The sequence below is a fragment of the Rhinopithecus roxellana genome, chromosome 19 (assembly GCF_007565055.1).
Source record: "Rhinopithecus roxellana isolate Shanxi Qingling chromosome 19, ASM756505v1, whole genome shotgun sequence".
NCBI lineage: Eukaryota > Metazoa > Chordata > Mammalia > Primates > Cercopithecidae > Rhinopithecus > Rhinopithecus roxellana.
In genome coordinates, this window is record NC_044567.1 from 25,745,736 (window position 1) to 25,882,582 (window position 136,847).

The following is a 136,847-nucleotide window of genomic DNA, read 5'->3' on the forward strand; positions in this document are numbered from 1 at the left end:
TGTTTTACCCTCTGTTTTTTGTTTCTTTTCTTTCCTGCCTTCTTTTGTGTTAATGAAATATGTTTTAGAATTCCATTTTAACTTAGGATAGCGATTGGCTTTTAAGCTATACCTCTTTACAATTTTTTTTTTAGTGATTGCTCTAGTTATTTCAATACAGTTGACACTACTTATCTGTGGGTTCCACATTTGTGGATTCAACCAACCAAGCATCAAAAATATTAGGAAAAAGGAAACAATTAAAAAATAACAGTACAATAAAAAATACAAACAAAAATGAAGACTAACAACTATTAACATAGCATTTACATTGTACTAGATATTATAAGTAATCTAGAGATGATTTAAAATATACAGGAAGATTAGATAGGTAGGTAGGTAGATAGATAAGATAGATTATATGCAAATACTATGTTATTTTATATAAGGGACTTGAGCATCTGTGGATCTTACTGTTATGGGAGGGTCCTCAAACCAGTTCCCCATGGGTACTGAGGGATGACTGTCTATATCTTTAACTTTTAACAGTTTACTTACAGTTAATGTACCACTTCACATAAAAGATACAAACTTATAGGTTCATTTCTCCCTTTCTCTTATCCTTTATATTATAGAAGCCATAGGCCGGGCGCGGTGGCTCAAGCCTGTAATCCCAGCTACTTGGGAGGCCGAGGTGGAAGAAGTGCTTGAACCCAGAAGGCTGAGTTTGCAGTGAGCTGAGATCGTGCCATTGCACTCCAGCCTGGGTTACAGAGCGAGACTCCATCTCAAAAAAACAAAAACAGCCAAAAGTAAGCGATACCCAGGGTTTTGTGCAGGTATAAGGGGAAGGGCTTCCATTCCCTCTGGTGGCATTCCACCCTCCCAGTTCTTCAGTGTGTTCACCATCCCAGAAGCTTTCCAAACCCTATTTGTGGATTTTTATGGAGGTCTCATTATGTAGGCACGAATGATTAAATCATTGGTCATTGGTGATTAAATTCAATTTCCCACCCTGCTCCTCTCCCTAGAGGTTAATGGTAGGGTAGGGTATTAAAGGTCCTAAACCTCTATCATAGCTTGGTCTTTTTGGTGACCTACCTCCATCGTGTAACACAGGTATGAATAGATTTGCATGTCCAAATGGCTGCTCTGGCTATAGGAGGCTATGAGGTAGGAGAGATAAAACACTAAGATGGGCCGGGCGCGATGGCTCAAGCCTGTAATCCCAGCACTTTGGAAGGCCGAGACGGGTGGATCACGAGGTCAGGAGTTCGAGACCATCCTGGCTAACACGGTGAAACCCCGTCTCTACTAAAAAATACAAAAAGCTAGCCGGGCGAGGTGGCTGGCACCTGTAGTCCCAGCTACTCGGGAGGCTGAGGCAGGAGAATGGCGTAAACCCGGGAGGCGGAGCTTGCAGTGAGCTGAGATCCGGCCACTGCACTCCAGCCCGGGCGACAGTGAGACTCGGTCTCAAAAAAAAAAAAAAAAAAACACTAAGATGACTTAGGCTCCTTTTTTTTTTTTTCCTTTTTTTGAGACAGAGTCTTGCTCTGTCGCCCAGGCTGGTGGAGTGCAGTGGTATGATCTCGGCTCACTGCAACCTCCACCTCCTGGGTTCAAGCGATTCTCCTGCCTCAGCCTCCCTGTTAGCTGGGATTACAGCATGCATCACCACACCTGGCTAAAGTTTGTGTTTTTTCAGTAGAGATGGGATTTCATCATGTTGGCCAGGCTCGTCTCAAACTCCTGACCTCAGGTGATCCGCCTGCCTCAGCCTCCCAAAGTGCTGGGATTACAGTTGTAAGCCACTGTACCCGGCCCTAGGTTACTTTTTTTTCATTTTTGAGACAGGGTCTTACTATGTTGCCCCAGACTGGACTTGAACTCCTGGGCTTAAGTGATCCTCTCACACAGATGGGAGGACAGACTCATGTGCCACTGCAACTTTAGGCTAGGTTTTTGTTTTGAGCAACATGGTTAAGAGTAATATTATTCCCTAAAAGAGAAATATGTTTGGGAGGAAGCTGATCTAAGTCAACTTGGGTACACTGAATTTGAGATATCTGTGATTCACCTAAATGCAATGTCAAGTAGAAGCTGGATATCTGAGCCAGAAGCTCAGAGGAGTGATATGGACTGCACAGACATATTTTGAAACCAAGGATAGGCAAGAGGAGAAGGCCAGGAACCCTGCTGACATGTTCCTCACTGTATTTCAGACAGGCCAGCTTTATTGGGGGAGGAGTAGAATAAGAAGGAAGGGAAAACCAGGTGGTTCCCAACAGGTCAGTTGCAGGACTTCAGGGAAGGAACAATACATTCACAAATTCATCATTCATTCAGTTAGTCAGCATTTACTGGACATCTGCTGTGCCACGCAATGTGCCGGAGATACAGAGATAAATAAGACATGTTCCTGCTTTTAAAGAGCTCACAGTTTAGTAAGGGAAAGTAAATGTATTTGGAATTCCAGAGTGAGCTGTGTAGAAACCTATACAAGGATGATTAGGGACACAAAACACAGAGTGGGCAGTGTTATTTGCAGAGGTCAAGGAAGACTTCCAGAAGAGGTGACATGAGCTAAGTCAGAATGTACTGGAGTGATGGTAACACCCACGTGAAGTTGGAGAAACTGCTCAGAGGAGGCCAAGGGATGGCCTGGTTGGTGAGAGGTTTCCAGAAAGATTGGAGGAATAGAGAATGGAGAATGGAAGACAGATATAGAAGGGCCCAGACCAGAGATAGGACCCTTGGATGAAAGTGACTGGAAAGTACTTTATAAATTCAAAATATACTAGGTGGGAGGCTGAGGCAGGAGAATTGCTTGAACATGGGAGGCACAAATTGCAACGAGCCCAGATGGTGCCATTAACATTCCAGCCTGATGGCCGGGCGCGGTGGCTCAAGCCTGTAATCCCAGCACTTTGGGAGGCCGAGACGGGCGGATCACGAGGTCAGGAGATCAAGACCATCCTGGCTAACATGGCGAAACCCCATCTCTACTAAAAAATACAAAATACTAGCTGGGCGAGGTGGCAGGCGCCTCTAGTCCCAGTTTACTCGGGAGGCGGAGGCAGGAGAATGGCGTAAACCCGGGAGGCGGAGCTTGCAGTGAGCTGAGATCCGGCCACTACACTCCAGCCTGGGCGACAGAGCAAGACGCCGTCTCAAAAAAAAAACAAAAACAAAAACAAAAAAAACAAAAAAAAAAATTCCAGCCTGGGCAACAAGAGCAAAACTCCATTAAAAAAAAAGAATATACATATAAAAATATATATAAATAAATATATATAAATATATTAAATATATATTTAATATATTTATATATTTATTTATATTTATATATAAATATATTTATAACTATCTTAAATATTTATATATTTATTTATAGTTATATATATATATATGGAACTGCTCTGAAACCAAAAGATACGTCCCAGACCTGGCCAGATTGCCCCAGCATTGTCCCTTTTTCTGAAAAAAATAAAGTACGGAGCATTTGGCTGTCTCTAAAGAGAACTATCTGTGAGGAGATTCTATTAGGAGAGGCAGTTGAATAAGATGACTGACTGCTAAGCATCTTTACAACCTGATGGTCATATTTGTGATGCTGCAAAGTGTGGTTGATTAGAATACTGTGCCATGTGAATGTCCATGTGACCCTGTGCTTCCTGGCATGAAATTTACAGCGTGTTAACTGAGGTGAAATTGAGACTAACTTTTCCTAGAAGTAAATAGGTAGTCTTCCTCAGGGATTTAGAAGCCAGGAAGATGAGTCATTCAGACCTAACTTTGAAAGATTATATACTTAATGCTTCATCAGAGAACTGAATTGATGGGAGACTAGACTTCTGAAGAAGACCCCTTCAGCTTACCAGAAAGAACAGGGACTTGATTTAGTGCCAGACAGGCTTAGGTTCCAACAGTGGTTCCTTCAGGAGTGTGACAGATGCTATACTCAGCATCTGTGAAAGGAGAAATAATCACCTATTCTCCTTCAGTTGTTTAAAGGATTAAATGAGATAGAGGATTAAAACACCTATCACCGCTGGGTGCAGTGACTCACGCCTGTAATCCCAGCACTTTGGGAGGCCAAGGCGGGCGGATCACGAGCTCAGGAGATCAAGACCATTCTGACTAACACAGTGAAACCCCGTCTCTACTAAAAATACAAAAAAAATTAGCCTGGCGTTGTGGCGGGAGCACGTAGTCCCAGCTACTTGGGAGGCTGAGGCAGGAGAATGGTGTGAACCCAGGAGGCGGAACTTGCAGTGAGCCGAGATTGCACCACTGCACTCCAGCCTGGGCGACAGAGCGAGACTCCGTCTCAAAAACAAGAACAACAACAACAACAAAAAAACATCTATCACTTAGCTGGGCGCAGTGGCTCACGCCTGTAATCCCAGCACTTTGGGAGGCCGAGGCAGGTGGATCGATCACAAGGTCAGGAGTTACAGACCAGCCTGGCCAACATGGAGAAACCCTAAAAATACAAAAATTAGCTGGGTGTGGTGGTGCATACCTATAATCCCAGCTATTCGGGAGGCCAAGGCAGGAGAATCACTTGAACCTGGGAGTGGGAGGTTGTAGCGAGCAGAGATCAAGCTGCTGCACTCCAGCCTGGAGAAAACGAGACTCCATCTCAAAAAAATAATAATAATAATAAAAAGAGAAAGAAAGAAAAGAATGGCTACTCCATAGGCACAGCTGCCTGGTTGGGTACTTTTTTTTTTTTTTTGAGACGGAGTTTCGCTCTTGTTGCCCAGGCTGGAGTGCAATGGCCATTCTCGGCTCACCGCAACCTCCGACTCCCAGGTTCAAGCGATTCTCCTGCCTCAGCCACCCGAGTAACTGGGATTACAGGCATGTGCCACCACGCCCGGCTAGTTTTGTATTTTTAGTGGAGACGGTGTTTCTCCATATTATTCAGGCTGGTCTCGAACTCCCCACCTCAGGTGATCTTCCTGCCTCGGCCTCCCAAAGTGCTGGAATTATAGGTGTGAGCTACCACTCCCAGCCACCTGATTGGCTACTTTTTAATCATTCAAGTCTTGGCTTAAATAACCTTTGAGTGGTTAGGGAAACCCTCTCCTTCCCTAACCTTTCAAATCTAAAGTAACCACCGATAGGCAGGGTATGGTGGCTCACGCCTGTAACCCCAGCACTTTGGGAGGCTGAGGCTGGTGGATCAGTTGAGCTGAGAAGGTCGAGACAAGCCTGGGCAACTCAGTGAAACCTTGTCTCTACAAAAAATACAAAAATTGTCGGGACTTGGTGGCTCACACCTGTAGCCCCAGCTACTCAAGAGGCTGAGGTGGGAGGATGGCTTGAGCCCAGGAGGCAGAGTTTGCAGTGAGCTGAGATTGAACCACTGTACTGCAGCCTGGGTGTCAGAGCAAGACTGTCTCAATAAATAAATAAATAGCCACCAAGTCTCTCTGTTTCAACAATGTTATAATTATCTACATGCCTCATTATTTATCATTCATTTGTGCATTTGTTTCTCACACACAGAAACACAGACACACACTAGCAGGTAAGCTCTGTGTGTGAGTAGGAGCCTTTACTTATTTTATTCCATCGCTATATGCCCCATTCCTAGAAATAGTGCTTAGCACATAGAAAAACTGGATAATGGTTAAGATAATAAGCTCCGGCACCTGACCTACCAGCTCTGTTTCAAAGCTGTGTGACCTTAGGCAAGTTACCTAATCTTTCTGTGTGTCAGTTTATCCATCTATAAGGCTGGGATGATTACTAATAGTATTTATCTCATATGACACCAGGAACATGGCACGACCTCAATAAATAGTAGCTAATACCTTTTTTTTTTTTGGAGATAGTCTCGCTGTATCACCCAGGCCGGAGTGCAGTGGCTAAATCTGGGCTCACTGCAACCTCCATCTCCTGGGTTCAAGTGTTTCTTGTGCTTCAGCCTCCCTAGTAGCTGGGAGTACAGGCAAGTGCCATCACACCTGGCTACTTTTTGTATTTTTAGTAGAGACAGGGTTTCACCATGTTGGCCAGGCTGGTCTCAAACTCCTGACCTCAAGTGATCCATCCACCTCGGCCTGCCAAAGTGCTGGGATTACGGGAGTGAGCCACCATGACCGGTCAGTAGCTATTACCATTATATATACCAGCATTCAAGTGTTTGTTCGGGGGAGAAATAACATCAAATTCACCAAACATCTTTATCTTAAAAATGTAAGAAGTGTGAACTGGTAGTGCAAACGTGGCATAGGAACCAGAGCTCTTTTTCTTAAACGCTGGGTCTCAGTCACCCTGTTCCCTTTCCTGCCACAGTCATGGTGACCTCCCTAGCGTTTGAAAGTCAAACCCTTAGGATAGTTGTTCACAACTGCTCACAATTACCAGATCCAGCCTGATTCTAGCAGAGGCAAAGGCCACCCTTTCCTTAAATTGTCTGGGACCAGGCACCTTTACCAGAACCGTGGAGCCTAGCTGTAGGTTATGACTGGCCGTCGTTCAGTATTATGTTATTTATTTATTTAATTAATTTATTTTTTGAGACAGAGTCTCGCTCTGTCGCCCAGGCTGGAGTGCAGTAGCGCGATCTCGGCTCACTGCAAGCTCCGCCTCCCGGGTTCACGGCATTCTCCTGCCTCAGCCTCCCGAGTAGCTGGGACTACAGACGCCCACCACGCGCCTGCTAATTTTTTTTTGTATTTTTAGTAGAGACGGGGTTTCACCGTGTTAGCCAGGATGGTCTCGATCTTTTGACCTTGTGATCTGCCCGCCTCGGCCTCCCAAAGCGCTGGGATTACAGGCGTGAGCCACCGCGCCCTGCAGTATTATGTTATTTAAACGTGGCCGTTTAGATGTTTATGATTAAACCATTTTTTAAAATTACATTTCCACTTAAAACTTTAAATGCGTTAAGTGATAGTATTCGAAAAGACTGTATGGCAGAGCTGGGGTTTTTTCCCCCTAGTGGAACAGAAATGGGGAAATCTATAATAACTAGCCATCAGGTAAAAGCGTGCGGCCGCAATAGACCCAGCAGAGGCGGCCGATAGATGGTTAAGACTATACTTTTAGGAATCATTTCTATAGCTTGCCACTAGAGAAGCTTTTCTGGACGTGTGGAGCACCGGCAACTGCGAGGAGACGCAGTGTTCTCTCCTGAGCCTGAAACCTGCAGTTGGTGTTGCTTTGCTGCAGCTGCTGTTTGCCATTGATGGATGATTCTTCTCTGAGAGAGCAAGCGGGAGAGGATGCAGTCTGAGTAGTTTCTCTTGTTCTTCCGCTTAATGGAAGAGGAAGCTGCTTCACACAGTTGTCATTTCTAGTATTTCTGTGCTTATGTTAATGATTGCTTTACGCGTCTTCTTTTCTTTTCTTTCTTTTCTTGAGATGGAGTCTTTCTTTGTCGTCCAGACCGGAATCCTTCGGCCCCATCTTGCCTCACTGCACTCTCCACTTCCCAGGTTCAAGTGATTTTCCTGCCTCAGCTTCCCGAGTAGCTGGGATTACAGGCGCCGCCACAACGCTCGGTTAGTTTCTGTACTTTTAGTGTAGAGGGGGTTTCACCAAGTTGGTCAGGGTGGTCACGAATTCGTAACCTCAAATGTTCCACCGGCTTCGGCCTCCGAAAGTGCTGGGATGACAGGCGTGAGCCACCGCGCACGGCCAATTTTGTGTTTAATGAGGTGCTTTGGTTGTCAAATAGCAGCCTCCGTTTTGGTGTTGGGGATAGGATTTATGTAGTTTTGCTCTCCACCTAATGTCAATACCTATCTGACCTATTTTTCAAACATTTGCCATGTTCTGCTTTTTGAGCAATGGGAGTTGGAGCCTACATTCTGAGTTACTTAGGAAAGCAGTTGGAAGTGGTTTTAAATGTGCTTTTAATATTTTCTCGCCAGGTACGGTGACTCACGCCTGTAATCCCATAACTTTAGGAGGCAGAGGTGGGAGGATCGCTTGAGGCCAGGAGTTTGAGACCAGCCTGGGCAATATAGCCAGACCCTATCTCTACAAAAAAATTGTAAAAGTAGGCCAGAGTGGCAGCGACTGCCTGTAGTCCCAGCTACTCAAGAGGCTTCAATGGGAGGATGGCTTGAGCTTCTGGGAGTTCAAGGCTTCACTGAGCCCTGATGGCACCACTGTTCCGCAGCCTGGGCAACAGAATGAGACCCTGCCTGAAAATAAAAGTTTTCTTAGTCACTTAAATATTTTTTTCCCTTTCAGTACCATACTTATTTCTTTTGTTTCTTTAGTAAAATGGAGTTTAAAATTAACCTTTTGATGTTCTGGTTTTCATTTTCTCTTCCTTCCTTTCTTTCTCTCTCTCTCTCTCTTCTTCCTTCCTTCCTTCTTTTTTTTTTTTTTTTTTTTTTGAGATGGAGTCTCAGTCTGTCACCCAGGCTGGAGTGCAGTGGCATGATCTCAGCTCACCGCAACCTCCACCTCCTGGGTTAAAACGATTCTCGACCGGGCATGGTGGCTAATACCTGTAATCCCAGTACTTTGGGAGGCCGAGGCGGGCGGATCACCTGAGTTCAGGAGTTCCAGACCAGCCTGGACAACATGATGAAACCCTGTCTGTACCAAAAATACGAAAATTAGCTGGGCATGGTGGCACATGCCTGTAATTCCAGCTAATCGGGAGGCTGAGGCAGGAGAATTGCTTGAACCCGGGAGGCAGAGGTTGCAGTGAGCAAAGATAGTGCCAAAGCACTCTAGCTTGGGTGACAGCGCGACTCCGTCACCAAAAAAAAAAAAAGTGATTCTCCTGCCTCAGCCTTCCAAGTAGCTGGGACTACAGGCGCACGCCCCAAGCCCGGCTAATTTTTGGTATTTTTAGCAGAGATGGGGTTTTGCCATTTTGTCCAGGCTGGTCTCGAACTCCTGACATCAGGTGATCCACCAGCCTTGGCCTCCCAAAGTGCTGGGATTACAGGCATGAGCCACCGCACCTGCCCTCTTTTTCTTTTTTCTCACTTTCTCACTTTCTTTCTTTCTTTCATGTATGTATGTATGTATTTTGACACAGGGTCTCTCTCTATAGCCCAGGCTGGAGTGCAGTGGCACGATCTCAGCTCACTGCAACCTCTGCCTCCCGGGTTCAAGGGATTTTCCTGCCTCAGCCTCCCAAGTAGCTGGGATTATAAGCGCCCAGCACCATGCCTGGGTAATTTTTATATTTTTAGTAGAGTTGGGGTTTTGCCATGTTGGACAGGCTGGTCTCGAACTCCTGGGCCCAAGTGATTCGCCCACCTTGACCTCCCAAACTTTTGGGATTACAGGCGTTAGCCACCATTCCTGGCCTCAATACAACACTTTGACACAAGATATGTGGGGGTTGTTTCCCCACATATGAGGCAGTTCTCCAGCAGACACCGTGCCTGGCCCTTTTTTTCATTTTCCTTCTTTTTTTTGTTTTGTTTTGTTTTCTTTTTCAGACAGGGTCTCCTGTCTTCCAGGGTGGAGTGCAGTGGTTGCATTCTCGGCTCACTGCAGCTTTGCCCTTCTGGGCTCAAGAGATCCTCTTGGGCTGGGTGTGATGGCTCATGTCGGTAGTCCTAGCACTTTGGGAGGCCAAGGCAGGCAGATCACCTGAGGTCAGGAGTTCAAGACCAACCTGGCCAACATGGCAAAACACCATCTCTACTAAAATTACAAAAGTTAGCTGGGCATGGTGGCACATGCTTGGAATCCCAGCTACTGGAGAGGCTGGGAAGCCAAGATCAGGCCACTGTACTCCAGCCTGGGCGACAGAGCAAGATTCCCTCTCAAAAAAAAAAAAAGATCCTCTTGCCTTAGTCTCCTGGGTAGGTGGGACTACAGGCTTGTGCCACAATGCCTGGCTATTTTTAAAACTTTTTTGTTGCCCGACCGGGTGCGGTGGCTCATGCCTGTAATCACAGCACTTTGGAAGGCTGAGGCAGGCAGATCACGAGGTCAGGAGATCAAGACCATCCTGCCTAACACAGTGAAACCCCGTCTCTACTAAAAATATAAAAAATTAGCCAGGCGTGGTGGTGGGCGCCTGTAGTCCCAGCTACTCAGGAGGCTGGGGCAGGAGAATGGTGTGAACCCAGGAGGTGGAGCTTGCAGTGAGCCAAGATAGTGCCACTGCACTCCACTGCTCTGTTGCCTGGGCAACAGAGCAAGACTCTGTCTCAAAAAATAATAATAATAATATTTTTTGTTGCCCAACCTGGGCAACAGAGCGAAACCCAGTGTCTTAAAAAAAAAAAAAATTGCCGGGCGCAGTGGCTCAAGCCTGTAATCCCAGCACTTTGGGAGGCTGAGACGGGCGGATCACGAGGTCGGGAGATCGAGACCATCCTGGCTAACACGGTGAAACCCCGTCTCTACTAAAAATACAAAAAACTAGCCGGGTGAGGTGGCGGGCGCCTGTTGTCCCAGCTACTCGGGAAGCTGAGGCAGGAGAATGGCGTAAACCCGGGAGGCGGAGCTTGCAGTGAGCTGAGATCCGGCCACTGCACTCCAGCCTGGGCGACAGAGCAAGACTCCGTCTAAAAAAAAAAAAAAAAAAAAAATTATCAGGTTCCTCCCATTTTCGTTTATCCATCTGGGTTTATAATACTTAAGAAAACTCCAAAAGAAACATTTTCTCCTCAGGAAATGTCTACACCACTCTTCCATAGATGGCTCTTCCTTAAATTTTTTTCTACTAAAAATGTTTTTACTACAAAAGTAGTATTGTAGCAGGACAAGCTGCAGACAAAACCCCTCAGACACCGAGTTAAAGAAGGAAGGGCTTTATTTGGCTGGGAGCTTTGGCAAGACACATTTCAAAAAACCGAGCTTCCCGAGTGACCAATTCCTGTCCCTTTTAAGGGCTTACGACTCTAAGGGGGTCCGCAGGAGAGGGTCGTGATCAATTGAGCAAGCAGCGGGCACGTGACTGGGGGCTGCATGCGCTGGTAATCAGAACAGAACAGGACAGGGATTTTCACAATGCTTTTCCATACAATGTCTGGAATCTATAGATAACATAACGGGTTAGGTCAGGGGTCGATCTTTAACCAGACCCAGGGTGTGGCGCCAGGCTGTCTGCTTGTGGATTTCATTTCTGCCTTGTAGTTTTTACTTTTTCTTTCTTTGAAGGCAGAAATTGGGCATAAGACAATATGAGGGGTTGTCTCCTCCCTTAGTATGAGGTTACTTAATAATGGAATCCACCAAAGAGATGTGTGTGTGTGATGTGTTGAGACGGAGTTTTGAGCCCAGGCTGGAGTGCAATGGCACGATCTCGGCTCACCGCAACATCTGCCTCCCAGGTTCAAGTGATTCTCCTGCCTCAGCCTCCCAAGTAGCTGGGATTACAGGCATGTGCCACCATGCTTGGCTAATTTTGTATTTTTAGTAGAGATGGGGTTTCTCTATGTTGGTCAGGTTGGTCTTGAACTCCTGACCTCGGGTGATCCTCCCACCTTGACCTCCCAAAGTGCTGCAATTACAGGCAGGAGCCACCATGCCAAGTCAAGAGATACATGTTTTAAAGTTGCTAATCTGCCTTTATAAAAGTGGTGTTATGATATACACATTTTGTAACTGATTTTTTTCCCCCATTTAACAGTGCATCATGTCTATCTCTAAATTAACTGATATAGATTTAAGTTATTCATTTTCATAGCTGCTTTTTTTTTTTTTTGTATTTTTAGTAGAGATGGAGTTTCACCATGTTGGCCAGGCTGGTCTCGAAGTGACCTCAAGTGATCTGCCCGCCTTGGCCTCCCAAAGTGCTGGGATTACAGGTGTGGGCCACTGCACCCAGCTTAATTTTTTCATCTGTATATACCATAATGTACTCATCTGTACCCCTACAGATATTTAATTTTTTTATTTTTCCATAAGTTATTGGGGTATAGGTGGTATTTGTCTACATAAGTTCTTATTTATTTATTTGAGATGGAGTTTCGCTCTTTTTGCCCAGGCTGGAGTGCAATGGCGTGATCTTGGCTCACTGCAGCCTCCACCTACCAGGTTCAAGCGATTCTCCTGCCTCAGCCTCCCGAGTACCTGTGATTACGGGCGCCCACCACCATGCCTAGCTAATTTTTTATGTATTTTTAGTAGAGACGGGGTTTCTCCATGTTGGTCAGGCTGGTCTCGAACTCCTGACCTCAGGTGATCTACCTGCCTTGGCCTCCCAAAGAGCCACTGTGCCTGGCCAACATGAGTAAGTTTTTTAGTGGTGACTTGTGAGATTTTGGTGCACCCATCATCCGAGCAGTATACACTGGCACCTTATTTGTAGTCTTATCTCTTGCCCACCTCCCACCCTTCCCCTCAGCTCCCCAAGCAAGATCATTGTATCATTGTCATGCCTTTGCGTCCTCATAGCTTAGCTCCCACATATCAGTGAGAACATAAAATGTTTGGTTTTCTATTCCTGAGTTACTTCAATTAGAATAATAGTCTCCAGGCCAGTTGCGGTGGCTCATGCCTGTAATCCCAGAAGTTTGGGAGGCCAAGGCGGGAGGACCACTTGAGGTCAGGAGTTCGAGACCAGCCTGACCAACATGGAGAAACCCCGTCTCTACTAAAAATATAAAAAATTAGCCAGGCATCGTGGCGCATGCCTGTAATCCCAGCCACTCGGGAGGCTGAGGCAGGAGAATCACTTGCACCTGGGAGGTGGAGCTTGTGGTGAGCCAAGATTACGCCATTGCACTGCAGCCTGGGTAACAAGAGTGAAACTCCGTCTCAAAAAAAAAAAAAAAGGCTGGGCACGGTGGCTCAAGCCTGTAATCCCAGCACTTTGGGAGGCCGAGACGGGCGGATCACGAGGTCAGGAGATTGAGACCATCCTGGCTAACATGGTGAAAACCCGTCTCTACTAAAAAATACAAAAAACTAGCTGGGCGAGGTGGCGGGCGCCTGTAGTCCCAGCTACACGGGAGGCTGAGGCAGGAGAATAGCGTAAACCTGGGAGGCGGAGCTTGCAGTGAGCTGAGATCCGGCCACTGCACTCCAGCCCGGGCGACAGAGCAAGACTCTGTCTCAAAAAAAAAAAAAAAAAGAATTATAGTCTCCAGTCTCATCCAGTTTCCTGCAAATGCCATTAATTCATTCCTTTTTATGGCTGAGTAGTATTTCAATGTATAAATACACCACAGTTTCTTTATCCACTCGTTGATTGATGGGCATTTGGGTTCGTTCCTTGATTTTGCGATTGTGAATTGTGCTATTTTGCATTAAAAATTTTTTTTAATTTGTTATAGTAGAGACAAAGTCTCACTGTGTTGCCCAGACTGGTCTTGAACTACTGGGCTCAAGCAGTTGTCCCGGGTTTGCCTCCCAAAGTGCTGGGATTACAAGTATGAGATAGCATGTGCAGCCTATTTTTGCAGTTTTTAGTAATCAGAAACAATGCTTTGATAAAATACCTTGTAATATATCTTTACAGGCCAGGCACAGTGGCTCACGTCTGTAATCCCAGCACTTTGGGAGGCTGAGGCAGGTGGATCACGAGGTCAGGAGTTCGAGATCATCCTGACCAACATTGTGAAACCCTGACTCTACTAAAAATACAAAAATTAGCCGGGTGTGGTGGCAGGCGCCTGTAATCCCAGCCACTCAGGAGGCTGAGGCAGGAGAATTGCTTGAACCTGGGAGGCAGAAGTTATAGTGAGCCAAGATTGCACCACTGCACTCCAGCCTGGGCAACAGAGCAAGACTCCGTCTCAAAAAAAAAAAAAAAAAAAAAAAAAAGCAGTAGGTTGTAAACCTATACTTCTTATGATTGACTATACATTGGGTGTTCCTACAACTCACTCCCCAGGTTTGATTAATTTGCTAGAGTGGCTCATAGAACTCAGGGAAACACTTTACTTAGGTTTACCCATTTATTGTAAAGATATCACAAAAGATACAGATGAGCAACTGAATGGAAATGATGTCTAGGGCAAGGCATGTGGGAAAAGGCTTGGAGATTCCATGCCTTCCCTGGCCCACCCTCCCTGAACCTCTCCATGTTCAGCTGTTCAGAAGCTTCCCAACCCAGTCCTTTTGGGTTTTTATGGAAACTTCATTACGTAGGCATGGTAGATTAAATCACTAGCCATTGGTGATCAATTTAACCTTCAGCCCCTCTCCCCTCCCCAAAGGTTGGGGGGCAGGGCTAAGAGTCCCAACCCTCTCATCGTGCTTTGGTCTTTCCAGTGACCAGCTGTCATCCTGATGCCATCTGGATGGGCCCAGTCACTAGCTACAGTCAGCATCAGCATACAAAAGATACTCATCATTCCAGAGGTTCAAAGAGTTTTAGAAGCTCCATATCAGGAAACAGGCATGAAGACCAAATATATATTTCTTGTTTTTTTTTCCTTTTTTTTTTTTTTTTTTTTGAGACAGAGTCTCACTCTGTCACCTAGGCTGGAGTGCAATGGCACGCTCACTGCAGCCTCTGCCTCCTGGGCTTCAAGCAATTCTCATGACTCAGCCTCCCAAGTAGCTAGGATTACAGGCGCCCACCACCATGCCCAACTAATTTTTGTATTTTTAGTAGAGATGGGGTTTCACCATGTTCACCAGACTGGTCTCGAACTCCTGACCTCAAGTGATCCATGTACTTCTGCCTCCCGAAGTATTGGGATTACAGGCGTGAGCCACCATGCCCAGCCCCAAATAAATCTTTTTTTTTTTTTTTTTTGGAGACAGAGTCTCGCTCTGTCACCTAGGCTGGAGTGTACTGGCATGATCTCAGCTCACTGCAACCTCTGCTTCACCAGTTGAAGCAATTCTCCTGCCTCAGCCTCCCAGGTAGCTGGGACTACAGGCGCATGCTACCATGCCCCGCTAATGTATGTAATTTACTAGTAGAGACAGGGAGACGGGGTTTCACCACATTGGTCAGGCTGGTCTCCAACTCCTGACCGCAGGTGATCCACCCGCCTCGGCCTCCCAAAGTGTTGGGATGACAGGCATGAGCCACCGCGCCCGGCCCCAAATATATGTTTCACAATATCACAGAGACAGTGGTATAGTGCGTGGACTTTGGAACCAGACTGGTTTGTGACCTCTGGCAAATTGATCTCTCTCCATTTCTCCATCTACAAAATAGTGATAATAATAGTTTCTTCTTCCTGTTGTAGAGTTGTGAGGATTAAGTGAATTAAAAGAATGATGCCTGGCACACATTATTGTTAATATCAGATATTACCTCGTAGGAGGCCCAGAGGTTAGGTGACTGACCCATCTCGAGGCCCTGGGCTAATGAGGGTGGTATTAGGATGTCAACATTTGAATCCAGGTCTTTTAATTTTTTTGGTCAGTCTTTGTACCATGTCATAGCTGCCTCTGGTCACTTCTTGTGGGACTGTTTTTAGTTACCTTTATAGCAGCCACAACATGGGTACAATGCTGGCCTAAAATAATTATTTGTTGAATGAATAAGTGTTATTTTTTATTAGGAAATCTCCAAGGGGCATGTTTGCTTAAGTTGTAGGGACAGAGGTTTTCACCTGTTTTTCTTTCCAGCCACCTGTATCACCTCAAGATTTGTTGCTCAGTGCCTTCCCCTAAGTGTTTTCTGATCCTTAGAGAAGCCCTTGGAGGGCTGGGCGCGGTGGCTCATGCCTGTCATTCCAGCACTTTTGGAGGCCAAGGCAGGTGGATCTCTTGATGTCAGGAGTTTGCGACCAGCCTGGTCAACATGGTAAAACCCCGTATCTTCTAAAAATACAAAAATTAGCTGGGCATGGTGGTGCGTGCCTGTAATCGCAGCTATTCGGGAGGCTGAGGCAGGAGAATCACTTGAACTTGGGAGGCAGAGGACGCAGTGGGCCAAGATCATGCCACTGCACTCTAGCATGGGCTACAGAGGGAGACTCTGTCTCAAAAAAAAAAAAAAAAGAGAGAAGCCCTTAGAGGCCTTGGTTGATTTAATTTTTTGCCTCCTGAGCCCCAGAAGGGGCTTCCCTGGACTGTAATTTCTTCTTGTCAATAACTATAACTTTTTGTCAGCCTGCTTCCCTTGACTGTAATTTCTTCTTGTCAATAACTATAAATAGTTTCAGATTTGATAAATTAGACAGCTACAGGTGTGTGGATGAGATTCTTGGGGTCACAGATGAATGATGGTTTTTAACTCATAGCAATAGCAGTAGCCAGAATATCAGTATTTTTTCCTTTTAACCTTTTTTTATTTTTTGAGACAGAGTTTCGCTTTGTCAACCTAGGCTGGAGTGCAATGTTGAGATCTCAGCTCACTGCAACTTCCACCTTCTGGGTTCCAGCAATTCTCCTCCCTCAGCCTCCTGAGTAGCTGGTATTACAGGTGCCCGCCACCATGCCCAGCTACTTTTTGTAGTTTTAGTAAAGGTGGAGTTTGACCATGTTGGCCAGGCTGGTCTCGAACTTCTGATCTCAGGTGATCCGCCTGCCTCGGTCTCCCAAAGTGTTGGGATTACAGGCGTGAGCCACTGCGCCCTGGATAATGCTGGAGACATTATTTTTATTATACTGGATGGTGAGTGTGTATTCAATTTGCTATGAATATAGATACTATCTGTCTTCCAAAGTTCATTATGCAAATATCTTCAAAGAGGTGCCCTGAACAGGTTAGTGCCTTGCCCCCCATAACATGCATAACTGAGAGATCCATGCAGAATTGTCCTTTTTCTGTTCTCTGCTGCTCTTCTCTACTCTTAGGCTGCCTTGTGTTGGGCAGATAAGTGAACAAGGCACTGAAGATAGGGGAGATACACTGGGCAGTCCTACCCTCTAGTGTAGGAAAGACAGTCTGGTAGAGGACACAAACATACCACAAATATTTGTAACACAGGAAGTCCTGAGCAGTAAGACATGTGAACCCCTCTAGTAATGTTCTCACCATGACCACTGTTTCTTTTTCTTTTTTTCTTTTGAGACAGGTTCTCCCTCTGTTGCCCAGGTTGGAGTGCAGTAGCACGATCTCAGCTCACTGCAACCTCCACCTCCTGCCTCAGCTTCCCGAGTAGCTGGCATTACAGGCACGTGCCACCAAGCCTGGCTAATTTTTGTGTATTTTTGTATTTTTAGTAGAGACAGGGTTTCACCATGTTGGCCAGGCTGGTCTTGAACTCTTGGCCTCAAGTGATCTACCCACCTCAGCTTCCCAAAGTGCTGGGATTACAGGTGTGAGTCCCCACACCCAGCCCAATTTCTTCTTACTAGATGTCTCAGGCTTCTATACTGTTGACTGATCCTTCTTTTTGAAACTTTCAACCTTCCTTGTCATTTGTGACCCATTTCTTCCAGGTTTTCCTCTAATCTCTGCCTACTTTTTGGCTTTTTTCGTTATTTGCTTTTTTTTTTTTTTTTTCTGAGACGGAGTCTTGCTCTGTCACCAGGCTGGAGTGTAGTGGCGTGATCTTGGCTCACTGCAACCTCTGCCTCCTGGATTCAAGTGATTCTCCTGCCTCAGCCTCCTGAGTAGCTGGGACTACAAGCACGTGCCACCATGCCCAGCTGATTTTTGTACTTTTTAGTAGAGATGAGGTTTCACCATGTTGGCCAGGCAGGTCTCAATCTCCTGACCTTGTGATTCACCCGCCTCAGCCTCTCAAAGTGCTGGGATTACAGGTGTAAACCACCAGGCGTAAGCCACCGCGCCCAGCCCCTGGCTAATTTTTCTATTTTTATGGTAGAGTTGGGGTTTCTCCACGTTACCCAGGCTGGTCTCAAACTCCCGACCTCAAGTGATCTGCCTGGCCTCCCAAAGTGCTGGGATTACAGCCGGGAGCTACCATCCCTGGCCCTAGCTTGCCTCAAGATGGTAGTGGACCTCAGGGTTCCAGCTGTAACCCTCTGCTTTAATTTTCGATTTCCCAATAAAGAAACTTTCTTCCCTTTTATGGGCTGACCCCTCCTCTACATTCTGTTCGCTTATTGTGACCTTCTAGGTGCATGAGCTGTGTGGTTTGTTACATTTGCAGGCTGGCTGCCAGTACTTAGATTTATTATGCCTTGAAAATGGACCATTTAAAATATTTTCTCACGGAAGTATGTAGAGAAGTTTTGTTTCTACCTCAAGAAATGGGAAGCTACTGAAGCTTAAACCAGGGGAATATGTTGTCCTGCTTGTTTAAACACAGCAATGACCGGGTGTGATGGCTCACGCCTGTAATCCCAGCATTTTGGAAGGCTGAGGTGGGAGGATCGCTTGAATCCAGGAGTTCAGGGCCATCCTGGGCAAGAGTGCGAGAACCAGAAAAAAATAAACACAGCAATGCCATATAGAATAAAAACTCCCTGATTTGGGGGGGAGGAAATCCAAAATATGTGTCTGGAATTTTGATCACAGTATAAAATATAATTGGGCGCGCTATGCGAATCTCACAGTCTTTGGCTTTGAATTACCGCTTTCCCTTCACTCTTTGGTTGTTCTCAAGGGCCTCCTCGCTTCCGATTATCGGTCCAAACTGAGCAGTGTCCTTAAAGGTTTCTGGCGCTCCGGCGCGCTTTATAGTCGTCAGCGTTAGGTGTGGAGGAAAATGGGGCGGGGTTAGAAAGTAGCTAGCGAGTGATTGGCTGTTTTGCTACCATACGTTAATTACCGTGATTGCCTAAAGCATCTTCAAAATGTTGAGCTTGTTTTAAATGCTTTGTCGAACTTTGGTAATGGAAAGATCATTTTTGGAAGAAAGCACATACTGATATTTTCCAGGAGAAAATGGTGCTCACGAAAAACTCACCATAAGCTTAATATGTGTGAGTTTCTTTCGCACGGGGGAGGCGTGGCGTTATTTGTTAAGACTGTACTTTCAGGGATCATTTCTATAGTTTATTACTAGAGAAGTTTCTCTGAATGTGTAGAGCACCGGAAACTACGAGGAGGAAGCGCAGTGTTCTCTCCTGAGCGTGAAGTTGGCGTTTGGTGTCGCTTTATTTGTGACTGCCTTTTGTCATTGATGATCGTTCTTTTTCTCCCTTTGGGAGAATAGGAGGGAGAGAATGCAGTCTGAGTGGTTCCGGCGTAATTATTCATGTACTAAAAGTAGTTTGTTCGTTCATTAGCCAGCGTTTTTTTTTTATTAATTGTAGCTTAAGGCAATGCTCGTTATTTTTTTTTTTTTTTTTGGAGACTCTTGGAGTGTGTATGTGTGTTGTGTTGTTGTCTTTTTTGAAGTCGGGGCATTGTTCTGTCATCTTAGGCTGGAGTGCAATGGCCAATTTTCGGGTCATTGCAGCTTCCGTCTTTTAAGCATTTCTCGTGTTATGTCTTCTGAGTAGCTGTGACTGCAGGTTCGCCTCCAGGCCCCGCTAGTTTTTGTATATTTAGTAGAGTGGCGATTTCATATTGTTGGTCAGGGTGGATTCGAGCTCTTTAGCCTCAGGTGATCCAGTCGCCTCCGCTTCCCAAAGAGCTGGGGTTACAGGCGTGCGCGATTAATTTTTTCTTGGTAGGTAAGACGTGTTTTCTTTTTTTATTTTTTTCTTGGTCGTGTTACTACTTTGGCCTTTTTCTTTTTTTTCAGTCCCTTTTAATTATTCACAGCCTCATTGTTTGATAGTACTGGAAATTGGTCTGTTTTGTGTATTTTGTTTTCCCTTGTCTAATTAGTCTTTATACTTCAGTAAGATCTTTTAGGTGAGGACTTGTATTCCAGTGAGCTCTTTTTATGTTATAGCCTTCCTTCCAACACACACAGTATCTTTAGTCCCTCCCTCATCCCTTCCCATGATTGAGAACCATTTTAATCCATTTTGTAATACACCAGAGTGTGGCGAACTAAATGCTTCAATGCAACTTTCTGTAAATATTTTTGATGAATAAACAGTGAGTTTGCCTTCCAGTATATCTATGTGTGACTAATGAAGGCCTTCTTTAATCTCCTCCCCCCCCAACCCAGTTCCATCTCAGGAAGTTTTCTGATATTTGCATTAATTCTGATATTTCCTTTGCAGGAATTTATGTTGATGCAGTTAACAACTTGGGCCAAACAGCACTTTTTGTTGCGGCATTATTGGGCCTTAGGAAATTAGTTGATGTTCTGGTGGATTATGGATCAGATCCAAATCAGTAAGTACAATAATATTGATGTCTAGAAAACAGGGGTTGTGCTATTGAGATGAGTTGGGGTGTTTTGAAGAACCATTGGCCGGGCGCAGTTGTTCACGCCTGTAATGCCAGTACTTTGGGAGGTCAAGGCAGGCGGATCACGAGGTCAGGAGTTCGAGACTAGCATGACCAACATGGTGAAACCCTGCGTCTACTAAAAATATAAAAAATTAGCCGGGCGTGGTGGCACATTGCCTATAATCCCAGCTACATGGGAGGCTGAGACAGGAGAATCATTTTAACCTGGGAGGCGGAGGTTGCAGTGAGCCAAGATTGCACCATTGCACCCCAGCCTGGGCAACAAGAGTGAGACTCCATCTCAAAGAAAAAAAAAAAAAAGGGTGACTTTTGCCTGACTCTCATAGCTGTGGTTTAAAAGAATCGGAGTTTAGGCCAGGCATGGTGGCTCACGCCTGTAATCCATGAGCCACTTTGGGAGGCCGAGGTGGGAGGATCACCTGAGTTCAGGAGTTTGAGACCAGCCTGACCAACACAGAGAAACCCTGTCTCTACTAAAAATACAAAGCTGGGCGTGATTGCGCATGCCAGTAATCCCAGCTACGCGGGAGGCTGAGGCGGGAGAATCGCTTGAACACGGGAGGAGGAGGTTGTGGTGAGCTGAGATCTCACCATTGCATTCCAGCCTGGGCAACAAGAGTGAAACTCCATCTTAAAAAAAAAAAAAAACAACAACAACAACACTGAAAGACTTGAAGTTTAATAGTTGGTCTAAATTTTAATATGGAACAGCAACACAATGAATTAGTGACAGGTGAACAGCTACTTTTTTTTTTTTTTTTTCCTGACACATGGTCTGGCTCTGTTATCCAGGCTGGAGTGCAGTGGCACGATCTTGGCTCACTGCAGCCTCTGCCACCCGGCTTCAAGCAATTCTCCTGCCTTAGCCTCCTGAGTGGCTGGGATTACAAGTGCACACCACCATGCCTGGCCAATTTTTTGTATTTTTAGTAGAGACAGGGTTTTGCCATGTTAGCCAGGCTGGTCTCAAACTCCTGGCCTCCATCCACCTTGGCCCTCCCATAGTGCTGGCGTTACAGGTGTGAGCCACTGCACTTGGCCGAACATCTCTTTTTGTGAAGCACTTCGGCTTTTCCTAGGGCCTTCCCAAATATTAGCTTATTTGACACCTTGACAGAGAAGGGAGAGTGGTGGTGGATATTTTTTCAGTTCCCATTAAACAGAAGCAGAAACTGGGGTTTTGAGCACTTAAGTGATTCCAGCTGATTTTCACAGGAACACCAGAATATGAATAATCATAAGTTTTTCCCATCTTACTTAAGGAGGCTGTGTTTAATGTACCTACTTAAATTATTGATATTGGAAGTTTTGTACTTTTTTTTTTCTTGTGATGGAGTCTTGGTCTGTCACCCAGGCTGGAGTGCAGTGGCGCTACTATGGCTCACTGCAAACTCCACCTCCTGGGTTCAAGTGATTCTCCTGCCTCAGTCTCCCAAGTAGCTGGAATTACAGGCACCTGCCACCACGCCCGGCTAATTTTTGTATTTTTAGTAGAGACGGGATTTTGCTATGTTGGCCGGGCTGGCCTCGAACTCCTGACCTCAGGTGATCCGCCCACCTTGGCCTCCCAAAGTGCTGGGATTACAGGCGTTAGCCACCGCGCCCAGCCTGTTTTACCATCTAATCATTCCTCCCACAAACAGTAAGAAAGCTGGATTAGGAGAAAGATGATATTATTTCTCATTTCTCATGAATGTTAAGAAGGAAAGGAATAATGATTTATACCCAGCTAAGCTTACAAGAGAATCCAGGTCTACCTGGTATCAAAATGTGTACTATTCATATTTATTTATTGTAAAGCCTAAAAACTGGAGTCTCTGGCTAGCCAACTCAGAAGTTTATTTGGTACACACAGTGTTCAAAAAAAATTGAAATAGTGGGCAATATTTAACATTTGGGAGACTTTATTTATTTATTTATTTATTTATTTATTTATTTATTTTGAGTGTCTTGGTCTGTCGCCCAGGCTGGAGTGCAGTGGCGCGATCTTGGCTCACTGCAACCTCCGCCTCCTGGGTTGAAGAGATTCTCCTGCCTGAGCCTCCTGAGTAACTGGGACTACAGCACCCGCCACCACGGCCGGCTAAATTTTTTTGTATTTTTAGTAGAGACAGGGTTTCACCATGTTGACAAGGATGGTCTTGATCTCCTGACCTCGTGATCCACCCACCTTGGCCTTCCAAAGTGCTGGGATTACAGGCGTGGGCCACTGCGCCCGGCAACATTTGGGAGATTTCAAATTAAAAACTGGGATTTCTGGCTCTTGGAAATTCGGAATATCTGGCTTTCCTGGCTCCTTTTCCTGGCTCCCTTTCCTGGCTCCCTTTCCTGCCCAACAGCAATAGATCCCTGACCCTCCTCAGAGAAAGCCTAAACCCAGTTACTTGGTCCAGCAGGCATCTGATTTGTGACTTCAATAGGTCCAGTCCATCACAGCATTTCCACTGTGCATATAATAGGAATAAAACCTCCTAGCTGGGTGCGGTGGCTCACACCTGTAATCCTAGCACATTGGCAGGCTGACGCGGGTGGATCATCTGAGGTCGGGAGTTCGAGACCAGCCTGGCCAACATGGTGAAACCCCATCTCTACAAAAAATACAGAAAGTAGCCAGGCATAGTGGCGTGTGCCTGTAATCCCAGTTATCTGGAAGGCTGAGGCAGGAGAATTGCTGGAACCCTGGAAGCAGAGGCTGCAGTGAGCCAAGACTGCACCACTGCACTCCAGCCTGGGTGACAGAGTGAGACTCCATCTCAAAAAAAAAAAAAAGGGCCTCCTGGCTGGGTGCAGTGGCTCACACCTAAAATCCCATCACTTTGAGAAACTGAGGCAGATGGATCACCTGAGGTCAGGAATTCAACACCAGCCTGGACAACATGGCAAAACTAAAAATACAAAAATCAATCAGGTGTGGTGGCGTGCACCTGTAGTCCCAAGTACTCAGGAGGGTGAGGCAGGAGAATCACTTGAACCCAGGAAGCAGAAGTTGAAGTGAGCCAAGATCGCACCACTGTACTCCACCTAGGAAACAGAGCAAGACTTCATCAAAAACAAAAAAAGGAATAAAGCCTCCTCCCAGAAATTCCCCTTCACCTTGATGAGATAAAAAAATTTTAAAAACTTTTTTTCCTGGTACCTCTATGCAGCTAATCATCAGATATTTTTTAAGTCACATGAAAATGTTCGTAACAACAAAATAACAAAGCCATAGGGGTTTGCCATCCTCTCTTGTTCTTGTCCCTTTCCACTTCCTTCCTGGCACTGCCTGGCATTACAAGTGGCCTTCCTGGATACTTGAAAGAGAGAACTTCTTTAAACTCTGAGGTCTTCAGAAGCTGAGCTCCTTCCTGGTCTCAGCTGTGTCATTACTATTATGTACCATATCATGGGCTAGTCTCAATTCCCTGATCTTGAAAATTAAGGTTTGAATGGTTTGATCTTTAAACAAATCAGCTTTAAGCCTGGACAAAGCAGTTGTAAATGCAGATGACGATAACATATTTCAATTTGTATCTGTATTTTTTTATACAGGCTTTTAAAAAACAGTTTATGTTTACTGAACACAGTTATACTGTCATACAGAATATGAAAGTGATGATGGTCATGACTATTTCACTCAAGGCATTGTTTATACACCTTGTTCCAGTAATTAAAAGAAGTGGGAAATAGCGGGGCTTGGTGGCTCATGCCTGTAATCCCAGCACTTTGGGAGCCCGAGGCGGGTGGATCACCTGAGGTCGAGTTTGAGATCAGCCTGGCCAAAAGGTCAAACCCCATCTCTACTAAAAATACAAAAATTAGCCAGCCATGGTGGTGGGCACCTATAATGCTAGCTACTCGGGAGGATGAGGCAGGAGAATCGCTTGCACCCAAGAGGCGGAGGTCGCAGTGAGCCAAGATCGTGCCACTGCACTCCAGCCTGGGTGACAGAGCGAGACTCTATCTCAAAAAAAAAAAAGGGAGGAAAACTAAAGAAAAAAGGAGATGTTGCATTTTTGCTAAAGAACTGCAGGCTGTCCCAATATGGCCTCCATACAACACGGGAATATGCAAATATTAGCTGAGCCAGTCTCCATGCTGCCTTTTTTTTTTTTTTTTTTTTTTTTTTTGGTATAGACAGGGTCTCTGTTGCCCAGGCTGGTCTCAAAACTCCTGGGCTCAAACAATCCTCCCACCTCACCTCTCAAAGTGCTGGGATTACAGGTGTGAGCTACTGCATCTGGCTGACACCTTTCCTTCCGGGCTTTGAAATTAAACAATACAGTAGAGACAGTAGAGCGTGTGTGAGTCTAGAAAAATTCTGGAAGGAAGCACAACAAAATGTTCATTGTTTTAAGTTACCTTTGGTTACTTAATTCTCATACTAATTGGCTTTTTTCTTTGTACTTTTCTAAGCTTCCAACTTTTCCTCCCCTAAGCAATCTTAAAACTAACCCCTCCACAACACACACACATAAAATACAAAAGCTGCCAGGCGCAGTGGCTCACATCTGTAATCCCAGCACTTTGGGAGACTGAGGCGGGTGGACCACAAGGTCAATAGTTCGAGACCAGCCTGGCCAACATAGTAAAACCTTGCCTCTACTAAGAATACAAAAATTAGGGCGGTGCGGTGGCTCATGGCTGTAGTCCCAGCACTTTGGGAGGCTGAGGGGGGCGGATCATGAGGTCAGGAGATGGAGACCATCCTAGCTAACATGGTGAAACCTGTCTCTACTAAAAATACAAAAAATTAGTTTGGTGCGGTGGCACGCACTTGTAGTCCCAGCTACTAGGGAGGCTGAGGCAGGAGAATCACTTGAACCCAGGAGGTACAGATTGCAGTGAGCCGAGATTGTGCCACTGCACTCCAGCCTGGGTGACAGAGTGAGACTCCGTCTCAAAAAAAAAAAAAAGAATACAAAAATTAGCTGGGTGTGGTGGTGCGTGCCTGTAATCCCAGCTACTAGGGAGGCTGAGGCAGGAGAATCTCTTGAACCCAGGAGGCAGAGGTTGCAGTGAGCCGAGATCGCACCATTGCACTGCAGCCTGGGGAACAAGAGCGAGACTTCGTCTCAAAAAAAAAAACCCCAAAAAACAAAAAAGAAGATGGTAAGACATTATACAAAGTGGTTTTTGCAGCGAGGAGGATATTGTGGTTCCCACAATGCAGTGTGCTGAACTGCTTCTCTGCCCAGCAGTGGGAGAGAGCCTGCAGTGAGAACCAATGGGATCAGTGGTTCCTATATGTCTGGGTGCAGGCCAGCCTCATTAGTATCACCAGGGGAATTTGAAAAATAAAACAAAACAAAACCACATTCCTGGGTCCTGTGCTTGCAAATTTTTTTTTCAGTCAGTATAAGGTATAGTCTGAGAATCTGTGCTTTTGACAGATATCCCAGGAGCTTATTAACTAAATTATGATACACCCATTCATTGGCATACTATGCAGCTGTTAAAAAGAATGGAGGTGCCTTGTAGTTTCTCATATGGCAATTTCTCCAAGATAGATTCTTAAATGAAAATACATAGGCTGGGTGCAGTGGCTCACGCTTATAATCCCAGCACTTTGGGAAGCTGAGGCGGGTGGATCACCTGGAGTTCGAGACCAGCCTGGCCAACATAGTGAAACCATGTCTCTATTAAAAATACAAAAAGTAACTGGACGTGGGTGGCAGGCACCTGTAATCCCAGCTACTTGGGAGGCTGAGGCAGAAGAACCACTTGAGCCTGGGAGGCGGAGGTTGCAGTGAGCTGAGATCGTGCCATTGCACTCTAGCCTGGGTGACAAGAACAGAACTCTGTCTCCAAAAAAAAAAAAGAGAAAAGAAAATATGTAGATACAGAAGAGTTTGTATAGTGTATTCTTATCTATACTTTTATATACATAGAACATTTCCAGAAGGATACAAAAACTTGTAACAGTAATTGCATCTTGGTAAGAGAACTGGGTGTCTGGAGTTGGAGGACTTTTTTCTTATCTTCTCTTCATCATCCTTTTATTTTCTTTCTTCCTCCTCTTTTTCTTCTTCCTCTTCCTCTTCTTCTTCTTTTTTTTTTCCCTTCCCCCCTCCTCCTATTTGTATTTCTTTTTCAGTTAAAGAGAGAGTTCCCCGGTGATTCTCATGTGTAGCCGGGTTAGGAAACTAAGGCTATACATCATATCCTCACTGTATCCTGGACACATTAAAGGCTGTCACTTCATGCCTCAGAGAGTTTACTGGCTTTGGTGAAATTTTCCTGAGATGAAATTTTTCTGAAGTATAGATCCTTGACTGCGTTGCTAATGCCAAGGTTTTGTGGGCCTCTACCACAAGATTTTTTGGGGGGACTGTGGGGAGACATTCTCAAATGAGAGAGCTGGCACCTTGTTAGGCTGTGCTTGACTAGCCTGATCCCAGGACACTGCAGATGTGAAGACATTGTTTTCGTGCAGCCAATATCAGGGTGCTGGGGAAAGAAAATTGGATTTGGAACCAGGTCTATGCCTGGGAATGAACCTCAGCTTTGCCATTTTGTTTCCTCATCTGTAAATTGGGAAATGATACTTCCTTGAGGGTTGAGTGAAGGAGGGAAAAAAAGGTGTGTGTGTGTAGAAAGTTCCTGTGGTCACAGACGGGCTTCACAAATGATGATGTTATATTCCTCGTCATCAAGGTTGCCTTGTAGAATGGGAGCCATGTGTTGCACACTGAGCCCTGCTCCATGGAATGCAGGAGCATTGCCATGGACATCCATTGTACCCATCTCCCTCCCCAGCCGCTGCTTTGATGGGAGCACGCCTGTCCATGCAGCAGCATTTTCAGGCAATCAGTGGATCCTTAGTAAACTGCTGGATGCAGGAGGTGACCTGCGACTCCACGATGAGAGGGGTCAAAACCCGAAGACTTGGGCTTTGACAGCAGGAAAGGAGCATAGCACCCAGGTAAGGGTGGGTCCCACTCTGTAGCCATGCCCAGTAGAAGAGCACTGGACTGAGAGTCAGGCTCCCAGTGGTCAGCACAGAGCGTGCAGTGGCCTTAGCTTTGGCACTGGACTCTCAGACTTGGATCAAAGCAAGTTAGCCAGCTGTGAAACTTCTGGCAGTTCTAGTGAACCTTTCTACTCATCCATTCTGTGGGAAAAGCAAACAACTGTAACTTTGTCTGACCTATTTAACTAGCACTTACCATGACTTAGATGTTGTTTTAAATGTTTTTTATGTATTAAGTTACTTTAATCTTCACAACAACCTCTCAGGTAAGTACTATTATTGTCCTTATTGTACAGGTGGGGAAACTGAGGCCCACTGACATTAAGTAACTTTGCTTGGCAGGTGGAATTTTTTTTTTTTTTTTTTTTTTAGGGGGTGGGAAGGAGTCTGTTGCCCAGGCTAGAGTGCAGTGGCATGAGCTCAGCATGAGCACACCAACACACTCGGCTTTTTGGTTTTTGAGAAGGCGTGTTGCTCTGTCACCCAGGCTGGAGTGCAGTGGTGCAATCTCGGCTCACTACAACCTCCGCCTCCTGGGTTCAAGCAGTTCTTCTGCCTCAGCCTCCTGAATAGCTCGGATTACAGGCATGCACCACCACACTCAGCTAACTTTTGTATTTTCAGTAGAGACAGGGTTTCTCCATGTTGGCAAGGCTGGTCTTGAACTCCTGACTCAGGTGATTCGCCCGCCTCGGCCTCCCAAAGTGCTGTGATTACAGGCATGAGCCATCGCGCCCGGCTGGTGTGATGTGTTTTAATGAAGACTAAATAACATAAATGTAAAACTCAAAGGGCAGGTACAGTGCCAGGCCCCTCTGTGCAGTCTCCTTTCTGGGGCTCCTGCTTGTTAGCTGTTGGGCCTTGGACCAGCAGTTTTACTCCTCTTGGCCTTGGTTTCCTCATCTGTTGAAGGAGGGAGTTGGAGGAAATTGTTGCCCTAAATCCTGTCCCTGAAAACGTTCCATACCTTTAGAAAATCACCTGGGCCCTTTCCTTTTGAGAGATTTTTCTGTTGGGGGCTCTCAGTTCCTTGGACCATTTGTCTTCACACCCAGGCTTCCATTGCACTGAGAACTGGTGTGCCCGCATTGGGCATCTCTGATACTTTGCAGATAGTGGAGTTCATGCAGCGCTGTGCCTCACACATGCAGGCCATCATCCAGGGCTTCTCTTATGACCTCCTGAAGAAGATAGACTCCCCGCAGCGGCTTGTCTACAGCCCACCCTGGTTCGGGGGCCTTGTGCAGGGGTGAGTACTGCCTCAAGCAGAGTGGGATATTTTCCATCACCCAGCCTTCCTTGTGGGAGCCCTGCAGCATGGGTTGCCTCGGCTCCTCCACATCAGTGCCCTCTAGCATCTGGCCCATCCAAAGGGGCGTGCTTGGAAAGAAAAGGCTTGGCGCTGATGAAGGAAGGCCAGAGGATCACCTTTGGCCCTCCCCAGAAGGTCTGAGAGGAATGAGTGTGGGCTCCAGTGGAAACCACTCTGTGTTTAGCAGAAGGGGAACATCTCAGGTCTGAGGAGCCCAGCAGAAAACCCTTACCCAGCAGGGCACCTTTCTGGCTTTTTCGTCGTCTTCTGAACAATAGAGTGTTCCTTTATTACTAAGGTTGCAAAAGACCACAAATGCTCAACTTACAGTTTCTTCGGCTATTTTCAGCTGATATGAGAGACTTGCTGCCAGCTGGATGGGCAGCCCCCTCCTTCTTCCATCACAGCTGCAGGAGGTGGGCTCCATGCTTCTCTCCGTGCTCAGGGTTAAGCTTAGAAGGGAGGAGTGTCATTTCAACTTCTCTGGGATTGGTTGACTTAGGGTTTGTATGTAGAAAATTCTTCCCGTTTGGATTTTCTCTGATGGCATCTCTTTCTGTAAGCAGGGTAGGTGGGCTCACCACATGTTTGCAGGCTGCCTTGTCCTGTCATTCATGCACTTCAAGTCCTGACTTTCCTCTGATGATTGGATGCTCCTGGCTTCTCAGGCGAGATGAGTTCATGATCCCGTTAACTCCTAGCTGCTGTGCTGCCTGCCACTCTGGCCAGTTTTGCCTCTTTAATCAGTATCCAGAATGACCTTTTAAAAATGGAAATCAGGGGGCTGAGTGCAGTGGCTCACACCTGTAATCACTTTGGGATGCTGAGGTGGGCGGATCACCTGAGGTCAGGAGTTCGAGACCAGCCTGGCTAACATGATGAAACCCCGTCTTTACTAAAAATACAAAAATTAGCTGGGTGTGGTGGCATGCACCTGTAATCCCAGCTACTCAGGAGGCTGAGGCTGAGGCAGGAGAATCACTTGAACCCAGGAGGCGGAAGTTGCAGTGAGCCAAGATCGCACCACTGCACTCCAACCTGGGTGACAGAGCAACACACCTTCTCAAAAAAAAAAAAAAAAAAAAAAAAAAAAAAGCCGAGTGTGTTGGTGTGCTCCTCATAGTTCCAGCTACTCTGGAGGCTGAGGTGAGAGAATCGCTTGAATCTGGGAGGTGGAGGTTGCAGCAAGCCAATATCATGCAACTGCACTCCAGACTGGGTGACAGAGCGAGATCCTGTCTCAAAAAATAAAAATAAAATAATCAAATAAAAATAAAATAATAGAAATCAGGTTGTACTACTCTGCTAAAACTCCTTAAGGACCTTCCCTGTGGCTATTAGGTTAAGTTCAGAAATCCCTTATCTGGCCTTGGAGGCCCTGCCTCATCCAAGCCCTCCCACTTCATCTCCTCCCTCTGCCCCTGGTGCTTGTATGGAGACCCCTTCTTCAGAGTTTAGAGAATTGTCATAGTTTGCAATTATTTTATTTGTATATGTTCTCCAGTTTTCCAATTAAATTGTGAATTCCAAGAGGGCAGGGGCTGTGTCTGTGTCTGTCCTCTTCATTGCTACTAACCCTTAGCTGCTTGGTGCATGGTAGGGCTCTGTAGAAGGAGAGGAGGCTCATGAGTGAGCCTGAAAGGAAAACCCAAGTGTAAGAGTGGGTAAGCTTTTACAATCTTACTCATCTAGATACAGCATCGAGTTTAGAATTAGATGAAGCATTCTTATGGGGTTAATGGAATGTTTACATGGAAATACACTCTTCTTCCCCCACCTTTTTTTTATTTTTTTTTTTTTTTGAGACTGAGTCTTACTCTGTCGCCCAGGCAGGAGTCCGTGCAATCTTGGCTCACTGCAACCTCTGTCTCCTGGATTCGAGCAATTCTCCTGCCTCGGCCTCCTGAGTAGCTGGGATTAATATAAAATTAGCACACCTGGCTAATTTTATATTTTCAGTAGAGATGGGGTTTCACCATGGCCAGGCTGGTCTGGAATTCCTGACCTCAGGTGATCCACCGCCTCTGCCTCCTAAAATGCTGGGATTACAGGCGTGAGCCACCGTGCCCACCCCCCTTCTCTTAATGTAAAAAACCACACAAATTCTTGAAATTAGAGTTAGCCTCTGAGATTTGTGAGTGGTACTGTGTCAGATAAGATTCCTCACACGTGTGTGTTTGCACAGAGCTTGTACTGGGGAAAGAAGAAAAGCACTGAGTTGAGGACCGATGGCTGTAGATGACTGGAGTTAGTTTTTTCTCCCCTTAACACAGCCGAGTTTAGTTATATAGATGTGTGCTGAGAAATTTAGGTAGGAGAGCAGGAAATGTTGATCTGAACTGCAGTTGTTGTCCAGGTCACTGTTTGAGAACACTTGGCTCTTTTGCTTAAAAAGAACTCTTCACTCCAAAGAGCCACGTACTGCCCAGAGACCCCAGAGTAGAAGGCAGGAGGCCTTGTCACTGGTTACCCCCAGTTCTACTGCTGCTGGAGGCTGACACCCTCACTGTCAGCACAAGTTCTGTTCCCCTGGGCAAGAAACAGTTCACTGCCTCCTAGATCTTCTGAGGCCTAAGCACATAAGCCTTATTTTAAGAAGAGACTGATGGTTTGGTGTAGAAAAGTGGCCTTTTTCTTAGGGCCTGTCTACTCAAGTGAGAGTGACGGTATAGCTTATTATCTGTTGGCTGTTTCCAGAGTGAAAGGGAGACTATCAATAATGGTGCTGAGATACCAGGTGTAAACTGGGATGCTCAGTTCATCTCAGTCTAAACTTCAGAGTCTTCTCCTCAATAGCATAGCAGCTTAAAGCAGATACGGGACAGCTTGGCACTGATGAGTTGCCGAGGAAATAGAAAAGAAGTAAAGCGTTTACATGTGTTCTCTAATAGTGGCATGTGGGGCCTCAGAGACCTGAGGTAGGCTGGCCCTGAATATGCACCGTCCCCCAGCTCCTTTGTCGTTTGCCAAGAAAAGGAAAGTGCCTCTGGTGGCGGTAGGTTGTTTTTTCCTTCAGTCTGAGCTGAGAGTACTCAACTGGTAAGCATTAACTGAGCACCTACTGCATGGCACCATGCCAGATTCTGGGAACCGAAGAAATATGAGGCATCACCCCTCCTTCCAAGACAACTTCAGTGAGGGGGTACCCTGATGCACAGGTGATGGTTTGGGTGTGGAATGTGAGAAGAACAGTAGCTGGAATGAGCAACATCAGGGTCTGGTCACTGCTGCGTTTTATGACCTCAGGCCAGCAAGTTTCCTGTTCCTGGGCTTCATTTTTTTGCGTATATAATGAAAAAACTGAACAAGATGTGCTTATGGTTATTTCCAACTCTGACCATCTGTATTTGTTATCTACTGCTGTATAATGAATCACCCCCAAACTTAGCAGCCTCAAACAATAACATTTTTATCTCACACAATTTCTGTGGGTCAGGAATCAGGGAATGGTTTAACTAGGTTGTTCTGGCTCAAGAGTTTCTAATGAAGTTGCAGTTAAGATGTTAGTTAGGGCTGTATTCATCTGAAGGCTTGACTGAGGATGGACAGTTCAGTTCCAAGATGGCTCTTTTACATGGCTGGCAAATTGGTGCTGGGCATTGAGCCTCCCCCTAGGGCTGCTCATATCATGTCCTCATATCATGGCAGCTGGCAGAGCAAATGATCCAAGAGAGAGTAGGGCCAAAACCTTGGTAGATTTAGCCTCAAAGTGACAGACCATCACTGTTTTGCACTGTTAACAGTCAAAAATGAGTTAACAGGTCAGCCCCGTCTGACCTGTGAGCGCCTACACAAAGTTATGCATACTGGTAAGTGAAAATCATAGAGGCCCCCTCAGAGGCTGGCTATTACATCATCTCTAGTTTTGTAACAAAAAGTCTAGCAGTAAAGACAAAATCAACTATACCTTCTGAAAACTTGGTTCAGCATTATTCTTCTGGATATGAGTGGTTAACTGAGTTTTTTTTTTTCCTCTTTTAAATATTTCTAGAAACCCCAATGGCTCTCCTAACCGACTGTTTAAAGCTGGAGTCATTTCTGCTCAAAATATCTACAGCTTTGGTTTTGGGAAGGTAAGAGGTTGCCACTGACAGCCAGTGTTTGCAGGACTAACTAGAGAATCATCGGGCCCCATCTCCTACCTTTGTCCAACTCCTGCCTCCTTATCCTTACCAAAGTGGTGTTCTTTTCTTTTTTGTCCCTGTTGAGGGAAAGGTATCTCTTAGTGTTCCTGTCATACTAACAAATTGTGAAACCCCCAGAGAATTCCCTTGGATGACCCTGGGCTAGACTTAAGTTTAGAAAATGATCTTTTAATTAATTAATTAATTTTTAGTTTTAAATTTTAAATTTTTTTTTTTTTTTGAGACAGAGTCTGGCTCTGTTGCCCAGGCTAGAGTGCAGTGACGCGATCTCGGCTCACTGCTGCAACCTCTGCCTACTGGGTTCAAGCAATTCTTGTGCCTCAATCCTCCCAAGTAGGTGGGATCACAGGCATGTGCCAACATGCCTGGTTACTTGTATTTTTAGTAGAGATGGGATTTCGCCATGTTGCCTAGGCTGGTGTCGATCTTCTGGACTCAAGCAATCCACCCACCTTGGCCTCTCAAAGTGCTGGGATTACAGGCGTGAGCCAACTCGCCCAGCCCTACTGCGCGTTCTGTTTGTTGTGCTGAGGTAGCCTTGGGGGGCCGGGAGGAGGAATATCTGATTTGGCCGCATACAATCCTGGGTGCTGTAGGGGCCACAATGTGCTTCTCAGTCCCAGCCATGGCACTTGAGGCATCTGACTTCTTTCTATGAGCCTCAGTTTCTTCACGGAAAAGAATAAAAGGGAAATACTAATACAACCTTGAAAGTTTTTAGAAAGATTAAAGATAATATAAAGAATTGTGGCGAGGCCTGGTGGCTCACGTCTATAATCTTAGCACTTTGGGAGACCAAGGTGGGTGGATCACTTGGGCCCAGGAGTTTGACACCAGCCAACATGGCAAAAGCCCATCTCTATTAAAAAAAAAAAAAAAAAAAATTAGCCAGGTGTGGTGGTGCATGCTTGTAATCCCAGCTGCTTGGGAGGTTGGGGTGAGAGGATCGCTTGAGCCCAGGAGGTCAAGGCTGCAGTGAGCCAAGATCATGTCATATGCCGCAGCCTGGGTGACAGAGTGATACCCTGTCTCAAAAAAAAAAAAAAGGCCTAGTGCACAGGGGTATTCAGAAAGTTGATAAATAGCAGCTATCATTCTTTCAGCTGGCTGATAGGATTCTGGATGTGTTCTGCTTTTCCTCCCTTCTCCCCCTAATTTGAGGCTATGCCTTGGTTTCAGTTTTATCTCACAGGGGCAACACAGATCGCCTATCTAGGATCTCTTCTGGTCATTGGAGAAAAGGAAGTGATTCAAGCTGATGATGAGCCCACCTTCTCTTTCTTCAGTGGTCCCTACATGGTCATGACCAAGTAAGTGGGGGCTGGCAAGTGGGAGGTCTGATTGAGTTTCAGGGGAAGAGTGTGGGCTGCATGTGACTTCCTTATATGTGGGAAGTTTCTACTCAAACACAGGGAACACATTAGAACATCTCTCTAAATCAGGGTTTCTCAGCCAGGGCACTATTACCATTTTTGGCCAGATGATCCTTTGTTGTTGGGAGTAGTCCTGTGCATTGTAGGATGTTTAGAAGCCCCTGGTCTCTACCCACTAGTGCCAGTTACAATCCCTTACAGCCCCCACAGTTGTGACAACCAAACTGTCTTGCAGACATTGCCAAATGTCCTCTGGGGGAGAATCACTGCTCTGAAAGATTACTCATTACAATATTTTAATGTCTTTGCTTGCTAAAGAATTAGAGGCAGCTTGGTAGTGACTATCTTGCCTCTGATACAGGCTAAGAGTAACGAAGCCCCTATAGAAGCTGTTTTATTGCTTCTGCTTTTGCCCAAGTCTTTACCATCCCTCACCTGGACTGGTCTCCTAACTGGCTTCCCATTCTCTGGACCACCCCTCCCCTACCCATTCCCCACACTGCCGGTACCATTGTGCTTTTGAATACAAACCTGATCAAGTCACTCCCTCCCTTGCATTCAGTGACGACTTCCCACCACCTATACCTAAGTTCTCCAAGGTGCTTTAGTACCTGGGGGTAGTGGGAGGGAGGACCCAGTAGTGCCCAGTGGGCATTGCAAGTTCTGTGTGGAGACCACTTCTCTGGTCCTTGCTTAGGAAAGCTCATTCATTGAAGGAGTAAGTGGCTGATCACTCCCTTCTGCTGAAACTCTTTCCTGTCCTTGTAGCCTGGTGTGGAATGGGAGCAGGGTCACAGTGAAGGAGCTGAATCTCCCCACCCACCCACACTGCAGCAAGCTGCGGCTGGCCGACTTGTTAATTGCTGAGCAGGAACACAGCAGGTGAGAAGGAAGCCCAAGGCCCAGGCACCTTATAGGTCTAGGTCTCTCTACAGACCCGGGTTCTGGGCTATTCAGCTCTGTGCCTGGGATAGGGAGCTTCAGCCCCTCTCAGTCTCAGCATTTCCTGACTGTTGAAATTGATTGACTTGACTTCCAAGGGCTGCCAAGAAAGAGGAAGAGAAATTAATGAGTAGCCTGAGCAGTGGGGACAGTGGTGGTGAGGGCCTCTGTCTGTCAGCTGCCCTGTAACCCATGTCTCTGAATGCAGCAGCCTCCATGCAGGCCCTTCTGGTTATTATGCTACAATCCCTGAGTCCCACCCTCTTTGGGCCCTGTGCCCATCAGGACAACATGTGGCTATCTTGTTTTCATAGAGCATGGCTTGCTTAAGATCCAGATGTCTGAGGACATGTCTCATGTCCATTGATGACAGGCTCATGGATCTCTGGACCTTAGGGTTCCTGTGGCTCCAGAATTAGATCCTTCTGCTCTTGCTAGGACAGGGTCTTGATTCATTCATTCAGTGGACCCAGAGTTAGGTCATTCTGCTCTTGCTAGGACAGGTTCTTGATTCATTCGTTCAGTGGACCCAGGCTCATCGAGCTCTCTCCTGAGAAGGCTCCTGAACTCCTGCAGGAGGCATGTAGAGGGGCCACATTCTTTTTTTTGTGGAATTCGACTTGAAGGGACCAAAGGAAGCTTTAAGAAGGAGCCTAGGCAGCATAGACTTTGACATGAGACTGAGTCGGGTGTGCAAACTTGGATGAATTCCTGACATATTTCTTCCTCTTTTTTGGGGGGTGGCAGTGGGGATTGAGTTTCACTCTGTCACCCAGGCTGGAATGCAGTGGTATGATCTAGGCTCGCTGCAACCTTCACCTCCTGGGCTCAAGCGATTCCCGGGCCTCAGCCTCCTGAGTAGCTGGGACTACTGGCATGTGCCACTACACCTGGCTAACTTTTGTATTTTCAGTAGAGATAGGGTTTCATCATCTTGGCCAGGCTGGCCTCAAACTCCTGATTTAAAGTGATCTGCCCACCTTGGCCTCCCAAAGTGCTGGGATTACAGATGTGAGCCACTGCACCAGGCCCTGACATTTCCTTGATGTTGGTCTCCTCATCTATAAAATGAGTATAATGATACATTTCTTGCAGGTGGTTGTTAGAATCTGAGACGATATATGCAAAGAATACAGGAGCTCTTAGCCACATTGTCATTGTTGTCATTGATGGCTCTAAGCTCTCAGGGTCTCATCAGTTAGGACCACAGGTTGCAACAGAAACCCTCACCAACACCTCATCCTGTTTTCTTAGAAAACATTGTATACAAAAGGCTGGGTGCAATGGCTCATGCCTGTAATCCGAGCACTTTGGGAGGCCAAGGTGGGTGGATCACCTGAGGTCAGGAGTTCAAGACCAGCCTGGCCAACATGGCGAAACCCCGTTTTTACTAGAAATACAAAAAGTAGCCGCACATGGTGGTGGTCACCCGTAATCCCAGCTACTTGGAAGGCTGAGGCAGTAGAATTGCTTGAACCCAAGAGGCGGAGGTTGCAGTGAGCCGAGATCATGCCACTGTACTCCAGACTGGGCAATAGAGTGAGACTCGGTCTCAAAAAAAAAAAAAAAAAAAAAAAAAAGCCGGGTGCGGTGGCTCAAGCCTGTAATTCCAGCACTTTGGGAGGCCGAGACGGGCGGATCACGAGGTCAGGAGATCGAGACCATCCTGGCTGACACAGCGAAACCCCGTCTCTACTAAAAAATACAAAAAAAAAAAAAAAAACTAGCCGGACGAGGTGGCGGGCGCCTGTAGTCCCAGCTACTCGGGAAGCTGAGGCAGGAGAATGGCGTAAACCTGGGAGGTGGAGCTTGCAGTGAGCTGAGATCCGGCCACTGCACTCCAGCCTGGGCGACAGAGAGAGACTCCGTCTCAAAAAAAAAAAAAAGAAAAGGAAACATTGTATACAAATGGTATTTGTTTAGAATGTGTTCAAAAGGCCTACGCCCATTTTTTCATTATGTCCTCCTCTCCCCTGCCTTTTCTGAAGCTTCTTTTCTTTTGCAGCAAGCTGAGGCACCCCTACCTGCTACAGTTGATGGCTGTGTGTCTGTCCCAGGACCTGGAGAAAACTCGCCTTGTATATGAGCGCATCACTATCGGCACATTGTTCAGTGTCCTTCATGAACGAGTAAACCGCTGTTTCCATGGATTTTCCATTGCTGCCCTCCCAGTTTCTTCCTTCCTTACCCTCTTGCCCCAGCTATGGCGATCCCATTGCTGTATGCATGGAAGATAAATATCTTTATTCTTTGCTTCATAGGGGCTGTGTGACATGCTATTTAAGGCTGATAAGCACATGGTCAGAACTAGTATGGTTTTATTATTGTCAGTTCTGCTTTTTTTTTTTTTTTTTTTTTGGAGGGACAGAGAGTCCCTCTGTTGTCTAGGCTGGAGTGCAGTGGCGCAATCTTGGCTCATTGCAACCTCCACCTCCTGGGTTCAAGTGATTCTCCTGCCTCAGCCTCCTGAGTAGCTAGGATTACAGGTGCCCAACACCGTGCCCAACTAATTTTTTTTTTTTTTTTTTTTGAGACGGAGTCTCGCTCTGTCGCCCAGGCTGGAGTGCAGTGGCCAGATCTCAGCTCACTGCAAGCTCCGCCTCCCGGGTTTATGCCATTCTCCTGCCTCAGCCTCCCGAGTAGCTGGGACTACAGGTGCCCGCCACCTCGCCCGGCTAGTTTTTTTTTTTTTTTTTTTTTTTTGTATTTTTTAGTAGAGACGGTGTTTCGCCGTGTTAGCCAGGATGGTCTCGATCTCCTGACCTTGTGATCCGCCCGTCTCGGCCTCCCAAAGTGCTGGAATTACAGGCTTGAGCCACCACGCCCGGCCAACTAATTTTTGTATTTTTTGTAAAGACGGGGTTTCACCATGTTGGCCAGGCTGTTCTCAAACTCCTGACCTCAGATAATCCACCCACCTCGGCCTCCCAAAGTGCTGGGATTACAGGCTTGAGCCACTGTGCCCGGCCTGTCCTGCCTTTTTTTTGAGACAGGGTCTTGCTCTATTGCCCAGGCTGGAGTACAGTAGTGAGATCATAGCTCACTGTAACCTCCGGCTCCTGGACTCAAATGATCCTCCTGCATCAGCCTCCAATGTAGCTGGGACTACAGGTGCATGCCACCATGCCCAGCTAATTTTTTTTTTCGAGACAGAGTCTCCTTCTGTCCGCCAGGCTGGAGTACAGTGGCACGATCTCTGCTCACTGCAACTTCTGCCTCCCTGGTTCAAGCAATTCTCATGCATCAGCCTCCCAAGTAGCTGGGATTACAGGCACCCCGCACCACACCCAGCTAATTTTTGTATTTTTAGTAGAGACGAGGTTTCACCATGTTAGCCAGGATCATCTTGAACTCCTGACCTCAGGTGATCCACCCACCTCAGCCTCCTGAAGTGCTGGGATTGCAGGCTTGAGTCACTGCACCCAACCCCCACCCAGCTAATTTTTAAAATTTTAGTAGAATCATGGTCCCACTATGTTGCTTGCCCAGGCTGGTCTTGAACTCCTGCCTTAGCTTCCCAAAGTGTTGGGATTACAGGTACGAGCCACTGAGGCCAGCCTAGTCCTGCTTCTTTATCAGACATCTAAGAGTGCAACGGACCCAGAGAACACAGACATCTTTTGACTAACTATAATCCAGCAACCACTGGCTTTATTTTCCTACATTTTCATTTGTGCTCTCCCAGTTTTTTCTATAGAGGCCTGTATCACTCCCCTCTCACCTCTCAAGTTTCCTTGGGGTTGGGAGACATCTTTCCTGGCTTATAATAGGGTCCCTGGGAAGGGTGCTTTGGTCTGAGATGTGGGTTTAGAGAGCTCTTGGAGTATTTAGGTTTTTTCCCTCCATAACTTTGTTCTAAAGATTCTGGATAGAAATAAGGAGACCCCAAGAAGGGCCCTTCCCCCAAATAGCTTGCCATTCCTTCTAAGGCCTGAGGACATCCTATTTTGTTTTTTTGTTTTTTCCCCCTTGAGTGAGGGTATTACCTTAAAGACCATTTCTCTGGGGGAGAGACCCATTAAGACTTTAGTCAACCAGGTGCATTGATGTGAGTGACTTTCTGTCCCCTTAGAAAGCACTTTCTGGCTCATCTGACTGGGGTAGGACTGAATTGGTTATCTGCATCCTGCAGGGTCCTTTGAGCTTCTAGGTTCTCCCCAGCAGCTTGGGCTTGGACAGGGAGGGGACAGGGCAGGTTTACTGGTGGTATGGGGGGACCTCCCCTGTCAGTTTTCCCCTGGCCCATCCTGGATGCACATACCAGACTTTGAGAAATTTCTTTTCATTTTTTGTGGTATGAAGCAGCTCAGCTGAGGGAAAGGAATCCAGGTTTGGATCCAGGGGGCCTGAGTCATTGGGACGTCAGGCCTTTCACTTAGCCTCACTGAACTTTAGATTCTCCATCTGTAAAATGGGGATCCTTGGTAACCGTGAGGATCGTATGGAAAGACTGGAAATCACAAAATGCTACAGTGTCAGGGCCCCAGTCCTTTTTTTTTTTTTTCTTGGCATTTTATCTCTTGCTTGCAGCGATCCCAGTTCCCAGTGCTGCACATGGAGGTGATTGTGCACCTGCTGCTCCAGATATCTGACGCCCTGAGATACCTGCATTTCCAGGGGTTTATCCACCGCTCCCTCAGCTCCTATGCTGTCCATATTGTCTCCCCAGGTGAAGCGAGGCTGACCAACCTGGAGTACATGTTGGAAAGGTGGGCACAACATGGAGTGGGACTTTGTCCTGAAGGTGATCTCCCTTGGGGACCTCTCCTGTAGAGACAGAATCTGATCTGGGTGGGACTCCTCATTGGTGAGATGAACCTGTCCATCAGTTGATGAACCTGTCCCAAATGCTACTTACCCTGTCTGCCAAGGCTAGAGGAATTTGGAGACATTTTAATAAACATTTAACAAGTATGATCTCGTATGAGCTAATGTGTATAAATGCTATAATTATCCACTCCAACATTTTTAGTGGCTTTTCTTTTATTATTATTATTATTATTATTATTATTATTTTATGAGTTTTGCCCTGTTGCCTAGGCTGGAGTGCAGTGGCACAACCTCGGCTCACTGCAACCTCCACCTCCCGGGTTCGAGCGATTCTCTTACCTCAGCCTCCCGAGTAGCTGGGATTACAGGTCCTCACCACCACACCTGGCTAATTTTTGTGTTTTTAGTAGAGATGCAGTTTCACCATGTTGGCCAGGCTGGTCTTGAACTCCTGACCTCAGGTGATCTGCCCACTTCGGCCTCCCAAAGTGCTAGGATTATAGGTGTGAGCCACTGCGCCCAGCCCTTTCAGCAGCTTTTGACACAACAAGGTATATTTCTCACTCACATTGCAATCCAGTGTGTGTTGGAGGCAGGGACAGTGTTCCCTGTCACTCTAATCTGTAGCTTCACCACCTTTCAGACTTTGATCCCCCACTGCATTCTTTGCACTGCCAGTCAACAAGCAAGAAAGAACATGGAGGAGACACAGTGGGGTTTGGGGCCAGTCTGAAATGGTTATGTTACTGCCTCCCACTTTGCAGTGGCCAGAGACCAGTTAGCTTCTACTGGAGGGAAGCTGAGCTGTCCCTTAGCTGTACATCCTGGAAGGAGAGAAGGTGATGGGTGCTGATGAGCCTAATGGTCTGTCACACCTACATCTGGGTCAGGCACTGGCCTAGATAGACATGGAGGTCATTCTCTGCCCTCAAGGGGCTCAGCACAGTGAGAGAGGCAGTCAAAATTCAGGAATTGGTAAGGGGGCTTAGTTTTCTGTTGGCAAGAGTCAAAGTCCTCCTGAGAGCCCCCAAGCTTTGAGAGGCAGAGGCGCTCCCCTGTACTTCCTTACTGCCATCCACAGCTCTGAGCCTTTGGGCCAGTATTGGTTCTGCTCTTCTGTGAGGCCTTGGCCACTGTGCAGACCCCTTGCCTAGAGCCACCTACTTCCTTTTACCCTTGTCTGCCACCTACCCATCACTGATGCTTTGTTTCTGGTCTCTCACCAGATCTTTGCTTGTCACATACTCTGTAACTTCTCTCAAAGATGAAAAGCTCCATAAGGCAGGGATTTCTGTTTTATTTACTGCTATATCTCAGATGTCCAGAACAGGCCTTTGCATTTGTGCCCTGAACATATGTTTTTTGAACAAATGAAACAAAAAGGCTCTCACTTCCCCAGACCTGGAGTGCCTCTTGTCCCTCTGCATGGAGAGGAGGCAGAGGTCAGGTTGTGCTTGGCCTTGTGGGCCCTGGTGAGGAGTTTGAATTTTATCTTAAGAACACTGGGATGTGTTCTTAGGATAGGCATTTTTGAGCATTATAGTGTCACGGATGATTTGTAGGTTAAGATCCTTCCTCTTGGCTGGGTGTGGTGGCTCATGCCTGTAATCCCAGCCCTTTGGGAGCTGAGGTGTGTGGATCACCTGAGGTTGGAAGTTTGAGACCAGCCTGACCAACATGGAGAAACTCCATCTCTATTAAAAATGCAAAATTAGCCAGGCGTGGTGGTGCGTGCCTGTAATCCCAGCTACTCGGGAGGCTGAGGCAAGAGAATCTCTTGAACCCGGGAGGCAGAGGTTGCGATGAGCCGAGATTGCATCATTGCACTCCAGCCTAAGCAACAAGAGTGAAACTCCGTCTCAAAAAGAAAAAAAAAAATCCTCCCTCTTGCTCCTGTGCATGGAGAAGGGGCTGTGATGGGGCAAGAGAAAGCAGGGGAGCCATTAGGGTATGACTGGAGCCATGGCACTTTTCTGGATGGGAACAGGCAGAGGCCAGATAACTGTCACTAGTTGAGCTGCTCAGGTTCATATCTGGTCCATTTTTAATCTGAGTTAAAAGCTTTCAGGGTCTCATTATTGCCTGCAAGATTAAGTCCAGACCCCTTTTCAGGGAGCAGAAGCCTCCCCAAGTGGGACTCCACCCATAGTGCCAATCTCCTAACTGCCCCACTCCCTCCTGACCATCTGAAGGCACTTTCACTACACTGCTCTCTGCATCTGGAATACCTGGCACACGCCAGTTTAGCCTTTTAAACTCACTTCAGAAACAGTCTCCCAACACTCTCTGTGAAGTCTATACTGATGCCCTTATCCCCTGAGGCACTTTGCATATTCCTCTCCTCACATGCGTCATGCAAATGTACCACAGTCATTTCTATACAAGTGTGTCTGCCCCACCAGATGGGGAGTTCATCACCAGCTCTGGGCCTGCCACATGTGGTAAGTGCTCAGTAAATATTTTTTACTTTTTATTTTTTTGAGACAAGATCTTGCTCTATCGCCCAGGCTGGAGTGCAGTGGCACGATCTCAGCTCAGTGCAACTTCCCAGCGTCAAGCGATCTTCCCACCTCAGCCTCGTGGGACTACAGGCACATGCCACCATATCCAGCCAATTTTTGTATTATTATTATTATTATTATTTGAGACAGAGTCTCGCTCTGTTGCCCAGGCTGTAGTGCAGTGGCAAGATCTTGGCTCACTGCAAGCTACGCCTCCCAGGTTCACGCCATTCTCCTGCCTCAGCCTCCTGAGTAGCTGGGACTACAGGTGCCCACCACCACGGCCGGCTAATTTTTTGTATTTTTAGTAGAGACGGTTTCACCATGTTAGCCAGGATGGTCTCAAACTCCTGACCCTGTGATCCGCCTGCCTCCGCCTCCCAAAGTGCTGGGATTACAAGCGTGAGCCACCGCTCCCGGCCAATTTCTGTATTTTTTATAGAGATGGGGTCATGCCGTGTTGCCCAGCCTGGACTTGAACTCCTGGACTCATGCGATCTGCCTCCCAAAGTGCTGGGATTACAAGTGCGAGCCACCACACCCAGCCTTCTTTTTTGGGGGTGGGGGACACAGAATCTGTCTCTTTTGCCCAGACAGTAGTACAGTGACTCACTACAATCTCAATCTGCTGGGCTCAGGCAATCCTCCTGCCTCGGCCTCCCAAAGTACTGGGATTACAGGCATGAGCCACTATACCTGACCAGTAAATGTTTCTTAAATGATTGGATGACCTAGTTGAAGGAAAAATTTGAAATGGTTCAGAGCAGGGTTGACCTCTCTGGCTATGTGTGTTAAGGAGCAGTGGAAGCTAAGGGGTGTGCACTTTTGTCAGTGATGGAGCGCCATCTGATGTAGAGAGAAAGGTCCCACAGTTTCTTCTCCTTTTGCTCTTCAATAGAAATGTGAATCCTAGAATGAAATGCAACTTTGGAAATGGCCCAGCCCAATGCTGTCCTTATATAGTTGAGGAAACTGAGCCGCCCAGGGGTGAAGCAATAGTGTGAAGTTACCCAATTGATTGGTTAGAGACATAGATGGGCCTTAACCAGATGGCAGAGGATGTCTCCAGGACATAGGGGCAGAATGGATTGGAGGTTGAGGACAGGAACACCAGCCAGGAGACCATGAGACAGGGCCTAGTGGTGACCATGGAGCCAAAATGGGAGGGAATAAAGTGAAATGCATGGAGTTGCTGGGGTCAACAACTGGCCAAGTGAGGGAGTAGGAGGTAACCAAGGGTCTGTGAATGTCTAGGAGTGACCTCAGGATGGAACTTCAGGTAGAAGTGTCAGAAATGTCAGTCAGCAAGCCATTGCAGGTGAAACAACATACCCTTCTTTGAAAGCTGATAATATGAGTTGATTATTCACCAACCCAAAATAGCCTTCAATCCCACATTTATTTTTGGTAACACTCTACTAGGGCATATCAGTTTGTTGAATGTCATTGTCAAGGGTGGTGTTGCATCTCTTGGTATAAAAGTGATACAGCAGTTTCTCCTACCCTTCAGCTCCTTTTTTTTTTTTTTTTTTTTTTTTTTTTTTTTTGAGACGGAGTCTTGCTCTGTCTCCCAGTCTGGAATGCAGTGGTGCAATCTCGTCTCACAGCAACCTCCACCTCCCAGATTCAAGTAATTCTGCCTGAGCCTCCCAAGTAGCTGAGATCACAGGCGCGTGCCACCATGCCCGGCTAATTTTTGTGTTTTTAGTAGAGATGGGGTTTCGCCATATTGGCCAGGCTGGTCTTGAATTCGTGACCTCAAGTGATCCACCCGCCTTGGCCTTCCAAAGTGCTGGGATTACAGGCATAAGCCACCACACCTGGTCTTTTTTTTTTTGAGACCGAGTATCGCTCTGTTACCCAGCCTGGAGTGCAGTGGCTCAGTCTTGGCTCACTGCAACCTCTGCCTCCCGGGTTCAATATATAAATATTTGTGTATTAAATTTGTATGCATATCCACACTGTTCACACTATGCCATGCCATAGGTGACTTTTCAGCAATACAACTAAAGTCAATACTAGCTTTTACACCTTCATGACTTCATGAACTGACTGCCCTCTATCCAAAGATTTACTGGAAGAAACTTTATTTAGGGAAGTTTGCTCAAATCTGAGAAGCCCATCTCATCCTCTAAAATCTGTCCTTTTTCCAGACTAACAAAAAACTTGCTGTCACTTGCTTTTTAAAAGCTTAATTCTTAATTATCAACTGCCAGTCATTAAGTCTTGACTGAATGCCTCCCATAATATTCATACTAATTCTTTACATGAAAGAGCGCTTTATGGCTCACCAAGTGTTTCTACATCCATGATCTCATTTGATTGTCATGACAGCTGTAGGCTGAAGTCAGTGCTGAGTTTACCCTGAGGCCTCTTGCTGGGCCAGAAGACATTTAGGACGCTCTGACTTAGCTCTTAAGGAGTCTGGTTGGGAAGATGAGTTATATAAGCCTATGAGTGAACCCTTGAGTGCTAAACTGAGAGGGCGCTTTCTCAAAAGGGCAGGAGTTCAGAAAAGAAATAATCATGAGGAGTTGAAGAAGTCCCAGATGGCTTTGATAAAGCAGATGGGGGTTGAGGGGGCTCTTGAAAGAGTTTGCATTCATTTATTCAACAGCAAGCATCAAGGCCCTGGTGTAAGCCCAGGAGTACAGTGATAAAGGCAGGTGAGGTGCTTACTCTCATGGAGCTGACTCTCTAGAATGGAAGGGAGACAGATAATAAACTAAATAAATGAACACAAATTCAGATAATAAGTGCTCTGAAACCAATAAAACAGGACTACTTTAGGCAGTCAGGGAGGGCCTCCTTGAGGAAGTGATTTTCAGACAAATATCTCAGTCACAAAAAGTAGCTAGTCACTCTAGGATCTGTGGGCAGGACATACCTGGCAGAAGCTGCCAGTGCAAAGACATGAGGGGCTAATGTGCTAGGTATGTTGGAGGAACTGAAAGAAGGCCCCTGTGACTTGAGTGGAGTGGGCGAGCAGTAGAGTTGCCAGATGAAGTTGGGGGAGAGGGCCTAGGTGGAACAGTAAGGAATTGCAGGTGTTGGAACAGCTCTGAAGCAGTGTGGATTAGCTCATTGTCTAGCTAGGTTTCCAGAAGCTCAAAGAGGTTGTCGGCCTTCAGAGGCAAAGTTTTCACAAATGCAGTATGTTGATTAAAAGACCCACGAGCCTGGCCAACATGGCGAAACCTCATCTCTACTAAAATATAAAAATTAGCCGGACCTGGTGACACACACCTGTAATCCTAGCTACTTGGGAAACTGAGCAGGAGATTCGCTTTAACCTGGGAGGCAGCAGAGGTTGCAGTGAGCCAAGATCATGCTGCTGCTCTCCAGCCTGGGTGACATGGCAAGACTATGAATGAATGAATGAATGAATGAATGACCGACCCTTTAAGGCATGAGCCCTGACTTGTGTGTTTCCTTCCCTAGCAAGGACAGAGGTGAACAGAGGGACCTGACTCGAGTGCCCCTTCCTACCCAGCTGTACAACTGGGCCGCACCAGAAGTGATCTTACAGAAGGCAGCCACAGTGAAGTCGGACATCTACAGCTTTTCTATGATCATGCAGGAGATTTTAACAGGTAGATCAAGATCATTAATGGTTGACCAAAGTCCCTATTCTTAGGTTGTATTTTTCTCCCCCAACAGGAGTTACTTATATGAAAATACAAGACTTACTGAAAAGAGACTTCTTGGCTGGGAGCAGTAGCTCACGCCTGTAATCCCGGCACTTTGGGAGGCTGAGGCGGGTGGATCATCTGAGATTAGGAGTTCAAGACCAGCCTGGCCAACATGGTGAAACCCCGTCTCTACTAAAAATACAAAAATAAGCTGGGCATGGTGGTGCATGCCTGTAGTCCCAGCTACTTGGGAGGCTGAGGCAGGAGAATCTCTTGAACCTGGAAGGCAGAGGTTGCAGTGAACTGAGATAGCGCCACTACACTCCAGCCTGGGTAACAAAGTAAGACTCTGTCTCAAAAGAATAAAAAAAAAGATTCAGCAAAGCCCATCCATCTGCTTATGAGTGACAATGCATTTAATCCAAACAAAAAATTTGTTTTTATTATTTTTATTTTTTTATTTTTTACTTTTTTTTTTTGAGACAGAGTCTTGCTCTGTTGCTCAGGCTGACATGCAGTGGCTCGATCTTGGCTCACTGCAGCCTCTGCCTCCCGGGTCCGAGCGATTCTTCTGCCTCAGCCTCCCGAGTAGCTGGGATTACAGGTGCACACCACCACACCCAACTAATTTTTGTATATTTAGTAGAGATGGGGTTTTAACATATTGGCCAGACTGATCTCGATCGCTTGACCTTGTGATCCACCCGCCTCGGCCTCCCGAAGTGCTGGGATTACAGGTGTGAGCCACCACACCCAGCTGAACCAAACTTTTTAACCTGAATATTGGTATCAGTACTTATGATCTTTGTGAGGTATCCCTTGATAACTTGTAAATTAGGGGGAAAGACTCGCCTCTGGCCGGGCGCGGTGGCTCAAGCCTGTAATCCCAGCACTTTGGGAGGCCGAGACGGGCGGATCACGAGGTCAGGAGATCGAGACCATCCTGGCTAACACGGTGAAACCCCGTCTCTACTAAAAATACAAAAAACTAGCCGGGCGAGGTGGCGGCGCCTGTAGTCCCAGCTACTCGGGAGGCTGAGGCAGGAGAATGGCATGAACCCGGGAGGCAGAGCTTGCAGTGAGCTGAGATCTGGCCACTGCACTCCAGCCTGGGCGACAGAGCGAGACTCCGTCTCAATAAAAAAAAAAAAAAAAAAAAAGACTTGCCTCTGAGAAGTAAACTATGAAATTAAACACACCCTGGGTCTATTAGATGTATGAACAGTGTCACTTGAAAGAAATGGATGTACTTCCAAACCCACTGCTCTGATGTGGAGAAAGTAGTCACATATCCGAAGATGGAAGGAATCCCTCAAGAGGAAGATGTGCACACACAGTAAAATCACATTCATTAAGGGCTGCTTTTTTTTTTTTTTTGACAGAGTCTTGCTCTGTCGCCCAGGCTGGAGTGCAGTGGCGGGATCTCGGCTCACTGCAACTTCTGCCTCCCGGGTTCAAGCGATTCTCCTGCCTCAGCCTCCCAAGTAACTGGGACTACAGGCGTATACCACCATGCCCGGCTAATTTTTTGTATTTTTAGTACAGACGAGGTTTCACCATGTTAGCCAGGATGGTCTGGATCTCCAGACCTCGTGATCCGCCCACCTCAGCCTCCCAAAGTGCTGGGATTACAGGCGTGAGCCACCACGCAAGGCTTTTTTTTTTTTTTTTTTTTTTTTTTTTTTAAGATGGAGTCTTACTCTGTTGCCCAGGCTGGAGTGCAGTGGTGCGATCTTGGCTCACTGCAACCTCTGCCTCCTGGGTTGAAGCGATTCTCCTGTGTCAGCCTCCCAAAATAGCTGAGATTACATGTGCTCGCCACCACACCCAGCTAATTTTTGTATTTTTAGTAGAGATGGGATTTCACTGTGTTGGCCAGGCTGGTTTCAAACTCCTGACCTCAGGTAATCCACCCACCTCAGCCTCCCAAAGTGCTAGGATTACAGGCGTGAGCCACCGTGCCCGGCCAAGGTCTGCTTTTATATGGTGTTTGCAGTCCCAGAGGCAAAACGACAATATATGTGAAATGAGTATTGGGCTCCCGTGCCAGCGGGGAGCCCATATGTATATGTTGCTGACACTATTGTTTGCTATCTCTGTGGCAGTGATCTCCCTGGTAAATGGGTAAAGTGGCTTCTCACTTATGAATTGACCTTCCAGGTAGTTTTTTTGTTTGTTTTCTGTTTTTGTTGCCAGGCTGGAGTGCAGTGGCGCAATCTCAGCTCACTACAACCTCCGCCTCCCAGGTTCACGCCATTCTCCTGCCTCAGCCTCCCAAGTAGCTGGTAGTACAGGTGCCGGCCACCATGCCCGGCTAATTTTTGTATTTTTAGTAGAGAGGGAGTTTCACCATGTTGGCCAGGATGGTCTCAATCTCTTGACCTCGTGATCCACCCACCTCGGCCTCCAAAAGTGCGGGGACTACAGGCGTGAGCCATCGTGCCCAGCCCCTCTGGGTAGTTTTTCTACAGAAAGAAATTAATATATAAAGCAATGAATTGTTTCTAAAGTACAGTGGGTTAGAAAAAAAAAATAAAGGAGTTAAGTAACTTGCCTAAGGTTACCCAGCTTCATCTAATTTCTTTTCCCCCCACTCTACTCTCTGGTTTCCTAATGTTACTCCTTTGTATGACTTTTTCCTTACAGATGACATACCCTGGAATGGCTTAGATGGCTCAGTTATTAAAGAAGCCATAGTTTTGGGGAATTATTTAGAAGCTGATGTGAGGCTTCCGAAACCTTATTATGATATTGTTAAGTCGGGCATCCACGTCAATCAGAAAGACCGAACTATGAACCTTCAAGATATCCGGTATATTCTGAAGAATGATTTAAAGGCAAGCCCTGAAGTTGTTGGGAGTTTATTTCTGCTTATCTAACTCAGGAAAGTAGGGAGTTAGAGACTAAGACGAAGCTGGAGACCAAGTTATAAGAAATTTTCGAAATCCTCATTTTATTACACTATTTCTGTGTTCTTGAGAATAGCCTCACTGCTTAACTTGGTGAAAGCAGCATGGAACTGAGGAAGGGAGCTAGGGAGGTTCAACACATAGGCATAGTAGGGGCACACTGCAGGCACTTAGTGGAGATTCTATGAATGGTAGCTATTATTATTGCTTTTAAGGTACTGTCAATTACAATAAACTAGTTCATTAGGACTAAAGTCAGTCTACCCAACAGGAATAAGAGGGAGTTTATCAGATGGTTTCTAAAGTACCAGTGACATTCAGGATGACTGAGACTATGTCCTTGACAATATTTCCTGTGTTACAGGATTTTACTGGAACCCAGAGAACTCAACCAACCGAGAGCCCCAGAGTGCAGAGATACGGACTCCATCCTGATGTCAATGTCTATCTAGGACTGACTTCAGAACATACCAGAGAGACCCCTGACATGGAAATCATAGAGCTAAAGGAAATGGGTATGGCCTTAATTCACAGGCTGTGTTACTTTGACACAAATGTGTTCTGAGAGTCACATGAGCTACAACTAATTGACTCCTCTAAACTGTAGATATAACTTGTTTGTTCGTTTTGTGAGATAAAGTCTAGCTCTGTTGCCCAGGCTGGAGCGCAGTGACACAATCTCAGCTCACTGCAACCTCCACTTCCTGTGTTCAAGCGATTCTCATGCCTCAGCCTCCTGAGTAGCTGGGATTACAGGTGTGTACCAGCTTGCCTGGCTAATTTTTGTTTTGTTTTTGTTTTTGTTTTTGTTTTTTGAGAGGGAATCTTGCTCTGTCACCCAGGCTAGAGTGCAGTGGCGGGGTCTCGGCTCACTGCAACCTCTGTGTCCCAGGTTCAAGCAATTCTCCTGCCTCAGCCTCCTGGGTAGCTGGGATGACGGGCATGCCACCACGCCTGGCTAATTTTTGTATTTTTAGTAGAGGCAGGGTTTCTCCATGTTGGCCAGGCTGGTCTCAAACTGACCTCAGGTGATCCGCCTGCCTTGGCCTCCCAAAATGCTAGGATTACAGATGTGAGCCACTGCACCCGGCCTAATTTTTGTATTTTTAGTAGGGACAGGGCTTCGCCATATTGGCCAGGCTGGTCTTGAACTCCTGGCCTCAAGTGATCTGCTTGTCTTGGCCTCCCAAAGTGCTAAGATTACAAGCATGAGCCACTGTGCCTGGCCACTGTAGATGCAACTTATACTGGGAAAAGATGGATGCCTTAGGAAGAAAATCAAGATCCTTGAAATTATTAAGGTAAACTTTTTGGGCTCCATATGTATATACCTAGTGTGGATCTAGAACTAAGTCATAATAATTGAGTTTATTTCTAGCATGATTACTCTTAAGATTTCATCTAATTGTTTCACAAATAAAAATGCTCATTATAGAGAATTTGGAATAGTTTAAAGAAGAAAATTACCTTTTTTTTTTTTTTTTTTTTAAGAGACAGGATCTTACTCTGTCACCCAGACTGGAGTATGAGGCACAGTTATACCTTACTGCAGCCTCCAATTCCTGGGCTCAAGCCTCTCGAGTAGGCAGGACTATAGGTACATGCCACCATATCCTGCTAATTTTTTTTAAGTTTTTTTTTTTTTTTTTTTTTTTTTGAGACACAGTTTTACTCTTTCTCAGGCTGGAGTGCAGTGGTGCAATCATAGCTCACTGCAGCCTCAATCTCCCAGGCTCAAGTAATCCTCCCGCCTTGGCCTCCCAAGTAGCTGGGACTACAGGTGTGTACTACTACACCTAGCTAATTTTTTTAATTTTTTTTTTTTTTTTTGAGATGAGTCTTGCTCTGTCGCCAGGCTGGAGTGCAGTGGGGTGATCTCAGCTCATTGCAACCTCCGCCTCCCTCGTTTAAGCGATTCTTCTGCCTCAGCCTCCCAAGTAGCTGGGATTACAGGCATGCACCACCATGCCCAGCTAATTTTTGTATTTTTAGTACAGATGGGGTTTCACCATGTTGGCCAGGATAGTCTCAATCTCCTGACCTCGTGATCCACCCACCTCGGCCTCCCAAAGTGCTGGGATTACAGTCATGAACCACTGCACCCAGCCTAATTTTTTAAAGTTTTAGTAGAGACAAGGTCTCACAATGTTGCCCAGACTGGTCTTGAACTCCTGAACTCAAGCAATCCTCCTACCTGGTCCTCCCAAAGTGCTGGAATTACAGGCATGAGCCACCACACCTGGCCTAAAAAAGTTTTTTTTTTTTAGAAATGAGGTCTCATTATGTTGCTCAGGTTGGTCTTGAACTCCTGGCCTCAAGCAGTCCTCCCACTTCAGCCTCCCAAAGCACTTGGATTACAGGTATGAGCCACTTTGCCCAAGTAGTTTTACTACATTTTAGTACATTTGAAAACCTTAGAATTTAGAACTGGAAAGGACCTTGCAGTCATCAGGCTTAATGCCTTCATATTACAGATGAGAAAACTAAGGTTCAGAGAGGTTGTAACCTGTTCAGGATCACAGAGAACTTGTTATAGAACTGGAACCCAGGCCTTCCAATTCCAGCCAAATGACCATTCACTCTGACTCTCCATCAGCAGTGCTGGAGGCCTCCAGGGTGGTCCCGTAACCTCATTACTTGGGCTGCTTCATCCCTTTCTCTGTAAGCTGTACACCTGTAAACCAGGGGTGGTGGGTGGTCAATCCTAGCATTATTTTTTGAGTTTTTTTATTACTTCCATAATGTAATGGCTCCTTGGGTGGTATCTAGGCTACTTTTTTTTTTTTTTTTTTGAGACAGAGTTTCACTCTTGTTGCTCAGGCTGGAGTGCAATGGTGCAATCTCGGCTTACTGCAGCCTCCGCCTCCCAGATTCAAGCGATTCTCCTGCCTCAGCCTCCCAGGTAGCTGGGACTACAGGCATGCACCACCATGCCTGGCTAATTTTTTGTATTTAGTAGAGATGCGGTTTCACCATGTTGGTCAGGCTGATCTCGAACTCCTGACCTCAGGTGATCCACCCGCCTTGGCCTCCCAAAGTGTTGGGATTGCAGGCGTGAACCACTGCACCTGGCCCTAGGCTACTTTTATCATATGCTCACCAAGAGCATAACTTTAACTGAGAAATAGTCAAACTCTTTTGTGTGAAAAGAAGGCTGTGAATGTGGTCCTTAAGAGTCAGGGGAGCTGGGCACGCTGGCTCACACCTGTAATCCCAGTACTTTGGGAGAGTGAAATGGGAGGATCACTTAAAGCCAGGCGTTTGAGAGCAACCCAGGCAACACAGCAAGACCCCATCTCTATAAAACATAACAAAACAAGATTCAGGGGCCTATAATTCACATGTCCTGACAGTTAACGCATGTTTGGGCACACAATAAAGCTTAGAATATTTCTTCCATGGCTAGACCCCTGCCCTGACAACAATTTCTGCCTCATTCCATGTCAAAATAGGAGCTTTCACCTAGGTGACACATACTCCCTCACCCTTTGTGAGTGTATCCAGTAGTCTTCCACAACTGGGAAGGAGATGGGAAAATAAAAAGCTTTTTTTTTTTTTTGACAATCTTTGCCTCTTGAACAAACCAAGGCTGCTTAGCGGCCAAATATGTTCATTTTAATGAGTTGAATTTTGCTGTTCTTTTCAATAGGCAGTCAACCTCATTCTCCAAGGGTTCACTCTTTATTCACCGAGGGGACACTAGATCCTCAGGCCCCAGATCCATGTCTGATGGCCAGGGAGACTCAGAATCAAGATGCTCCTTGCCTTGCTCCATTTATGGCAGAAGAGGCCAGCAGCCCCAGCACAGGTCAGGCAAGCCTCTGCAGTTTCGAAATCAATGAGATCTACTCAGGCTGCTTGACTTTGGAAGATTACGTAGAAGAGCCTCCAGGAGCTGCTTCATCTTTGGAGGCAGACGGACCTAACCAGGTAGATGAACTGCAATCCATGGAAGATGAGCTGGATAAGACGGAGAGAGAGGCGTGTTGTTTTTGCAGTGAGGATGAGAGCTCTTCAAAAGCTGAGACAGAGTACTCTTTTGAGGACTGGGACTGGCAAAATGGTTCACTCAGTTCACTTAGCGTTCCCAAGTCAACCAGAGAAGCCAAAAGCAATTTGAACAACAGGTCCATGACTGAGGAGTATCTCATCAGTAAGTGTGTGCTGGATCTAAAGATTATACAGACAATAATGCATGAGAACGATGATAGGCTGAGGAATATCAAGCAGCTATTAGATGAAGTTGAGATGAAACAGAAGGAGCAGGAAGAGCGCATGTCTTTATGGGCCACTTCAAGAGAGTTTACAGATGTCTACAACTTACCTCCGGCTGTGGGCCCTCCATCTATAAACTATATTCCTCCTGTCCTACAGCTTTCAGGGGGTCAGCAGCCAGATACCAGTGGCAAGTGCCCAACCCTACCAAGATTTCCAAGAATGGTAAGAGACTTTCAAGGGGGACATTTTGGCAAAAGATCCAGGAAAAGAAATGGTTATGGCTGGAAACCTTTCACCCAAGTCTCCGAAGTAAGCACTGGGAATCAGTCAGAGATGAGCCATCAGGTAACCTAAGTGGGAGGAAGGGGCAACCTAAGCAGGAACCCAGTGCTGGGTTTGACATTGCCCCTAACCTGTGTGGAGGAGGGACTGACTTATATATGCAACCGACTCATAGCAAGGTGCTCTTAGCTTTAGGAAATCAGTCCTCCATGATGGAATTTCAAGGTAGATACTCTCTGCCTCCCAGTCCAGACCCAACACACAGCCCATGTCCTTCTCTGTAAATTCGTATGTATCAAATTGATCCATATTAAATTGCTGTTTTATTAGTTAAAATGGTCAAGTATTGGGAATTTTGCATGGCTCAATTTACTGAATAAAGTATCTTGGATAGGTATTAATCTCCATTCTAAGTTGCTTATTCATTCATTCATTCACTCATTCAACAAGCACCTGCAGAACCAGAGGCTATCTAGACTCTGGGTTTGTTTTTTTTTTTTTTTTTTTTTTTTTTGAGACAGAGTTTGTTGCCCAAGCTGGAGTGCAATGGCATGATCTCAGCTCACCACAACCTCCACCTCCGGGGTTCAAGTGATTCTCTGCCTCAGTCTCCCGAGTAGCTGGGATTACAGGCTTGCACCACCATGCCTGGCTAATTTTTTGTATTTTTAGTAGATATGGGGTTTCTTCATGTAGGTCAGGCTGGTCTCAAACTCCTGACCTCAGGTGATCCGCCCGCCTCGGCCTCCCAAAGTGTTGGGATTATAGGCTTGAGCCATTGCACCTCGCCTAGACTCTGGGTTCTGATGATGAATAAGCCACAAACTCTGCCCATAAGTAGCTCAAATACCAGTTGGGGACTGAGGGACCTGGTGGATCAAAGAAAACCCCTCAGAGGAGGTGAGCAGACACCATAGGAGCTGGCTGGGAGGTATAGCTTGCAGAGAGGCTCCTCCTTAAGGACAGGGCTGTCGTCTGACTCCTCCTGTGTCCCAGCACCTAGCATGATGACCAGTACATAGAAGGAACTCAATAAATAGTGAAGGAATGAGGGGATGAATGAACTAATGAATTTGAACAAGTTCACACTCAGAGAGCTGGCTGCCTCTTGAATTATAGAATCTTAGAGTTGGAAGATCCCTTAGACATGGATTAGCCTGTCAATTTACAGAGTGTGACGCTCAAGCCCAGTGATGTAAACTTCCTGAGGCCCAGCGATGTCAAGATGCGGATGGGGTAGGAGAGGTCTGCCCCATTGGAAGGCGGATGTTATTACTGATATTATTTAGAATATCTGGCCCATGATGATAAAATGCAGGCCAACTTTTACTGAGTTTTGTTACTGTTTTAAAATTCTCTGCTTAACAGTTATCCTCTTTTTTCATTTTTTATTTTATTTTATTTATTTTGAGACGGGGTTTCACTCTGTTGCCCAGGCTGGAGTACAGTGGCACAATCTCTGCTCACTGCAACCTCTGCCTCCCAGGTTCAAGCAGTTCTCCTGCCTCAGCCTCCCAAGTAGCTGGGACTACAGTCATGTGCCACCATGCCCAGCTAATTTTTTGTATTTTTAGTAGAGACAGGGTTTCACCATGTTGGCCCAGCTGGTCTTGAACTCCTGACCATAGGTGATCCACCTGCCTCGGCCTCCTAGCCTCCACCTGCTAGGATTATAGGTGTGAGCCACCATGCCTGACCATATCACCCTTTTATTGCCTATACAGGGCAGATAGCTCTCCCTGCCACCCCTCAACTTGTTGTGCTACAACCAAGGGCCAAGTTGGTTAGGGGCAGGTCTCCTGATTCCTGGTCTGTGTTCTTTCATTGTACAATGCTGAATCTTAGTGAGGCTTCAGTCCTCACTTAGAACATTTGGAAAAGCATTGGCATTTATTTTGCTGGAGTGAAGTGGCACTATCATGGCTCACTGCAGCCTCAATCTTCTGGACTCAAGCGATCTTCCCGCCACAGACCCCTGAGTAGCTGGGACTACAGGCTGTACCAGCACACCCAGCCAATTTTGTGAATTGTAGAGATGGGGTCTCAGCACGCCCAGCCAGTATTTATTTCTTTATCTTTTTTTTTTTTTTTTTTTTTGCCCATAGAGATGGGGTTTCATTATGTTGCCCAGACTGCTCTCAAACTCTTGAGCTCAAGCAATCCACCTGCCTTGGCCTCCCAAAGTGTTGGGATTACAGGCAAGAGCCACCATGTCCAGCTGTCATTTGTTTTTACATAAAGAGAAGACACAGCCAGGTGCAGTGGTTTACGCCTGTAATCCCAGCACTTCGGGAGGCCAAGACGGGTTAATCGCTTGAGCCCAGGAGTTCGAGACCAGCCTGGGCAACATGACGAAACCCTGTCTCTACAAAAGATATCAAAATTAGCTGGGCATGGTGGTGTGTGCCTGTAGTCCCCACTACTCGGGAGGCTGAGGTGGGAGGATCACCTGAGCTCAGGAAGTTGAGATTACAGTGAGCTGAAATCATGTGACGGTACTCTAGCATGGGCAACAGAGTGAGACCCTGTCTCAAAAACAAAAAAGGCACAAACAATTTACTTATATCCTAATATTTCTGTTTCCATAGAAAATTAGAGTTTGCTAGAAAACGGTTAGAAATCACTTTTTTTTTTTTTTTAAAGACAGAATCTTATTCTGTCACCCAGGCTGGAGTGCAGTGACACTATCTCAGCTTACTGCAAACTCCGCCTCCCGGGTTCAAGTGATTCTTCTGCCTTAGCCCCCCGAGTAGCTGGGACTACAGGTGCGCGCCACCATGCGCGGCTAATTTTTGTATTTACTCCTGATCTCGTGATCCGCCCACCTTGGCCTCCCAAAGTGTTGGTATTACAGGTGTGAACTACCACGCCCGGCCTGAAATAACTTTTTTATATATTATGTTTTATTATCTATTGCTGCATAACAACAACAACAAAGCCCAAAACCTAATGGCTTAAAATAACAATAGTTTATTATTTCTCACAATTCTGTGGGTCAGGAATTTGACAGGGTTCCCCTGAGTGGATCTTCTGTTCCACATGGCCACTGGCTAGCATCACTCACTTGTTTGCAGTCAGCTGGAGGTTGGACTGGGCAAGAAGGTCCAAGAAACCTCTACTAACATATCTTGTACCTTGAGCTCCCCCAGGTGGCCTCTCTTTGCACTTGACTTGTCATCATTCAATAAATAGTCTCACCCAAGCTTCTCTACAGCATAGCAGCTGACTTTGCAAGTGAAAGGTAAAACTACCAGACCTCCTAAAAGTTAGTCCTGACCCTAGGATTATATCACTTTTCGCTGCTTTCTGTTGATCAAAGAAACTCACGAGGCCAGCCCAGATTCACTGGGCGGGAAAATAGACTCCAGCTCCTTATAGGAGGTGTGTCAAGGTGGACAGAAGGGAGGGAATTGATGGTGGCCACTGCTGGAAACCATCTATTAGTACATAGGATATAAAATAATGATATCATATTTATTTTTTCCTTAAAAATGTCACCGTCCTTTTTTAGCATTAGAGAAAAAGCCATCTCTATCTAAATGAATTTTTCAGACAATTGAAGTTTATTTCTTTAATTTCTTAGTTCTTAAAATTTTAATTATATTGAATGAAAACGTTACAGACTTCATGATATTCTAAATATCTATTTTGATTATATTCTAAACATATTCTAACCTTGGTGACAGTGGTGTTTTTCTGAACACCTGTTATGGTGAAGCATCATGATACAGTGCTATCTTAAGCTTCTGCTAAGGAGTGTTTGCCCATACAAAGGCCTCTGAATCTTATACTTCAGGGAGCATGTAGTAATTTTTTGTGCCTCCTTCTCACTTTTACACATCTTGCTCCCATCTCCAAACTCCACATTTGTTGCTTTAATTTGCTGTAGGCTAGGAAATATAATTAACTAAGTTTGTTAGAATTATGTTAAACTTGGGATAAGTAGAGCCAATAGTCTCTTGAATAAAGAGCATAGACTTTCACTTGTTTTACTTTTGCTATTTCCTAAGTATTGTAACCTTTATTGTATTCTATTTTATTTTCATAGCATCCCCAGTGGTAGGTATTATCGTTCTTATTTTATGGATGAGGCAACTGAAGTGCAAGGTTCTCTTAGTGTCAGGGCGCAGTGTCTCACACCTGTAATCCCAGCATTTTGGGAGGTCGAGGACGGTGGATCATTTGAGGTCAGGGGTTCGTGACCAGCCTGGCCAACATGGTGAAACCCTGTCTCTACTAGAAATACAAAAATTAGCCGAGTGGTAGTGATGCACGTCTGTAATCCCAGCTACTCAGGAGGCTGAGTCACGAGCATCTCTTGAGCCTGGGAAGCAGAGGTTGTGGTGAGTTGAGACCATGCTACCACACTCCAGTCTGGGCAACACAGTGAGGCCCTGTCTCAAAAAAAAGAAAGAAAGAAAAAAGAAAAAGATTCTCTTAGGTTAGTCTGAATAACACTTAGACTGGAACCCAAGGGCCATGACTCCTGCCACAAAGATCTGCTGTCTTCATATTCATAGAGGACGGGGAGAGTGGATTTTTAAAAAATTTCTATCTTGTCGGCTTATTCTCCACTTGTACCCTGTCTGGGGTAGGTTCCTGGAGACCAACATTTCTGGGTAAAGACCTCAGATAAGCTGGGCACAGTGGCTCACACCTGTAATCCCAGCACTTTGGGAGGCTGAGGCGGGTGGATCACGAAGTCAAGAGATCGAGACCATCCTGGCCAACATGGTGAAACCCTGTCTCTACTAAAAATACAAAAATTAGCTGGGTGTGGTGGTGCGCGCCTGTAGTGCCAGCTACTTGGGCGGCTGAGGCAGGAGAATCTCTTGAACCCAAGAGGCAGAGGTTGCTGTGAGCCAGGATCTCGCCACTGCATTCCAGCCTGGCGACAGAGCCAGACTCTTTCTCAAAATAAAAACAAAACAAGAAACAAAATTAAAAAAAAGATCTCCAGATAAGAGATGGGTTAGCAGATAGGAAACATGCAAAGGGAAATCCTGGTAGGTCTGGTTATTTCTATACATTTAGCAGGAATAGCTTTGAAAATAGTGTGAGAGTGAAGAGAATGGGAATTCTCTCATCAAAGCACTGAAACATGTTTATTGCTTTTTAAGCTGCCGACACTTTGTGACCCTGGAAAACAGAACGCAGATGAACAATTTCAGGGCACTCAAGGAGTCAAGGACAGTTTGGAAAGAAGCAGGATCCAAAATACCAGTAGGTGGGTCAACATTTTGTTGTTCTTAATGTCACTATGCCTTTAGACTTCTGCGTGTCTCTGAGGCCACTTGGTGATCTTCATATGTCTAGTGACAAAAGGACTGTGAGTGATGAAGAAGAGCAGCATCATAGGAAGTTGAGGAGACATCAAAGCCCAAGTGGCTGACAGGTTAATCAGACAGAACTCATCAGTTGTTAGAAGCAAAGCATCTTGCCTTTCCACAACTGCCCAGATAGTTTTTCTTATAAAAACAAACACCAGTTATTCCATTTACCAGTGCTCCAGAAACCAAACTTATTGGAAACCAAGGTTGTTTAAAGTGTCACTGGCTCCAGAGGGAGAGTTGAACAATGTCACTATCACCCTGGGGTGTGTGATTTCCAGCCAAATGAATGAAATGAATTGACTTTAGCACAATTTACTGGAAGAAGAGTGTGTGTATGTTTGTATATATATTCATACACATATATGTTTATATAATACATTCATATAGGTATATATATTCATGCACACATATGTATCTATGTATTCATGCAAATATATGTATATACACATTTATGCATATGTATACATACATCTATCCATACATACACACACACACATGCTGAGTTTTAAAGAACTTAAGTAAAATAGGCCGAGCGTGGTGGATCACGCCTGTAATCCTAGCACTTTGGGAGGCCAAGGTGGGCAGATCACTTGAGGTCAGGAGTTCGAGAGCAGCCTGGCCAACATGGTGAAACCCTGTCTCTACTAAAAATACGAACATTAGCTGGGTGTGGTGGCGGGCACCTGTAATCCTACTCGGGAGATGGAGGCTCAATAATCGCTTGAACGGCCAGGCGCAGTGGCTCATGCCTGTAATTCCAGCGCTTTGGGAGGCCAAGGTAGGTGGATCACGAGGTCGGGAGATCAAGACTGTCCTGACTAACATGGTGAAACCCCGTCTCTACTAAAAATACAAAAAATTAGCCGGGCGTGGTGGCAGGTGCCTGTAGTCCCAGCTACTCGGGAGGCTGAGGCAGGTGAATGGCGTGAACCCAGGAGGCAGAGAGCTTGCAGTGAGTGGAGATCGCGCTACTACACTCCAGCCTGGGTGACAGAACAAGACTCCATCTCAAAAAAAAAAAAAAAAGAATCGCTTGAACCTGGGAGGCAGAAGTTGCAGTGAGCTGAGATAGCACCACTGCACTCCAGCCTCAGCAACAGAGCGAGACTCTGACTCAAAAATAAATAAATAAATAAATAAAGAATGAACTTAAATAAAACAAATTTATTTGGTGTGTGGGATTTTTTTTTTAATTTTAAAAAAATTTATTAAAAATTTTTTTTGGTTTAAATTTAGTTAGGTATTATAAGTAAGGGAATTACTAAAGGGGCAATAAATGTTTTTTTTCTTTCTTTCTTTTTTTTTTTTTTGAGTCGGAGTTTCACTCTTGTTGCCCAGGCTAGAGTGCAGTGACGTGATCTTGGCTCACTGCAACCTCCGCCTCCTGGGTTCATGCCATTCACCTGCCTCAGCCTCCCGAGTAGCTGGGACTACAGGCACCTGCCACCATGCCCGGCTAATTTTTTGTATTTTTAGTAGATATGGGGTTTCTTCATGTAGGTCAGGCTGGTCTCAAACTCCTGACCTCAGGTGATCCGCCCGCCTCGGCCTCCCAAAGTGTTGGGATTATAGGCTTGAGCCATTGCACCTCGCCTAGACTCTGGGTTCTGATGATGAATAAGCCACAAACTCTGCCCATAAGTAGCTCAAATACCAGTTGGGGACTGAGGGACCTGGTGGATCAAAGAAAACCCCTCAGAGGAGGTGAGCAGACACCATAGGAGCTGGCTGGAAGGTATAGCTTGCAGAGAGGCTCCTCCTTAAGGACAGGGCTGTCGTCTGACTCCTCCTGTGTCCCAGCACTTAGCATGATGACCAGTACATAGAAGGAACTCAATAAATAGTGAAGGAATGAGGGGATGAATGAATTAATGAATTTGAACAAGTTCATACTCAGAGAGCTGGCTGCCTCTTGAATTATAGAATCTTAGAGTTGAAAGATCCCTTAGACATGGATTAGCCTGTCAATTTACAGAGTGTGACGCTCAAGCCCAGTGATGTAAACTTCCTGAGGCCCAGCGATGTCAAGATGCGGATGGGGTAGGAGAGGTCTGCCCCATTGGAAGGCGGATGTTATTACTGATATTATTTAGACTATCTGGCCCATGATGATAAAATGCAGGCCAACTTTTACTGAGTTTTGTTACTGTTTTAAAATTCTCTGCTTAACAGTTATCCTCTTTTTTCATTTTTTATTTTATTTTATTTATTTTGAGACGGGGTCTCACTCTGTTGCCCAGGCTGGAGTACAGTGGCACAATCTCTGCTCACTGCAACCTCTGCCTCCCAGGTTCAAGCAGTTCTCCTGCCTCAGCCTCCCAAGTAGCTGGGACTACAGTCATGTGCCACCATGCCCAGCTAATTTTTTGTATTTTTAGTAGAGACAGGGTTTCACCATGTTGGCCCAGCTGGTCTTGAACTCCTGACCATAGGTGATCCACCTGCCTCGGCCTCCCGAAGTGCTAGGATTATAGGTGTGAGCCACCATGCCTGACCATATCACCCTTTTATTGCCTATACAGGGCAATAAATGTTTTTTTTTTTTCTTTCTTTCTTTTTTTTTTTGAGACGGAGTTTCATTCTTGTTGCCCAGGCTAGAGTGCAGTGACGTGATCTTGGCTCACTGCAACCTCCGCCTCCTAGGTTCACGCCATTCACCTGCCTCAGCCTCCCGAGTAGCTGGGACTACAGGCACCTGCCACCACGCCCGACTAATTTTTTGTATTTTTAGTAGATATGGGCCTATTGGCCTGGCTCGTCTTGAACTCCTGACCTCAGGTGATCCACCCACCTCGGCCTCCCAAAGTACTGGTGGGATCGTAGGCGTGAGCCACCACGCCCAGCCAATACATGTTTTTCAAGGCAGACTAGTATATCAGTTTTAGGGGTTTTTTTTTTTGTATGGATAAATGGTAGCACTCATCCACAACTTTGAAGTCAGTTCTCCTGGAAAAAAAAAAACAAACTTTTTATTCCTCCCCCTAGTGGTGATTGAGACTAATGACGGGTTTGCTGTTTCATGTTGGCAAATACGTACATAAGGGAGAATGAAGGAAAATGTCCAGAGATTTTATTTATTTATTTTTTATATTTTTGTAGTGGAGTTTCACTCTTGTTCCCCAGGCTGGAGTGCAATGGCATGATTTTGGCTCACTGCAGCCTCCGCCTCCCAGGTTCAAGTGATTCTCCTGCCTCTGCCTCCCGAGTGGCTGGGATTACAGACATGCACCACCATGTCTGGCTAATTTTGTATTTGTTAGTAGAGACAGAGTTTCTCCATGTTGGTCAGGCTGGTCTCAAACTCGTGACCTCAGGTGATCCACCTACCTCAGCCTCCCAAAGTATTACAGGCGTGAGCCACCGCATTCAGCCAGATATTTTAGATCAGTGTATTTTATTCCTATGAAGGGAATAATGAAGAACTACCTAGCTAGCATCAGAGTGTTTGGCACTTACACCACTTATAGAAGCAGATGGAATGACATAGCCATTAGATGACAAAGAAAAACCTGTAGTTGTTGTGACTTCCCCTGCTTGGCACCCTCTTCCCTCAGAAGTACAAAAAACAGACCAAAGAAAAGTTTAACATTTTTCTACCTGTTCATCTAGTCTTTTTGTATGCTTAAAAAAAGTGACATTTATGATATGTGTAGGCAATTTTATATCCTGATTTTTCACTTTACATTAGAATGTAAGCATTACTCTATGTTATTAAAAAACAACAACGACAACAACCTGTAAACTTACTTTGAAATTGATGGGCTGAGCAAGGTGGCTCCCACCTGGAATCCCAGCACTTTGGGAGGCCAAGGCAGGCAGATCACTTGAGCCCAGGAATTGGAGACTACCCTGGGAAACATGGCAAAACACCATCTCTACAAAAAATTAGCCAGGCATGGTGGTACGCAGCTGTAGACCCATACCCTCCCCTATTTGGGAGGCTGAGGTGGGAGGATCACCTGATCCTGGGGATGTCAAGGCTGCAGTGCCATGATTATGCCACTGCATTCCAGTTTGAGCGACAGAATGAGACTCTGTCTCAAACAACAACAAAAATAGTTGGATTTCACCTATGGTTGAATTTTAGGTTGCTTCATTCTTTATTCTATTATGAATAGGGACACAGTTACTTGTAAATAATGCTTCGTTTTTGCATTTTGGATTATTTCCTCAGGATAGATTCTCAGAAGCAGAATTACTTGGTCAAAGGTTTTGAAGATTTTAAGGATTCTTTTTATTACTTAAGACAGGGTCTCACTGTGTCGCCCAGGCTTCCTTGCAGTGGTGCAATCTCAGTTCATGTTTTGTTTTGTTTTGTTTTGACACAGAGTCTTGCTGTTGCCAGGCTGGAGTGCAGTGGTGCAAACTCGGCTCACTGCAACCTCCGCCTCCCGGGTTCAAGTGATTCTCCTGCCTCAGCCTCCTGAGTAGCTGGGATTACAGGCATGCACCACCACGCCCAGCTAATTTTTGTATTTTTAGTAGAGACGAGATTTCACCATGTTGGACAGAATGGTCTCAATCTCTTGACCTTGTGATTTGCCTGCCATGGCCTCCCAAAGTGCTGGGATTACAGGCATGAGCCACCACACCCGGCCAATCTCGTTTCACTTTACGGGGCCAATGTGGGAGGGTCGCTTGAAGTCTGGGAGTTTGAGACCACCCTGGGCAACAAACATAGTGTGACTTCATCCCTACCAAAAATACAAAAATTAGCTGGCTGTGGTGGCAGGTGCCTGTGGTCCCAGCTACTTTGGGAGGCTGAGGTGGGAGGATCTCTGGAGCTCGGGAAGTTGAGCCTGTAGTGATCTGTGATTGTGCCACTGCACTCCGGCCTAGGTGACAGAGTCAGACCCTGTCTCTGAAAAAAATTTATTTTTTAAAAAGGAAGCTGATCAGATCTGCCCTCTCTAATTCAGCAGTCTCTCTGCTTTCTGGTCCAGCTGGGGAATAGGACATTCTGGATAACAGGGAATTCATATGTGTGCCACAGAGCACACACTCTTTTTTCTTTTTTTTTTTGTTTTTTGAGACGAGTCTCGCACTGTCACCCAAGCTGGAGTGCAGTAGCCTGATCTTGGCTCAGTGCAACCTCTGCCTCCTGGGTTCAAGAGATTCTCCTGCCTCAGCCTCCTGAGTAGCTGGGATTATAGGCGCTCACCACTACACCCAGCGTGTTTTTGTTTTTTGTTTGTTTTGTTTTTTGTTTTTTGTATTTTTGTATTTTTAGTAGAGATGGGGATTTCACCATGTTGGCCAGGCTAGTCTTGAACTCCTGACCTCGTGATTCACCTGCCTTGGTCTCCCAAAGTGCTGGGATTACAGGTATAAACCACTGCACCCAGCCTACACTTTTTTTTCTTTGGAGATAGAGTCTTGCTCTGTTACCTAGGCTGGAGTGTGGTGGTGTGATCTGAGCTCACTGCAACCTCCGCCTCCCGATTTCAAGCAATTCTCATGCCTCAGCCACCTGAGTAGTTGGTGTTACAGGCATGCACCACCATGCCCAGCTAATTTTTGTTTTTGTAGTATAGAGTTTTCCCCATGTTGGCCAGGCTCACCTCAACTCCTGGCCTCCGCCTACCCTGGCCTCCCAAAGTGCTGGGATTACAGGCCTGAGCTACCACGCCCAGTCAGATCATGCGTTTTTGAAAAGTTAATTGAATAGATGATAAAATGTACATGTTCATGAGATATTTATAAACTTTATTTTTTTTTCTGGAGACAGGGTTTCATTATGTTTCACAAGCTGGCCTTGACCTCCTGGGCTCAAGTAATCCTCCTGCCTCAGCCTCCCAAATGGCTGAGACTACAGACCTGAGCCACCATGCCTGGCTAGTTATGGGATATTTAGAGGAAAAAAAGACTCCCTTATGTTGCAAATGAGGAAGCCTTGGCCTGGACAGATTGATGTTTGCTAAAGTCAGATAGTAACCTAGTGCTAGGTCAGGTTCTAGAATTCAGTAGGACTAGATTGAAGGTTTCTGAATGTTCTTCAGGATCTCTGATGCCTTAAGACTGTTTTTAACAAATGTTAGGCCGGGCATGGTGGCTCACACCTGTAATCCTAGCACTTTGGGAGGCCGGGGTGGGTGGATCACTCGAGATAAGGAGTTCAAGACCAGCCTGGGCAACATGATTTTCTACTAAAAATACAAAAATTAGTCAGGCATGGTGGTGTGCATGTGTAATTCCAGCTACTTGGGAAGCTGAGGCATGAGAATCGCTTGAACCCAGGAGGCGGAAGTTGCAGTGAGCCGAGGTTGCACCACTGTACTCCTGGGCAACAGACTGAGACTCTGTCTCAACAACTACAGATGTTAATTGTGTTGTCACAGATATGAAGGTGGGCCTGTTACCAGAGAATTCTGATGGAAGGGCAGGAGCAGAACCCTCACCTGAACCATCATCTGTGATTTGTGGCATTTGCAGGGGAGGCTCTGCAACAGCCCAGGGATTGTCTTGTGAAACTGTGCTTCAACTGTGGGTTTCTTCTTCCTCTGAAAATCTCCCAAGAGCACTTTTGTAATCCTGAAATCTAAACTTAGAAACTAAAAATACTCTTAGAGATCTTATAGCTCAGTCCTTTCATTTCTTAGCCGAGGAAAACCTAGAGAGTCCACTGCCCAAGCCAAAGCCACACAGTTTAATAGTGCACTCTTCACTCTGTCAAGCCACCTGCAGGGACCTTCTGCATCACCCAACTCTCACTGGGATTTTACCAGGTAAGGATCCTTGCAGGCTGGAAACTGGTGGTGGGGCAGGGATGGGGGCGGGTTCTGGCACCCTCTGCTGGTGCAAATGGGTCAGTGCAGCTCTAGGAATGGCTCAGAGAGTAGGGAACAGGTCCCCTGGATGGGCTAGTGGGCTTTCAGTTCTGTCGGGAACTTGAGCAAACTGATGTGTTTGTGTCCACCCTGCTCCCCCTACCTCCAAAAAACCCATGCAATTCAGGATGAGTGTGGATCCTGTTTCTTCTGAAATCTATAATGCAGAGTCCAGAAATAAAGATGATGGAGAGGTACACTTAAAATGGAAAAGTGAGTATAAAGTCATGGGTTTTGTTAGACAAAATGAAATTTAAAGTATATTTCTAATGTGGTTGATATTTCTAAGTATACAACCTGTGTTGCACATTTAGAACCGTAGCAATGTCCTTTTGAATTTTTTTTCTTTTATTATATTTCATTTTAAAAGCAGGGCCCTTCTGACTATAGACTTCAGAAGGGAAATGCTTTTTTTTTTTAATTTCTAGACTTTATAGGAAATATTCCTATTATATAAATGTATATTGTATAAGAAATGTAATAAAACAGTACACAATACAATAAGTCCTCACTTAATACTGTTAATAGGAAACAACAATGACTTTAAGCAAACTACGACTTTAAGCAAAATGATGTATAACAAAACCAAATTTACCATGGGCTAATTGATATAAACAAGAGTTAAGTTCCTACAGCATATTTCTGGTCACAAATACATCACCATACTTCTAAATAAAGACCAGAACACTTCTAATATTAAACATTGAAATAAATGTGAGCTATGTACACATTTAAGAGAGATTAATAAAAACAGGTAAGATAAGTAATTACCCATTTATTCTAGTTCAGGGTCACAGGTGGCTGGAACCTATCCTGGCAACTCAGGGTACAAGGAGGGAACCAGCCCTAGACAGACACCATTCCATTGCAGACTGTACTCACACACTCCCACTCACACAGACTGGGGCCAGTTCGACACACTAATTCACCTAATGTGCACATCTTTGGGATGTGGGAGGAAACTGGACTACCTGGAAAAAACTCACGCAGATATAGGGAGAATACTCAGGTGCCACACAGACACTGGCCTCAGCTGGGAATTTTTTTTTTTTTTTTTCTCATCAGAGTTACAATGAAACAATATTGAACAAAATGACATTATTTGAGGAACTGCTACATAGATATTTACTGTATAGCATTATTAAAGTGGAGAGTACGCAGTGTCACTCTCATATCCTGTGGGCATTATCCTTTGTATCAGTGTTCTCTTAGAGGCTTAAAGGATATGTCTATTTTTAATACTAGTCGTAAGTGACATTAGCAGAAGTGTTCCACAACTTTTGAAATGAAAACATGCATATATGTATGCACTCCAAAAATATGAGCTCGGTGTAGTCTGGAAAGACTAGACAAACTCAAATAGAATCCTTTCTATTATTACACACTGGGAACTTTAAATGTCATTTTTCCTGTTAAAACTTCACAGGAAGAGGGTCTATCTGTAAGTTTTTTGCTGCCTTTCACCCTGGAAGTCAACAACAAGGGTTGTTGTTTGGGATGACTAACTGAAATTCCCTTCTCTCTGTCATCAGTTCTCCCCTCGCCTCCCATTCAAGCCAAACAGGGCAAGCTAAGGATGATACAACTGTAAAAAGGCAATTATTGTTACAGTATGAGTTATAATAGTATTGTGTATTTCTTTTAGATGAAAGCCTGTGTTTCCAGTGTTTACAGTGATGTTTTAAATGCTGTTTTCTCTTGTGCTCAGTGGAGGTGAAAGAAATGGCAGAGAAAGCAGCTACTGGACAGCTCACAGTACCTCCTTGGCATCCTCAGAGTAGTTTGACTTTAGAGAGCGAGGCTGAAAATGAGCCCGACGCCCTGCTGCAGCCTCCCATTGGGAGCCCTGAAAACACGGATTGGCAGCGAGTTATTGAGTATCATAGGGAAAATGATGCGCCCAGAGGAAATGCCAAGTTTGACAACACGGACAACAATGACTGTGACAGTGACCAGCATGACAAACAGTCCAGGCCTGGAAGCTTCACCAGTAAGTTCACTTGCGGGAATCAGGATAGATGAACTCAATCAAGTATCAGTTGGGCGAGGTGGCTCAGCCTGTAATTCCAGCACTTTGGGAGGTGAGGCGAGCAGATCACTTGAGCCCAAGAATTTGGGACCAGCCTGGTCAACATGATGAAACCTAGTCTCTACAAAAAAAAAAAAAAAAAAAATTAGCTGGGCGTGGTGGCACACGCCTGTAGTTCCAGGTACCCGGGAGGCTGAGGTGGGAAGATCACTTGGACCTGAGAGGCGGAGGTTGCAGTGAGCTGTGATCACGCCACTGCACTCCAGCTTGGGTGACAGTGAGACCCTGTCTCAAAATAAAAATAAGAAAAAGTTATCAGCTCTCAAAAAAGTAAACCTTCCAGCGTATTTTTTTGGTTTGGTCCTCTCTACTTTCCTACTCTTCTGGCAACCTTGAATTCCAGGGGAAGGCAGTATAGCCCTGTATCTCATTGCATTTCCCACAGGCAAACAGATACAGACACTGATCAGTTTTTATATTACTGAAACAGGCCCCTTTGTCCAAAGGAAGTAAAATAATCACATACTGACCCTGGTTTTGGCAAGGAATTGAGCCTTCTTTACCTGGGGATAGAGGTGGGCCACCACTGCCTACTGCCTATGTCTCTGCATTGTATTCTAAGCTGGAAATAAATTCTCTCAGAATTTATTTAGAATGTATTCTAAGCTGGCATTAAATTTTCCCTCCAGAGAGTCTATGCTGGAGGAACCTAGAGACACATGACATTTATTGTCATCGGTTTATAGATTTACAGGTTAAAAAAATGAAGGCCATATATTTTCAGTTGATAATTTGCTTACAATCAGGGCATGGGATATTGTTTCACAGTTGTTTATAAGTTAAAGAAAGATACATCTGGCCAGGCGCGGTGGCTCACGCCTGTAATCCCAGCACTTTGGGAGGCTGAGACGGGCGGATCACGAGGTCAGGAGATCGAGACCATCCTGGCTAACACGGTGAAACCCCGTCTCTACTAAAAATACAAAAATTAGCCAGGCACGGTGGCGGGTGCCTGTAGTCCCAGCTATATGGGAGGCTGAGACAGGAGAATGTCGTGAACCCGAGAGGCTGAGCTTGCAGTGAGTGGAGATTATGCCACTGCACTCCAGCCTGGGTGACAAAGCAAGACTCTGTCTCAAAAAAAAAAAAAAGAAAAGAAAAGAAAGATACATCTAAAATTGTCATTTGTCTTAGGCAGAAAATCTATTGACTTGGGTATTAGTTGTATTTAGAATCTGTTTCTTGTCAAGCATCACTCGCGAATGGGTGGGCAGATGATCCAGGGCTGCATTTTGGGGTCAGGCTAAACTGACAGTCTCTACTCTCTGGACTGAACCTAAGGTATGGGACATGGCCACTCTTGGCAGAATATGTATTCATCTCTTCTCTCATGCCACCTTTATGCTCTTCCTTGTTGTCTGAATATCACTGAATAACTTTGGCCCTGACTGTGTTACAATCATTAGGTATCAGGCACCCATCTCCCAGACAAAAGGAGCAACCAGAGTATAGTGAAGCCTTTCAAGCAAGTTCTGACGCATTAGTGGCTGTTGAGAAATCTTACAGTGTAAGTAATACTGCCTGGAAAGCCAAGTTGAACCCAAGGATCTAATAAGATAGATCTGAGTTGTAGTGTGTTATGACACCAAAATAATACCTATAGTAGTTATTTTTGGCTGGAGCATGTGCCTTCATGTCACTGACATGAATAAAATAATCTTTCCTCCTGTCTGATACTTTTTAAAACGTCAGTTCAACTCAGTGAATTGTGTATCCTGGAGATTGGGAGAGTACAGAAAAGTGTCAGATTCAGCTTTTGCATGTGAGTTTCTGGTATAGTTGGGTAAACAAAACTGGAGCAAAGCTCCTTCCCCGGCAGATGACTGAGGTCAGTTAGGAGTAGGAAAAGCAAGGGCAGGGTTGCTATGAGAGTACCTTCACCTGGAATATCCTCTAAGGGCCAAACTCAGCTCCCAGCTCAGTGGAAGTGATGTGTTTGTGCCTGACAACTGCGCCTCAGCAGGATCCATTTGCATTTTCACTGCAGTTACAGCCTTGCTTCAGGGCTTTAACACACTCTAGGCCATAGCGCAGCCAGACTAAGAAACCAAATTTTTTTTATTGTCATTGACATGGGATTGCAATCATTTAAAGAATATAGACAGCAATTGAGAATGATACAATATATGAATACCATAGTGATAAAATGTAAGGTCTTTTGACCTATTATATTTAATCATGGCATACGAACCATTCATAAGATCAGCTTATTCTTTCTCTGACTTGAGGGCTGGAAGAACAGTCATATTAAGCATACTGGCTGAGCTGGAGAAGCAGGCCTAGGCAGAAAAGTGGGGAATGTCTGCAGGAGGCCAGGACTCAAATTCAGTTTGATGAGAGATAAAGAGGAGCAACTGTTAAGTGCACAGGAAGGGAAGCATGTGGCAAAAAGCCATGTCCGAGGAAATTAGTCACAACATCTCTGCCAAGAGATCACTGAAGGTTGGGTGTAGTGGCTCACACCTGTAATTCCAGCACATTGGGAGGCTGAAGCAGGAGGATCGCTTAAAGCCAGGAGGTCAAGACCAGGCTAGGCACCATAATATGACCCTGCCTACAAAAAATGTAAAAATCAGCTGAGCACAGTGGCTCACTCCTGTAATCCCAGCACTTTGGGAGGCCAAGGTGGGCAGATTGCTTGAGTCCAGGAGTTCGAGACCAGCCTTGGCAACATGGCGAGACCCCATCTCTACCAAAGATAGAAAGGTTAGTTGGATATGGTGCATGCCTGTAGTCCCAGCTACTTGGGAGGCTGAAGTGGGAGGATCCCCTGAGCTTGGGGAGGTTGAGGCTGCAGTGAGCCATGATCACGCCACTGCACTCCAGCCTAGGGGACAGAGTGAGACCCTGTCTAAATAAAATAAAATAAAAATTAGCCAGGCATGATAGTGTGCACCTGTAGTCTCAGCTACTCGGGAGGCTGAGGCAGGAGGATCACTTGAGCCTAGGAGTTCGAGGCTGCAGCGAGCTGTCATTGCGCCACTGTATTCCAGCCTGGGTGACCAAATGAGTCCCTGTCTCAAAAAAAAAAAAAAAAAAAAAAAGACTGAAGTGAGCCGTTTGTTTGGCCATATGGTAATCAGGTCCTGAATATTGCAAAATAAGCAGGAAAAAAGGGGTGGAACAGAGATGCTAAAGAAATAAATTTGCAGGCAGGTCGCAGTGGCTCACTCCTATAATCCCAGCACTTTGGGAGTCCGAGGTGGGAGGATCATTTGAGATCAGGAGTTTGAGACCAGCCATGCCAACATGGTGAAACCCCATCTCTACTAAAAATACAAAAAGTAGCCAGGCGTGCTGGCGTACACCTGTAATCCCAGCTACTTGGCAGGCTGAGGCAGGAGAATCACTGGAACTCCAGAGGCGGAGGCTGCAGTGAGCCGAGATCATGCCACTGCACTCCAGCCTGGGTGACAGAGGAAGACTCTGTCTCAAAAAGGCACAGAAATTTGCAGGCTGGGCATGGTGGCTCACGCCTGTAATCCCAGCACTTTGGGAGGCTGAGGCAGGCAGATCACAAAGACAGGAGTTCAAGACCAGCTTGGCTAACATAGTGAGACCTGTCTCTACTAAAAATACAAAAATTAGCCGGGCATGGTGGCACACACCTGTAGTCTTAGCTACCCAGGAGGCTGAAGCAGGAGAATCACTTGAACCTGGGAGGTGGAGGTTGCAGTGAGCCGAGATCATGCCTCTGCACTCCAGCCTGAGTGACAGAGCGAGACTCTGTCTCAGAAAAATAAATAAACAAATATAAATTTGCTGCTTTTTACTATTTTTTTTTTTATTATTGAGAGTACATTGCTGTTTTTAAAATGCTTCTTCATTTGCCTTTAACCTATAATACGCGAGAGTCTCACAGGTTCTGAGTAGCCGTAGCCTCTTCATCTGTAAGATGATGCCAACACATGGGCTATGTCTCTGCCTATGAGGGATCAGGGTGTTTAAATTCAGTACTCAACTTGAGTTGACTAGGGCCTTTCTCCTTATTTAGAATATTAGAACAGGAAGGTCACCTCATCTCCACCCATTCTGCAGATGATGCTGCTGAGGCTCAGGATTAGCATTCTTTCATGCTACTCCAGGCAGTTCACAGCTGCTTTTCCCCACCAGGAAGGGAAGGCAGAGGCACATGCACAAAGAGGTAGGGAGAGTCAGCTCAGAGTGTCACACTGACTGCTGGGTAGTGTTAGGTAACCCCATTGTTAACACTGCATCCAACTATAAAGGGATTTGGTTACAATGAACAGCAACTTAAAAGTGATTTCCTACATTATTAACAGCATCAGTCCATGCAATCAACTTGTTCACCAGAGTCTTCTGAGGACATAACAAATGAATTTTTAACTCCAGACGATGAATATTTTTACTCCTCGACTGCTCAAGAAAACTTAGCTCTAGAGGTAAAAAACGCAGTTCAGGGTAAAGTACATTTTCACCTTTCTCCATTGCCTTATTTTATTGAGAAAAATAGCTTACATATCAAAGTATATAATGTATACCAGGGTTTTTTATACCTTTTTTGGTGTCAGGAGTGTGATATGAACCTATGCGCTCATGTGTTTTGAAAAAACGTCTGAAAGATTTTTTATTTTTGAGAATGGGAGGTCATGTGCAGTTTCTCCCCAAATTTGGTTACTGCATTTATACAGCACTTTGTACTTTTTTTTCAAAACATTTATTTTTTAAAAAAAATTTTTTGAGACAGAGTCTCGCTCCGTCATCCAGGCTGGAGTGCAGTGGTGTAATCTCGGCTCACTGCAACCTCTGCCTCCTGGGTTCAAGCGATTCTCCTGCCTCAGCCTCCTGAGTAGCTGGGATTACAGGTGTGCGCCATCACACCCAGCTAATTTTTGTATTTTTAGCAGAGATGGGGTTTCACCATGTTGGTCGGACTGGTCTTGAACTCTTGACCTTGTGATCCGCCCGCCTCGGCCTCCCAAAATGCTGGGATTACAGGTGTGAGCCACCGTGCCTAGATCAAAACATTTTTATTCATGCTACCTAATTCATATATTCTTCCTGTTGGGAAGGGACGAGGCTATCATTCCTGTCTCTGAGGAAGACTGGTGTTCTGCAGATGTACGGAATTAATTAACTCCAGCCTGACAAGCTTTAGTGATGGGAGAGCCAAGATTGAGGCAAGGGTTCAGCAACAAATATGAGACTGTCCAATATACCAAGTTTTCTTGGGAATCTGCCTAGCTTTTACAAGAACCTGCTGTATAGAGTATTTTCATTTCTAAAATGAATTTTGTTGGATTCTCTTATTTACTTATTTTCTACCCTACCTCCCTGCTAACCTGGCACCTTTTTGGGATCTTTTACCAATATGAAAGGTCGGGTGGAGAAAAAGGGAGGATTGTATGTGTCAATCACAGTATTTGACTGATAAGAATTCTAGGATGCATCAAAGATATAATTTCAGACCAGGCACAGTAGCTCACGCCTGTAATCCCAGCACTTTGGGAGGCCAAGGTGGATGGATCGTGAGGTCAGAAGTTCAAGACCAGCCTGGCCAAGATGGTGAAACCCCACCTCTACTAAAAATACAAAAATTAGCTGGGTGCAGAGGCAGGTGCCTGTATTCCCAGCTATTCGGGGGGAGGCTGAGGCAGGAGAATTGCTTGAACCCGGGGGTCAGAGGTTACAGTGAGCTGAGATCGTGCCACTGCACTCCAGCCTGGGTGACAGAGTGAGATTCCATCTCAAAAAATATATATATAATTTCAGCTTGATGTGGTGGCTCATGTCTATAATCACAACACTTTAGGAGGCTGAGGTGGGAGTATTGCTTGAGCTCAGGAGTTTGAGAACAGCTTGAGCAACATAGCAGGACCTTGTTTGAAAAAAAGGAAATGAAACATTACTAGTCCCCAAAAGACCCCTTGTGCTCCCATCCAGTCACTGCCTCTTCCAAAAGGAACCAGCATTCTGACTTCTTACCTCACAGAGTACTTCCGCATACCAGGCCAGCTTTTAAACTTTATTTAGCTCTTTTGATAAAGCTCCCAAGAACCAAAACATCTTTGTTGGAAGATTGGGATGAACAGGGATAGTGATATAAGGTGGGGGAGTCACATAATTCCTCTTCACAATGGGAGGTGAGGGAGGACTTACTGAGGAGGGGACATATGGTACAAATAAGTACTTAATGTCTAGGAAGCAAGTTTGTACTTTTTCTATAAAGACGCAGGGATCTTATGAAGATTTTCAAGATTTAAGAACATCAAGAAATTATTGACCTTTTAATATGTCTGCCTCCAGTGAACCTCCTTTCTTTTGTTCATTTTTAGACCTCGAGTCCCATAGAAGAGGACTTTGAAGGAATACAAGGTGCATTTGCCCAACCTCAAGTCTCTGGAAATAAGCCCTTACAGAAGATTCCTTGAGAATCACTTCCTTTCACTTTCTTCTGTTGGATCACAGATATTTAGAGCTGGGGGGATCCTGAGGGACAGCCTCGTCCAAACCTTTCATTATATGGTTGAGAAAACCAAGGTTCAATGATTTCTCCTCAAGAGAACAAATCCCTTGCTCCTCACCAACCTCATGACATCCATGTGTTGTATTATTTATACCTCCCCTTGCATTTTTATAGCATATGTTGTTGCAGTCACTGCTTTTTCCCCCTTTGGTCTCTCAAGCTTTCAGGCTCCTTGGTGTGCCACATAGCAAGTGCACAGTTATCTTTGCTAAGCTGACCTGGGGGATTTGCCCAAGCTACATAGCTAGTTTTTGACATAACAAAATTAGAACTAGGTTTCTTCTTCTCCCCAGAAGGCAGTGTCACCAGCATTTTCCTTTGCTTGCTTAGCATCTTAGCAAAGAGTTAGTAACAGCTAACAATGCAGATTCAACTTAACATCTACCACTTGGGAGGCCTTGGGTTCTGTATAACTTAGCAGGGGCTTTCTATTAGGTGAGAAGGTAGCCTTGGATCCGTAGCCAGGGATGTGTCACCAGACAGATATAAGTTAACTGTTGGCTTTGTTACATTTTTAGAATTGTGTACTCTTGTTCTTTTAAGGTATGCACTCATCTATTTTAAAACTAGAGTTATCCACCTACCAACCTGTGTAACTATCCATGGTCATGTCTCAACCCTGTAAACCCAAAGAAGGTGGGGTTATGAACTTACTCGCTTCCTCCACTGCATACTCCAGCTTCCAACTGTAACCTTGTGTAGGCCCCTGCCAGAGTTGGAAGTGTTTTAAGAAGCTGTAAGCTTTTAGATGAACAGTTAAAGTCTCAGCATAATATGTATTGAAAGTCTCCAGAGCCTTGGGCCACCCACCTCTTCCTGCAGAGCCTCTTTTTTGGACCTGCCTTGTATGTGGCCACTTAACTTGTATTTGGAGGTGAGTTGAGTGGGATGGAAAAGTTTAGGGCAGACAGGTCAGATAACCAGAGTTAGTTTGATACAGACATCTAAAGTATGTGAAAAAGTCTCTGATTTCTACTCCATTTACTTCTTTCTGCCCCTCTCTACCCCCTTTTCCATCTAGTGCTCTGATGTATATCCCCTTCCACATCAGAGGATACAACAGGGGTACAGGATGCAGCGTGCTAGGTTCCAAGCCCCATTCTGCCACTGACTTTTTCTGCATAAACTTCAGCAAGTCACTTCACCCCAGGGCCCCACTTTCGCCTGGTGTAAAGTAAAGGAGAGGGTCTGACTCTAAAGTCTCTAAGCTCTAAATGTTGCTTATTAGGAATTAGTTTATGCTTTCTGGATATTTATCATTTTAAAAGAGTGTCAGAGGAAGAGGAACCCCTAATGTCTCTCCACTGGTGGAGTTTCAGAGCTACTTGGTAACTGTGAAAGGTGGCATTGTTCTGGTGGGCCTTTTTAGTGTCTACCAGACCACCTGGACCTAAGGAATGGGATGGGGGTGGGGGAGTCATGGGCATTTGGAAACAGGGCTGGATGCTCCATCTGTCCCCTTCTTTATTAACTAGGACAGTACAGTGGTGGGAAGGAAAATGGATACTGGCCCTGCCTGCCTGGAGGTCTGCAAAGCAAAGGATGCTCCGTCTGCCCCCTTCTCTATAAGCTAGGACAGTACAGTGGTGGGAAGGAAAATGGATACCGGCCCCGCCTGCCTGGAGCAAAGCATCTTACTGAGATTTGGGGAGGAGTAACTTCAAATAACTTGATGCCAAGGAGAACAGAAGACTGTTGAATTAGCTCCTCAGTACTCAAGACTCCACCCCCGCCCCTACTCTTTAGGTGGTGTTTGGTGGCCAAGTGGCATAGTTCGGGATTGTTTAGTTAACAAACAGTTCTTGTTTTCAACGCCCCCTGGTGTCTGTTCACAGGAACCCGGTCAGTTTGCCTTCTTAAAAAGACAAAACATTTGTCTCCAGAAATAACTGTGGTTATAACTGAAAGGCCAGTAAATAACTTGATTGTATTCTGAGTGTCAGAATATATAGTTCTGTGCTCTGAGCAAGGAAAATAAACTTTCAGAGTAAAAACCTCTTCTACAGCACTCAATCCAAACCCAATTAGGGCAGCACTTTGTTTATCCAGATTATTTCTAATTCTGGAGCAGACGAAGGGACATTCTAGGGAATGATGATAATAATTTGGGTTGACAAAGATCAGTTAAAAAAAAATTACTTTATGCTTTCAGGTGAGGAAAAGTTCCAGATGAGAAAAATTCTTGGAAAGAATGCTGAGATTTTGCCCAGGTCTCAATTTCAACCTATACGAAGGTATGGGCTGTTTTATCTTATGCAGTTTCAGACTCACAGATGTGGTGTTAAATGGTGATAATGCCCCGTGTTTATATATTGCTTGTCTTCAAATGTGTTAGCTACTATCTTATCAAAGTTAGCTTTGGGCAGCTTAGCTTTGTTATACTTGTGCAGTAGAATTTGAGGGGTAGAGTCATCACCTTTACTTAGATCCTGACTCTGACTTTCTGTTCATGTGACCTTGTCAAGGTTCTCAACCACTCTATTCTATTTTCCCATCTGTGAAGTAGGGATAAGAATCCTTACTGAGAATGTTGACAATAGGAACTTAAAGTAATAATATAACTCCTGGGCATTTATCCCAGAGAGATGAAAATTTACATTTACACAGAAATACATATGGGAATGTTTATAACAAATTTATCTATAATATCTCCACACTGGAAACCCAGATGTCCTTCACCAAGTAAATGATTAAACAGACTTTGGTACATCCATACCATTGAGTGCTACTCAGCAGTGAAAAGGAATAAACTATTGATACATGCAACACCTTGGCTAAATTTCCAGAGAATTATGCTGAGTAGGAAAAGCAGTCCCAAAAAGTTATTTACTGTATGATTTTTTTGCTTCCTTGATTGCTAAGGCAGGAAAAATGGAAAATGGTGAGTTGTGTACTGGCTGTTAAAGTTTCTGCCCAGAAGTGACTCATCGCTTTCACTCATATCTTACTGGTTAAAACAAATCCTGTGGTCATTTATGTAAATCAAGAGGGCCAAAAAGTGCTGTTCTGTTATGTGCTTAGAAGGAGAAACAAACATTTTTGGGAACGGAATAAAGTCACAACTCAACCCCAAATCCGTGATCTTTCATTTATATCATTGGTCTCACAGGATTTTTGCAAGGATTAAAAATGTGAAGGTCAGGCACGGGGGCTCACGCCTGTAATCCCAGCACTTTGGGAGGCCAAGGCGGGCGGATCATCTGAGGTCAGGAGTTTGAGATCAGCCTGATCAACATGGAGAAACCCCGTCTCTACTAAAAATACAAAAAATTAGCTGGGCTTAGTGGTGCATGCCTGTAATCCCAGCTACTTGGGAAGCTGAGGCAGGAGAATCGCTTGAACCCAGGAGGCGAAGGTTGCAGTGAGCCGAGATCGTGCCACTGCACTCCAGCCTGGGAAACAAGAGCTAGACTCTGTCTCAAAAAAAAAAAAAAGCAAAAACATATGGAAGGATTTAGCATGGGATCTGCCTTATAGTTAATGTTCAGTGAGTACTGAAATTGAATCTTAAGTATTGGTTAAAGTAGAAACGGGTCAAGTTTATCTTCACTATTCTGGCCATTTTTTGGTACAAGCCTCTCTGGCCTCTCCTAGTACACTATACCAGGAAGCTTCTTACAGGTGCTAAGGCCTCGTGACTGTGCCCCTTTGCTCCAATATCTCACCTCCCAGCAAAGTTCCTATGCTCTGTTGATTTTCTCATGAACTTGCTCACGGTCGTATAGAGTCTTTAACTGATTTCAGAGCTGACCCTTAGAGAGTATTTATTCAATCTCTGGAGAGAAAATTGAGGCCCAGGCCCAGACACGTCAGAGAACTTACAGCTAGTAGTACAGGCAGAACCAGAACTCACACTGTTTTTTTTTTTTTTTTTACTTTGGAGACAGAGTCTCACTCTTGTTGCCCAGGCTGGAGTGCAATGGTGCGATCTCAGCTCACTGCAACCTCCGCCTCCCAGGGTCAAGCGATTCTCCTGCCTCAGCCTCCTGAGTAGCTGGAACTACAGGTGCATGCCACCACGCCCAGCTAATTTTTGTATTTTTAGTAGAGACGGGGTTTCACTATGTTGGCTGGATGGTCTCAATCTCTTGACCTCGTGATCCACCTGCCTTGGTCTCCCAAAGTGCTGGGATTACAGGCATGAGCCACTGTGCCCAGCACAGAACTCATACTTTCTACTCCTGAGCTTAGTGCCCTTTCCTCTGTGTCTCACACTGGGCTGATCAACTGGTTCCTTGTACCAAGTTAAGGAACACAGAGGGGATTTATGTAATTTTCTTACTTTCTTTCTCACAGTACTGAAGATGAACAAGAAGAGACATCAAAAGAGTCACTAAAGGAACTGAAAGAGAAAGACATGTATGATCACCAAAGAGAGTGCCTAGGGATGCTTGTGTAAAGTCTTGGTTTTAAGGGAATAGTATATTCTTGTTTGTAAGAATCTTTCCATTTTTATGTGTAGACTTAATATGAGTATGCTGCTGCTTTCACCAAAAAGTTGTTATCAAATTGGTGATGTGATTTATAGCTAATAGCAGCTTACATTCAAGGAAATGTAGTGACGATAATAATAATAAGTTTACGCTTAAGGTAGATTAAATCTATTTTCCACATAAATATCCTGGAAATATGGAATATTTCATCTATGTAAATAGTTTATTTTAAGCTGCTGATATGTTTAAAGTTACAATATCTGGCAAAGAAAGTCTCTATGGTGCCAGGTGTGGTGGCTCACACCTATAATCCCAGCACCTTGGGAGGCCAAGGCGGGCTGATCACCTGAGATCAGGAGTTCGTGACCAGCCTGGCCAACATGGTGAAATCCCATCTCTACTAAAAATACTAAAATTAGCCAGGCGTGGTGGCACACGCTTGTAGTCCCAGCTACCTGGGAGGCTGAGGCAGGAGAATCACTTGAACCCAGGAGGTGGAGGTTGCAGTGAGCCAAGATCGTGCCATTGCACTCCATCCTGGGTGACAAGAGCAAAACTCCGTCTCAAAAAAAGAAAAAAAAAAAACTCTGTGGTAATAAAGAATATTAAAAAAAAAAGTTACAATCTCTTTTAAATATGTTCTCTAATATTCTCTTTAAGATATATAAGATGTTCTAAGATATTCTCTAATTCTGGCCTATTGCCACATAAAAATTTTGCTAAGAATATACTTAAAAAATACCTGTCAGGAATATATTGTTTGATTTTTCTAGTCATCTTCTCATCGTTATTGTGTGCTCTTAATTCTTTAGATCATTGACAGACATTCAAGACCTGTCTAGTATCTCCTATGAACCAGACAGCTCTTTTAAGGAAGCTTCATGCAAAACACCCAAAATAAACCATGCACCTACCAGTGTCAGCACTCCACTCAGCCCAGGTAATCACAGGGAAAAGAAGTGTTTGGGGAGAAGAACTTACGGCCCCAGCCCATTGGCTCTGGGAAGCCAAGCTGTGGGATCACAGCTGATGGCTGTGTTGTCACAGTGCAAAGGTTTTTCCTTAGGGCCAAAGCTGGGTAATCCCATTGTAAGCCAAGGGGGCAGGGTGATGGTGGTGGTGATTATTGGGCAGCCGTTAGGAGGTTTTGGTTAGAACTGCAGTGGTAAAGCCATGCAAATACTAGGTCTCCTCTAAGCGCTACTGAATTTAGAACAAAAACATTGAGCTTTGTAGAGTTTGCAACTTAAAACAGTACCTTGTGCTTAAACTTTATGTAGTTCTTAAGTCCTGCAACCATATGCAACCAGCATCAAATATCCTGTCTTTAGTGGCCTTACTTCCAATATATTTGTGGTTTAAAAAATCTCCCTTTATTTTATTTTGATAAAGTTTAGAGGACAAGTTTAGAGACTATTATATTTTACACCATGAGGAGCTGTGTCTCAGGTCAATGATTATTTCAGTAATTTTTTTTCTTTTTTTTTTTTTTTTAAAGACAGAGTCTCATTCTGTCCCCCAGGCTGGAGTGCAGTGGTGCAACCTCGGCTCACTGCAAGCTCCGCCTCCCGGGTTCACGTCATTCTTCTGCCTCAGCCCCCTGAATAACTGGGACTACAGGCACCCGCCACCACACCCGGCTAATGTTTTGTATTTTTAGTAGAGATGGGGTTTCACCATATTAGCCAGGATGGTCTCAATCTCCTGACCTCATGATCCGCCCCCCTTGGCCTCCCAAAGTGCTGGGATTACAGGCGTGAGCCACCGCACCTGGCCTTATTTTAGTTATTAGCAATTTGGAAAATCCTTAGTATAGGTATAGGTTTGTGGGTTTGGATGTTTTCTTTTGTTTGTTTGTTTTTTTAATATAAAGGATTCATTTCTGCACATCATATTGGGGCAGAAAAAAACAAAAACGAAGGGAAAAAGGGAAAAAAGAGAAATAATATAAAGGATTCAGACAGTAACCTCCCGCTTTTCTCCAACAGGATCAGTTTCTTCAGCTGCCAGTCAATATAAAGACTGCATTGAAAATATCACATTTCAGGTTAAGACAGAGTCTGCCTCTTGCTGGAACAGTCAAGAATTTATTCAGACTTTGTCTGATGAATTTATAAGTGTCCGAGAGAGAGTAAAGAAACTGGATTCTCTCCTTACTGCCTCTGAAACTTGCCCTTCAAGACTGCCTGGTCTTGTAAGTATATCAATTCCACGTTACAAACTCATGGAGTCAGCCCAAAGGGCCAGTGACCCAAACTGCCAAGATTTCTCCAAATTCATTAAGAAGGCAAGAAATAAGCTGGGTCCTCTCCTGGCTTCCCTGGGACTCCTCTCTTGAGTCTATGTTATGGGAGGCTTAAGTTTTGCTTCCTCCTTAAAGCCTCTCCTGGTTACTTCCCTGAGAGTTTTGATCGATCTCTACTGTTTCCTGAACTCCTGAACTAATAACCTACAGGAAAAACACTTAATGGTGTACTGCCTTCTTCTCCTCTTCTACTTCTTCCTCCTTTTTTTTTTTTCTTTTCCTCTCCCTTTCTCATATGTGTAGCCTCTTCAGGAAAACTACAAGTTCTGGCCAGGCACGGTGGCTCAAGCCTATAATCCCAGCACTTTGGGAGACTGAGGCAGGCAGATCACTTGATTTCAGGAGTTTGAGACCAGCCTGGGCAACATGACGAAACCCTATCTCTATGAAAGATACAGAGAATTAGCCGGGACATGGTGCCATGTGCCTGTAGTTTCAGCTACACAGGAGACTGAGGTGGGAGGAGCCTGAGGAGGCTGAGCCCAGGAGGTCGAGGTTGCAGTGAACTGTGATTGCACCACTACACTCCAGCCTGGGCGACAGAGTGAGACCCTGTCTCAAAAAAAAAAAAAAGAAAGAAAGAAAGAAAGAAAAGTACAAGTTCCTTTATGAAAAATTGTCAACTTTTGTGGCATTTGGCTCAAAAAAGGTCTCACTTTGAAGTAGGGAAATGACAAGGAATTTTATGTTTTCATTTAACAAACCATTAACTGGGGAGATTCTAAGTGCCGGGCACCATGTCAGGCCCTCTTCAAGGCATCCCAGTGTCAATAAGACATAATCCCTACCTCTAAGGAACTCACTGTCTAGTGAGAAAGACAGGGCTGATGTAACACAGCGGTAAGGACTGAGTGCTGAGGAGGCAGTCAGGGATAAGAAGGCTTCCCAGGCCGGATGTGGTGGCTCACACCTGTAATCCCACCACTTTGGGAGCCTGAAGTGGGTGGATCATTTGAGGTCAGGAGTTTGAGACCAGCCTGGCCAACATGGGAAAACCCCGTCTCTACTAAAAATACAAAAAAAACGGCCGGGCGCGGTGGCTCAAGCCTGTAATCCCAGCACTTTGGGAGGCCGAGACGGGCGGATCATGAGGTCAGGAGATCGAGACCATTCTGGCTAACACGGTGAAACCCCGTCTCTACTAAAAAAAATACAAAAAACTAGCCGGGCGAGGTGGCGGGCGCCTGTAGCCCCAGCTATTCGGGAGGCTGAGGCAGGAGAATGGCGTAAACCCGGGAGGTGGAGCTTGCAGTGAGCTGAGATCTGGCCAGTGCACTCCAGCCTGGGCGACAGAGCGAGACTCCGTCTCAAAAAAAAAAAAAAAAAAAAAAAATACAAAAAAAAATTGGCTGGGCATGGTGGTACACACCTGTAATCCCAGCTACTTGTGAGGCTGAGGCAGGAGAATTGCAAGAACCTAGGAGGCAAAGGTTGCAGCGAGCTGAGATTGTGCCACTGTACTCCAGCCTGGGCAACAGAGTGAGACTCCATCTCAAAAAAAAAAAAGAAGGCTTCCCAGAGAAGGTGACATGTGAGTGAGTTTGACTTAATCAACAAAACAATTGGAAATGACTGAGCTGCATATGCCTTTTTAGCTCAACACACATGACAGTTACTATGTTTATCTCTTACTTATAGAAAAGATTGTCTTCATTTATTGGGACTGGATCCTCCAGCCTTGTTAAGGCATGTGACTCATCACCACCCGATGCCACCCAGAGAAGGAGCCTGCCTAAAGGTACCCTGTGTTTAATATCAAAATAGAAGTTTATAATCAAGGAGGCTTAAATTGATGCTTATCAATCTTTGATGCCACATTAGGTTCAGACAGAAATGCTGTTTTCCCCATGATTATAAAAGTAAAACACACTCGGCCGGGCGCGGTGGCTCAAGCCTGTAATCCCAGCACTTTGGGAGGCCGAGACGGGCGGATCACGAGGTCAGGAGATCGAGACCATCCTGGCTAACAATGTGAAACCCCGTCTCTACTAAAAAATACAAAAAACTAGCTGGGCGAGGTGGCGGGCACCTGTAGTCCCAGCTACTCGGGAGGCTGAGGCAGGAGAATGGCGTGAACCCGGGAGGCGGAGCTTGCAGTGAGCTGAGATCCGGCCACTGCACTCCAGCCCGGGCGACAGAGTGAGACTCCGTCTCAAAAAAAAAAAAAAAAAAAAGTAAAACACACTCATTGTAGAAAAGTTGGAGAATAAATAAAAGCTTAAAAAAGAAGGTGACTACACTTTTTTAACCTCATGTACTTTTTTTGCATATCTTTTAAATATTTTTATAAATATATAATAATGTGTTTTAGCATAGTGAGATCATATTGTGTATCAGTTCTGGACTGCTTTATTCCCTTGATGTATTTTTGAGGCTTTTCCCTTGTTATTAAAAATTGTTCATAAATATATGTAGTAGTTATAGTCCATTCTACTTGTTGCTTAACCATTTTCTTATGTGTAAGATTTATATCATTTTCCACTTTTTGCTCTTTGTACATAATTTTTTATCTGTACCTCTGATCCTTTCCTTAGGATAGATTCTTAGAAGACAGTTTCCAAATCACGAGGTCTGAGAATATTAGCAGTCTGGAGGCATATTACCTTTATTACTTTAATTTTAACGTCTTCTGTCTTTGGTATAACTCTTGGAATTTCCCTCGGGGGATAGAGATTTTGTAAATTATGTTGAGGTATTTTGGTTAATGTTATAATTGAGCACTTGGGGCAAGACCCAAAGTATGATTGCCTCTAAATCCCCTGGCCTGATAATATTTAGTTAAAGGCCTCCTACTTTGTGCTTTTGTTCATTTTGGCTGGTCCAGAACCTCTGTATTCCTCCAGCAGCCCTGGTCCAGATTGAGCCACTTAGTAAGAATTTGTACCTTACCTCCTCCAAATATCCTTAGGAAGGGAGGGGCATAGATCAAGCAGTACCAGGGTAAGGGCTGATGTAGGAAAGGAAAGGGATTGGGGTAAAAGTGGGGAGTAAAGACCATTCACATGTTAGGAGGTGTCTACTGGAACTATTATGTAAGAGGTTTCCTTCCTCCTTAGTTTGTTTCGTCAGTGAGAAAAATCCTCAGTCAAGTCTATGTGAGAGCCTAGAAGAATTCAGTTCAGGTCCAGAGAGGTGTTAAGACATTTTCCCTTTTGCCTTTTTTAAGAACTAGTAGAAGCCTTCTCACAGCATCACATTGATGAGCTGCCGCCACCATCTCAGGAGCTACTTGATGAAATTGGTAAGAGATGTTCAACACAGAATATACTTCTCGGCCCTGTTAGTTATGTCACTGACCACAATATGGTGTCTTTGTCTCAAGTATGAACACTAGTATCAAAGGCTCTGTGACGGCCTGGGTGAATATAGGAAGGGGCAGTTTTCCAAAATTTAGGAAGGGGCAATTTTCCAATAAAATGAGCCACAGCCTGGCCAGGATGATTGGCTTGTATCAGTTTTCATTTTGTTACTTAAAGGACTTTTGTTGATGAATCTAAGGGGAAATAACATTCAAGGGGTTTATTATGATGAATTTCTTTTATTAAAGGAGTTCTTATCTCCTTTTCAGACCAAACCAGCCATTCCTTTGAGGCCTGAGGTCTGGCTGCCCAGGCCAAGACACCTGTGCTTTCAGTTTTGCCATTAGCTGTAGGTATTAAAGGTATTGAAATTGTGAATAAATCCCCTTCCTAAGAACAGGGAAGTCAGTGGCACAAAACTTAAAGATACCAGAATTTTCAGGCAGAGACTGAGCAGTACCAACCAAATATTTTTTGCAGCTGATTGGCTGGCCCTGTCCAGCCGGTCTGATGCTGAAAGTAAATGTTGCATGGTTATGGAAACTGGGGGCAGGTGGTCTGTTTTCCTAGGAAAGACCTGACTGCTCCTTTTTGACAGCCTGGCCAACCAGCCCTTCACCCTCAGAAAATGCATCTCATCAGACTCTGGATAGTCCAGTTCTTGTTATGGGACCTATAGAGAATTTCCTGAGGGGCACCCCTTGGTTTTCAGGGTCTCTGAGGTTTTGTGTTTCATAAAGGAGGAGGTAAATCAGAATTTTCAGGTCTGACTCAGTGGACAGCTCTCTCCAGGCTTATTGTCATAACCCTTAGCTCCTGTCCCTTGGCCTGATGAACGTGGGTGGAGCCAGTCAGTGCTGTCAGACCTTCCTTGGTTTCTTTCTTTTTCCATGGTCATAGGACCTTTCTTGCTTCACTCTACCCCTCCTGCAGTGCCACAGTGTTGTAGAGTCACAGGGTTGTTGGGTCAGGCTTTTAGAGCCCACACTCCCACCCTTGCTTTCCATATCTGGGATTCCCCAGGCAGCCCTTGCAAATTCCTCCTTTCCGGTTGCTCTCCTTAAAATAACAGAACTGCTGAGAGTGGAGGTCACTCCACACATGTTCTGCTCAGGTAGATTCTTAGTATCATTTGTTCTTGGTCGTGGTTTAAGGCAGTATTGTAGGCTCCTTTGCAGTTTGACCATAGCTGATACTTTTTCTCTGGATCCTGCTGTCTTCCCTCTATAGTTGCTGTGTAAACCTTCCATTCACCTCCTCCATTTCAGCAGCTGTGTTACCATACTTTGTCATGGACTCTGGCCTCATGGTGCTGCTGCACCCCAGCACAGTCTGCAGAAGCCTTCCCTCATTTCACTTATGGGAATTATCTAGGCCTCATTTAGCTTATGGGTTTCTAGGTGATGTCTGCACTTTGAGATGGGTCGGTAATTTTGCAGAAAGACAAAGGGCAGAGGGCACTTGAGTAGTTTCTTCTGATAATGGGCTTGCCTGCCCAATTACTATATATCATCACTCTGTTGTTTCCCCTAAAGAGACATTTGGGAAGTTACTGGAACTCTCAACTGCTATTTTGGAGGGCTCACATCCAAAGCTCTAGGCTCCTGACAGGTGCATAAAGTGGAAGGTTCTTTGGAACTAGGATACAGATGATCGTTTAAGATCTGCACTACTTTTAACAAGGACAAAAATTGATTTTTAAAATTTCAAATTGTATTAAATGATCTTATGGAGACCCTTGACACCCATGGCTGCCAGGTAGAGCTGCTTCCTGCACTGCAGGAAGGGAGAAGACCTGCACCAGCACAGAAGAGGACCATGCCAACGAGCTCAGGGTGGCTTGTCTATGCTGCCTCCCAGCTTGCTCTGCTTTGCAGAGCACTTTGAGGATAAAGCAGCATACTGAGTTAGCAGATGCTTGTCTTAGTCTAGTGAGTATTCCTTGCTTTGCCTTGCCTTGCCTTTTTCCTTTCCTTTCCTTTCCTTTTTCCTTTCCTTTGACAGGGTTTCACTCTTGTTGCCCAGACTAGAGTGCAATGGAGCGATCTCAGCTCACTGCAACCTTCACCTCCAGGGTTCAAGCAATTCTCTTGCCTCAGCCTCCCGAGTAGCTGGGATTACAGGCATGAGCCACCACGCCCGGCTAATGTTTTGTATTTTTAGTAGAGATGGGGTTCACCATGTTGGTCAGACTGATCTCAAACTCCTGACCTCAGGTGATCCACCTACCTCAGCCTCCCAAAGTGCTGGGATTACAGGTGTGAGCCACTGCTCCTGGCCAGGGTGTGTATTTCTTTAGGAACTGGAAATGATGGATATTCTTTGCTTTCCATCTTTTCTGTTTCTTTTCTTTTCTTTTTTTTGAGACAGAGTTTTACCCTGTCGCCCAGGCTGGAATGCAGTGGCATCATCTCAGCTCACTGCAACCTCTACCTCCAGGGTTCAAGCAATTCTTGTGCCTCAGCCTCCTGAGTAGCTGGGATTACAGATGTGTGCCACCATGCCTGACTAATTTTTGTGTTTTTAGTGGAGACGGGGGTTTCACTATGTTGGCCAGGCTGGTCTCGAACTCCTGACCTCAAGTGATCCACCTGCCTCGGCCTCCCAAAATGCTGGGATTACAGGCATGAGCCATCATGCTCAGCCTGCCTTCTGTCTTTTCATAAACCAGGTAAAAAATATGAAATATAGGCGAATAGAGATGGGAAAACATTTAGATTGTTTTGATGTTACTTTTTGAGAGACTATAAAATAGAGATTAAGAGCATAAACCTTAGAGCTAGACTGCCTGGATTCAGTTCCCAATTTTGCCACTTACTGTCTGTGTGATTTTTAGGTAAGTTCCTTAACCTGAATTTCCTCATCTGGTAAATAGCAGTAACAATAACACAGTCTATTTCAGAGGGTTGTTGTGAAGATTAATTGTGAACATTCATCCTGAATTAATGTACGTGAGTGCTTAGAAACAGAACCTGACACCTAGGGTTCTGCAAGTGTTATGTATGGTCATCATCATTTCTATTTTGAGTGTTGTGTGGGATTTTGTCATGCTTGAAGAATTCCTTTCAAACCTGGAATGCCCTAAAGCAGTGGTTCTCAAATTTTATCAGGCATCAGAATCACCTGAAGGGCTAGTTAAAACACACATTGCAGGGCCGGGCGCGGTGGCTCAAGCCTGTAATCCCAGCACTTTGGGAGGCCGAGACGGGCGGATCACGAGGTCAGGAGATCGAGACCATCCTGGCTAACACGGTGAAACCCCGTCTCTACTAAAAATACAAAAACTAGCCGGGCGAGGTGGCGGGCGCCTGTAGTCCCAGCTACTCGGGAGGCTGAGGCAGGAGAATGGCGTAAACCCGGGAGGCAGAGCTTGCAGTGAGCTGAGATCTGGCCACTGCACTCCAGTCCGGGCGACAGAGCGAGACTCCGCCTCAAAAAAAAAAAAAAAAAAAAAAAAAAAAAAAAAAAAAAAACACACATTGCTAGACCCCCAGAGTTTCTGATTCAGCAGGTCTGAGATGAGGCCTGAGAATGAGAATTCCTAACAAGTTTCCAGGTTATGTTAATACTGCTAGTCTAAGGATCACCCTTCGAGAACCACTGCTCTAGAGAATGGCAGGACATGCAAGGGAGGAAATGTTTCCTTTGCCTTTTGTGTTGTGACAGAGCTCTTGAAACAGCAGCAGGGCTCATCCACAGTGTTGCATGAGAACACAGCAAGTGATGCAGGAGGCACTGCAAATGGTAAGTGAACTACCTAGATCCTTTTCATCAGGTTCTTGTAACGCTGTCCTTGGCAACACAGTGGTACATATAGGGAAGGGTGACCTTGAGGTCAGGCACAACTCCACCTCAAGTCTGACTTTACAGTTACTTGTATGGCAAGCTGTTTTACTGTTTCTGAGCCTCAGTTGTCTTAATCTGTAAAATGGGGACAATAATTTCTGTCTCATGAAGTACATATTAGCTCCATGTACAGAGCCATGTACAAGTACTAACATTTTCAAATACTTAGCAAATGTTAGTCCTCTTCCCTTTATAGGACTGCTGGCAGGATGGAATGAGATAGCATATGTAAAATGCTTGGCATACATTAAAGGGTACATCCCTTCCCCACCCAAATTCCTTTCCTGGAACTCCAACTTAGAAACATCTAACAAGTGGAGAACAAGATGGTCCCCAAAGTAAATTTGTGCATTTTGTTTTCATGGTTGCTTGCCTCCTATTTTATGTGCCCTTTCTTTCTTCTGCTTCCTCTGTCTCCCTTGAGCCTTGGCACAAGCAAGGTTTCCTGTAGCTTCACCTGGCACTGAAAAGCTTCCAAGACCCCAGAAGCAGCTGTTGCAAATACAGGTGGCCTGCAGACTGCCACCTGGCCCCCTGCTCTCATGGGAAGAGGGGAGCTAATGCATTGCACACTTCAGGGACCACTGATTGGCCTTAATTTTTGAACTCTATTTTAAGGCAACCTTTCTCAATTTTTTTTTTCGTTCTAATAAATTCTTTCAACTGCTTTTAGATCAAAGGCACTTAGAAGAACAAGAAACTGACAGTAAAAAAGAAGATAGTAGTATGCTTTTGTCCAATGAAACTGGAGATCTCGGAGAGGACACAGAGAGGTAACAGGAAAAGCTGGACTTTTGAAAGGATTTTAAAAATTGTATTAGTTTATATTAGTTTTTTTTTCTAATATTGACAAATAAGAAAGGAAAAAAGTGGTCCTCTTTCATACTATCCTAATGGCCCCTATTCCTAAAGGGTTACTTTTTTTTTGCTTTAAAAATGTTTAATTGTGATACAATGTAGATAACAAAATTTACCATCTTAACCATTTTTAAGTGCAAGGTCCAATCACATTAATAAGTATATTCACATTGTTGTGCAAGTAATGTCCCAAACCTTTTCATCTTGCAAACTGAAACTCTATACCCATTTAAAAACTCCCCATTTTCGCCGGGCACGGTGGCTCACGCCTGTAATCCCAGCACTTTGGGAGGCCGAGGTGGGCGGATCACGAGGTCAGGAGATCCAGACCATCCTGGCTAACACGGTGAAACCCCATCTCTACTAAAAATACAAAAACTTAGCCGGGCGTGGTGGTGCGTGCCTGTGGTCCCAGCTACTCGGAGGCTGAGGCAGGAGAATGGCGTGAACCCAGGAGGCGGAGCTTGCAGTGAGCCGAGATGGTGTCACTGCACTCCAGCCTGGGCGACAAAGTGAGACTCTGTCTCAAAAAAACAAAAAACAAGAAAAAAAACTCCCCATTTTCTCTTCTTCCCACACCCTGGCCACCACCATTTTGCTTTTTGTTTCTGAGTTTCACTACTGTTGATACTTTACATAAGTGAAATCATAAAATATTTGTCTTTTTGTGACTGGCTTATTTTAACTTAGCATAATGTCCTCAAAGTTCATCCATGTTGTAGCATGTGTCAGCGTTTCCTTCCTTTTTAAGGCTGAGAAATATGTTTCATTTATCCAGTCGTCTGTTGATGGATATTTAGGTTGATTCCACCTTTTGTTATGGTGAAGAATTCTACTGTGAACACGAGTGTACGGATATCTCTTTGAGATCCTGCTTTCAATTCTTTTGGATATATACCCAGAAATGATATTACTGGATCATATGGTAATTCTATTTTTAATTTTTTGAGAACTGCCACACTATTTTCCATAGCAGCTGCCTCATTTTACAGTCCCACCAACAGTGCACAAGGGTTTCAGTTTCTCCACATCCTTGCCAACACTTGTTATTTTCTCTCTCTTTTTGTGGGGGTGGAGGCTTTTTTTTTTTTTTAATATAGTAGCCATCCTAATGGGTGTGAGGTGGTGCCTCACTGTAGTTTTGATTTTCCCTTCCCTAATGATTAGTGATTTTGAACATCTTTTCATATGCTTCTTGGCCGTCTGTATATCTTCTTTGGAGAAATGTCTGAGTTCTTTGCTGTGTGTGTGTGTGTATGTATGTATGCATATATGTATGTGTGTATGTATACATATATATAGTATGATCTATATATATACAGGTATATATGTATACATATATGTATGATGTCTATATATACATATATATGTATGATCTGTCTCTCTCTCTCTATATATATATATATGTATAAATTAGAGATGGGCTCTATGTTGCCCAGGCTGAACTTGAAGTCCTAGGCTCAAGTGATCTTCCTGCCCCATCCTCCCAAGTTGCTGGGATTACAGGTGCAAGCCACCATGCCTGGCTCTTTGCCTATTTTTTAATAGGGTTATTTGTTGTTATTTTCTCTTGAGTTGTTTTTAGGGTTTTGTTTGTTTATTTTTACTTCATTTTATTAGGCAAACACAGTTTCAGTCTTTTTCAAAACATTTTAGTTAGAGGCCTTAGAAGAGAAAATGGGGGCAGTCATCCAGACAATTCAGTCTAAAAGTACAAGGTTGCCTCAAGAAACCTGACTTTGTTCCTGATTTGGAGCTCTCTTTTTCCCTGTGTTGTAGGGTAAACTACTTCAGCTCACCACCTCTGTCTTATTATTCGGGGCCAGGAATAGGTTAAGGTGAGCTCAGGAGATACACTCCTTGGATACAAAATTGAAGGGAGCAACAAAAAAACTCAGTAGTCAAGATAAGTAATATTTTAGTGCAATTTTTTTTTTTTTTTTTTTTTTTTGAGACAGAATCCCACATTGTTGCCCAGGCTGGAGTGCAATAGGGCATGAACACCGCTCACTGCAGCCTTGACCTCCTGGCCTGAAGTGATCCTCCTGCCTCAGCCGCCAAGTAGTTGGGTCTACAGGCTCATGCCAACATGCCTAGCTAATTTTTGTATTTTTTGTAGAGATGGGGTTTTTGCCATGTTGCCCAGACTGGCCTTAAATTCCTGAACTCAAGTGATCCACCCACCTTGAACTCCCAAAGTGCTGGCATTACAGGGGCCGGGCACAGTGGCTCACACCTATAATCCCAGCGCTTTGGGAGGCCGAGGTAGGTGGATCACTTGAAGCCAGGAGTTTGAGGCCAGCCTGGCCAACATGGCAAAACTGCATCTCTACTAAAATTATATTTTAAAAAAATTAGCCAGGCATGATGGCACACACCTGTAGTCCCAGCTACTCAGGAGGTTGAGGCAGGAGAATCGCTTGAACCTGGAAGGCGGAGGTTGCAATGAGCTGAGATGGTGCCAGGGCACTCCAGCCTGGGCAACAGAGCGAGATTCTGTCTCAAAAAAAAAAAAAAAAAAAAAATTAAGCTCTTTTTCCGTGATCAAAAGTTAGCTACTGTTATTGTTGTCTCTTCCTTTTCCAAAAGGGCCAGCAGTGCTGACGACAGATAGATGCTCCACAGATGCTCAGTCATCTCAGTGCTGTGAATGATCAATCTAGGCACCAAGCCAGAGTGGAAGATATTTTTTCAGATGGGCAGGATTTTCAGGCCTTCTTAAAATACTCTACCCTGCATCTTCTAGCCTTTTCTTGGGAAAAAATGTAGGAAAGCATGTATAGTTCTAGCCTCAGGTAGAAAACTGACTCAGTGACCTAGAATTGAGAACAGAGTCTGCCATCAGACTTGGGGAAGCAGTGATCTTAATAGGTGCTAAGGCTTTTTGTCAAGGGGTTAAAGGACTGTTTTAGTGCATATTTCTTCTTTCTTTCTTTTTTCTTTGAGACAGTCTTGCTCTGTTGCCCAGGCTAGAGTGCAGATCTCGGCTCACTGCAGCTGCCACCTCCTAGGCTCAAGCTATTCCCCTGCCTCAGCCTCCCAGGTAGTTGGGATTACAGGTGCATGCGACCATGCCCAGCTGATTTTTGTATTTATAGTAGAGATGGGGTTTGACCATGCTGGCCAGGGTGATCTCAAACTCCTAACCTCAGGTGATCCACCCACCTCGGCCTCCCAAAGTGCTGGGATTACAGGTGTGAGCCACCACGCCCAACCAGTGCATATTTCAGTCAGATCTAAGTGACCTCTATGACTCCAGACACAATCTCACTGAACTCTCATTTTTCATACGTATAGTGAAAGCACAGGTTTTAAGGTCCTTTCTACTCTAAAGTGTTATGCATCTTTGTCAAGGGAGATGGGAAATGACTGTTGTCTCCATCCTCTTCACTTGTCCTTGAACAGAGCTCACTCTACTCTGGATGAGGACCTGGAAAGATGGCTGCAGCCACCTGAGGAGACCATGGAGCTACAAGACCTTCCCAAGGGCTCTGAAAGGTTATTGTTCCCCAAGAGGGAATCCTTTTTTTCTTTTTTGGGAAGTGGGGCTAAGTTTTAGACTTCTTGGAGAATGAATGCCTGGTAATGGCATTACATTGATTTAGATAAGCCAGTCCTGACTCCACCTGTCTACACTCATATTTGCCCCTCTTCCTCTGACCACCCGCAGTACTCAAGATATTTATTAGCAGATTCATATCAGTATAGACAGAGGCTTCTAAGTTTGCTGTATCTTGACCCTGCTACCTTTGACATTTTCATCAGTCATTTGAATGAAATCAGAAAAGGCATGCTTATCAAATTTTTAGATAACACAAATCTAGGAATGAATGCTGATGTGATGAGTAATAGTCTGAGGATTCAAAATCATCTTGACAGGTGGAAATGTTAGATTCTGTAAAAGATAAAGGTCAAAGATCCAAAATTACAGAATGTGTGAGACCTGGTCTAATTTAAGTTTTCATCAGAAGCTTCTGCTCACTATAATTTTACTGAGGGCAAGAAGTATGTCTTATTTTTGTATGCCCAGTACTGAGCCATGCATCTTGAGACATGATGAGAAGTCAAGAAATTCTTCCTGAGGAAGGCATGGGCAGTGACTCTGTGAGGCCTGTTTGATGAAGTGCTGAAAAGGTCAATGCAGCATTGATGCTGGATATACAGAAATGTACTGTCCAGATGACAGTAATATGCTGCTTAGAGGAGTCCTAGGACCCATGTGGGGCTCCATTCTGGGCATCACATTTTAAAAGGGATATTAACAAACACGAGTGTGGCCACAGAACAGTCAGAGATCTGGAAACCATGTCATATGAGAACAGCTGAAGGAGCTGAGAAGCTCAGCCTGAGAAGAGCAGATGGAATGGAGAATTTGATAGCTGCCCTCAAATACCTGAAATATTGTGAAGTGAAGAGAGTCAGCTTACTTTTCTGCCCCAGAAGACTGATTAGTGACTAGAAATTGCAGAGTAACAGATTTTTATTCAGTAAAGCACAAACCTAATAGCCACAGCTATCTGATAAAGGGAACAGCTGCCTGCCTTTACACTTACTTTAGTAATGGTTACTGCTGCTCAGGCAGTGGCTGGATGATTCCCTGTCTCGGGCATTTGAACGGGGGCAGAAGATAACCCAAAGGCCTCCTCCAACTCTTGAGTCTGTGATTCTATTAGTGGGAAAATATTAAGAGGGGAAAAATCCTTTTCACTGTAGCTGGCTTTATTTTCTCTCTCATTTTACATATTTTGTTTTGACTATCCACCACATGAAAACAGAATAATGCCTAAACAATGTTATTTTGGTTCAACCAGCATCCACTGAGCACTGACAATGTCCAAAGCACTGTGCTAGGGGCTGGAGGTACCACGAAGAGGGATAAAATGGCTCCGCCTATAAGGAGTTTCCAGTTGGGTCGAGGGGATGGTTTCTGCTTAATAGATTGACAAACGTGGTCTTAAATTTTGAGGTACTTAAATTATTTACATATTTCACTTAGGAGAGAGTTTCGGGAAATGAAGATAAGATGATAAAATAAATGATGGTTTTGAAAAGGACACCAATCAAAATTTAAGTAAAATGCCTTTTTTTTTCCTTTGAGGCAATGTAGCATAGTGGTTGAAAGCAGAGTCTAGGGCAGACTGAGTCTGAGGTCAGATTCTAGCTCCAGGAATTATTAGATGTGTAATTTAACTTCTGTGTGCCTCAGTTTTCTCATTGCTTAATCGGGATGGGAGTGGTAACTACCTTATATAGTTATAATTAAATGAGTTAAATTATAGCACTTAAACCAATGCCTGGTCCATAGAGAACACTCTTGTTAGTGCTAGCTATTATATTTTTTGTTTGTTTTTTTTGTTTTGTTTTGAGTACAGTCCTGTTTTCTTGGCTGTTGTGCATATGTTTTGATTCCCCAAATCATTGTTGTTACAGGGAGACAAATATCAAAGATCAAGAAGTTGGTGAAGACAAGAGAAAAAGGGAAGATAGCATCACGCGAGAGAGAAGGAAATCAGAGAGTGTTTTAGGGACTTCTGAAGAAGGTATGAATTAATGAGTGTTTATAATGTAGTCTGTAGTCCTTGGGCTTTGATGTGCATCAAAGTTATTTAGAAATGTTTCCCAGATGCTATACATAATCCTCCTGCCTTTGATAATTTATTTTTCCCTGCAGTTCAGCCCAGGTTTTCTGTTAATTGCCAATCATAGCTTTATCACAAAAACAGTAATAACATCCAATTCTATTTCCAAAGCAAGCTTTTGCCCAGTGTCATCATCATTATCTTGCACATTGTCTGGAGAGACGTTTGCTTCTTTTTTTTTTTTTTTTTAGACAGTTTCACTCTTGTTGCCCAGGCTGGAGTGTAGTGGCACGATCTCAGCTCATCGCAACCTCTGCCTCCTGGGTTCAAGTAATTCTCCTGCCTCAGCCTCCCCAGTAGCTGAGATTGTAGGTGCGCGCCAGCTAATTTTTGTGTTTTTAGTAGAGACGGGGTTTCACCATGTTGGCCAAGATGGTCTCAATCTCTTGACCTCAGGTGATCTGCCCACCTTGGCCTCTCAAAGTGCTGGGATTACAGGCATGAGCCACTGCATCCAGCCGATGTTTTGCTTCTAATTGTCCGACATCTTCAAAAGAGTTTTAAATTTAGCTCACATAGATGCTTCAAAATCCAGTAAGAAATCACATTTATGGGCTTTAAATGGAGTCTACAAGTAATGTGAAAATTATAAATTAACCTTAATTTTAAAACTATTTTGATAGAACTTGAAGGCTTCTGATATGCCCTTTATAATGATGCTGTCCCATATTTAAGTTCTTCCTACTCAGGGAAGTAAGAGACATTAACTCTTTCAGATCAACTGGTATTCCTTTCATCCCTTCCTGATTTCCTTCTCATTCTCCCCATCTCTGCCCTGCTTTGTGCAGAATGCTGACCCTAGTGGACTACATCTCCTGGACTTCCTGTTTGCCAATGACAGGCCCCAGCAGAAGATTAAGGGGGCTAGAGAGAAGCTGGGGGTATTACTTTGCCTCCCTGCTTACTTCAGCACCTTGTACCTGGTAGAACTGGTGTCCCTCCACAAGTGCGGCTTCTGTAGGCAGCCCATTCATCCCAATTCCAGCTCTCATTAGGCTCTGGTAACTGACCTCTCATCTCCAACACTCAGTTCCTTCAGACTTAGGCTTCCCACTGCTGCTAATCACTGGATGCCTTGACATTCCTTGTTTGTTCCCTTAACTCTAAATAAACGTCTGTATGTAGTCACTTCATTAAGGATCTTTATTTGAATCAGCCATGGGTACATTCTGTCTCCTCCAGAACCCTGACTGCAACAGGGCCTAGAGCATGTAGATATTTAGCTATTAATAGTATTGATTTCACTGAGAAGATAATACAGGGGCTTTGTGAATTAGTGTCATTAGTGTCCATTGCTATGGCAGAAAACTATAGAATGTTAGGAGGGGAACCCATAAACTGTGTTTTTAGAAAGAGTCTATCTGGCAGAATATAACAACCATTGTAGGTAAAACAGTCTACCCTAAATGAGAGGGAGCACTAATATGAATACTGGCACCCTTTGACCTAGAAAATAATCGTGTTGTTTTTTCCTTCCTCTTATATTTCATCAAGATGAACTAAAACCCTGTTTTTGGAAGCGACTAGGTTGGTCCGAATCATCCAGGTAATGAGATATGAGACGTTTGTAGATCAAAAGTCATGTTTATAGACAACAGAAGCAGAATTAAAAACATTTACCAGTGTCTAAATACACATTAATGACAAAGATTTGAATTTAGACAAAGTTGCTCAATTTTTAAAATGTTACTGTTTATAGTTAATTAAAATGTAAAATGAAATTAATGCCAACTTTGATTAAATAAGTGATAGAGTCAGCATAAGAACAGTTTTAGGCCGGGCGCGGTGGCTCACACCTGTAATTCCAACACTTTGGGAGGCCGAGGTGGGCAGATCACCTGAGGTCAGGAGTTCGAGACCAGCCTGGCCAACATGGTGAAACCCCGTCTCTACTAAAAATACAAAAATTAGCCGGGCATAGTGGCAGGTGCCTGTAATCCCAGCTACTGGGGAGGCTGAGGCAGGAGAATCACTTGAACCCAGGAGGCAGAGGTTGCAGTGAACCGAGATTACGCCATTACACTCCACCTGGGGGACAAGAGCAAGACTCTGTCTCAAAAAAAAAAAAAAAAAAGAACAGTTTTAATATGGAGAGAATACAGAAGATGCTGCTGTGAATTGCTTTTTAGTAATTTTGCCTTTCCATGACACACTGTTGGTCATAATCGCCCTTGATTATAAAGACTAAAATCCCTTTCCCTTGAATTTAATTGAGTAGAAAGAGGATGTGGTTTGTGTCTTTGAAAAACATACACACCAACTTGAAACTTCCTTTTTTGTTCTTTAAAAAACATGTGCATAGGATAATCGTGCTGGATCAGAGTGACTTGTCAGACTGACTGTAATTGGATCGTAGATGGACTCCTGGCCTGAGTTTTAAGTGTCCTGGTTGTGAGCTACTTTCTTCTCTTTCTGCTTCAGTTGCTATCAGGGCAGCAGTTCCAGTTTTGTAAGTCTCCCTTTGTTCAGCTGCCACAATGGACATCATCGTTTGGCCCTCTCTGTTAGCAGCACATTCAACCATTTGTTTTCAGTCAGATTTCTGAAAAGTGAGAGGTAGTTTTGATTGTAAAAATTTTTGGTTGTGCCTAGAATGGCTTTGGTTTTGTTGATGTTAATTTTCAAAAACTTTAACTCTTGTTATATAATAAAATGTTTACTTTTAATAGATTTTGCTGTGTAAGATATATTTCTGAATTTGAGTTATTGGGAGTTGTGGGGAGAACTGCCATCCAAAGAGGCTTCAATTTCTGACAAATATGCAACTACTGCTACCACCCATTATACATACTGGTACCAGTCATCTGTGTCTCATAACAGAACTACAGCTGAGAGTGCCATATTCCCATTCCAGCTAGAATTGGCTCACACAATCAAAGTATAGGTAGTGGCCAGATGTGGTGGTTCACGTCTATAATCCCAGCACTTTGGGAGGCCAAGGCAGGAGGATTGCTTGAGCCCAGGAATTCGAAACTGGCCTAGGTAACAGAGGGAGTTCCCTGTCACTATAAAAAATTAAAAAATTAGGCAGACATGATGGTGCATGTCTATAGTCCTAGCTATTTACAAGGCTGAGGTGGGACGATCACTTGAGCTCAGGAGACTGAGGCTGCAGTGAGCCATGATTACACCACTGCACTCCAGCTTGGGTGCAGAGTGAGACCCTGTCTCAAAAAAAAAAAAAAGTAAGTACAGGTAGCAATAAAGTCCTAAACTAGTTTGAACTCATTAAGGTGAACAAATATTATCTCCATATATTTTGTATTGTACCACTAAGATCATAGCATTGTCTCTAATTTAGCCTGTTGTAACCACTGGCCAGATGCACATGTGCAGTTATTTTGTTTTTTGTTTTTGTTTTTTTTTTGAGACAGAGTCGCTCTGTCCCCCAGGCTTGAGTACAGTGGTGCGATCTTGGCTCAATGCAACCACCAACTCCCGGATTCAAGCGATTCCCCTGCCTCAGCCTCCTGAGTACCTGGGACTACAGGCGCATGGCACCACACCTGGCTAATGTTTTGTATTTTTAGTAGAGATGGAGTTTCACCGTGTTAGCCAGGATGGTCTCAATCTCCTGACCTCATGATCTGCCTCCCTTGGCCTCGCAAAGTGCTAGGATTACAGGTGTGAGGCCTGGCCATGCAGATTTTTTATATACCTTCACCTATCTCCAGTTTGAAATCTTCATGATGAATAAAAACATTTTACTTTCTTTTTTTTTGAGACAGAGTCTCACTCTGTTGCCCAGGCTGGAGTATAGTGGTACCGTCTTAGCTCACTACAACCTCTGCCTCCTGGGTTCAAGTGATTCTTGTGCCTCAGCTTCCCAGGTAGCTGGGATTACAGGTTTGCACTACCACAGTGCACACTATCACACCCAGCTAATTTTTGTATTTTCAGTAGAGACGGAGTTTCATCATGTTGGCCAGGCTGGTCTCGAACTTCTGACCTCAAATGATCCGCCTGCCTTGGCCTCCCAAAGTGCTGGGATTACAAGCGTGAGCCACTGTGCCTGGCGATGAATAAAAACATTTTCTTAGAAGCCCTGTGCTGTTGTGCAGTACTAGTCAGCTAACATTTTATTATTCTGTCTTGGTGAGTAAATAGTAGGTCTTTTGTTTGTGAAAACTGAATAGTTCTTATTGTAGATGGTTATATTCATACTTCTTTGCACTCAGAAATTTTAGCCTGCACAGATAAAATAAGAAGGTATAAATCTATTTGACCATTTTAAAGTAAGGAAACAGTTGCTTGCTGTTGTAACCAGAGAAAAAACACCCGAAAACGAATTAGTTTATAAATAAAACTAGGTGAAGAAAAGTTTGGTTTTCTTAGAGGCAGGATCTCACTTTGTTGCCTAGGCTGGAGTGCAGGGCACGATCATGGCTCACTGCAGCCTTGAACTCCTGGACTCAAGCGATCCTTCCACCTCAGCCTCCCAGGTAGCTCGGACTACAGACATGGGCCACCACACCTGGCTTTTTTTTTTTTTTTTTTTTTTTTTTTTTTTTTGAGACGGAGTCTCTCTGTTGTCACCTGGTCTGGAGTGCAATGGCATGATCTCGACTCACTGCAACCTCTGCCTCCCGGGTTCCAGCAATTCTCCCACCTCAGCCTCCCAAGTACCTGGGATTATAGGTGCCTGCTACCACACCTGGCGAGTTTTTGTATTTTTAGTAGAGATGGGGTTGCACCATGTTGGTCAGGCTGATCTTGAACTCCTGACCTCAGGTGATCCACCCGCCTTGGCCTCCCAAAGTGCTGGGATTACAGGTATGAGCCACTGTGTGCGCCTGGATTTTTTAAAACAATTTTTAGGAGAGATAAAGTCTCCCTACGTTGCCAAGTTGGTCTCAAACTCCTGGGTCAAGTCATCCTCCTGCCTCAGCTTCCCAAAGTGCTGGGATTACAGGTGCAAGCCACTGCTCCTGGCCTGGGTGAAGAAAATTTAAAGGATACAAGGATTTAAAATACACCATCTTCCTCTCATAAAACATATTCTAATCGATGAGACAAAACCAACATATGTACAAATGTAAGGACCAATAGCAGACATATCATGATAAATGATGAGCTATATTATTATGGCATTAATTATTAGTATTCATAAAGGCTACAAGTCCTAGTATACAAGTTCCTGCTGATAAGGACTGTAATCTCCTTTATTTAGGGTAGACTTCTGTCTGGCCAGTGACTGTAATATTGGCCAATATTAACAATTATAATGTTGGCAGGTATTATTTATTGGTTATAGAGCAACTGTGATGTGCCAGTTACCTTATAAACATTAATCCTTTTCTTGCACATAGCAGTCACACTGTGTTTTCCTTTCCTTTCCTTTCCTTTCCTTTCCTCTCCTCTCCTCTCCTCTCCTTTCCTTTTTTTTCTTTTTCTTTTTCTTTTTCTTTTCTTTCAGATGGAGTCTCACTCTGTCAACCAGGCTGGAGTGTAATGGCACAATCTCGGCTCACTGCAACCTCTGCCTCCTGGATTCAAGCAGTTCTCTCACCTCAGCCTCTGGAGTAGTTGGGATTACAGGTGCATGCCAGCACACCCAGCTAATTTTTGTATTTTTAGTAGAGACGGGGTTTCACCATATTGACCAGGCTGGTCTTGAACTCCTGACCTCAAGTGATCCGCCTGCCTGGGCCTCCCAAAGTGCTGGGACTATAGGCGTGAGCCACCGTGCCCAGCTACTGTGTTTCTTTATTATGCGTCTTCTCCCATTCTCATCATCTATTTCAGACTTCCATCCTTCACTTTGCATAAACTCTTAACAGATGACTTTACCTCCAACTTTACAGAAAAAATAGAAGCCATCAGATGGGAATGAACTCAGCTGCCTGCCACCAAACCAAAACTACTAACATGGCCACATCTATCTGTGTAGAACAGAACAACAGTTGTAGGTGAAGCAGTCTGCCCTGCACTAGAGATGGACTTACTCTACACCTATTCTTTTCACTTTCCTTCCTGTTATACTGAAGGAGGTGTCTCTCTTCCTGTCCTTGGCCAGTATCATCTTTTTTCCACTCAGGGTTATCCTTCCCAGGTTATCATTTCTCTTTTCAGTAGCTTCAACCCACCCCTCATTTTTTTTGAGACAGAGTTCACCATGTTGCCCAAGCTGGACTCAAACTCCTGGGGTTGAGTAATCCTCCTACCTCAGTTTCCCAAGGTGCTGGGACTACAGGCTCTTGTCACTGAGCCTGGCTTCTTTTCTTTTCATCAGCATTAACACACTTGGATTTTCCTATCTTTAAAAAGCATTTCCTAGATCTCACCTAGTTTTCCAGCTACTGTCTCATCTCTCTCCTCCCATTGCAACAAGAGTTCTTGAGAGAGTTGTCTACACCTGCTATCTTTAGTGCCTTACCTCCCACTAGCTCCTCAGCCCATTAGAATCTGAATTCTACTTCCGTTCTCTAGTAGTCATTTAAGATCACAGTGACACAGAGCCAGGTGCCGTGGCTCACGCCTTTAATCCTAAATCACCTGAGGTCAGGAGTTTGAGATCAGCCTGGCCAACATGGCAAAAGCCTGTTTCTACCAAAAATACAAAAAAAAATGAGCTGCGTGTGGTGGTGCATACCTGTAATCCCAGCTACTCAGGAGGCTGAGGCAGGAGGATCGCTTGAACCCAGGAGGTGGAGGTTGCAGTGAGCTGAGATCCTGCCACTGCACTCCAGCCTGGGCAACAGAGCTTGACAGTGTCTAAAAGAAAAAGAAAAAATGAAAAAAATCACAGCGACTCTTACTCCTAAATCTGATGGACACTTTGGCCTCCTTGTCATTTGCTCTTTACCTATTCCCTTGGCTTTCCTGATGTCACACTCTGGTTTTCCTTCTATCTCTGTTGATTACTCCACCTCAGCCTCCTTTGGGGGTTCCACCTCTATCTTTTCTCACTGCAAGTTCTTCTAAGAGACCTTGTTCACTCCCATGGCTTCAGTTAGTGTCTATGTATATACTGACAGCTCCCAGATTTGTGTCTAGGACTAGATTTCTCTTCTTAGCTCATATTACTACCCATATATTTGATGTCTCCATTTGGACTGAACTCATAGTCTTAACTTTCTCCACCTCCAGCATTCCCCTTCCATTCAGTGGTATTGCTGTCCAGTCAGCCACTCAAACCAGAAACCCAGGAGTCATCCTTGACTCTTCTGCCATTCCTTTACTCCTTACATAAAAAAAAAATTAGGCCGGGTGCTTTGGCTCATATCTGTAATCCTAGCACTTTGAGGGGCCAAGGTGGGGGGGATTGCTTGAGGCCAGGAGTTTGAGACCAACCTGGTCAACATAGCAAGACCCTGTTTCTATAAAATATTTAAAAATTAGCCAGGTGTGGTGGCATGCGCCTATAGTCCTAGCTACTTGAGAGGCTGAGACAGGAGGATTGCCTGACCCTAGGAGTTCAATGCTGCAGTGACCCATGATTTGTGCTACTGTACTCTAGCCTTGGCAACAGAGCAGGACACTGTCTCAAAAAAAAAAAAAAAAAAAATCAATCATTGGCAATGCACAATGGTGCACATCTGTAGTCCCAGCTATTCAAGAGGCCTCCAAAATCTATGTCCTTTATGCCCATTTCTTTCCATTTCTATTGCCACTGCACTAATCCAGACTATAATTAATTCCTCCCTGGACCATTGCAACAGCCTCCTGAAGTGGCTGCTTCCATTCAGTCTCACATTCAACAGATATTTTTTGAATGACTCCTATGTTCCACATGCTACTTTAGGTGCCGGGGTGATAGCGAACAAAGCAGAGTCCCTGCTGTCCTGGAGTTAAATGAACAAATGGTAAAAGCTATGAAGAAAACAAATAGGTTAAAGTGATAATTGGGTTGGGGAGCAACTTAACATTAGCTAGGGCTATTCAAGGGAAATTTGCCCTGAAGAAGTGACGCTTGAGCTTTGATTGGAATGATGACAAGGAGCCAGTCTTGTGACTCTGGAAGATGAACATGCCAGCAAGGGAATGGCAAGTGCAAAGGCCCCACAGGAAACACCGAATTAGAGCAGCAGAAGGCCGGTGTGGTGGTGGGGGTTAATCTGGGGGGAGGCTGGTAGAGTAGAATAACCTGTAGGGAGGCTGATAGGAGATGAAGTGAGGCTGGAGACTGAGCAGGGGAATTATAGACCATGGCAAAAAGTGGAAATCCAGTGGAAGGTTCTAAGTAAGGGGACAGAGTGGGGTAAAACAAACTGAGCTACATTTTTTAAAGATTTCTTTAATACTCTCTTCTCTAATTTTTTCTCTACAATGATCTTTCTATCATGAAAAAATAATTGTTTTATTTCCTTGTTAAGATCTTTGCCCATAGCTCTTAGACATAACTGGATTCCTCTCAGTTCTTCAAATACATCATGGCACATACTGTTCTCCCTGCCCAGAATGTCCTTCCTCATAGGGACCTCATTATTCAGTTCTTAAGTTGTTTACACTTCACTTCCTCGGGGAGTTTTCCTGAAGTCTATGAACCTTAGAGTAGATTAGGGCCCTCTGTAAGATACTCCCATTTTTCGTTGCCTGCCCTCTCCCTGCCAACACACATAACCACTTTTTTTGTTTGTTTGTTTCTGAGATGGAGTCTTGCTCTGCCGCCCAGGCTTGAGTGCAGTGCCGCAATCTCGACTCACTGCAACCTCCACCTCCTGGGTTCAAGCGATTCTTCTGTCTTAGCCTCCCAAGTAGCTGGAACCACAGGTGCGTGCCACCACACCTGGCTAATTTTTTGTATTTTTAGTAGAGACAGGGCTTCACCATGTTAGCCAGGATGGTCCTGATCTTCTGACTTCGTGATCCACTAGCCTTGACCTCCCAAAGTTCTGGGATTACAGGCGTGAGCCACTGCGCCCAGCCCATAACCACATTTTAATTTCATAGCATATAGCACACTTAAAAGCCAATAGAATGTTCTACCACCACCTGTGGAACTTACATACAACTGTAAGTTCCACAAGGCCAGGGATCATGTCTGGGTTCACTGAGGTATCCCCAGCTCCTGGCACAGAACCTGCACATATTAGGTGCTCAACAAATATTTGTTAACTGAGTATTTTTAATCTTCACAATAACACTAAAAGTTGGATATTATTATCACTACTTACAAAAGAAGAGACTACCCAAAGAGGGTTCCATGACTTTCCCAAGATCATATTAAACATTAATTTGCATACTTACAGTAAAACACAGTAGCTTATGTTGGGGTGTCAGACAAGCAAACCCTGCCTCAGCCCTTCCACCAACAGCTTTACCCTGAGATTATAGTTTAAGAGTGCCCTAAGCAAAGTTTCAGGATTGTGAAAGTGAACCAAGGGCCAACTTCAAGTTAAAACTTACTGCTATGGTTTGAATGTTTATCCTCTTGAAACTCAGGTTGAAATTGAATCCCAGTGCAACAGTATTAGGAAGTGGGCCTTCAAGAGGTGATTGGGTCATGAGCACTCAATCCTCTTGAATGTGTTAACGCATTAATGGATTAATGGGTTATCATGGAAATTGACTAGTTATAAATAAAGCCACTTTGGTTCTCTCTTGTGACCCCCTTTTGCCCTGTGATGCCTTCTGCCATGTTATGATGCAACAAAAAGGCCCTCACCAGATGTGGCCTCTCGACCTTGGACTTCCCAGCATCCAGAATTGTAAGAAATACAATTTTTTCTTTTTCTTTTTTTTTTTTTTTTTTTTGAGACGGAGTCTCGCTCTGTCGCCCAGGCTGGAGTGCAGTGGCTGGATCTCAGCTCACTGCAAGCTCTGCCTCCCGGGTTTACGCCATTCTCCTGCCTCAGCCTCCCGAGTAGCTGGGACTACAGGCGCCCGCCACCTCACCCGGCTAGTTTTTTGTATTTTTTTATTTTTTATTTTTTTAAATTTTTTTTATTTTTTAGTAGAGACGGGGTTTCACCATGTTAGCCAGGATGGTCTCGATCTCCTGACCTCATGATCCGCCCGCCTCGGCCTCCCAAAGTGCTGGGATTACAGGCTTGAGCCACCGCGCCCGGCCTCTTTTTTTTTTTTTTTTTTTGAGACAGAGTCTCACTCTGTTGCCCAGGCTGGAGTGCAGTGACGCTATCTCGGCTCACTGCAACCTCCACCTCCCAGGTTCAAGTGATTCTCCTACCTCAGCCTCGTAAGTAGCTGGGATTACAGATGTGTGCCATCATGCCTGGCTAGTTTTTGTATTTTTAGTAGAGACAGGGTTTCACTATACTGGCCAGGCTGGTCTCAAACTCCTGACCTCAAGTGATCTGCTTGCGCTGGCCTCCCAAAGTGCTGGGATTACAGGCATGAGGCACTGTACCTGGTCAAATGCACCCTTTTATTGCCTATACAGGGCAGATAGCTCTCCCTGCCATCCCCCAACTGGATGTGCTACTACCAAGGTCCAAGTTGGTTAGGGGCAGGTCTCCTGACTCCTACATTTCTTCTTCTTCTTCCTCTTCTTCTTCTTCTTCTTCTTCTTCTTCTTTCTTCTTCTTCTTCTTCTTCTTCTTCTTCTTCTTCTTCTTCTTCTCTTCTTCTGGATTCTTCTTCGGCTTTCCTTCTTCTTTTCTTCTCTTCTTCTTCGTCTCTTCTTCGGCTGCTTCTCGTTTCTTCTTCTTCTTCTTAATTTCTCTCTTCTTCTTCTTCTTTCTTCTCTTCTTCCTCCTTGCCGTCCTCTTCGTACTTCCTCTTTCATCCCCCCTCTCTTCTCTTTTCTTCGAGCTTTTCTTCTTCTTCTTCTTCTTCTTTCTGCTTCTTCTCTTCTTCTTCTCTTCTTCTTCTTCCTCTTCTTCCTCTTCCTCTTCTTCCTCCTCTTCTTCCTCCTCTTCTTCTTCTTCATTACCCAGTCTTAGGTTTCTATTATAGCAACAGAAAGCAGACTGACACTGTCATGACACGTCCTTTATGAACTTCATCCCAATCTCCATATCTATTCTATGGGTTTTGTGTCAAGTTTTTAGAATGTACTAAGTCCTTCAAGATGAGAAAGCAGAGAGAATATGTAGCAAGTTCTAGACCCACAGATGATTTATAAACATTGATACACTGTTGAATGAAATTACTAGAGTACCCTTGAAAAGTTTGCATTATTAGAAATTTTCAGAATAAGGCTAGGCACAGTGGCTCACGCCTGTAATCCCAGCACTCTGGGAGGCCAAGTCTGGTGGATCACCTGAGGTTGGGAGTTCAAAATCAGCCTGGTCAACAGGGTGAAACCCCATCTCTACTAAAAATACAAAAATCAACCGGGCGTGGTGGTGCACATTTGTATCCTACCTACTCAGGAGGCTGAGGCAGGAGAATCGCTTGAACCCGGAAGACAGAGGTTGCAGTGAGCCTAGATCATGCCAATGCACTCCAGCCTGGGCAATAGAGTGAGACTCCGTCTCAAAAAAAAAAAAAAAAGGAAATTTTTGGAATAAATTTCAATTGCTCTTTTCCAAATACATTACTTTTGGCTCCTTTCTGAATGCTAATGGTAATGTTATGTACTCGTATATGTTGGTATTGGAAGTGGGTTATAGTGAGGTGCCCCCCAAGAGCTCAGAAATAAGTTGCTCCTGTGGGAGTTAAGTAAGTAAAATCCACTCTCCTACTGAATACTACTAATTGTATAGTGGAGTAAAATTAAAGGACTTTTAATAAATGCATGGATGAAACAATGCTGTAAAAGAAGTCAGGAGGAGGGACTTGTCCTACCATATATTAAGGTATAGTATAAAGCTGCAATAAACAGAATAGGGCATTGGCATAAGAATGGAAAGAATTATAGAACATAATAGAGAGTTTCTAGCCTGGGCAACATAGTGAGACCACATCTCTACAAAAAAAATAAAAATTAACTGGGTGCAGTGGCACACACCTGTGGTCCCAGCTACTCAGGAGGCTGAGGTGGGAGGATCACTTGAGCCCAGGAGGTTGAGGCCACAGTGAGCTGTGTTCACACCATCACTCTCCAGCCTGGGTGACAGAGCAAGATCCTGTCTCAAAAAACAAAAAATCCCGAATAGTCCAAAAAACATACCAAAGCATAAAGTTTGGGAATTAAGAATGTAAAACTTCTTTACTGCAAACAATGCCTGAACAAGGATAAAGTCAACAAACCAGGTGGAAATAATTGCAATATATTGGATAAACAAAAAGTTTATATACCTAATATACAGAGAGTTCTAATAACCTGTAAGAAAAAGACAAGCACCTTAATAGAAAAATAGACAAAGAACAATTCACAAAAGAAGCTGTACAGATGGCCAGTTAGCATATTAAAAGATGTTCAGTTTAACTTGTAATCAAAGAAATGCAAATTAAAACACGGTTGTTTTTCACCTCATTGCTAAGGACAAGTATTGATAATATCTAAGGTTGCTGAGAGTATGGAGAAATAGACATCTTCATTCTCTGTGTTGGGTATAAATTGGTACTACCTCTCTGGAGGATGTTTGTCAGTATGTATTTTAAATGTGATTATTTTTTGACCCAGAAACTCCATTTAGACCAGTATGACACAGATTTTATTGTACATATGAATCACCTGAGGGTCTTGTTAAACTACTGATTCTGACTAAGTAGGTCCGAGGTGGGGCCCAAGCTCCTGCAGGTCTAACAAACTCTCAGGTGGTTCTGATGACGCTGGTCCATGGACCACACTTTGAGTAGAGAGGATTTAGAGAACTTTATACCCTGATTGCACATTAGAACCATCTGAGGCATTTAAAAAAAAATACTGATGCTCAAGCCTTACTCCCAAATTATTTGATTCATTTTGTCTGAGGTGGAGCATGGGCTTTGAAAGATCTCCAGTTGATTCTAATGTGCAGCCAGGATTTAGAGCTATTGTCCTGAGGAGAAAATTGAACTATACACAAATATATATTTATAGAAATGTATGTTTATTGCAACATTATTTATAATATTGAAAAATTAGAAACAACCCAAATGAGGTGGGCTACTCAGTAGGCTGAGGCAGGAGAATCACTTGAGCTCAGAAGCTTTGAGGCTTTCGTGTGCTGTGCTCAGGCCTGTGAGTAGACACTGCACTGCAGCCTGGGCACCATAGCAAGAAAAAAAAGAAACAACCTAACGTCCAGCAGTAAAGGACTCATTTAAAACATTCTGGAACAACCATAAGTAGGTTAATTAGAAATTACATCATAGATATAGATTTATTGACAGAAAGGTATTCATAACATGTTATGGAATAATGCTACTACTAGGATGCTGGGAAGTTTATAATAGGACTATGTAAATTTATAAATAAATGTCTACATATGGTAAATGCATAGAAAGATATGTGGAAAGATGCTTATTAAAATAGTAAAGGGGTCCTCTTAGGTGATTTCAACTTTTTATAATTATAAAGCTGTTTTCTAATTTTTAAAACTATTTATTTATTTATTTATTTATTTATTTATTTATTTATTTGATAGAGATGGGGGGGGGGGGGTTCTCACCATGTTGCCCAGGCTGGTCTCGAACTCTTGAGCTAAAGTGATCCGCCCACCTCAGCCTCCCAAAGTGTTGAGGTTACAGGCTGGGCCACCGCACCTAGCCAAAGCTGTTTTCATTTTGGGGAATAGAAAGGGTTTAGAAATACTTAAAACTGGCTGGGCACTGTGGCTCACACCTGTAATCCCAGCACTTTAGGAGGCCAAGGTGGGTGGATTATCTAAGGTCAGGAGTTTGACACGAGCCTGACTAACATGGTGAAACTCCATCTCTACTAAAATACAAGAAAATTAGCTAGGCATGGTGGTACGCGCCTGTAATCCCAGCTACTTGGGAGGCTGAGGCAGGAGAATCGCTTGAACCCAGGAGGCAGAGGTTGCAGTGAGCTGAATCGTGCCACTGCACTCCAGCCTGGGCGACAGAGTGAGACTCCATCTCAAAAAAAAAAAAAAAAAGGAAAAAGAAATACTTATAACTTAGGCCAAGTGCAGTGGTTTACACCTGTAATCCCAGCACTTTGGGAGGCTGAGGTGGGTGGATCACTTGAGGTCAAGAGTTTGAGACTAGCTTGGTCAACATGGCGAAATCCCATCTCTACTAAAAATAACAAAAATTAGCCAGGCATGGTGGTGTGTGCCTGTAATCCCAGCTACCTGGGAGGCTAAGGCATGAAAATTGCTTGAACTCAGGAGGTGGAGGCTGCAGTGAGCCAAGATCGTGTCACTGCACTATAGCCTGGACAACAGAGCAAGATTCTGTCTAAACAAAAATAAAATATTTAAAACGTAAATCAACGGGAGGCAGGACTAGAATATCACAATTAATAGCTAAACCTAATCAATTTTATTATAGCTCATTTGAGGAAAAACTGTTAACAGAAGAGAATGGGTCAGTGTAGAGCATAGAAAAATGAAGCTGGGGCCAGGCGCAGTGGCTCATCCCTGTAATCTCAACACTTTGGGAGGCCAAGGCGGGCAGATCGCCTGAGGTCGGGAGTTTGAGACCAGCCTGACCAACATGGAGAAACCTCGTCTCTACTAAAAATACAAAAAATTAGCCAGGCATGGTGGCAGGTACCTGTAATCCCAGCTACTCAGGAGGCTGAGGCAGGAGAATTGCGTGAACCCGGGAGGCAGAGGTTGCAGTGAGCCAAGATCGCGGAGTTTATTTGAAACTCCATCTCAAATAAAGAAACAAACAAAAAAAGAAATAAGAAAAATAAAATGCACATGTACCCTAGAACTTAAAGTATAATAAAATAAATAAATAAATAAATATAAAAAAAATAAAAAAAAGAAATAAAAAAAATGAAGCTGACCATCCTATAATCTCAATGACCCTTCAGAGTTCATAATAGAATATTGAATATGGCAGAGTCTATGTCTCAAAGAGAGAGTGAGAGAAAGAGCATGTGAAAGGGAGAGAAGTTGACAGAGTCTCCTCCAAAATGGTCATCCAAATTGGAAAGTCACTCTTCAAGAGAGAACCAGAGTCCAGCTGATTGGATAGGTGACAGGATCACGAAAAAGGACGTTAACATTTGTTGTGTGACACCCATGTACCAGGCAGTGGTTTCCAGGTGAAGAAACCAAGTCCCAGGGAAGTCAGGTAATTTCTCCTAGGTACATCACTAGTCATTTATGATGAAAACCAATGACTAACTCCAAATTCCTCCTCCCTCCCTCCCTCCCTTCCTTCCTTTCTTTCTGATGGAGTCTTGCTCTGTTGCCCAGGCTGGAGTGCAGTGGCACAATCTCAGCTCCACCTCCCAGGTTCCAGCGAGTCTCCTGCCTCAGCCTCGGGGGTAGCTGGGATTACAGGCACGCACCACCACGCCTGGCTAATATTCATATTTTTAGTAGAGTCAGGGTTTCACCATGTTGGCCAGGCTGGTCTCAAACTCCTGACCTCAGATAATCCGCCCGCCTCAGCCTCCCAAAGTGCTGGGATTACAAGCGTGAGCCACTGCACCCAGCCCAAATCCCTTTTATTTTGTTTTTATTTATATATATATTTTTTGAGATGGAGTTTTGCTCTTGTCACCCAGGCTGGAGTGCAATGGTGCAATCTCAACTCACTGCAACCTCCACCTCCCGGGTTCAAGCGATTCTCCTGCCTCAGCCTCCCGAGTAGCTGGGATTACAGGCACCTGCCACCATGCCTGGCTAATTTTTTGTATTTTTAGTAAAGACGGGGTTTCACCTTGCTGGCCAGGCTGGCCTCAAACTCCTGACCTCAGGCGATCCACCCGCCTCAGTCTCCCAAAGTGGTGGTATTATAGGCGTGAGCCACCTTGCCCGGCCCCAAATCACTTTTATTTATTTATTTATTTATTTATTTATTTATTTATTTATTTATTTATTTATTTGAGATGGAGTTTCACTCTTATTGCCCGGGCTGGAGTGCAATGGCGCAATCTTTACTTAATGAAACTTCCGCCTCCCGGGTTCAAGCGATTCTCCTGCCTCAGCCTCCCAAGTAGCTGGGATTACAGGCATGTGCCACAACACCCAGCTAATTTTGTATTTTTAGTAGAGATGGGGTTTCACTATGTTGGTCAGGCCGTCTCAGACTCGTGACCTCAGGTGATCCACCCACCTCGGCCTCCCAAAAGTGTTGGGATTACAGGTATGAGCCACTGCACCTGGCAAATCCCTTTATTAATAAAACACCAAACTCTCCTGGACCAAGAATGTGAGAATTTTATTATTTGAGCAACCTGGATTTTTACCCCAGGAGCAATGAAACCATCCATGAGACCTGGAAAAAGCTGAAGCTCTTTCTTTTTTCTTTTTTTTTTTTTTTTTTTACTTGTATACAGTACAGTTTCAAACAAAATTGGGGCAACTTTGTACTTTGTACCTTATTAAAACTGGGGCTTACACAGTGTGTTTGGTTTGACCTTGTCTTCGTAGGATCTTCTGGCTGATTCCTTCTCTGGATGAGTCCCTGAGAATTTCTAGAATCTGGTGAGAGTAAAGGAGGGTCTGGAGCCTTCTCTATATACAAGGAAATCCCAGTTTTGTTAAAAACTTGCCAAAGGCTTGGTGATATAACTCCAAAGAGAAATCCACAGATTCCTTTCAGGTACTTCTTTGGGATTCTGTAAAGAATTGTGACTGTACACTAGGATGTTTAATAGGAAGGAAACTCCTTCCTTTATGACATCACCAGACAGAGAGGTAGCTAAGGGGACTAGTTGAGACACTCTTAGAACAACAGCCACTTTTGTGGGAGCCCAAGAACAGCAGCTTTAAAACAGGGTAAATATTCAGGCATCATTAGGATCCTGAATACAAGCGAGCCAGTAAAATATAGGATCTACTCAGAACGGCACAATCTATCAGATGGTCAAGACAAATAAACCTGGGGCCAAGGTAGCAGTTTCAGCACAGAGAGAGTCTGAGGTTACTACTAACACATCCCCTCAGCGGGGACATGGGTACATTCTTGCCTCAAGCCATCGAAGTGCTGCAGTCTCCCTGAACCCTTCTCACCGAAGATCAGAAGCTGGATATCCCACCACTCCCCATGGGGCATCAGACTATCCTCGATCTGTCTCTCTCCAGTCAGGGCCTGGACACTATGCGGTACCCACTCCTCGGGTAACCGAGACTGGGCCAAGAACAGAATCATCCCGCCATTCCTCTCCTCCTAGAAAGAACCAGCAAACTCAGACACTGGCTTCCCATGCTTCAAGCAGACTACGGAATGTTAGTCCACCTGGAGAGGAAGCAGCACGAAGAGGCGGTGAGAGCAAGTCAGGGCGCGAGGTCAGCCATCATGCCTCATCAATCCCAGATGCCAAATCTACTCGTCGGTTGAGTTTTCAAGATCAGAAGGATAACTTACAATCACAAATCTTACAAGATGACCCACCATCCAAGGTCCAGAACCCCCAAGGAGTCAGAGTTCCCCGTAGGATTTTGACTTACCCAAAGGATGAAGCAGTACAAACTGAGCCCATCCAAAGGATTACGACTGCTGGCAAGATCAGATCTCCAAGGAGTCCCTCTCTCCCAGAGCACAGAAGCAGCTGTGTCTCTGCAGACTATCAGACAGCCCAGAGAAAGGTCCCTGTAGAAGAATCAGAAACAGGTCCTTACAGTTCAATTCCTTCAAAACCCAAGGCCTTGTATAGGAGTATGAACTTGGACTCATCGTTCAAACTCTCTGTCCTTAAAGATTCCGATGGTGTACACCGAGTTTCTGCACGGGTAGACCCTGAGTCTCTTCACAAGTATTCTGTCTATCCTGAAACCAAGCCCTCCGCAAAGGTCTTAGTATCATCACAGGTGGAGTCCAACATGAAGGCCCCAATCCGAGGAAACAACGAGGTTGGCCGCAGGGTCACCATCTCCCCAGGGGTACAGTCAGTAGAGCCAACTCACCGTGTGACAGCTCAATCAGTGTCTGAGGGCTCCCACAAGTCATCCATGTTTGTCACTCCAGAGCCCATCTATAAACAGCAAACCCCAAAACCCCCAGAAACTACCTACATGTCCCAAGGACCTACACCCAAGTATCCAGAACGCTCGCAAAAGCCCTCCATCCATGCAGAACTGGAACTGACCCCTCGGCCCTTGCCTCCTCGGTCCTTACCTAGGTACGGACCTGACTCCTCATGGTGGCCCTTGCTGAATCCTGAAGTTGAAACACCCCAAAGCCAGCCGACAACACCTGATTTTGAGCTTAAGTGTTCTCCTTCCCTAGATCCTTTATTGTCCGGTTTTAAAATAGACTCTAGCCCTTTCTGTGAGGATCTGAAGTTCCAGAGAGAGAAGGCAAGCCTATCACCACTAAAGGAGTTTCCAAGTTGGGCACCACTGGATAAAGTGCCACAGACCCCCAAGCACACCTGCAAACAACCCATTCAAAGGTTTAGTGCTTTCTTCCTAGGTATGTGAAGAAGCAGACTGCCCAGGTGCAGCCCCAATTTAGTGAGATGGGATGTTGGGGTGGGCAGGAAAGACCACCTCTTCATTCTGGGAATAAGGGCTACTCTCCTGCCAGTGCCAAAGCTAGTCCTATCCTTGAGCCTATTGCTCCATTCCTTCCCTGCCAGCTTCTCTGTGCTCCAAGCTAATGACATTGATGATGATGCTTGGGCCGGGCGACAGGCATTGACTCCTCCAGGCAACACTGCTTACCTTTTCAATTGAAGGTAGTAGAGAGGGCTTGCAGGGTTGAAAGCTGCTTCCTGAATGGGGATGAAGAACTGAGCTGGGGTGAGGGCTGGTAAGGGCTGTTAAATAGAATAAGGGCCTCAGGTAAATACTCTGGCTACAAAGTGGAGAGGGTGGGGTGCAGATGAGCTGGGATTCCAGGAGGGGAAAGGCATTCACAGTGGCACAGAGAGAGGGTGTAAAAAAGGGAAAGGGAGAATGGGAATATAATATATAGTCCTAGGCTGGAGGAGCTTCTTGGAGAGGACCAAGGGCTGAGGGCACCTTTGGGTGGAGAAATGTGGAGCTAGAAAGGGAGCTGCAAGTAGTGGAGGGTGGGATGTGCATCCCACAGAGAGAAGAAAAGCAACCATCTTTCTGTTACTTTCAGATATCTCTGAGGAAATGTGCAGTCGTGTCATCTGGTGGCTGAAAGGTCTGTGCTTTTCCCTCCTATGGGTCCACTGTGGGAGCTTGGGGGATGGGAGGACAGGTGAGGAGTGGCATCTATGTATCTACACAGTTGGGTCGTTTAAGAGATAAATGCTTGGATTTTGGCCTGAAGAAGCAGAGGAACTTCTCATCTTGCTGAAAATTTCACCATTAGAGTCATTTCTTTGGGGCTTGGAATCTTTTCCATTTTCAAGAGTCTCCTTTTAACAGGAAGTTACTTCTGGAATGGAGAATAATTTAAGCCTCATGGCCTTTTCAGCTTAGTTGGTCACCTATCACATGATTTAAAAAAAATACACCAAAGCAAACCGCCTGCTTCACAGTCTTGCTCAGAGTTGACTTCACCCTAATTCAAGCTGGGGACTCTTCTCATGTGTTTCTCTGGTTCCTCAGAACCCTCCTCATGCCCCCACTCTACCACCTGGAGTACTGATTGGTGCTGCCCAGGCAGGATCTTCAGAGATGTCTGGGCCTCCCCCTTGAGGCTGTCAGTGTGTCTTGCAGCTCTAGAATTCTTAAGAGAAGTGTCCCCAGACTTTGTGACCCTCCGTTCCCTTTATACTTTTGGCTTCTCTGGGGGCAGGGGAGGGTGGGGACCAGACCTCAAGGAGTAAATCTTGGCAGCAGGGACCTCTTGCTGTGAGCATTGTGGCCCAAAATATACTCCAGCCCTATGAGCATGACAGAGGCCAGGGCTATGGATAAAGCAGTTCCTGGGGAGGAGAGAGCCCTAGGAATGCCATCCAGTTCCAACCAGCATGAGCCCTCCTAGTGATGGTCAGCAAAGAGCAGACAAGAGCAGTCCTCCTCAGAGGGAGCAAAGCTCTATAGAGTAGGGGCACAGTAAAGTACGAACTCGAGTTATCTAACTGGATTTGGGCCCTGGGTCCACTATTTTCTGACTGTGACCTTGGGTAAGTTATTTTACCTCTCCAAGCATCAGTTTCCTCTTCTGTTAATGAGAATAATGGCTCCCTCTTAGGGTTATTGTGAGGATTATTACAAGCTATTACCGAAAAAACACTTAGCACGGTGCTTGGCAACAGTGAGCATTCAGTAAATACTAGCTGCTGTTATTTGGGCCACTTGCACTAGGAAGGGATTGGGCCAGGTTTGCCCAAGTCCACTGGGCATCTTTAGTAAATTTCTCTTTTTCCTCTCCTATTGGCACTCTCTGAATTCCATTTGCTGCCCCCTGGGAATGCCTGGCTTCTACTCTGTTATGACAGATGAGGAGGTAAGAATGCCCCTGGGAGGTTACTCCTAGTGTTCGTGGGCCCACCCCACAATCCAAATCTATCTCCTGTCCTGTAATGGGAATAGGCATGGAGGGAGACAGAGCTGCTCCCTATGGTTGAGCAGATTGTTCACTGCACAAGAGCACTCGGTAGAGGGGGTAAGTGGGGGGCCGAAATCTAACCTGTGTTCCATTTGCCAAGCTGTGCACCTGTGGGGCTGCATCTCCCCAGAGGGGGATTTGCACAAAAGCACTGTATGAGCTAGTTGCAGTCCTAGAAAGAACAGACCTTTTGGCAGATGATGAATCTTGCCAAGTGCTCTGTGGGAAGGCTGTCTAGGTAGCCGTTGGATCAGTCCCCACCTGGTTCTCCTCTTTTCAGCCTGGGGCATTCTAGAAAAGGGTCGCTTTTTTGGGTTACACACTATTTGGGTCCTCAACTTGGAAAAACTCAAGGTGGACTCTGCTCTCAGCAGTCCTGTGTCCTTATTTGGGCAGTGTCCTGATTTCACTGCATTGTTCCCATAAGTACTTTGGCTATTCTTGGCCCATGTTTGATAAGATGGTCAAAGCTCTTCCTATTTCCATTATTTTCTCTTGCCGTATTTCTCTATTACCCAAAGCCTAGCAATGGCCTCTAATGGGTTCCATTCATGGGCTAACTCAGGATGGACAGTTGGCCACAGATAGAAAACAAATGAGTGCATAATGGGGGTCAGCCTAAGCTCAGATAATGGAACAGCTGAAGGGGAGGTGACCAGAAACAAGGCTGCCACCTCCCACTGCCATGGGTTCTTATCCAACCCTGAGCTCAGCTGTAGGTGGGAGTGGCTACTTTCAGAGATTATCTCCATGCAAGACAGTAAGTCCCTCCCTCCCTTTCTCCCTTCCTTCTTTCCTTCGTTCCTCCCTCCCTTCTTTCAATGAACAATTTTTATTCAGATGCCTAGCACTCTACTAGGCACTTTTAGGGGAAGCATTGAAGTTTCACAGCACACATGTTCCTTGGCCTTGAGAAACTTGCCATGATATGGTTGGGGAGATAGAACACAAACAGGAAACATTTAAACAACAATATGAAATAGTTGGTGCTGAAATGTCAAAATAGATGGAACAGACTGAGTAAGTGCTCTTGGAGGGTCTTAGGAGAGAGAGAGTTCACAGGGATATGGGTAGGGGGTCAGGTTATGCCCTCCTTCCCAAAGCCAAGGGATGGTGGTGTCTTAGCTAGCCTTTTGCTCACCCCTAGATGCAAATCTGTACCTTTGGGAAGGGGTTAATATTTTCCTTCAGTCAAGATTTGATGTTTTTGACTGAGCAAACTCCTCCCTGTTCTCCCCCACCCTCACCCCCTTTTTCTGTGCATCATGTTTTAGTTTAGTAAGTCAAAAGCCTTGGCAACAGGATGGCTCCTTCCTAAAATAGCTCTTATCCTGTCTCAATAATTACAGCTCTCCAGCCCTGTTCAGCAACAGAGCTGCTCCCCAGAAGCCGAGAAGAGAAGGCTCCCAGGCAGCTGGGCTGCTGGTCTTCTCTGACATTCTGGAGGTAGGATGGCATGGAGGTGGGCCAGGTACTCTCTAATGCATGAGAGAGCTAGGCTCTCCCCAGCCTGTCCCCCAGCCAGCATGGCCCCATGCAGCCTCAGGATGGAGATGCTGTGGTGCTGGTGTCCAAGGCCTCTGATTCCTCTGATCTGGGAATGGTTGACCATAGAGTCTGTTCCAGATTCCATTCCTGGCAAAGATTCTCTGGTGGCCTGGCCACGACGCCTGGCTTGTGGAAGGCATCATGTTTGTTGTTGAGCTTCACAAGCTTCTCTGGGTGAACAGCTGGGGATGGCACCTGATTCAGCCCATCTCTTTCTCGTAAGTGTCAGTCCCTTCCCAAATGGCCCTTCAAGGCCCTTTTGTCTAAGGAATGGGGTGGACAGATGCTTCTCATCCTTGGATTGGGACATTAGGGGCTGGAGTCTCCCCAGAGGAGTTTGTGCTGGACTGAGGGAAGCATTCCTGATGGAGTTTTTTTGGGATCAGAACTAGCAAAAGCTCAACAGGAAGGTCCTGAGGGTGCCCTAATGGGTCACTGGAGGCTGTCTTCTCACATAGCCCTAGGGAGTTCCTGAAAATAAAGCAGTTCTGATGGGAGGGACTGCAATGCCTTTGATGGACAGGGTGTGTTAGCCCCAAGATCCTGTGTCCTCAAGGCATCTGACCTACTCATCCTTAAATGTGACTTCTCAGGCTGTCATAGGGCAAGGTGGTTTACTCTCTGCTCTATCAATTATGCAAGAAACCAACTCTGGAAAATAGGCCAGGAATCAGAGGAGGCCATCTCATTGATACTTAAGGCAAAACTCAGTGTCTTTTGGATGACATGTCATGTGACCCCTGAGGGATAGGATGATTAGTCTCCTGTTGGCTTCTGAATCACAGGGACATTTTGCTCAGGTCGGCTTCCTTTACAAAGAGAAATCCAAAGCCTTTGAGGAACTCAAAGAGAATCGTTGAAAGAATGGAGCAGAACTGCTGAAAATGGGGCAAGGCATCTTGGGAGGCTTTTTTTTTTTTTGAGACGGAGTCTCACTCTGTCGCCCAGGCTGGAGTGCAGTGGCATGATCTCGGCTCACTGCAACCCATGCCTCCCGGGTTCAAATGATTCTTCTGCCTCAGCCTCCTGAGTAGCTGGGATTATAGGCACCCACCACCACGCCCAGCTAGTTTTTGTATTTTTAGTAGAGATGGGGTTTCACCAAATTGGTCAGGCTGGTCTCAAACTCCTGACTTTGTGATCCACCCGCCTCAGCCTCCCAAAGTGCTGATATTACAGGCATGAGTCCCCACGCCCGGCCTTGGGAGGATTTTTATAGCAGTTTGACCATTGTTCCACAGCTTCTTAGGAAGCAAGCATCTTACCCCGTCAGATGGCACTCTGTTCATTTCCAGCTACCATGGGCAGCCAATTCCAGAGCAGGATGGAAGGCTGGTGACCTCTGGCTAAAACTTGCTAATTTGGGGACAGGCTAAGTTGACCAGCTTATCAGGGTTTGCCTGGGACTTTGCTGGTTTTAGCACTGAAAGTCCCATGTCTCAAGAACCCCCTCAGTCCTGGGCAGACCGGGACAGTTGGTCACCTAGTACAAGCTGTGGTGCAGTCTGCCTGGAAGCACAGAGTGAGGGGACAATGTCCTGGCTTCACAGTGATACATGGGCAGGTTACTCCCTCTGCCTATAAAATGGGGGCAGGAAAATACGATGCTTTTCTCTCCAACTTGATAGCAGAGCTGAGGCCAGACTCCCTTAGTTCTTTGTTTTGCCCAGAATAATCCCACATAGGGAAGAATCTGCCACATCCATCGTGGACTTTTTGGTGTATTTTCAGAAGCTGTGTGGTGACTGGAACCAATCTCCAACATCACATCTTTCTGCAGAGTAGTTTGGTGCTGTTTGAAATGGTGGATTTTCCAAGTAACAGAACCAATGGGCCTGGGTAGAGTAGGGAGCTTGGCTTCACAGGCCAGGGTGCATACTCGGGTGAGGAAGTAAATCTGTAACCGAGGAGCCACCCTGACAGGTGCTCAGCCAGAGGCAGGCTGTCCTGAGAAGCAGAAATGGCCGTGTCCCCTCACCCTCCTCTGCTCAGCTGCCTTTGACTCAGCTGCTGTTAGGGGAGCAGCAGGAGACAGCTGCACCTTGAAGGCTGAATGAAGCCTGGAGGAGGGGGACAGAATGTGAGGCAGTTCCTGAGGGAAGCTCAGGCTGACACTGTGGGTGTCGCTTCCTTGGCACACCCACTGCCGGCAAAGCCATCTAGTTCCAGGGGTCTCCACAGTGGCTGTTTCCGGGAATTTGGGTCAGTAGGTCTGAGACCAAGCACTAGCTTTCTAGAGATGGTGTCTAGCTGGAGAAGCTGACTCCACAGATGGTGGTGGCTTGGTCATTCCAATGTCACTTTAATTTAAGGCATTACTCTGGTATTCTCTGTCCTCCCATCTCTCTACACCTATTACATATGCACACTCCAAATCCTTTGGAGGGAAGGCATTTGAAACAGTCACAGTTGACAGTTACTGGTTTGATGTTGATAATTTTCTTATAGTGGAGATAATAGCTACCATTCATTTAGTGATCACGTTAAGTGCATTTAGTGGGTTTTCATAGTAACCTATGAGTGGATTTATTCTCCCTATTTCACAGATGAAGAAACTGAGGCTCAGAGTTTGTTCATCAAAGCTGGAAGCATTTTAAGGAGCAGTCTGTCCCAGGGAGTCAACTATATGGTATAGAAACCCTTCTTCTGGCCGGGCGTGGTGGCTCAAGCCTGTAATCCCAGCACTTTGGGAGGCCGAGACGGGCAGATCATGAGGTCAGGAGATCGAGACCATCCTGGCTAACATGGTGAAACCCCGTCTCTACTAAAAAATACAAAAAGCTAGCCGGGCAAGGTGGCGGGCGCCTGTAGTCCCAGCTACTCGGGAGGCTAAGGCAGGAGAATAGCGTAAACCCAGGAGGCGGAGCTTGCAGTGAGCTGAGATCCGGCCACTGCACTCCAGCCTGGGCAACAGAGCGAGACTCCGTCTCAAAAAAAAAAAAGAAACCCTTCTTCTATAGCCACGTCTCCCTGGAAAATACTTCTCAACATTTCAGCAGCACCTTTAGATATCAAGAATAGTAAAGGAAAAGGTTTTAGTGGGAGTAACATCTGTGTCTTTGCATGTGAACCATGAGGCTGGGAGGTGGGTGTGAGCTTGTGAGCAGCCAGGATGAAGGGCAAGTGAAGGGTCAATGAAGCCCAGAGCCTCAAGGCTTGTCTGGGCTCTAAAATCAGAATGGAAAACTAATCAATGAGTCCTTTTAGTCAATCCATATTGATCAGCCATCTCCTGGGGGCAGAGGCCTGGACACCCAGACAAACATCACATCACATGTTTGCTGATTTGAAGTGAGCAGAGGTTAAAAGAGAAGACATACTCCCTGCCCTTGAGGAGCTTGTGGTTAATTTGGTAGAGAAAAGTATACAGCTGGGTCACTTGAAAGGGTATAGACATCAAAGGACAAAGCAAAGTCCAATGAAATGAGTCAGCAAAGCTTCCAGCATGGAGGCATATGGAGGGTAAAAGCCAGGGAGAGACAGATATTGGCACAGTATAGTGAAGACTTTGGTAACTTGGCTGCCCAAAGGTTGAAGGGCAGTTGTTTAGAATCAGTGAGTTTTTGGCCGTTGGAGGTAGGTATTTGAGCAGAGGCTGGGGAAGGCAGGGGAGCCTTCAGACATCCGGTGAGTAGTCACATTAGGAGGTTTGTAAGTCCTTTCCAACCCTGAGCTCCTATGGCCCTGCCCTGCTCACGGAGGGTGTCGGAAGGACTGTCTGGCTTCTAGCACCCCACCAGCTCCGGAACTGCCCCTCTTTGCAGTCATTTGGCAGGTGCCAGGAAATGCAGTGTTCCCCAGCCTTGCCACCCACACCTTATGCCTGCCTCCAGGATCACGGGAAACGTGGCAGCAGCTGGGGGAAGATTTGGGCTTAATGTATTTTGGTTTATTGCCTTTGTCCACCACAGACCTTGTTGGACAGACTTGCTGAGGTTTCCTTGAAAGACACAACCCATTGATAGCCTTTGGTCCGAGGGCTCTCTGACTGTATCATCAGTGACTCATATATCTCACTGGGGAAGGGATGTATGATTAGTTCTTGCACCACTTTGGGGAAACTTAGCTACTGAGAGGCAGAAGTGGCCATTGCTAGTCATGCAGATCTGAAATCCTGATTTCCTGTGGTAATTGCTATTTATTATCAGCTTTGAACCTAGGCCCTGGGATGGCCCACATGCAGCCTCCTTGCTTAGGTCCTGTGCCACACAACCTGCACCTATGGGTGGGCAGGAAAGACCTAGTGGAGGGGGCCAGGACATACCATGTTGGCCTGACCTAAGCAATGGAGCCCAGGACAGCAGGCTAGAGCTATGGTGACTGAGCTGAGTTTCCCAGCTAGACACTCCCCTAGACACTTGGCTCAGATACTGTGCCCTAGCAGTGCCTGGGGAGCTGTACTCTAGTCAAGGCCATCAATGCTTGGTGGGATATTGAATTTTGAGGGAGAGCCAGTGCTCCAAGAGCTGAGCCATGCTGAAGCAGAGTTGGCCAGGCCACCTGCTGGCTGGAGATGAGGAAGAGCACTCGGTAAATTGCCAGTGACTCATGCAAGGGCTGCTGTATTAGACCCTGACTCCCTCACACAGAATGTAAGAGCTAGAGTTGGGAGAAGTCCAGTCTTCTCTTTCAGTGGGGGAAACAGAGGCCCAGAGGGGGCAAGGGACTTTCAGGCAGTGAGATAGCCAAGTTAGCATAGGACTTGTGGCCAGGCCAAGTTCTCTCAGAGTCCTCCAAATGTTGTGGTAGGTTAGCATGCAGGGCTTGTGCAGGGGGGATGGCTCAAAGTCAGTCTTCAGCTTTTATTTCACCCAGCATGCCTCATGTTAGGCCTGTGGTACAGTGATTAGAAAGAGATTAGACCCCAATATTCTTGGCTTAGAGCTAAGTTCCGTGGTCCCAGGACTTGCTTGGGGCCTCACTGTCCTCAAGGCAAGCTGGTACCAACCTTCCTCAGGACACACAGGGCCCTTTGGAGCCTGGGCAGCAGGTGCCAGAGAAGAACTGGGATTCCAGCCACAGCTGAGGATGAGCTGGCTGGGCTGCCTTTTGCGATGTGTCTGTGTCCACACTTGGAATTCAGCTGAGACCAGGGGAAGGGGCATGTTATAATAGAGGAAAGTAAGGGTTTCTGCTGGGTCCTGTCTTCCCTGATGTAGGCTTTCTCCTCTCCCCAGGCTACAGGACTCTGGAAGCATGTAAGAGGTATTCTTAGAGTGCATACATGAGTACTGGAGGCCCAGGGCTTTGAACAGTGGGGCTTTGTATAGCCCAAGCTTGACATTTGGGGCTGATGGTAGCAGCAGCTGCTGCTTCTGCAGACTTCCAACTGCCATTGGTTTCTCTCTTTATGTCTTTGTTTTCCTGAGTACAGCTTCGGATCCTCTGATCTACCCCAGGCCTTTTTCAGGAGCCTCTCTTTACCTTTAGAGGTTCCCTTTCAGGGGAGCCAAGCTGCTGCCCCCATTCTATACATCCTCCCCCTTTTCTCAGATCCTGGGCCCTCTCCTGAATCACTGCATGGCCAACCTTTCTCCAGCACCTCCTGCTGCTGCCTATTCTCTTATCTTCCTCCAAGGCCTATAGTAGCATACAGCATATCCTCCTTCCCCCACTGCATCTACTTTTAGAAGGCTAGAGCTGCAAGGAAGCTTAGAAATCATCTAGTTTAATCCCCTCATTTTCAGGTATGGAAACTGAGACTTATGGGTGAAGCAAGCCCACCCAGCTAGGAAGGTTTCTCCTCAACCTGCTGGCTCGTGAACACCCTGCCATCTTCCAGTCCACCAGTGCCAAACAGCCAATAACAGCTCCAGTAGCAGCCCCATTGTTTTTCTCAGCTTGATCTTACCTGCTGCCCCAGGCCCTCTTCCCTCCTCTGGCTGAGTTCTAACTGGTCCTGACCACTGCTACTGGTTCACAGATCAGACTGAAATACAGCAGGCAGGCCTCTGGCACTTCTACCAACAGAGAGGGCCGTGCCTGTGGGTCTCGGTTTTGTCCAGAGTGTATTCAGGCAGAGGCCAGTCAGCCTGCCATTGAGAGAGGGGTCTTGGGGGTCAGGAAGGGACATGCTTCTGAAAACTTCCACAGGAGCCTGACCAGCTCAGACCCTACTTAGCTCAGGGAATCCCTCACCAACACCCCACTCACCAAGCATCTGCCTTCCCCAGCTGCTGCTGTGACCCTTCTGAGCCTCTAATGCCTCTAAAGCTTCAGGGGCATCTGTCCCCTCAGCATCTCACCTGCTTGTGGGAGTAAGAGTGTGGGTCACGCCTGGGTTGGCCTCTCCTGAGGCCCTCCCCACTGTCCTCAGCCACAGGCAAGGCTCCACCGCCCTGTTAAAGCCACTCAGCCTCTCCCTTCCATCCTTCCAGCAGATGATCCCTGCAGCAAATCCTCTTTAATCTGTAATCTGCGGTACTGCACGAAGGGAACCTGTCTCTAACCTGCCCCTTCACAGCTCGGGTGGAGGTGGAGAATATCCGACATTCCCCTTTAGGAGGTGTGATGATCAGTAACTTGGGCATCAGCTGGCTTCACTTTGTGAAAACCTTGCTGAATCCGTGCGCTAACTAACGGTTTCTCTCCAACTCATGGAGCGACTCCCCCTCCCTTCCAAAGGCGTCTTCTTCTGGTGATGCCAGGTGGGGTGTTCGTTTTTCTTTGGGAACTGGCTCAAGCCCCCGCGGTGCTTCTGGAGCTGAGTAAAAAAGAGCCAGGTGTCCTGTGCTGCCCGGGGACGAGGAGCTGAGGCTCCCCGCTCTGTCCTGGGTGACCCTATGCTCTGCGCCTCCGGGGGTCGCGGGGCTGCGAGGCCGGCCCTAAGGTGGGCACCCCGACCCGGCTCGCGCCGGCACCCCTAGCAGCTGAGGTACACGCCCCGCCCCGGGGACGACTCGCTCCGCCCCCGCCGCCGGGCCCCTCCCCCAGCTGTCCGCACTCGGGTAGGCGGGAGGGGGACCCCGGTGCTGCGAGGTCGGCGCGCAGCTCCGCCGCGGGTCGCTCGGGCGCTGTCCAGGCGGAGCCGGCCCCGCCCGGGCTGCAGCCATGGTAAGGCAGGCAGGCAGGCAGGCAGGAGGGCGGGCGGGCGCGGGTCAGGGCCGGGGTGCGCAGGGCGGGTCGCTCCCGGGCGGCTCCAAAGGGACCCGCGGCGCCGCAGCCGCGGCTGTGCAGGGTAGGAGGCGCCGTCGCCGGCCGCGGGCACAGGCTGGCACTGCTGTTGGGCGGCGGTGCGTCGCTGCTCCCAAGTTTTTCCCTCTGAGCAGCCACGGAGTGGGCCCCGACCCCTGGATAATGCCTGCGGTCTAGGATGAAGGGGTGGGTCCGTGCTGAGGGAGGTGCCCGCTGGTGGAGACGCGCATGTTGGGGTGGGGAAGGCGCATCAGTGATGAGCGGAGGTGAGGGTCCCCATCCTCGCCTGGGTCAGCTTTTAGCTGAGTAACCCCTCCTCACCCACCTACCCTGGGCACAGGGGCCAGTACCAACTTCATTTGGAAAACACAGAGGAGGCCCACAAACACTGCCTGCCTCCCCAGGAGGGATGGTGAGACGCTTGGCCCCTCCTTGCCTCAGCCTGACAAGGGGCAGTCCCTGGGCCTTTCTCAAAGGGACCTCTGAGAGAGAGAGGCCCAGTCCACCATCCTGCCCGGTGGGATTAGCTATATCCTTCTGCCCCCGGGGACAGGAACCATGGGAAAGCTTCCTCCTGCTGCATCTACCCCCTCCCTCCCCACCAGCCAGGTCCCTCTGCAGTGTGTGGGGGTGGGGGCACCCATCCCTGCCACCTGCCTGTAGTGGGAAGAGAAACAGTAACCCCAGCCAGCCTCCTTGGAGGTGCCCAGGTAGGAAGTTTTGATGCTTGGCTCTGAAGATGTCATCTCTTCTCCTGACATTGTTGCTAGAGCCTACCACAAATAACATAAGGATGTCAGGACCTCCAGGCCACACACCGTCCTCTCCTCCCAGTCTGGAAGCCCCACAGCCTTTGCCCTCTGCATTGAGGAACACGAACTCTTTACAGCAGCGGGGGATCCCTGACCAGCCTGTGGGGCGGGATGTTGGCTGTGGGCAGCCTCCAGAAGGGAACTCCCTGGGCCCCCTGGGATCAGAAGCTTTCAGGTCTGGTAGGGCCAATCTTTTGGGCTCTTGTCTCTCAAGCTGTGTCCAGGCAGAGGCCCAAGCCTTGGCCAGGAAGTCTTGGTGACACTGTGACCTTCCCCAAAGGGGGGTTCCTGGGAGAGGCCTGTCCTTATTCCTGTCCCCCACTTCTCCCCACATGGGGGATGGATGCACTGATTGTTCTAGGGATAGAAGCCTAGGGAAGCACTGATTATCCCCAGTGCCAAGCCCAGCAGGGGCCAGAGGGGCTTTTTCTGCCACACACTAAGTTCAGTTCAGCTGAGGTCTTGATGCTTTCAGCTTGTCTGAGGCCACCCTGTTCTTCTCTAATTAAAGACACCCCCCCGCAACCCCAACCACCACCACCAAAGTCCCCATCCTCAGGCCCCTGCCCTCAAGCCAGCCAAGTTCTTAGGCTGACTGGTTCAGACCAGACTCCTCTATGAGGGTCTCTTTGTCAAAGGAGGTCAGTGTCCCAGCTGCTTTGGGAGTCAGTGGGGGAGACCTCCCCAACCCAGGTGCTCCAGGGGGTTTAAATTTACATGTGAAAAGAAAAACAGGCCAACATTAATGACCATCCTGTGACTTGGGATGCACCTTCTCTTCTCAGGTTCAAAGCAGTTTAAGGAATCTATCATTTGGGAGTGCTTTCTCTCCCCGGCCTCCCTGGGAGGCAAGGAAGGGCCATTCACAACTGAACATAAGGTCCTCAAATTAAGACACTATCCAGACTCACAAAAGATGTTTCCACCCAACCAGAAACAGTGGCCCCCTGAATCCTAGTTGAGTGTACACTTCCAACCAGGCCCCTTAATTTATCTCCCACCTAAATGGCAGCTCTGAAGCTTCTGGGCTTCCAGCCTCCCCATTGCGTTGAACCCGTGCTCCTTAGAGACCAAGTGCTAACAGCTCCCTTGTTGATGCTATGGAAGTCATGGAGTGATGGAATCTATACAGGTTGCTATGAGTCAGAGGTCAGGTGTAGGGTAAGGAGAATCTCTGGAGCAAAGTACCCTCTGTGGCTGGTGCTCCCTGCAGGGAAATCTAGGAGCATATTTCTGAAGACAGTGACGTTCCCCACTGGGAAAAAAAAAACAAAAACGAACACTTGGGAAGAAGTGTGGGACCATTCCCATGAAAACCTATTTGGGGAAGTATAGGACATCTCATCCTACTCCAGCACTGCTTAAAGTTAAGATGAAAGAGAGAGATTGGGGGATTCAATTCCTTTGGGAATGGGTATCCTGGGTGGCTGTCCTCATGTGCTGATGGGCCAGGTCACTTGGGGACAGCTCATAGTCCTCAGGCAGACCACAGTGTCCTTGGGGGTTAACAGGAGAGGTCAAATGGATCAAGAGCCTGTGCTGCAAACAGACATTGGGAGGTTGGTGCTGTGCCCACCAGGGTAGGCAGCAGGCAGGCGTCATGGGGCAGCCAATCAGAGGAGGAGGGGACTGCAGAGGAACCAAGTGATCCTGCTGCAGCTGAGCTGTCCTTGGAGGGTGGGAGCCAAGGGAAGGGGAGGAGAAGAGGGGTGGGGAAGGACATTCCACAGGCTTTTTTGGCCCCTGCCAGAGACAGAAGGAGGTCAAAGAGAAAGGGAAAGGAGCAAGCCAGGAAGCCAGACAACAAGAGCATCAAAACAAGACTGTTTCTGTGTGTGAGGAACTTTGCCTGGGAGATAAAATTAGACCTAGAGCTTGCTGACAGGGAGTCTGAAGCGTGGGACATGGACCATTCACTGGGATGGCAAGGGAATTCTGTCCCTGAGGACAGGACTGAAGCTGGGGTAAGGTGCTGCTCTGGGAGATGGGTGGACATGACCTGTCTTCCCCCTGCCTTGGCTGGGATTGGGGCTGAAAGTCAGAAAATGATTTGGTCACTGGCAGAGCTAGGAGTGGGCATGGACAGGCAGAAGGCGGGGACCCTGGTGTCCTGACTCCTTGTCTAGAGCCCCTGTGACCCCCTCCATGCAGATGAGCAGCCAGGGCTGGCAGAGATGAGGATGGTGCTGGGTTCCTGGAGGTTCTGCTGGAAGATTGTGGGGGCTAGGGATCTTCATTAGGGCCTTCCTTTCTCCCTTCCCTGCCCCTCCACTCAGTGCCCCTGGGAAACCAGGTGAAGCACAGCTTTCTCTGTCCCACCCTTGTCCTGACCCGCAGACCAACTGCTGGGTCATTGTGGATTTGTGCAGAGAGGCAGGATTTCCTGGAATTCCCCAGACTTACTAGCTGCCAGACAACAAGTCCTGCTGCCCCCCAGTCCCACCCCTTCTCTGTTGCCATGTAATTAATTGTCCAAGCTGGGACACTTTGAGAGTGAAAGGGCACAATTAATCATGATGCCAGGACAACAGGCATAGAATGTGATGTATGGTCGCCACTGCACCTCACAAATATCATGGGTGAGAAAAGCCTTGGGTTAGGCTTGCCTCAGGATAGCCTCTTCTGGTCACCCAGCCTCCACCTGCTGGTTCCAGTTTTGGGCTGAGGGGCCTCTTTTCCTCCCCTCTGTCCAAGCAAGTGCTGGAGACTATGGCTATAAGCAGGTGTGAAGACTTGAGAGGCAACAGCCTGGCAGTAGCTCCTCGCAGACTTTTCCCTCTAACCTCCCTATCCCAACCTCTTCCCTCTGGCATACACCTGGCAGTATGCATATCTGCCTCCCTCAATTCTTTCCTTTGCAGGAAGACTGTGGCCATCTTATCCCCCCCACTCTAGCTGGGACTCCACAGTGGTCTGGGGTAGTCCCCACTGGCTTGGCTAATCCCTAGAGAGTGAGTCAGCCTCTGCAGCTGGCCCTTGTCCATTGTCTGGGGGTGGCACGTGGGTATTGTGAGGCAGAGCTGAGCCCAGCACTGCCAGGCACCCCACAAAGGAGGCTGACCCCCAAAGAAGGGGAGAATCTTTAGGGTCTAGAGCTGACAATGAGAGTTGGGGGAAACAGTCCCTCTTCTGAACTGGGGATGGGGTAGAACAGGCTTCTATAGAGCAGTCAATACATTCTCTGCCTTCCGCTCCCTGTGGGTCATGGTTTAGGCCAGGCCCTCTCCTGTACTGCTGGCTCTGGGCAGAGGGGGTAAGGAGACAACTGAGGGTGCTTCCCCTTATATGTCCCTCACAGTTGGGGGCTATCAGAAGCTCTGGAGGCCCAGCCGTCCTTCAGCCTTCCCCGGGCTCTTCCATCCTCCCTCACCTGGTCTCTCCCAGCTGCCTTCCACCCACAGTCAGCATCCACTGGCAGGTTTACTCTTCTCTTCCAGAGCCCAGGGTCAGATTTGGGTGTGGCTCAGTGTCTGGAGTAAGGGGTAGGATCAGCTATACTGAGCGCTGGTCTGTGAACCCTGGGAATTGAGCACCGGCAGTAGAATCTGTACCCCAATCCCCCAGCTCACTGACCAGTAGTGACAGGAGGTACAGAACCCCCCGCTGGTTGACCTGCCTGATGCAGGCAGCTTTCTTCTCCCCTATCTACTTTCCTCATGTCCCTGCCCCATTCTGATGCACTGTACTCTCCTTCTGGGTTTAATGCCTCTGTCTGCTCTATCTTAATCAGTCCAGCCTTACTTCCTGGCCTGAGACAGTCCCTGGCTAGGCCAGAACCCCAGGAAAGGCAGCCCCAAAAAACATGCTGCTGAGAAGGAGACCAGAACTGGAGTTCCTCAGTTCTCTAGAGCAGTTTCCAGGGCTCTGGGGTTGCCCAGGGCTCTTCTTGGACCCTGGGGCCCTGCCTGGCATCTTGGATTGGGGAGACTTGTGAGCAGGTGAGGGAGGGATGGTGAGCTTCCTCTGGCTTGGCTGCAGTTTCTTTCTCTTCTAACCACAAGTGCTTTCCCTTTCCCTCTTGCCTTCTCTTGTCTTCTGTCTCCTTCCTCATTCTTCCCTTCCGGCTCCCTTCCTGGCACCACCCATCTATTCCAACCACCTCGCTTCCACCAGATCAAGCGTTTCCTGGAAGACAACACGGATGATGGAGAACTGAGCAAGTTCGTGAAGGATTTCTCAGGAAATGAGAGCTGCCACCCACCAGAGGCTAAGACCTGGGCATCCAGGCCCCAAGTCCCGGAGCCAAGGCCCCAGGCCCCAGACCTCTATGATGATGACCTGGAGTTCAGACCCCCTTCGTGGCCCCAGTCCTCTGACAACCAGCAGTACTTCTGTGCCCCAGCCCCTCTCAGCCCATCCGCCAGGCCCCGCAGCCCATGGGGCAAGCTTGATCCCTATGATTCCACTGAGGTAGAGCCTCCAGCCCTGCCTTTACCTTTCAGTGGGCTGCTGCAGGAAGATCGGGGACAGGGGGCAGTGTGTGTGTGTGTGTGTGTGTGTGTGTGTGTGTGTGTGTGTGTCTGAGACCTCTTTCAGTCCTGTGTAAGCCCTATCTCCATGATATCTGCCCCCAAGGGCATTGGAAATTAGCAGTTTCAGCAAGGGCAGGGGGCCCAGCTGGTGGCCTCAGATGGGAACCCACAGAAGTCTGGCACTGCTTCTTTAAGGCTGGGGCAAAGGCCTGAAAGGGAGAGAAGATCAGCACTGGGTGCCGGGGCCCCTTTGGCTTCTCACGCTGATGCATTCTGCCTTCCTGTCTACTAGGATGACAAGGAGTATGTCGGCTTTGCAACCCTCCCCAACCAAGTCCACCGAAAGTCCGTGAAGAAAGGCTTTGACTTTACCCTCATGGTGGCAGGTAGAAAAGGGGCAGGGCTGAGTTGGGCAGGGTGTGTTTCAGGTGGGGATGGTGTGTGTGTCCATGAGTGGGAAGGGAGTATAGGTTGGAGGGAGCAAGCAGCGAGTGGCTGTACTGTTGTGCAAAAAAGCCAGGAGTCATTGGTCTGTGAAAGTGTATGTGTGTGGGGTGGGTGGGGGTGGGGGTACGAATTGGTTGCAAAGAGCATCTGACCAACAATTCCCTAGCATTTGCCTCTTTTTGTGTGACCTTGGGCAATCTCTGGCTCCCCCAAGCCAATCTCTGTGCTTCCTCCCAGCCCTAAAATGCTATAGTTTGGTTAGTCTAGTTCCGATTAGATAAGAAAGCAGTTCCCCCTGAACCTTGATCCAGTGGAGTTGCTTTTTGGCTATAGATCTTACCTTCTGATTTGGTGCCTCTGTCCTCTCTCCTCTCAGGAGAGTCTGGCCTGGGCAAATCCACACTTGTCAATAGCCTCTTCCTCACTGATCTGTACCGGGACCGGAAACTCCTTGGTGCTGAAGGTAAGGAAAGGAGACAACAATCAGGCAGACTTGCCTTGGGAAATTAAACTCACTCTAGAGTCTGGGGGATGGGGCTCTCCCCAACATGCAGGAAACCATGGCTTCCTAGAGAGACTGACAGCAGCTCTCCATAGGCCTATCTGCCTGGCAGCCCACCAGCCAGCTCCCTAAAGATTTGGGTGCTGAAGCAGGGCAGGGACCAGAATCTTGCTCTCTGAATGAGTCTCTGACCCCCAAGGATTCCAGGAATCCAAGAAAAAAACCGGGAGCAGAGGAGAGGCTGGGGCCAGAGCCAACAGCCACCGGCATTTCCTGTGTTGGGAAATGTACTCCTTGCTGGTTCCCAGAGAACAGTCCCCCAGGCAGCTTGGGGGTGGAGGAGGGGGCAGTGTGGATGAGGCAGTCTGGGCAACGAGGCTGGTTGGGGTGGGCAATTCATCCTGACTGGGCAGGTCCCTGCCCTTGCCCTGGCCTCAGTTTCCCCCTTCTCCAGAGCGGATCGTGCAAACTGTGGAGATCACTAAGCATGCAGTGGACATAGAAGAGAAGGGTGTGAGGCTGCGGCTCACCATTGTGGACACACCAGGTTTTGGGGATGCAGTCAATAACACAGAGTGGTATGTCTGACTAAGTGCAATCCCAGCTGCCCCTGAGCCACCCTTCTCCATACACAGGTACACACGTAGGCCCAGATATATCCATACTTATCAGGAGGAAGGTGTCTATGACCTTGAGCATGTGACTTCCCTTACTGGACAGCCATCTTCTCCTTTATAAAGTAAGAGGGAAAGGATTGGAATAGATGATTTTTAATGTTCCTTCCAATTCTGCCCTATGATTCTATAATGGGGTAGGGACATAAGAAAGAAGAGGCTGAGGGAGAAGGATCACTTGAGGCCAGGAGTTCAAGGCCAGCCTGGGCAACATAGTGAGACCCCATCTCTACAAAAAGTTTTAAAAATTAGCTGGGCATGGTGGCCTAGGCCTGTAGTCTCAGTGACTGGGGAGGCTGAGGCAGAAGAATCACTTGAGCTCAGGAGGTCGAGGCTGCAGTGAGCTGTAATTGCACCACTGCACTCTAGCCTGGAAGACTGAGCGAAACCTTCCAAAAAAAAAAAAAAAAAGATGAGAAGAGCCTCAAAAAGCAAACACATGTGAAGTGTGAAAACATGTAGCACGGAGTTTGATTACATAGTAGTTGCCCAATAAACTGTCACCCTTTTTCCTTTCACTAGCAACATTTTAGGTGTCACAAACAAATCTTATTGAAGGGCTGGGCATGCATGGAGGGAGGGTAAAGGTGAGGAAGAACAGGCAAAGGGGAAAAATGGTGGAACTTTGTTTAATCTCCAGGCACCCTCTAGGCTACCTGCAGAAAGAAAAGTTGGCTTTACCACAACCCCCTATCATTCAGGCTTGAGGGACCTCCCTCCAGCTAATGGTCAGTAAGTCTGACCATTACCTCCAGCTTAGGTAATGGTCAGACCTAAGTGAGTAGATGAAGAGGGGAATGGATGAGATTGACAGGAGAAAAGGTGGTAGCTTTGATGAAGAAGTTAGGCAGGCGGTGCTAAGAGCGCTAGACAGAGAGTTCAAATCTTGATTGGCATTTAGTAACTTCATGATCGTAAGCAAATGATCTCCTTCAATCAGTTTACCTACTGTCTCTTACCTTCCATAATACTAATAATTTCATTTGCCAGGCACCTCACAGTTTAAAGTGCACCTCCATGTATACTCATTTTGTCAGACATTTATTTAATTAAAATATACCAGCACTTACCACCTCTCCAATTGATCTGAACATCACCCAACATGATGCATGCACTCTGAAAAGTGTAAAGGGCTATATACAGCATACTCAGGGATTTTAACAATGATAATTGTAGGACCAGCAACATAATTTGTTGGGCCCAGTGCAAATGAAAATGGAGGGCCCATTTTTCAAAATTTTTAAGAATTTCAACATGGCAACAGCAGACCATCAAATCAGCTAGAATGTATTGAGCACATACTAGATGTCCAGCCTGTGCTGGACATTTTAAGGGATTCAGAACAAGCATGAATGATTCCTATCCCTGAGATGCTTATAGTCAAGTGGCAACAGGGAAGCAGGAGAGGTGGGGGCAGTTCTCTAACATGTTTCAATCAGACAGCAACTTAAATTAGTAAATGGGTCAGGCAAGGTGTAGTGGCAAGTGCACTGAGCTGTAGGGGCTCAGGTGGGTAGAGAATTTACTAGCTAAATGACCTACAGAAAGTCCTTTTCCTTTCCCTTTCCTTCCTCCTTTCTTTCTTTCTTTTTTTTTTTTTTTTTTTTGAGACAGGTTCTCACTCTGTTGCCCAGGCTGGAGTGCAGTGGGCTGATCACCTGCCTCCCAGGGCTCCCTGGGCTCAGGTTATCCTCCCACCTCAACCTCCCAAATAGCTGGAACTACAGGTGTATGCCACCACACCCAGCTAACTTTTTTGTATTTTTTGTAGAGATGGGGGTCTCACTATGTTGCCCAGTCTGGTCTTGAACTCCTGGGCTCAAGTGATCCACCTACCCTGGCCTCCTAAAGTGTTAGGATTACAGGCGTGAACTACCACACCTGGCCTGGAGCAAATCTGTTAGCTGCTCTGCATCTAGTTTCTTCATGTATGAAATGATAGTGATGATGATCATAATGCATATGTCGACCTGTCAGGGCAGTGAGGATTAAACAAGATAATAGAAGAGCAAAGGATATGAAAATTGAGGTTCTTGGGGGAAATTTATTTATTTATTTGTTTTGCTCTGTAGTGAAGACCAGGGGAGAGCAGTGTGTATTGGTATAGTAAAAGGAGCCTTCGTGGAAAAGATGGTTCTTAGGGCCTTGAAGGATGGAGTGGGTTTGGAGAGGTGGAGGAAAGGGTAGAAACACATGAGCAAAGAGGTTCTGAGGTTACACTGGAAACCTGAATTAGAGTTTCCCTGGCTTCCAGTTGGTATTTGCCTACAGCCACCTTGCTATTCCTTTTTTTTTTTTTTTTTTTTTTTTTTGAGACAGTCTGGCTCCATCGCCCAGGCTGGAGTGGTATGATCTTGGCTCACTGCAACCTCCGCCTGCTGGGTTCAAGCGATTCTCCTGCCTCAGACTCCTGAGTAGCTGGGACTACAGGTGCACACCACCACGCTCAGCTAATTTTTGTATTTTTAGTGGAGACGGGGTTTCACCATGTTGGTCAGAGTGGTCTCAAACTCCTGATCTTAAGTGATCCACCCGCCTCAGCCTCCCAAAGTGCTGGGATTACAGGGGTGAGCCACCGTGCCCAGCCTATTCTTACTGCTTTGTTTGATCACCTGGGCCCTTTCCCTCTCATCAAGCTAGTATTTATTAAACTTGCCTGAGTACTCAGTCTAATTTTGTATCAGGACATGTGAGATACACCCCATCCCATTCAGGAATTTCCCTAAAGATTTAGTAAAGTAAGCCAGGGAATAACAATGTCTTAAAAACACTGCTGAGAGAGTGGGCTACTATTTCTCTGTAGTCCCAGAGCTCACTAGGTGGCTCCCACTCTCACAGTTTCTCTGCTTGTCTGTCCCTGCCCCAGCTGGAAGCCTGTGGCAGAATACATTGATCAGCAGTTTGAGCAGTATTTCCGAGATGAGAGTGGCCTGAACCGAAAGAACATCCAAGACAACAGGGTGCACTGCTGCCTGTACTTCATCTCACCCTTCGGCCACGGGTATGGTCCAAGCCTGAGGCTCCTGGCACCACTGGGTGCTGTCAAGGGAACAGGCCAAGAGCACCAGGGGCAGGGCTGCCACTAGCAGGTGGTCACAGATTCCTGTTCCCCAGGCTCCGGCCATTGGATGTCGAATTCATGAAGGCCCTGCATAGGCGGGTCAACATCGTGCCTATCCTGGCTAAGGCAGACACACTGACACCTCCAGAAGTGGACCGAAAGAAACGCAAAGTGAGGGAAGCTGGTGGTGGGAGGGGATCAGGTGGGCTTCTAGAAAGGACGTGGTACCCAGAACTGTGGGCCTCTCATCTGTTTATCAGATCCGGGAGGAGATTGAGCATTTTGGAATCAAGATCTATCAGTTCCCAGACTGTGACTCTGACGAGGATGAGGACTTCAAATTGCAGGACCAAGCCCTAAAGGTGGGGCCACTCTAGGGCATCCCCTTCCCATCTTGTTTCTTCGGGGTAGAAAAAGGGAGTAGAATTCTATATTCAGGCTATCAGGGTGGAAAGGACCCTGGCTTCCTAGAGTGAAGCAGAGAAGATGACAATACAGGTGGAAAGAAAGAGGTGAGAACAGAGGGTGCTGACAGGCACCCCTAACCTCTTCCAGGAAAGCATCCCATTTGCAGTAATTGGCAGCAACACTGTAGTAGAGGCCAGAGGGCGGCGAGTTCGGGGTCGACTCTACCCCTGGGGCATCGTGGAAGGTAAAGCACTGAGCCTATAACCAGGGTATCTCCTTGCCCTCTGTGGCTCTCCCCTACGTATGCCTCTGGCTGACCCCTAGCCTTGCTATGCAGTGGAAAACCCAGGGCACTGCGACTTTGTGAAGCTGAGGACAATGCTGGTACGTACCCACATGCAGGACCTGAAGGATGTGACGCGGGAGACACATTATGAGAACTACCGGGCACAGTGCATCCAGAGCATGACCCGCCTGGCGGTGAAGGAACGCAATCGCAAGTATGACCAGAAGCCAGGACAAAGCTGGCAGGGGGAGATCCCAAGCTTAGCCTTGGGTGAGACCAAGCCCTACTTTTGTTCTTCTATAGGCCCTGGGCTCAATCTAAGTGGGTGATGGGGTCCTCCTAGCCTTATCAACCCTTTTCTCCCCTTAGCAAACTGACTCGAGAAAGTGGTACCGACTTCCCCATCCCTGCTGTCCCACCAGGGACAGATCCAGAAACTGAGAAGCTTATCCGAGAGAAAGATGAGGAGGTGAGAGCAGTATGGGTAGAGGAGGTCCCCTGTTTGATCACCAATGCTGGTTTCTCTTTGTTTGGTAATAGAAATATCCCTGGCTCTGGTGCATATTTGGGTCCTGGATAGGTCAATAGGTGGTTCTGTCCAGAGTCTCCATCACACCTCACGGCTACCAAGGTTCTGGCTTAAGGGATTAGAAATTTGGGGCACTTCCCCAACACTAAAGGACTCTTCAGAAGGCCACATTTTGATGCCTGTGCCTATTCCAGCTGCGGCGGATGCAGGAGATGCTACACAAAATACAAAAACAGATGAAGGAGACCTATTAACTGGCTTTCAGCCCCTCCCAGCACCAGCTCTGCTCAGGCCCCTTCAGCTACTGCCACTTCGCCTTACATCCCTGCTGACTGCCCAGAGACTCAGAGGAAATAAAGTTTAATAAATCTGTAGGTGGCTTCTGGTGTCCCTGTGTGTATTTTTATGACCTCCTGGAGATCAAGATCCTGGGACCCAGTTTTGAAAGGCTAATGGGAGAAGATGTTGGTTTCTGGCTTTTAGTAGGGAAGGGAGAGTGGGGAAACTTTCCGCTTCGTTTCCCCTTCTAAGTCCCTGCTTAGAATCCAGCCTGGCTTCTGCATCTTAACCATCATATCTATCATGCCTCTATTATCTGGGGTCTGGGTCTCTCTCCATCTTTCACACATACAGTACCTTTGGTAATAGAAATATCCCTGGCTCTGGTGCATATTTGGGTCCTGGATAGGTCAACAGGTGGTTCTGTCCAGAGTCTCCATCACACCTTAGGGCTACCAAAGTCCTGGCTTAACAGATTAGAAATTTGGGGCACTTCTCCTGGCTAACACGGTGAAACCCCGTCTCTACTAAATATACAAAAAAATTAGCCAGGCTTAGTGGCGGGCGTCTGTAGTCCCAGCTACTCGGGAGGCTGAGGCAGGAGAATGGCGTGAACCCGGAGGGCGGAGCTTGCAGAGAGCCGAGATCGCGCCACTGCACTCCAGCCTGGGCGACAGGGCGAGACTCCGTCTCAAAAAAAAAAAAAAAAAAAAGAAAGAAAAATAAATTTGGGGCACATTCCCAATACTAAAGGACTCTCCAAAAGGCCCCACTCCCGGCTAATTTTTTGTATTTTTAGTAGAGACGGGGTTTCACTGTGTTAGCCAGGATGACCTCGATCTCCTGAGCTTGTGATCCGCCCGCCTCGGCCACCCAAAGTGCTGGGATTACAGGCGTGAGCCACCGCGCTCGGCCCAAAAGACCCCATTTTGATGCCTGTGCCTATTCCAGCTGCGGCGGAAGCAGTTTTGGATATGATACCCGCCCTTGGGAAAACACAAGGTATTAACTGCGTGCAACCTCCTGACTTTCTATTTCTCCTGATCTGGGAAAAGGGATAGGCAGGCTAAGCTCTACACTGTAGAAAGCCTGTGATAGAGCTTTGAACAAATGCTGCAGGCATTGTAATCACCAAACACTATAGTAAGTGCTGGGAATGAATAAAAACACAATCACCGCCCTACAGGAGTTCAGTATTTAATTTAAAAAATTACAGCATCTGCTAGGTTGCAGGCTGTTCTAGACACTGGAGTTAAAGTAGTGCAAAGTTCCTGACTTCCTGGAACTTACCAACTGTACTGAAGTTTCAATGTTCTATAAACAAAGATAGGTAAGGGCCCATTGGCCCCGGCTTGGTATTAAAGCGCTCAGGCCCACTCCAGACCTGAGAATATCAGCTGAATCTGAATCAACTGTTCTCCATTACTGTCGGTTGGTGGTATAGCGGGGCCACGGCGACCTCCAGCGGCCACCCTCCGTTTTGTGGTCTGTTCTGGGTCCCCGGAAAAGAAAGGGAGGGGCGATAAGCCGGGTCCTCGGGAGCGCCCTGGTCTCCCTTCCCTTTACAGACTAGGAGGCCACAGCTAGCTAGCAGTCTCAGATCCAGGTTTCCCATCTCTGGGATGAGAGTTCGTCAGGACTGGCAGCACAATGCAGGTCGTGAAGAACGGCAGGGTCGTTTATCCGTACAAAGTGAGTGTTAGAGGAACCCATCAAGACACACGAAGGCTGGGAAATCCCAGCGCTGCCAGTCGGAGATGACCAAGACTGAACCTCAGGCCCAGCCCTCCCTTCTCTCCTAGCCTGCAGGTTTTCCTCCTATTCTGGCGTTGGGACCGGATGAAAGCTGCGAAACCAAAACGGGAATGGATAAACTGAGGTGCCACTGGGGATCAGTTTGAGAAGTACCTCCAGGGCGGGGCCATCACCGGAAGTGGCTTAAGGCTTGTACCCTACAATGCCCGCCTCTAATTGCGCTACCAGTAGGCGACAAGCCGCCTCCACTTCCGGTCCCCAGAGCAGTAGCCAGCAGCCCCCTCTTTACTGCTCTCCTACTGGCTGTCGCAAGGACGCGCTGTGAT

General features: G+C 46.0%; 2 protein-coding genes and 2 non-coding genes across 11 annotated transcripts; all 4 read left to right on the top strand.

Moving 5' to 3' along the window:
* Window positions 1-7,031: 7,031 nt before the first annotated feature.
* Window positions 7,032-7,239, top strand: LOC115895087. Its single transcript, XR_004055281.1, has one exon. It is a non-coding gene; the product is annotated as a small nucleolar RNA U3 (small nucleolar RNA).
* An 11,480-nt stretch (window positions 7,240-18,719) lies between these two features.
* LOC115895084 lies at window positions 18,720-18,937 on the top strand. The gene has a single exon (XR_004055278.1). It is a non-coding gene; the product is annotated as a small nucleolar RNA U3 (small nucleolar RNA).
* On the top strand, window positions 18,741-96,888 carry TEX14 (testis expressed 14, intercellular bridge forming factor). The gene is made up of 31 exons (XM_030923689.1): window positions 18,741-19,374; window positions 19,876-19,990; window positions 26,807-26,972; window positions 28,133-28,269; window positions 32,324-32,405; window positions 33,657-33,787; window positions 34,619-34,732; window positions 36,798-36,921; window positions 39,323-39,501; window positions 45,505-45,656; window positions 48,342-48,532; window positions 48,969-49,119; window positions 52,254-53,044; window positions 58,225-58,331; window positions 65,037-65,162; window positions 65,392-65,477; window positions 66,973-67,254; window positions 68,760-68,860; window positions 73,650-73,689; window positions 75,993-76,074; window positions 78,137-78,199; window positions 79,086-79,213; window positions 80,262-80,467; window positions 82,217-82,316; window positions 83,745-83,819; window positions 87,544-87,621; window positions 88,397-88,496; window positions 91,987-92,079; window positions 94,012-94,121; window positions 95,715-95,766; window positions 96,523-96,888. The coding sequence occupies exons 4-31, from the start codon at window positions 28,145-28,147 to the stop codon at window positions 96,557-96,559; spliced, it is 3,906 nt and encodes a 1,301-aa protein (XP_030779549.1). The 5' UTR covers window positions 18,741-19,374; window positions 19,876-19,990; window positions 26,807-26,972; window positions 28,133-28,144; the 3' UTR covers window positions 96,560-96,888.
* Window positions 96,889-110,977: 14,089 nt separating this feature from the next.
* Window positions 110,978-134,867, top strand: SEPTIN4 (septin 4). Of its 8 annotated transcripts, XM_030923690.1 has the most exons (14): window positions 110,978-112,556; window positions 113,214-113,258; window positions 114,505-114,512; window positions 128,222-128,518; window positions 128,873-128,966; window positions 129,404-129,490; window positions 129,984-130,107; window positions 133,070-133,204; window positions 133,318-133,435; window positions 133,525-133,626; window positions 133,820-133,916; window positions 134,010-134,172; window positions 134,328-134,427; window positions 134,682-134,867. In XM_030923690.1, the coding sequence occupies exons 1-14, from the start codon at window positions 111,005-111,007 to the stop codon at window positions 134,739-134,741; spliced, it is 2,982 nt and encodes a 993-aa protein (XP_030779550.1). In that variant the 5' UTR covers window positions 110,978-111,004; the 3' UTR covers window positions 134,742-134,867. The 8 variants fall into 8 exon arrangements, with proteins under 8 accessions (XP_030779550.1, XP_010369453.1, XP_010369455.1 ...); XM_010371151.2 differs by lacking the exons at window positions 110,978-112,556; window positions 113,214-113,258; window positions 114,505-114,512 and adding an exon at window positions 123,091-123,215; XM_030923691.1 differs by lacking the exons at window positions 110,978-112,556; window positions 113,214-113,258; window positions 114,505-114,512 and adding an exon at window positions 123,094-123,215 and having other exon boundaries at window positions 128,222-128,268.
* The last annotated feature ends 1,980 nt before the right edge of the window (window positions 134,868-136,847 follow it).

Excerpts from the sequence above, each read along its gene's own strand:
- TEX14 (XM_030923689.1), top strand. The coding sequence starts at position 28,145 with ATGCAGCGCTGTGCCTCACACATGCAGGCCATCATCCAGGGCTTCTCT. Across the intron at positions 73,690-75,992 it reads GGACTTTGAAGGAATACAAG|GTGAGGAAAAGTTCCAGATG; the intron begins GTGCATTTGCCC and ends TTATGCTTTCAG. Across the intron at positions 87,622-88,396 it reads TGCAGGAGGCACTGCAAATG|ATCAAAGGCACTTAGAAGAA; the intron begins GTAAGTGAACTA and ends AACTGCTTTTAG.
- SEPTIN4 (XM_030923690.1), top strand. The coding sequence starts at position 111,005 with ATGGTCAAGACAAATAAACCTGGGGCCAAGGTAGCAGTTTCAGCACAG. Across the intron at positions 112,557-113,213 it reads GTTTAGTGCTTTCTTCCTAG|ATATCTCTGAGGAAATGTGC; the intron begins GTATGTGAAGAA and ends TGTTACTTTCAG. Across the intron at positions 134,173-134,327 it reads GTGAAGGAACGCAATCGCAA|CAAACTGACTCGAGAAAGTG; the intron begins GTATGACCAGAA and ends TTCTCCCCTTAG.